Source organism: Eretmochelys imbricata, chromosome 13, assembly GCF_965152235.1.
Source record: "Eretmochelys imbricata isolate rEreImb1 chromosome 13, rEreImb1.hap1, whole genome shotgun sequence".
NCBI classification, from domain to species: Eukaryota; Metazoa; Chordata; order Testudines; family Cheloniidae; genus Eretmochelys; species Eretmochelys imbricata.
The window spans coordinates 28516009-28660187 of record NC_135584.1 but is presented as its reverse complement, the minus strand read 5'-3'; the positions used below and the strand labels follow the sequence as shown (position 1 = coordinate 28660187).

At 49.4% G+C, this 144179-nt stretch overlaps 1 protein-coding gene across 1 annotated transcript; it reads right to left on the bottom strand.

Moving 5' to 3' along the window:
• Positions 1-56329: 56329 nt before the first annotated feature.
• Positions 56330-127703, bottom strand: SNTA1 (syntrophin alpha 1). The gene is made up of 8 exons (XM_077832265.1): positions 127348-127703; positions 120732-120917; positions 71385-71586; positions 68484-68691; positions 64981-65111; positions 60021-60217; positions 58635-58822; positions 56330-57276 (listed from the first exon to the last, which is right to left on the bottom strand). Exons 1-8 carry the CDS (start codon positions 127613-127615, stop codon positions 57184-57186), a joined length of 1473 nt encoding a protein of 490 aa, XP_077688391.1. The 5' UTR covers positions 127616-127703; the 3' UTR covers positions 56330-57183.
• Between the last annotated feature and the right edge of the window lie 16476 nt (positions 127704-144179).

The window sequence follows — 144179 nt, the reverse complement described above, 5'->3', positions numbered from 1 at the left end:
GATCCCTCTAATTTCACCATATAACACCACAGGATTAAGCTTTGCATGCCAGGATTGTTGTAGGGCTCACAAAGGAGCCCGAGGCGCCCACATTCCAGTAAACTAGCTCCTGCCTTTCATGGGATGGGAGTGCTCATGGGGTTTCTGGATTGGCCTCAGCACATCTGAAGAACTCTGTGAACACAGTGTGCGAGGGGTCCGGTGCCATTTTTGGGAATGTTGAATTCTAGCTTTCAGAGTGTAATGGTTAAAAACTGCACATTCAAAAGAGAGATGGGGGGAACACAGGGAGGGAGAGCGAAGAGACCGTGTGGGAGACAGAGAGAGGGTGTCTCCTACTTTGGCCCAGATCCTCAAAGATATTTAGGTGCCTAACTTCTATTGAAATTAATGGGAATTAGGTGCTGTGATACAGGGCCAGAAAGGGTTACCCAACTAGCAGGCTAATTGACCCAGACTCAACCTTTAGAGACATATTAGTAGATAATGGTTGTGTATTTTGTGTGTTTACATATGTATTGTTAGAGGTTGGCAACATAACCAAACAGTACCCCTCTATCGCTGTATTTTGTTAATTCAGAGATCAAAAGAAGATGTTAACATTTAAATGAACTGTAAATGTAGTGATATCACAGTCTTACCTTCTCTTAGAAGTTTGTGGTACATCACCTGCAAATAGCAGGAGATAGGCAATTGCCTTATGTTAATAAATGTCGCTAATTACCCAATGATGCTTAGGAAATAGGTTTGCTTCAATGCTAGGATAATTGCCTATTGTTCACCCAAGGCCTGCATGCTGTCAAGAAGCCATCATATCCTGCCAGTAATCTCTATAAAAAACTCTTGGGACCTGATCCTTTCGTCTCAAATCTGCTTGTGCTTCATCGGGGGAAGCTTGAGCCACAAGACTGAGGTCTCCAGCTGCATTCTGGATCACCCTGATATTGGACATTGGACTGAACCGATGGACTAATTCTGAAAGGACTCCTTGCAACTCTAAAGCTCACTCTCTCTACAATGAAACTGACCTAAGAACTCTATTCATGTCTGTAGGTATAATGACCTTTTAACTAATACGCTGTCTCTCTTTTCTTTTTTTAATAAATTTTAGTTTAGTTAATAAGAATCGGCTGTAAGTGTGTATTTGGGTAAGATCTGAAATATTCATTGAATGGGGAGGTAATGTGTCCGATCCTTTGGGACTGGTAGAAATTTTTATATGATGAATAAGACTTTCAGTAATCCTCACCGTATTTGACTTGGCTGTCTGGGAGGAAGCCCAAGGCTGGGCTGCTTTAAGGGAACTGTGTTCTTGGCTTCTGGGTAACCAGTAAGGCATTGTGGAAGCTATTTTGTTGTTGGCTTGGTGAATGTAAGTATTAGAATATGCACCAGTTTTGGGGTTTGGCTGCCCCATTCTTTGCAGTTTGCCCTAGCTGAGCAATCTCAGCATGGCCCCCCTGGGATCCTGATCACAGTTGCCTAAATACTATGTGTTTATCCAGTGCCTAGCACAGTGATTGGAGGCTTAGAATCATAGAATCATAGAATATCAGGGTTGGAAGGGACCCCTGAAGGTCATCTAGTCCAACCCCCTGCTCGAAGCAGGACCAATTCCCAGTTAAATCATCCCAGCCAGGGCTTTGTCAAGCCTGACCTTAAAAACTTCCAAGGAAGGAGATTCCACCACCTCCCTAGGCAACGCATTCCAGTGTTTCACCACCCTCTTAGTGAAAAAGTTTTTCCTAATATCCAATCTAAACCTCCCCCACTGCAACTTGAGACCATTACTCCTCGTTCTGTCATCTGCTACCATTGAGAACAGTCTAGAGCCATCCTCTTTGGAACCCCCTTTCAGGTAGTTGAAAGCAGCTATCAAATCCCCCCTCATTCTTCTCTTCTGCAGGCTAAACAATCCCAGCTCCCTCAGCCTCTCCTCATAAGTCATGTGTTCTAGACCCCTAATCATTTTTGTTGCCCTTCGCTGGACTCTCTCCAATTTATCCACATCCTTCCTGCAGTGTGGGGCCCAAAACTGGACACAGTACTCCAGATGAGGCCTCACCAATGTCGAATAGAGGGGGACGATCACGTCCCTCGATCTGCTCGCTATGCCCCTACTTATACATCCCAAAATGCCATTGGCCTTCTTGGCAACAAGGGCACACTGCTGACTCATATCCAGCTTCTCGTCCACTGTCACCCCTAGGTCCTTTTCCGCAGAACTGCTGCCTAGCCATTCGGTCCCTAGTCTGTAGCGGTGCATTGGATTCTTCCGTCCTAAGTGCAGGACCCTGCACTTATCCTTATTGAACCTCATCAGATTTCTTTTGGCCCAATCCTCCAATTTGTCTAGGTCCTTCTGTATCCTATCCCTCCCCTCCAGCGTATCTACCACTCCTCCCAGTTTAGTATCGTCCGCAAATTTGCTGAGAGTGCAATCCACACCATCCTCCAGATCATTTATGAAGATATTGAACAAAACCGGCCCCAGGACTGACCCCTGGGGCACTCCACTTGACACCGGCTGCCAACTAGACATGGAGCCATTGATCACTACCCGTTGAGCCCGACAATCTAGCCAGCTTTCTACCCACCCTATAGTGCATTCATCCAGCCCATACTTCCTTAACTTGCTGACAAGAATACTGTGGGAGACCGTGTCAAAAGCTTTGCTAAAGTCAAGAAACAATACATCCACTGCTTTCCCTTCATCCACAGAACCAGTAATCTCATGATAAAAGGCGATTAGATTAGTCAGGCATGACCTTCCCTTGGTGAATCCATGCTGGCTGTTCCTGATCACTTTCCTCTCATGCAAGTACTTCAAGATTGATTCTTTGAGGACCTGCTCCATGATTTTTCCAGGGACTGAGGTGAGGCTGACTGGCCTGTAGTTCCCAGGATCCTCCTTCTTCCCTTTTTTAAAGATTGGCACTACATTAGCCTTTTTCCAGTCATCCGGGACTTCCCCGGTTCGCCACGAGTTTTCAAAGATAATGGCCAATGGCTCTGCAATCACAGCCGCCAATCACAGCCGCTTCTGGTCCTATTATAATACAAATATTCAATAATGAGAATGAGAGAGACAGAGACTGCAAACAGACGATGTATCTCTGAGGAAAATCTAAATTCCAGGGGCCCAGTTAGATATGATGGTTTCATAGTCAATCAGGGCTCAAGATTTCAGAAAAGTGTCCAAATCTCCTGCCTGAGCCTCACTGATTTTAATTTTGTATGTGTGAAGGCAGGATTCAGCCCAACATGCTTAAAATTTTGGGTAAATTGCAGTTTTCTTGCCAATCTGTTTTTTGCTAGAAGATCGGTTGTGCTAAAACAGGGGTTCTCAAACTGGGGGTTGGGACCCCTTAGGGGGCCATGAGGATCTTACATGGGGGGTCATGAGCTGTCAGCCTCCAGTCCAAATCATGCTTTGCTTCCAGCATTTATAATGGTGTTAAATATATAAAAAAGTGTTTTTAATTTATAAGGCGGGGGTTGCACTCTATGTGAAAGGAGTCACCAGTACAAAAGTTTAAGAACCACTGTGCTAAAAACAGTGAAGTGGAGAAAGAGAGAGAGAGAGAGAGAGAGAGAAAGATAGGGAGCGAGATGTGATGTGATGTGAAAAATAACTTCATTCACCATAAATTACATATAAAAAACACACCAACAAAGCATTGTCAACAAATATGAGATATTATTTCTTATAATGTTCCTACAGAAAGGAGTAAATAAAGAGAAACCCACCCCAAGCAAGCATTACATCTGGATCAGAAAGGCATCTCCATCACCAAGCTCACCCAGGAACTAAATACTGGCTCAATCCCCAAAAGTTTCTAACATTGTAAACAGATAGTCATAGTCACCCCTACCAAAGACTTTCTCCTGGTTCCCTTGAAATGAACCCCATACCCAGATTTAAAAGTTTGCTGGCTGTAAAACTAACACGAATTCAAAACCAGTTATCAAAAATAGACTGGCTAGCATGAGGAGGCCTCTGTAGCCTTGTGATCCAGGCATTCACCTGCAAAGAAGGAGAGATGGAGTCAAATTTTCTCTCTACCTGATTCCGACGAGGGATGTGACTTCATGTCTCCTACTTCCCTCTCTTTGACCCAATGACTAGTTAAATATTTACACAAAGTGGAACAGCTTCAAGAGGAGTGATTGAGAGCGTCCCCCTTGCCCACGAATGGCTGGGTGGTTAGGACACTCACCTGGGAAAGCGGAGGGGAATCTGAGCTCAAGTTCCTGCTCTAAAGCGTGATTTCAAATGTTGGTCTTCCCACCTCTCAGGCCATTGTCGTGACCAGTGAGCTAGGCCAGGCACACATGGTTTTCTGGAGCTGGCTGAAACTTATCAACTCAAATGCTGTGTGGCCGACTGAAGTGACACTTTTCAGCAAATAAACCATTCCCCTGAAATATGGTACCCGGCTCTCTCTCAGAGAGGTCATCGTCCTCCTCTACACGCCGCTCAGACTTCACCAGCTCAGCAGAATACCAGACTCCTGCTGCAGCATCCCTATTCCTCCTGAGGGCGACCGTCGGGCAAGCATCCAGCACATCGATCCCCCCATGCCTCTCAGGAGCCAGGGGCAGGGCAACCTTGGGCTGAGACTCGGTGTCACTACACCCAGGGGAAACGGGGCACCACTGGGCACCCCAGGCATGGAGCCACCGCCTAGCACGGCACAATCCTGTTCTCCAGAGCCCTGCATGTCTCCAGCCTCAGCCACAGCTGGCAGCTCAGGGGCCTCCAGTGTCTTGGACCTTTTAAGAACAGCCCCAGGTAGATCCAGCTCACCCCAACTCCAGCATCTGTCTCCACCTGCTCCACAAGGAGGACCAGGACTTGCTTATGTCCAAGCACAGGTCTCCCACAGTATTCCTGTCAGCAAGTTAAAGAAGTACGGGCTGGATGAATGCACTATAAGGTGGGTAGAAAGTTGGCTAGATTGTCGGGCTCAATGGGTAGTGATCAATGGCTCCATGTCTAGTTGGCAGCCGGTGTCAAGTGGAGTGCCCCAGGGGTCGGTCCTGGGGCCGGTTTTGTTCAATATCTTCATAAATGATCTGGAGGATGGTGTGGATTGCATTCTCAGCAAATTTGCAGATGATACTAAACTGGGAGGAGTGGTAGATACGCTGGAGGGCAGGGATAGGATACAGAGGGACCTAGACAAATTGGAGGATTGGGCCAAAAGAAATCTGATGAGGTTCAATAAGGATAAGTGCAGGGTCCTGCACTTAGGACGGAAGAACCCAATGCACAGCTACAGACTAGGGACCGAATGGCTAGGCAGCAGTTCTGCGGAAAAGGACCTGGGGGTGACAGTGGATGAGAAGCTGGATATGAGTCAGCAGTGTGCCCTTGTTGCCAAGAAGGCCAATGGCATTTTGGGATGTATAAGTAGGGGCATAGCGAGCAGATCGAGGGACGTGATCGTCCCCCTCTATTCGACATTGGTGAGGCCTCATCTGGAGTACTGTGTCCAGTTTTGGGCCCCACACTACAAGAAGGATGTGGATAAACTGGAAAGAGTCCAGTGAAGGGCAACAAAAATGATTAGGGGTCTGGAACACATGAGTTATGAGGAGAGGCTGAGGGAACTGGGATTGTTTAGTCTGCAGAAGAGAAGAATGAGGGGGGATTTGATAGCTGCTTTCAACTACCTGAGAGGTGGTTCCAGAGAGGATGGTTCTAGACTATTCTCAGTGGTAGAAGAGGACAGGACAAGGAGTAATGGTCTCAAGTTGCAGTGGGAGAGGTTTAGGTTGGATATTAGGAAAAACTTTTTCACTAGGAGGATGGTGAAACACTGGAATGCGTTGCCTAGGGAGGTGGTGGAATCTCCTTCCTTGGAAGTTTTTAAGGTCAGGCTTGACAAAGCCCTGGCTGGGATGATTTAATTGGGGATTGGTCCTGCTTTTGAGCAGGGGGCTGGACTAGATGACCTCCTGAGGTCCCTTCCAACCCTGATATTCTATGATTCTATGATTCTATGATGGGGTCACAACAGAGGGTTGCTCTGGGGGAGAAGGGGGGAAGGGGGACGAGGGTGGGGAGATGAAGATCCCAGCAGTGCAGACATGGATACTATCTGCTGCTGGCCCCATGATGTCCCAGCCCCCTTTCCTCTATATCCTCTGGCCCTGTATTCTTACCAGGGTCCTCTGAAGCAGCAGTGCATGGGCAAGATCCTTTAAGGTGACCCAGCTCACCTCACAAGAACCATTTCATACCCTCCATGGTGGCAAACACTGTATAATCCATCCCATCCATATGGTGCTTCAGAACCAGATTCAAGGGCTGCTCAGGGTGATTTAAAAACCACGTAAACCTGGCATCAGACCAGCAGGATGAGCCTCATGCTCGGGCTCTTATAGCCCAGGAGGGCCATCCTACTGGCAGAACCCACCTCCCCCCAGGGGGAGAGGCCAGAGTCCAGGGTCACACTGCAAATGAAGAGGGGGGGACTGGGAAAAACAACTTTAGGGGCAGGAGAAAACTGGAGCAAAATTTTGACCCAGAACCCTCCTGAACCAGTGAGTCACAAACTGCTTCTGGGACAGGAAAATCACTCGAGATTTTCTCCTGCAAGAGGCAGATTATATATTAACACAGCCAGTACCCTGACCTATACTCAGCTACATGTTCTCCACTGAGCAGGGGACAGCAGGCACACACTGACCCCCCAGTCTGAACCCTTTTGAATTGCACCCCATGGTGACCACCACTTCTTGCTGGAAAAAGGTGGAAAGGGGAAACACCACCACCCAGGACTAAGGACCGTCACAAACCTCACCTGCTTCCAAACCAAGTGCAAAGTACATTTTGTTGACCTACATTTTCTAATGCAAATATGTCCCAGCATGGATATATTTTTAAAAACCCACCAAAAGTAGACACTCCACTACACATGCTTCTCCCTGTGGGTAGAGGATGAGACAACAAACAACACGTGACAGATGTTAGTCACGTTGTTCAGTGCACGACTGGGAAGGGCTCAGATATGATGGTGATGAGTGTGGTATGAGAACCTACACAGAATAGAACAGTAACAAAGCAAACCAACCACAAGCTGAGGGTCAGCTACTGTACACACCAAACACAGCCTCACTCTCAGAAAGTCCCACAATCCCCAGAGAGAGAGAGAGACCTCCTGAAAATAACAGAGCCACAGAGTCAGCTGTACATTTACTTATAGGAAACTACTGCTAAACTTCTTAGATTATATGCTGCACTTATCACTCTCCAGCCAGCTCCTGGCTTTACTGGAGTTGAATGATTGGCCACAAGGAGGGCAGAGAGAGACACTGGCAATAAATGCACAGTGTACATTCTCTTTGTATTCACAGATTTCATAGAGCCATAGACTCCAAGCCCAGAAGGGACCATTGTGTTCATCTAGTCTGATCTTCTACCCAGGTCAGAGAACTGCCCCAAAATCATTCCCAGAGCAGAACTTTTAGAAGAACTATCGAATCTTGATTTAAAAATTGTCAGTGATGGAGAATCCACCACGACCCTTGGTACATAGCTCCAGTGGTTAATTACCCACACTATTAAAAATGTCTTGACTTATTTCCAGTCTGTATTTCCAGTCTAGCTTCAACTTCCAGCCAGTGGAGTGTTTTATACCTTTTTCTGCTAGACTTAAGAGCCCATTAATCAAATATTTGTTCCCCAAGTAGGTACTCACAGACTGTGATCAAGTCACCCCCCAAACCTTCTTTTGTTACGGTAAATAGATAGAGCATCTTGAGGCTATCACTATAAGGAATCTTTTCTAATCCTTTAATTGGTCTCATGGCTCGTCTCTGAACCCTTGCCAATTTATTAATATTCTTGAATTGCGGACACCAGAACCTGACACAGCTTTCAAGCAAGGGTTGCACCAGTGCTAAATATGGAGGTAAAATAATCTCGCCACTCCTACTCAAGATTCCCCTGTTTATGCATCCAAGGATCATATAAGCCCTGTAAGGATGAAAGGGGGTCACATCCCAGTTAGATTTTAAAACTGAAATATAACAAACTAGATTTGCCAATTGGATAAGTGTTAGCCGATATTAGAATGGAATCTAATAAAATAATCCCTTTTTATTGAATCCAGGGAGTGTTCGTTTACTAATTTTATTGCTAGATGCTTTTCAGGTCAACTTAACTTGAGCAGTATTTCTCACATCAGGACACTTGGTGAGCCTTACCTAATAAACAATGTATTGATTCACCAAAAAGCACATCAGTGTACAATCATCTGTTCTTTAATCTAGTGTAAGACACAACCACAGTTCTAAGCATGTACTGAACACACAATATAGACTTGCAAGCAGTTGTCACAGACTACGCCACGCTATACCAAGAACATTGCAAATCACCAAGATTATTTATTATAACATAGTTTAGCTAATTTTCAGTACCTAACACATTGATCATACTTCCAAGCATGCACTTGTCTTTAATGCACTTTTAAGAGGATGGTCCCTGCTATTGGAATGGATTAGTCCAAAAGGGACAAGTTTAGAATGTCAAAAGCAATTGCTTAAAATTATTATTTTAAATCTCTCTTAGGCCAGTTTGCTTGGATCTATACATTAATGTATGCATTTGGTTAAGATCTAAAATACGGTTACTTTCTGTCTAACTAGAGAGTGGAAACTTAACCAGTCTCTTATGTTGAAGAAAAGATGGGGAAATGCAACCTTTGTGATGAAATCTGTTGCTACGGTGTATAAAAATAATTTCAATCCTTTTCCTTTATCAGAGGCTTTTTATGTTTGATTCATTTCAAAGACTGAATTTCAATATTAGCCCACATTATTAACGGTAAGTTCCCCCTTTTAAGCAATTTATTTTTATAATCCAAAGTTACATCCTTGTTTATATCTTTCAAGATCCTTCTTCCATGTACCATACAGTCCTTAGTACTTTCAGAATGCCACAATTATTTACAACGAAAACCAACAAAATCTCTTATCATCTTCTAAATTTCACGGACAAACTTCAGACATTCTTTGATCGTACATAGGCATTTCATGTTATTTGGGGTTTGCAACAGAACAAGAGACACTATCCATATATAGAGAGATGTAGATTGGAATCACAAGGCAAACAACTGTGCAACTTCTAATTTTTGGTGGAAGACATATTGATGGGGCAAAACAGATTATCAATGATATATTTGATTTTTCAAGACAAGCTAATGTATAGTTTATAATTTGGGGTGAATACATGTGGTTTGGATTTCTTGGGGTAACAGGCAGTTCACGCTAATCGATTTTCAGTCTCACACCAAGTTATTTCTAGTTTGATAAACTTGCAGGTTCCCTACCCTGTCTCTTGATCCACTCACAATATGCAATGGGCCACTTTGCATAGGAAAGCAGAGCATTATCCTTACCTGGTAATTTTTTTGAGTTCTTTTTAGCTATGTTGGGATGGAGAAAGGGGATTTATGCATATGCAGCTTATAAGCGATTCTTGCCTAGGTGATTAACAATAATCTCATTTAGTCATTGTAATTTCTATTCTTGCGGAGGTGAACTCCCAACCTTGGCCGATCTGTTGGTCTTTAGACAATGTGTCTCGTGATCCGAACCCTTTTCTTATTGTTTTTACTTCCTAGGTGAATGCTGTTGTGGGATAAACAGAGGTGGAGCACTTTTCTAATTTTTTTGAGGGCCAGGAGAGATTAATAGTTATTAATCATGCAAGGCAGAGCTGTTCTCTATCCCCCTGACAGCCCTGTGACCTCAGCATCGCATGGGGATCCTTTGTTCCACCACAACCCCCAAACCTTTTTCAGAGTCACTGCTCCCAGGATTTTCCACTAAAAAATTCAGCTTGGTTGCAAGGACATTTTTCCTAAAGAAAAAGGCTTTTCTATCTCCTCGGCAGCCATGGCAATAAGTGCTTACATATCCCCATCATGGTCTGTTTCTACCTGGTATTAGTGGCAGGAGCTGCATAGGAACAGAGTCCGGCTTTACGCCAAGCCCTGTGATAAATTACATGGGACAGCAGGGGGCATATGCACCCATCAGAGCCCTAGGAGGACTCAGCATTAGCTGCTCTGCCCTCTTCTATAGCATGTGTTATCCCCCAAATCCAGCTCAGCTGCCTGGCGTGAGGTCAGGTCTCACCACCCCACCCATGCTGGGTGATTGTTGCTGCTGCCAGCAGTGCCTGCCTGGAGCAATCCTGGCAGCGATTTGCCCGGCTGCAAAAAGAAGACTCCTTTGGGCCCTCTCCCCATTTGTGCACACTTTTTGTGGGCCAAGCACAGTCTGGTCCAAGTACGGGATAACAAGGGGTTAAATGAGACTGGCCTCTGTGTTCCAGCCCAGCAGCCGCTGGCCCATACTCATCTCCACTGACATGGCCGTGCTTGATTCCATTTTAAACATCCCCTGCAGCCTCTGAAGCAACAAATCCCCCCCTGAAGGATGGCTGGGCTTGCTTTCCTGCCCCCTCCGTAGCATTCTCCAGCCCGCTGTGTATATTTCCTCACACACCTCGGCTAAATGTATATTTCCCTTTTAAGAGCTCCCCTCGAATAATATATTTTTTTATTATTGTGACAGTGAGGCCACCTGTCACCATGGTTACGTGCCCTTTGCTGGAGCGGGAGCTTTCTGGATGTTTTTAATTCTGCTATTTTTCGTGATCTGTGGGGTTGGTTTTCTTTTAAATTTGGTATTTATTCGTATTATCATCACTGGAAACGAGGCATTGATTATATTGTACATGGACACATCATCGCTACAGCAATATCCTGCTGCTTTTAGAAGGAGTTTTTAGAAGAAGTCAGCCGTGTAGCACTGGTAATATACAGCCTAACACAAACACAGAAACTGTGAAAGGTTCTCATCTGTAGCTCTCCATATTATACATCAAATTTCATCGCTGGGTTTCAGAACTTTTCAGTGAGTATTATAGAACAAAGCCCAATTGTATGTGGTTTGCATACTCTTGCTGTGGAGTGAACCACTCTCTTCCAGTTGTCAATTCAGCTGCCCTCCATTCCAGAGCCTCGTTAAACCAAATCTCTTTTAAACCACACAGAGAGAAATTAAATGGATATATTTATTTCATTTTATTTGTTTATGTTAGCATTTCTACAGAGCCTTCTTCTGTAGCAGCAAGGTGCTCATTTACATGTGAAACACACACACACATACATGATGCATTACAGAAAGCTAAACCAAAATAACAAATTAAAATAGCTATAATAATATTTTTCACTTATGCAGCACCAAAATTCATAGCTCAAAAGAACATTGCAAAGGAAGTACAGTCGCATTATCCCCATTTTATAGATGGGGGAACTGAGGCACAGAGCGAGGAAGGGACTTGCCCAAGGTCACCCAGTTAGTGAGTGGCAGAACTGGGCATAGAGGCCAGGTTTCTCAGCTCCCTCTCTAACATGTCATCCACTGCACAATGGATGGTTTTAACAAGAAAACACTACCCCACTGCCAGAAATAACAACAAACACATAATAAAAATCAGACAGAGCCTGAATCAAATGAAAACCACTTACATCGTGATAAGCAGCTTGCTTGACTTAGCATCTAGAGGATGCCTATGATGAGCGTACTCCTAATGTGGGCTTCAGACAACTGAGGCAGCCCATGCAGGCTGAGATTTTTCAAGCCAGCTAAGAGTTTTAGACACTCACTTCCCACTAAAATGAATGGGATCCGGACAGCCAAATCCCCTAGAAATCTCAGCCAGAGGGTTTAACCACAGCGACAGACATCCCAACTGTTTGTCATTGCCATGGCAGGTGTAGAGCGAGAGGTGTTTCTCTGGTTACAAATCATTTGGGGGCTTAAAGCTTCACACCAGCACCCAGAAACAAACTGCAGTACAGTGGCTTTGTGCTCACAACAACCTGCACAGTGCCCAGGATGGCCAGCTGTATTCTGTACCCACAGGAGACTTGGGTTAACATTAAGGAGAGCCCTGGGGAAAGAATGTATGTTCTGTTTGAACTGGCATGTGCCTGTTCTGTGGAGGAGCACTAATCCCGAGGGTGCCTCTAGGTGGCCTGGATCTCCGCCAAGGTGAGGGAGACAGTAAATAGGGCAGGAGGGGCATGGGGAATTAGCAGGGAGTTGGAGAACTATGCAATGCTGAACACTGGGTGGATTTTTGCCCCAGGAGTGTTGGTGAGGGAGACACCGCTGCTACATAGCTTCTCTCTGCAAATGATGGGGCCTGGCTGGATCTCTCAGCTGCTGGGTCCCCTTACTCCAAGCAGGAGCTGCAGAGAGTCAAGCAATGGATCGCCCTGTGCTCCTGGGCAAGGAGCTGGGGAGTCTGTGCATTGTGTCCCTCTGAGGGAACCTGGGAGCTGCCAATTCGGAACCAGAAACCCATGTGAGGATTTTCCGTGCAGGTCAAGAGGCATGATTGAGGCTCTTGTTGCCAGCCTGACACTTTATACACCAGAGATGCTGCTCCTGTCAGAGTCTGCAGGCTGGCTAGCTCAACATGGCAACTGATAAAGTGGCCTTGCATCTGTACATTGCTAGCATTTGAGGTTGTGAACGCACCTGAGATATGAATGGGCCTGTCAGTAAGTGAGGTTAATGACAGAGGCTGCAAGGGACACGTGCAGCCAGTCCTGTCTGGAAGGCTGCCTCCATGGGAAGAGTGTCCTCGGGCGCTTAGGAGGAAGGTGCATTACTACAGAGAAATTATAGCAGTCCATAGCCCCATTGAAGTGATGGCCAGTGGCCCAGGGTTTTATTTGGGCCACTGTGGCTTTTTTCCAAGCTTGCCCAGCACCTCCTTGGATCACATGAGTTCCCTGCAAAGAAAAGCACCCTGGGAACGGACATACCAAAAGCAAGGACATAGCTCTCTGGTTCATGGCAACATTATATCTGCAAAGGATTAGGTTTCCTTCCACTCACCTGGAGACCTCAGACTCTGATTTCTCCATTGGAAGCTGAATTCCTTTTCTTGTGACTTGAGCATATAACATTAAGTGTCATTCACCAGGACGTTGGTCTAGTCCACTGTCTCTTATTTGTGGGGTTAATTTTGTTAAGACGAACCTAGAGTCTGTTAGCCCACTGTCAATATCTTCCTTGTGCAGCGTGAGAAGAAATGTAATATGTCCTACCGGCAGTGAGTATGTCACTGTTATACCAGCAACTGCTGAGCAAAAGTTGATAAAAGTGCGCTGACTGTTCTGCTAGTGCCTAATCCAGTGGAATGACCCCGCCACCAGGCTGAAAGTAGCACAGTTGCAGGCCATTATTTCCACATCCCTCGATTGAGGAAAGGGGATACCCATGCACATGACATGCTTTGCACACTTTCACAATGCAGTTTTACTCCTATAGTGTCTTTAGACTTTCCAATATGTAAGATCTATGTTTCTGGAAGAGTGATACAGTTAAATTCAGGGCATACATGCCAAGAAGTTAGATAAAAATCTATAATACTCTGGCTGGAAGGTTGCAATGTAACACTACTTTATCTCTTAGAATTCAGAATGATAACACACTTGAAAACCCCAGAGCAGGTAGAAACAAAACAGGCTGCTCCCAAAGGCGACGAAGCACAACTCACCCCACCTCGTTCTAGGCTGGCTGTTTGCAGACTGATTGCCAGAGACCCAGATCGCATGCTTCCCTACAGAGCCCCCTAGTCTACAATGAGGAACAGCAAACCCCTTACAAGTTAAAGTGATAGCCTATAATTTTAAACACAATTCTCAATACACCACAGATACCACATCACCTAGCTTTTGTCTGAATGTATTGATTGCTGGGTTTTTAATGAACTGACTTTCTTAGAGCTATTTTTAATGATTATCCACATCAGTTGCTTCTTTATTTTCTGTCAAGTAAGATGGGATAGTCTTTATCCTCTGGTTCATTTCCATAGAGTCCAGTCTGGGTCAGACAGTCTGGCTTGTTACTTGCCATATTCTTTAGATAGGTATTTCTTCCATTGGTTTGCTTGCTTTCTAATTGGAAATAGGTGCAGGTATGAAATCAGTCAAAGTGGAATAATAGAGAAAGGTCCCAAAATATTCCAAAGAACGCCGAAGATACAAATATACAATACCCACATTAAAGAAAAAATTACTAACAGTGAAAAAAATGAAAAAAGAGAACTGTGTGCAATTATATTGGCGAGGTGCAAAATTGAGTGATTTAATGGCTTACATAAAAGCTGTGTATGTAATGAAAACTGGTATCCATTTAAGATAGTCAGTGGAGAGGAGATACAATGATTTATTAAACCATTTATTAATAGTGATGTTGTTGGAAGATTTCCACTCAGTATCCATAATCACTCTGGTATCAAATAATACATGTTGTAAAAGGTGGGAAAAGGAGTTTTCATTACTTCAGAAAACCCAATCCTGGTGTTAGATTGAATTGGAATTGTACCTTTTCACTGTGGAACAAAAGCAGAACATATGGTCAAAGGCCCAGATCCTCAAAGGTATTTAGACACCTAAATTTGAAATACCTCTAGGAGCTGGGCCAAAATCTCCAGTTCTACTGCATTCTCTCCAGCAGAAGTCCATGGTTGGGCAATTTAAACTTCTATTCAGTTTAACAAAGAGAAGGTTAATGGGTGACTTGATCACAGTCTGTAAGCACCTACATGGGGAACAAATATTTAATAATGGGCCCTTCAGTCTAGCAGAGAAAGGTCTAACGCAGTGAGTGGCTAGATGCTGAAGCTAGACAAATTCAGACCAGAAATAAGGTGTACACTTTTAACAGCGAGAGTCGTCAGCAATCCCTCAAGGTCGAGGATGATCTCTTTCACAGGTTTCATTTTGTATGGGTCCTTTGGTGACTGAGGAGTCCAATCCTTGAGCTACAGGCTCGTTGGCAGCCATTGGTGGTGGTGTTGGAAGTCAGGGCTGGGCCATGATTACTACATGACAGTCATCTGTCCTTTCTTTTCTGGCATTTTTCTGTGACCAGGGCAAGGCAATTTTCCTCAAAAGTGGACGCTCCTTCTCTGACAAATCTTCACCAGTTATCCCTGTTCTGGGCTGCTGTCTCCCAGCGTGTGGTGTCCATGCCCCATTTCTTGATATTTTTCTTGAGGTTGTCTTTAAAGTGTTTCTTTTTGCCTCCCCATTTCCTTTCTCCTGTGCAGAGTTGGACATACAGCAATTGTTTTGGTAAGCATACAACAGGCATGCACACACAGTGTCCGCTCCACCTCAGCTGGTGCTGGATAATCAGGGCCTCAGCACTGAAGATGTTGGCCTTTGTGAGGACACTGACATTAGTGTGGCAATTCTCCCACTTTATGTTGAGGATCTTCTGAAGAAAGTTCTGGTGCTAGCATTCCAGGTTTTTCAGATGTTTTCTATAGGACACCCAAGTCTTGCAGCCGTAGAGAAGAGTTGGGATTACCACCACTTTATAAATTAAAAGTCAAGTGTGTGTTCTGATGTCATGATTATTGAACACCCGGTGAGACAGTATGCAAGGCTGGCACACTGGATTCTGTGCTGAATCTCAAAGTCTTTGTCTGTCCTCTGTGAGGGATGGCTGCCAAGGTAGGCAAAGTATTCTACATTTTCCAGTTCTTCACTATCAATGTAGATCTTCTTTGCTGGGTCTGATGATTGACTGGGAGCTGGCTGGTGGAGAACTTTTGTTTTGCTGATGTTCAGAGTTAGGCGTAGGCTTTTGTACATTTCAGAGACGCAGTTAAGGGCTGTTTGTAGATCCTCCTTTGAGTGTGCAACTACAGCACAATCATCTACCTACTGGAGTTTGGCTATTGTTGCTGATATTACTTTAGCCCTGGCAGAGAGACAAGAAAGGTTGAAGATGTTGCCATCAGTCTGATATTGGATGCCAATGCCCTGTGGTAGAAGGTCTTGGGTTAACATTTTCATTTTAAGCATTAAGCTTTAGCATTCATTTCATGCTAAGAAAATGCAGAGAAGAGTGGGTACTGGTACACAACCTTGTTTTATGCCAGTTCAGATGACAGAGGGCTCAGAGACAGAGCCACTGCCCAGGATGGACACAGTCGTCTGGTCATGGAGGAGTCTTACATTGGTGATAAATTTGCTTGGGCAGCCAAACTTTGACATGATTTTCCACAGAGCCTCACGGTTGACAGAGTCAATGGCTTTGGTCAGATTGATAAAGGCCACATACAGGTCCTGGTGTTGTTCTTTACATTTTTCCTGGATCTGCCTGGCTGCAAAAATTGTGTTGGTGGTGTCGCATATGGTCTGAAGCCGCACTGGGACTCTGGGAGTACTTCCTCTGCAAGAAGGAGCAGGCAATTCAGTGAGATTCTAGCAAGAATCTTCCCAGCGATGGAGAGGAGGGTAATGCCTCGATAGTTGCCACAGTCAGCCCTGTCTCCCTTTTTGAAAATGGTGACGATGTTAGCATTATGTAAGTCAGCGGGGATTTCTTTGGTGTGCCAGATTTTGAGGAGCATCAAATGAAGCTTGTTAGTCAGTGTTTCTCCCTCCACTTTCTGTACTTCGGCTGGTATGCCATCGGGACCTGGTGCTTTATTGTTCTTCATTTGTGTAATTGCTTTGCGGACTTCCTCCGGTGTTGGTGGGTTGGCAAGAGTTTCCCAGATTGGGTGCTGAGGGATAGAGTCACTGGTGTCGTCAGTCACAGTCAACTCTCGATTTAGAAGATTTTGGTAGTGTTCCTTCCAGCACTCTTCGATAGATTCGTTATCTTAAAGAAGGGTACTACCATCTTCGGATCTCAGTGGAGTAAGGCCACATGAGCTTGGTCTGTACAGGGTCTTTGTCTCACAAAAAAAACCTCTGCATATCATGTCTGTCAGCGAATGCTTGGATTTCTTTTGCTTTGTCCTCCCACCATTTGTTTTTGATTTCTCGGATCCTCCTTTGAACCTCAGCTTTGAGCTGATGGAAAGAGCTCTGCATCTGACTGGATGATGGATGGTTTTGCCAGTCACAGAAAGATTTTCTCTTCTCGTCCAAAGGGGCTGTGATCTCAATGTTGTTGTTGTCAAACCAGTCCAGATGGCAGTGGGTAGCAAGGCCGATGATTTCCGAGGCCGATGATTTCCGCCTAAGCCTCATGGATGGTCTGTTTTAGGACTTCCCAGTCTTCTTCGACACTTGTATGGTCATTTCCAGGTATGCATATGGCCAATTTTTCACTGAGCAGTGCTTGGAAGTTCTCTTGGTGCACTGAGGATTGAAGTCTTTGGATGTTGTATTGCCATCTTTGTGATTTGGATTGCTTTCTATGTTTCGTTGCAATCCTGATGGACATGACTAACCTCTCCAGGTGAAAAGAAAAGGAGTACTTGTGGCACCTTAGAGACTAACCAATTTATTTGAGCATGAGCTTTTGAAGTGAGCTGTAGCTCACGAAAGCTCATGCTCAAATAAATTGGTTAGTCTCTAAGGTGCCACAAGTACTCCTTTTCTTTTTGCGAATACAGACTAACACGGCTGTTACTCTGAAACCTCTCCAGGTGGTGGTCAGTCTAGCAATCGTTGGCTCCTTTCATGACACAGGGGATTTGAACATCTCTTAGATCCTGCGTTCTTACAATGACACAGCCTAGGAGGTGCCTTTGTTTTGAACAGGGGTGTTGCCAAGTTGTTTTATACTTGTTTCTTTGTCTAAAGATTGTGTTTGTGATTACAAGGTCGTGCTCTGGCATTTGCTGAGTAGAAGGATGCCATTGGAATTGGTCTTGCCCACTCCTTCCTTTCCAATGGTGCTACTCTATACGTTAGAATCTCGATAATTAACCACTGGAACAATTTATCAAAGGTCGTGATGGGTTCTCCAGCACTGACAATTTTTAAATCAAGATTGGCTATTTTCCTAAAAGATCTAGGAATTATGTTGGGGAAGTTCTCTGGCCTGTGTTCTACAGGAGGTCAGACTAGATGATCACAGTGGTACTTTCTGGCCTTGGAATCTATGAATTTATGAAAACTTAACACCAAGTTTGCTTGCTACATGTGTAAAACTCATATTCCGTGTAAAAATCTGATATTTCATTATATGGCAGATGTAATTTACCAACGTGTTATAGGCTCTGATGAAGCAAGGCCACTTGAACACATGCATAAATCTAAGCATTTGAGTAGTCCCATTGATTTCAATGGGATTATTCACATCCTTACACAGAAGCATGTGTTTAAGAGCTTTGCTGCATCAGGGTCTTAATCTCTGTGGAACCCATATTTGATCACGTGAAGCTAAGGAACCTGAAAGACACAGAAAGGATGAATGTTTGTGCTATATTTTCAGAGACAGTATGCCAGACTCTAATGTCTCTCCCTTTAAGACTTTCAGCACTTTAAACCTCCCAGAGATTAGGACCACTTCCTTCTCAGAAAGGAGAGGAACAATGCAGGGTGGGAATGCGAAGGCGCTCTTGCTAGATTGGCCACGGGAGCAACTGAGGAAATTCCACATATTCATCATTGCATTCTCAGTGTCTTTCAATTGCCTCCCCACTGGTTTCCCGGGAAGATACTCTCCTGGATTTCACCACTGCTACTGCACTGAGTCTCCCGCAGGCTCCCACTGGCACCAGTCTGATACTCCTGTGTCCAGGGGTGGTGAGAAGAAGGTAAACAGTAAGTCCAGCGCTTGTATTTGTGATGGCCACCACCGTGGCCATTAAACCAGGGACCTGCAAGGGTAAAAGCATGAGCAGCTACTGCTGAGCTGAAAAGCTAAGGCTGCCTAGCTAACACTGCAACAGACTCATACCCACTGTGGATAGGGCCCTGAAAGGGACCGGCCCTGAAGGGGATGGGTGACACACACTCACCAGTGGGGTGCATATGCAGAAGAGATCTCTTCGTATTTCGGTGGCACTGTTGCCCTCCCAGGTTCTATAAATATGCTTCTGCGTTTCCAGGACATCCCAATTAGCACAGGATGGATGGTAAAAGCTATTTCTCAAGGTCTGTGCTCCATGGGGGGAAATAAAGGGTCAAGGAACCCACGGGGAACCTTTGGACAGTGTGAGGGCATCACCCATTCCTTGACTATAAATGGGAAATGGGTCACCCGAAGGAGCTGCCTCAAGCCCATAATAATAATACCTGCCTCTTCCATAGCACTTTTCAAACAGCAGATCTCAAACTGCTGCACAATCCTTAATGTGTTAGCCTCGCAATGCCCTCTGGAGTGCGGCGGCGGGGGGGTGGGGAGTGCTATTATTGCCATTTATGGATGGGAACTGAGGCCCCACGGTCACACAGGATGACTGCGGTACAGCAGGGAACCAAAGCTGGCACTCCTAAATCCTAGGCTCACGTCCTAACCACTGGAGCAGAGTCTCTCTCAATGAGGCTTTTGAGTAGCAGTGCGAACACTCAGACTACTCCAGATGACACCCATGTACAACAGGAGGTACTCTATTTTCCTAAAGACTGTGATTATATTGAGGAATCATAGAATCATAGAATGTCAGGGTTGGAAGGGACCTCAGGATGTCATCTAGTCCAACCCCCTGCTCAAAGCAGGACCAATCCCCAATTAAATCATCCCAGCCACGGCTTTGTCAAGCCTGACCTTAAAAACTTCCAAGGAAGGAGATTCCACCACCTCCCTAGGTAACGCATTCCAGTGTTTCATCACCCTCCTAGTGAAGAAGTTTTTCCTAATATCCAACCTAAGCCTCTCCCACTGCAACTTGAGACCATTACTCCTTGTCCTGTCCTCTTCTACCACTGAGAATAGTCTAGAACCATCCTCTCTGGAACCACCTCTCAGGTAGTTGAAAGCAGCTATCAAATCCCCTCTCATTCTTCTCTTCTGCAGACTAAAAAATCCCAGTTCCCTCAGCCTCTCCTCATAAGTCATGTGTTCCAGACCCCTTATCATTTTTGTTGCCCTTCGCTGGACTCTCTCCAATTTATCCACATCCTTCTTGTAGTGTGGGGCCCAAAACTGGACACAGTACTCCAGATGAGGCCTCACCAACGTCGAATAGAGGGGGACGATCACGTCCCTTGATCTGCTCGCTGTGCCCCTACTTATACATCCCAAAATTCCATTGGCCTTCTTGGCAACAAGGGCACACTGCTGACTCATATCCAGCTTCTCGTCCACTGTCACCCCCAGGTCCTTTTCCGCAGAACTGCTGCCTAGCCATTCGGTCCCTAGTCTGTAGCGGTGCATTGGCTTCTTCTGTCCTAAGTGCAGGACCCTGCACTTATCCTTATTGAACCTCATCAGATTTCTTTTGGCCCAATCCTCCAATTTGTCTAGGTCCCTCTATATCCTACCCCTGCCCTTCAGCGTATCTACCACTCCTCCCAGTTTAGTATCATCCGCAAAGGAAAGTTCAAGCTATTGATCCAAACCTTTTGGAACAAATGCCACATGATCCACACCTCACTAGGAAGGTTTGCTCTACTGGGAAAGGCTTCTGGAGGGATGGGGGTCGGGAGAAGGACCTGACTAGCTTGCTGGAATCTGCATAATTAGAAATGGGCCTGAACCATAAGAGTTAGCTACAGCTCTGCCATTCCCCCTAAAGTTCAGGGCTGCTCAGATCCAGGATTTAGGTTCAACTTGTTATAGAGAGAGGGATAACACACCAAAGTCTGGAGACGTTCTGTACTGACGATGGGAACAGAACTGTATGGTGCTTAACAAACAATTAATCTTTTCAGCCAGCAGTGCTGTGAGGCGTGCCAACACTATGTCTTCCACGGACAGAGGAGGAAACTGAGACACAGACAGTCAGTGAAAGAGCCAGGAGTAAAACCCAGAAATCCTGATTCCCAGTCCCCTACTCTGACCACTAGACCATACTCCCTCCGATATGAAGAATGTTTTAATTTCCATTCCCAGTAAAAGCTGCACTTTCACCATCTGATTTGCCAGAAAGTCGCTATATTATATGCATGGTGCTACACTGTCTCATCACAATCTCCTTGACAATGTCACACATTAAAACATATTTCACCAAAAATTTGATTTGCCTTTAATATAGAGGGGAGAAAAGGATTATTCATGACTCATTTCTTGTGTTACCCATGCAATTTCACATCACAATCTGTTGCCATGGAGATGTCACACACATGAGATGGAAGCTAGGACTCTTAATACCTCAGCAGACAGGCACAATAAAGGGAAGGCAAAAGAAAGGAAACAAATATTTGTCATAGACAGAGGAAGGAGGAGGAAAGTGACAGTCCAGTACTAATCAAAAAAATAATTAATTGGCTGTAGTAGCTAAATTCACTGTAATAACTGAGGCATTTTGTACTCTCAGTATTGGAAATACTCCAAACATTGCGCCGTGAGGATGTTTTTCAATGGTACCCAGTTTGTGTTGGATTTTGTTTATGAGACTTTCCTTTAGTGTTGCAAACAATTCCAGGGAGGGGTGGTCAATTCTAGAGTGAGCTTGGGTTTGCGGATGCTCCTATAATGATAAGTCTAGTTTCACTCGGGAGCTCTCCCTTTTTGGGGTGCAATTTATACGAGTAATTTGACTGTGAGTGCAAAATATGAAAACTTGCCCTTTTAACTACCTGTTTGCACCTAAAGACACTCAGCTGGGAGAGATGTACCCACATGTGTGGCCGTGGTCCCTTTTGTAGGTTCAAACTTTGTGGGCACGCTACTGCAAATGGTAAAGCCATGGCATAACCCTGTTTCATTGCTGTACATACACATTTTAATGTTTTAGTCTTCTTCATACTAGTATTTTATAAAGCCTGGCCTTTTGTGCCACCATAAACAATCCTAAAAAGCAATGCAACCATGCCAATTCAAGACTATAGGAATATTATATAGACAGCAATTTTATCCGTCTGAGCAAAATAATTCCATGTACCTCTACTTAGGAACATGCTGCTAGACACAAAACTGCTGCATGAACAAATGCTAATCCTAGCTCATACGCAAGATCGTAAAATTATGTCCCTTACATTAGAACAGCAATAGTTAGTGCTGTAACTAACCATCACACTTAGTAGTAAAACAGAGCAAATATGGATACAACAACTGCTGCCAGAAGTCACATTTTCTATTCCCCTGATTTTAGATATAGAAATGTACTCACTTATCCAAATTTAACATTAATAATAATAATGACAGAACTCCAGGGGCAGAGTAAAGATTACACAGAGGGTGGTCAGTGAGAATTTTGCTGTTAAAAGCTTATTTGTGTGAACTGGGTGTTACAGATGTTGTTAGAACTGAGTGTAATCTCAGCTTTCAATTGATTTTTTTCTTTATTTTAAACTTTATTGTGTGCAATGTGGTAATATGGTATGTGTAATGGCAAGGGGTAACTTGATTTGACTTGTTGTTTGCAGCTTTAAATTAACAAAGTTTGTGCGTGGGAATTTTAAGTTTAGCACACAGGAGCCTCTTTTTCTGCTACTGAAATGCGGCCACTTCTGGGGTGAGAGAGTTTGGCTGAAACTCAACAATGCACAGCAACACAATGCAACATTTTAGGACAGGAAGTGAAGCAGACTCCTGTATTCAACTGAAATGCTGAAGGAATCAGTAGAAAGCAGAATATGATTACTGACTTGGAATTTCTATGCAATATTTTATTCTGACTATGACCTTCTATTATGTCCATCACCATGCAACTGAGCGGCTCCCAAGAAACCAGCATTAACACACCTATTCCTTCCAAAACTGTGATGGTATCATTAGTGTCCATGAGCAGACAGGAGCAATTTTATGACGTGCTCTATGTAAAGGCTGACATTTCCAGTAGTCCTGTGCTCAACAACAGCCTAGTAGTTAGGGTTGGATACCTGGCGTCTGGAAACCAGGGTTCAAGTGCTTCTCTGCCATAGCCATCCTGTGTGACTTTGGACAAGTCACACAGGGCAGGCTTGTAAAACTATTTAGGTATCCAAAGATGCAGCTAGGCATCCAGTGGGATTTTCAAAAGCATCTAGGGGACTAACTTGCAGTGGGGGAGGTTTAGGTTGGATATTAGGAAAAACTTTTTCACTAGGAGGGTGGTGAAACACTGGAATGCGTTACCTAGGGAGGTGGTAGAATCTCCTTCCTTAGAAGTTTTTAAGGTCAGGCTTGACAAAGCCCTGGCTGGGATGATTTAATTGGAGATTGGTCCTGCTTTTGAGCAGGGGGTTGGACTAGATGACCTCCTGAGGTCCCTTCCAACCCTGATATTCTATGATTCTATGATTCTAACTCTCCTTGGAATCAATGGCAGTTGTTAGGTGCCTAAATGAAACCCCACTAGGCACCTACCTGCATCTTCAGGTACCAAAATACCTTTAAAATCTGGCCCTGGTCTCCCTGTGCCACAGTTTCTCAACTGTGAAATAGGGATAATAGCACCTCCCTACTTGCCAGGATGACTGCAAGTAATTTGCATAGGCTTGCAACTGAAACTGATACAGTGTGAGGATAAATGTGTTAATGATTACATATTAATAATATAGCTACCCAAGCTATCAATGTGTTGGGGTTCAAACTCACTCTATACTGAATCAGAAAGAACATCACTGCTGCTAAATCAAGCCTTTTGTGTTTAACAAAACTTTTTCTCTAGTCACTGGCACAATGCTATCTCCCCGATATCAGCTCTGCTTTACTTTAATCAAATGCCAAATACAGTTTCCCTGTACACAAAATAGGAAATGTCTCTGGGATCTCAGATACCTCTGTGCAGTAGTAACTCTAGATGAATATTGACTTTTTAATGACAACCACTGTAGTACAAATACCAGCTGATATTAGTCAGTCAGATCCAGACGGCTGAATAGGGCCGACATGCATGTTATTCAGCAAATGAATTATTTGATTCACCCTTCCCCATAGCATGCTGTCTGCTAGGAAATTTTCATTTGGTCTCTCTAACTTGAGAACCAATTGTAAATGTCAAACCTAAATGCTCAGATTTAAGTGTTAGGTTGTCTTGTTTGATTATGGAAGTAAAAGGTCACAAATGACTAATGAAAAGTACAAGTGATATTGCTAGGGAAATACCATTCTGCCAATGAGTAAGCAAACAGCTGGGGACAACATTATCAGTCTTTTCATTGTCTCTCTCTCTCTCTCTCTCTCTTCATTTCTGATCCTCTTTTATCCACTGGTTCGTTCATTTGGGGCTATATGCAGAGTCCCCATATTTTGAAGGGATGGCTGTTTTTATGCCCTGTCTGGTTACAACTTTGTGGGATGGTACACAGCAACCTTGCAACTGGAAACTGACACTTTATAGATCACTAAATAAACTACTAAATACCCAGAACTGGGGGCTGGTCCCTGAATCTTTGCAGCTGCACCTGAGATATCCACAGCCCAAACACTTTGTTTGGATTTAATACTGTACAACTATGTACAGTAAACCTCATCAAAGTCATTGCAAGAGGAGGTTCCCAGCACATGGCTTTGCCGCTGCAGCAACTTAGACTTTACCAGCTGCCAGAGCAGTGATAAGCCCTTGGGAGTGGTTAGCCCCTCTCCATCCCACTGCTGGCTCTGGGAACCACCTCTTCGTTTGCCACAGGTTGGCTTCTTTAGGGCCTGGCAGCCAGCTGCACAGATGCAGCTCTTCAGAGTAGATCAACAGATCAACTCACCTACCCAATCACAGAGGACAGGTTTCAGAGTAACAGCCGTGTTAGTCTGTATTAGCAAAAAGAAAAGGAGTACTTGTGGCACCTTAGAGACTAACCAATTTATTTGAGCATAAGCTTTCGTGAGCATCCGATGAAGTGAGCTGTAGCTCACGAAAGCTTATGCTCAAATAAATTGGTTAGTCTCTAAGGTGCCACAAGTACTCCTTTTCTTTTTGCGAATCACAGAGGAGTTTTCTATCCACATCCCAAACTGACTTCTGCTAGTTGGTGCACATTGTCTGTGCCCTTTCATCAGGACGTGATGATGATGAAGTAGTCCCTTATCCAGAACATGGGACCACGGCATGGTGTCATCATCCCCGCTCTATGGAAGAACACAGAACAATTCCTGTGGATCTCTTGGCACGGGCTCTCTCTGGCAGGAGGAGGTGACACACACTAGCTAAGTGTGTTGTCCCTAGCTAGTGTATACGCCACACAGAGGATAAGAGCCTGCTCTTGCCAGTGGCACTGTTTGTCCTGGGGGGGTCAGGGCCTGCAAAGCTCCGGTCCAGGGCCCCTATGTGTACTGCTTGAGTGGGTGGAGCTGGGACTGGGAGGAAGAGGGGTGCAGTGGGGGAGCTGGGAGAGGCCCAGGGAAGCAAGGAATGAATTCATCCAGAGTCCATCCTGTCCCTGCCTCCCCTTGCCCACGCCTGGCTCCTGCTCCCACGTAGGGGCTCCATTGTCCAGCCCCACTACTTGGCTCTGGCTTCGTCCCCACCTGGGTTCTCAGCAGCTGCGGCCCCTGAGCTCCCCTGCCCAGACCTGGACTGCAGCGTCCCTGCACTGACCCGCCTCTGAGCACCCCCGCCTGGGACCGGCTCCAGCACCTGCTGGCTCAGAGGGCAGATTATAGGGGAAGGAAAAGGGCCACCAGGCAGGTGAGCACAGGGGCCTGAGACTGCTGGTGAGATCCTGGTATAGCCGAGCACCAGCTGTTCCCTCCTGCTCCCAACTGGGGCCTCCCCTGTAAAGGTGGCCCCGCTACCCAGCTCCAGCTGGCCCCGGGCTCCTGGCACCTCTGGCCCTTGTGCTTTCTGACTGCCAGGCATGCCCCCTTTCCCTCATGGCTGCAGAGCATCCGCTGAGCGGGCGGGAGGACGCTACTCACGGGTCAGTGTGGGAATACTGCAGTCGTCACTGGGCAGGGGAGCACAGGTGCTGATGCCTCTGGGAGCCCAGGCTGAAGCTGGAGATGGGGAGTGGGGCAGTTCTTGCAGCAGAGCCCCCAGCAGGGAGCAGGACAGAGAAGCTGACACCCAGTGGGCTGAACGGAAGATCCTTCAGGCCAGATCTGGCTTTCAGGGGCCCCCTCAGTGCCTTGGGGCCCCCTGTGATTGCATGGGTTTCAGGTGCCTAACATCACCACTGGCTACTGCTGCCAGCTAACTGAGATGCTCCTTTAGCTCAAGAGATGGGGAGGGGCCTGTGCTTCTGGTGACGATGGGTCCCAGGTTCAACACGCACTGATAAGCCTTGGTGGCAGCAATTACAGCCATAAGGTAAGCTCTATGGGGCAGGAACCCCGTTTTGTTCAGTCTGGGCACAGTGCCTTGCATGATTAGGGCTCCTAGGTGCTGTGGTAATAATGATGATATTAACAATTAATAATAGAAAAATTGGGGCCAATCTGCTGCAATATAAATGTGAAACAAAGTTAGTAATACCTGTAGGGCCCAGTCCTGCCAGCGCTTGCTCACGTTCTGTACCAGCCGGCTTCCTGTTGGCATCAATAGGGTTACTCACGGGAGTAAACACAACAATGGCAGCAAGTATTTGGAGGCTCGGGCTCTTATTTTTCATGTCTGTCATGCAAAGCACACTCCTGTAATGATCTTGGGGTTCATTATATAAAGCAGGGAATGAGAAGGGAATAAAACTTGAATAAAACAAATAGGAGAGGTCTCTGGTGAACAGTTGCACACAGGCATGGAGTGTTCCCAAACCTCGCCTCCAGGGCACATCTCCAAATTCCCATACTCACAACGCAGTCCCTTATGAGGGAGCATCGCCAAATCATGTCTTTCATAAATGTCTCTCTATAACTCCAACACACAAACCAGTGACAGGACTCTGGTGAAATGGAGGAACGAAGCTGAGGAAGGAAGGGAGAGAGGGAGGGCAGCTTTTCACTCACCTGTAGCTGAGGAGTGAACAAGGCAGAGAGGCATAAGATGTTTCTCCTGTCTGGCAGGAGCCGCATGAATAAACACACTCTCAGCCACAGTGGCACAATTATAAGCAGGGTCAGTGAGTAGCCAGCACTGGAGGCTGAGCCAAAGCCCACGGCAACCAATAGGAAGCCTTCCAGGCCCTCTACAGGGTTAGGGCTCTAGGTAAGCTGAGGGAGTAGTCACCGGGTTACAAACATAATGAAAGATGCCCTAAGGTAAAATCTTCCTTTGATCTCCCCGTGCGTTTGGGGTGACATTCACCCTGTGCCAGACCCAGGAGAAGCCTACGGGCTTCATCAACACCTGGGCTTGTGCTGGCTCTCTACACAGGCGGGAACTGTGCCCTTTGGGTGTGTTTAGATTGGCAGCTCCTCGATGCAGGAACCATGTTTCCCTCTGTGTCACACCCAGCACCAAGCACACAACTAGCATTTAACAATCCTTAGCACCAAGTCAAGAGTGGCTGGATATAGTCCTTGGAGACTTTCACCATGAGGCAATTGGCTCAGTTGTGGTCACAGTCTGGATGCTAACTAAGCTATCTGTCCATCCCTCCACTCTGGATCTCAGCACCTCCAGGCTTTGGCAAAGCGTAGCCCCAGATCTGGGCTCTGCAGCCTGGGGCCCTCTCTAGTACCAGTTGGTTCCCTGCCTTGCTCTCATTCTTATCATGGTAGATAGCAATTAGCAGCCGCTCAGGGCCTAGCTCTCCTCACACTCCACCAATGCCGTGTGTCAGTTCCAATCACATATTTGAAGAGAAACAAAATTCAAGGGCAGAGCCCCGGGGTTTGAGTTTTGGTGCTGTCATAAATATAAAGGGAAGGGTAAACACCTTTAAAATTCCTCCTGCCCAGAGGAAAAACCCTTTCACCTGTAAAGGGTTAAGAAGCTAGGATAACCCCGCTGGCGCCTGACCAAAATGACCAATGAGGATACAAGAGACTTTCAAAGCTGGAGGGGGGGAGAAACAAAGGTTCTCTCTGTCTGTGTGATGCTTTTGCTGGGAACAGAAAAGGAATGGAGTCTTAGAACTTAGTAAGTAATCTAGCTAGATATGCGGTAGATTCTGTTTTGTTTAAATGGCTGAGAAAATAAGCTGTGCTGAATGGAATGTAGATTCCTGGTTTTGTGTCTTTTTGTAACTTAAGGTTTTGCCTAGAGGGATTCTCTATGTTTTGAATTTGATTACCCTGTAAGGTATTTACCATCCTGATTCTGCAGAGGTGGTTCTTTTTACTCTTTCTTCAATTAAAATTCTTTTAAGAACCTGATTGCTTCTTCATTGTTCTTAAGATCCAAAGGTTTGGGTCTGTGTTCACCTATGCAAATTGGTGAGGATTTTTAACAAGCCTTCCCCAGGAAAGGGGGTGTAGGATTTGGGGAGGATTTTGGGGGGAAAGACGTTTCCAAGCAAGCTCTTTCCCTGTTGTATATTTGTTAGACGCTTGGTGGTGGCAGCAATAAAGTCCAAGGGCAAAAGGTAAAATAGCTTGTACTGTGGGGAAGTTTTAACCTAAGTTGGTAAAAATAAGCTTAGGGAGTTTTCATGCAGGTCCCCACATCTGTAACCTAGAGTTCAGAGTGGGGAAGGAACCTTGACAGGTGCCTTTCCCTCAAGTCAGTTCTACCAGCGCAGGAGGGAGAGCACAGGTAGCTGGTACTGTGACTGGGCCATTTGCCATCCTGTACAGAAGTCTCTGCATACACACAGCTTGGGCCATTGTTAAGTATTTGGGCGGAAGTTTGGCAGCTCCTCCATTTAAGTCACCATTAGGACCCAATATTGCTGAGTTCCTGTGGGGATCCGCATGCATTGCGGGATCTGGTCCTTATTCTCTTTCCCTCCCACCTGCCAACATTCCTCCTCACACTCACACAGCCTGTAAAATCCATTTTACCTGAGCTTGCTATTCACTGTGGCCAAATAAAATTACAGTTGCACTGAATGGACTTGATTTAGGAAACCTGTTTTTTATTTGGAGCCCATTACCCCTACTGCAGTTATACAAGCCAAGTTTCTCCTATTTATTTTAAAGTTGCTTTAAAAAAAATTATACAAGCCCCAGTGAGCAAGTATTCCTACCTGCCTCCCAAACAGCTGCACTGTGAGGTCACTAAATGGGATTATAACGATTTCCAGAGGTTACTCTGTACTAGTGCCATCACACAGCTGTGGCCAATTCGTGCATCCAACTACGTGATGTCATTACAGGGCACCTGCAGGCTCTAAAAATGATCCATTCTTCAGAAAGGAGGAAATGGACTAAGCTGTCAAAACTGCCGCGTGTAGTTCTCTGGCAAGCCTGCCATGGATTGTGCTGGATGCACCGCCTGATTCCTGCCCATGTGAAGGGAGAATATTTGGGCCGTTGGAAACTGATGATATCTGCAGAAGAGGATACCTGTACCGGTAAGCTCAGAGCTGATTTCCAGCTGCAGGTAAAGATCAGAGCATTAGTGATAGAGAGATTTGGCCTAAGCTGTCCCAGAAACATTTCAAGACATTTGATGAAAATCCCACAGTACAGGAACAAAATCTGGAAGCTCTAAAGATTTTTGAATGATACATTAACAGGGTGTTGTTGAGATTATGATACTGTCCTGAAAGAGAAGTACTAGCCTGAAAAAGTCTTAACCTAACACCACCTTAAAATGGAAAGAATCACCATAAGCTCAGTTTACACCTGGGACCATATGTGATCTCCCCATAGGATAAGAAATAATTGAACAATTACCCCCTTTGAAGCGTATGAGGATATGTGCACTGTTTTTTTAAAACTGTAGCTGAAGTGGGCCAGGGAAGGTTTGAGGCAGAAGAAGCTCTGCTACGAAGCAGGGCAAGAGACAGAGCTGCTTTAGGAATAACAGTTTCCCTTGTTTCCACTGAAGTTCCTTGTTCAGTGTTAGAAGAAACAAACTCTGTGATATGTTCCCATTGTCACATGATTGGGATTTTTGTAATGGACATGGACAGCACGCAGAACTCATTGGGTTTTGTTACAACATGGAACTCAGGCTGGGGTCAAAAAACCAATTTTGGCGAGATTCTTGGAAATAAGAAAAGCTAAACTCTCAAATGTAGCTGCATTCTAAGGCCTTGTCTGCACAGGAAAGTATTTCCAGTATAAGCTAAGATGTGCGTTTAAACTGATATCATCGAACCAGTATAACCCCTGTATGGACACTCTTATTCCAGTAGAAAAGTGCATTTTTATGGCTTAACTGATCTCACTTAGGAAGGGGTTTAAGCTAATCTGAAAAAAGTCATTCTTACACTGGACTAAGAATGCTCACACTGGGGGCTACCCCTTAATAACTATACTGGTATAACTGATAAAACGTACCCATGCAGACAAGGCCTAACAGCCAAATCCAGGGACTGTATACAAAAGCCAGCACAGCACGGGATGGGGTGTGCACTCAGGGCTTGTTGACATGGCAAGTTACCACACAGCGAGCCAGAGCGTGCTGTAGATTCACACCCTGGCTGTCTGTGCGGTAACTTGCTGTATAGACAAGCCCTAAGCTTTTGACACGGTCTCCCACAGTATTCTTGCCAGCAAGTTAAAGAAGTATGGGCTGGATGAATGGACTATAAGGTGGATAGAAAGCTGGCGAGATTTTTGGGCTCAACGGGTAGTGATCAATGGCTCCATGTCTGGTTGGCAGCCAGTATCAAGTGGAGTGCCCCAAGGGTCGGTCCTCGGGCCGGTTTTGTTCAATATCTTCATTAATGATCGGGAGGATGGCATGGATTGCACCCTCAGCAAGTTTGCAGATGACATTAAACTGAGAGGAGAGGGTAGATACACTAGAGGGTAGGGATAGGATACAGAGGGACCTAGACAAAGTAGAGGATTGGGCCAAAAGAAATCTGATGAGGTTCAACAAGGACAAGTGAAGAGTCCTGCACTTAGGACAGAAGAATCCCAGGCACGCTACAGACTAGGGACCGAATGGCTCGGCAGCAGTTCTGCAGAAAAGGACCTAGGGGTTACAGTGGATGAGAAGCTGGATATGAGTCAACAGTGTGCCCTTGTTGCCAAGAAGGCCAATGGCATTTTGGGATGTATAAGTAGGACATTGCCAGCAGATCGAGGGATGTGATCCTTCCCCTCTATTCGACATTGAGGCCTCATCTGGAGTACTGTGTCCAGTTTTGGGCTCCACACCACAAAAAGGATGTGAAAAAATTGGAAAATGTCCAGCGGAGGGCAATAAAAATGATTAGGGGGCTGGGGTGCCTGACTTAGGAGGAGAGGCTGAGGGAACTGGGATTGTTTAGTCTGTGGAAGAGAAGAATGAGGGGGGATTTGTTAGCTGCTTTCAACTACCTGAAAGGGGGTTCCAAAGAGATCTTGACTGTTCTCAGTGGTAGCAGATGACAGAACAAGGAGTAATGGTCTCAAGTTGCAGTGGGGGAGGTGTAGGTTGGATATTAGGAAAAACTTTTTCACTAGGAGGGTGGTGAAGCACTGGAATGTGTTACCTAGGGAGGTGGTGGAATCTCCTTCCTTAGATATTTTTAAGGTCGGGCTTGACAAAGCCCTGGCTGGGATGATTTAGTTGGGGATTGGTCCTGCTTTGAGCAGGGCGTTGGACTAGATGACCTCCTGAGGTCCCTTCCAACCCTGATATTCTATGATTCTAAGACTCGCTTAGAGGCATAGCCACTGCATGAGGAAATCCCAGTGAACGGCAGCAATCCATGCAGTGTGGCCATTAGCTGTTGTTGAGGAACTAACATGGAAGAAAATCCCATGTAATCGGTTAAAAGAATAAATCAGGCTGCTTTTTAAAATTAGCATTATTTCAGGCTCTCCCTATATCACAGGCAAAGTGCCATATTTCCCAGGATAGTTGGAATTACCAACTAATGTTATCGTTTCTTTAAAGTACTTTTCATTCTTTTCCATTCATATTATTGCCCCAGTCTCAGAAAAGCCAGCCAGCTCAAGCCAAAGGGGCGGAGAAGGTCAAGCAGAGGCTGCACTTGCCGTCTTCCACGCTCTGTCATCCAGTCAATTTGCTACTGCTGCTTGTTTCTGTCAGAAACCTGCCAAATTCTCTGTGCAGCATCCCAGGGCTGGCCTGGGTGGTGTGTTATGCCACTATTTCTCCTGCAGTGATGACTGAGGGTCAGGCTATGGGGAGGGGAGTCGGAAATTAGCGGGTGGCACAGGTGCTGTCAGGGTCTGGCTGTGAGCCCTCTGCTGGCCGTGTCTCCACCAGGCAGTGCATTACAGGGAGCTGGGCGGTTATTTCATTTAGAAAGCAAATCCAGTGGGTTATTTCAGACAGTAAAGTGCGAGTGGTGCTCAAAGAGAACGGAGGGAACCTCGGGCAATGGAAACAGACCAGGGCATGTGTTCAGTCCCTGTGCTAAAGTCCTGCTCATTCTGAGCAGGTTGAGCAGGTGAGGAGAAAAAAAAAGGGTAAGGGCAGCCACAGATCTTTGCACACAAATAGGCCTCAGGAAACTATCCTGCTATGGCACACCCGAGAGTGCCAGCCTGGCTAACGTGAGGCAATACGCACTGTCCTCATGAGGTTTGTGCACAGTCCAGAAGCACATAGCCAAAGCAAGAGCTAGCTGACACGTTAACCGTGAGAACATTGCTCCAGCAGTGCCAAATAAAGCATCCGTGTATTGTCCGTCTGCTACAGAGAAATACCGGCATAGACTTAGCACAAGACGGACAGTCACCCTCAGATCACTGGCATTTCTAGTCACTTAAAGAGTTAATTCAACATGAAGTTTATGATTTAACCCCTTTTAAAATAATAGTTACGGTTCCTATTGCTTCCTCAGTGGAGTTCCTCACATGTACAAACACGTGGATAATGCTAATCAGAAGCACTTAGCTTGCCATCCATAGCTTTCCTAGCACTTTACACAGACGGGCAGTTAGCCAGCCCTAGGGGGCGGGGCCATTTGTGACAGTGGGGGGATGGATTGTTAAGGCACAGGACTGGGAGTTGGGAGATCTGAATTCTGTTGCTGCCCCTGCTAAAGAGTTACTGTCAGACCTTGGGCAATGCAAGTAGAGGCAAATGCAGAGATTGCTCCTGGTGGGGCAGAACTAGGGCCGTTCCCCTGTGCAAGGTTGGGGTTGGATGTGGGGAAGGGGCTGACGGCAGGGGGCAATCGCTGGTGGATGTCCGTCCTTTATAGCATCCGTTTCCATGCAAGTTAATTAACACAACGAAGGGCCTAGACACTCTCTGATGTTGTAAAGAAATAAGAAGAGGCCGATGTGACAGTCTAATTTACAGCGCCCTTTCAAGATGCGCTTGTGCACAAAGCACCCTATAAAACGCTGGATGTTAGAGCAAGGATGGAGGCTCTAAATCATATCCAAACAAAGTGTCAAAACCAACATTTTTTTTTAAAAAGCCTTAAAATAAAATGGGAAGATGCAAAGGGAAAAGAATTTAAAAAATCAAATCAAATCATCCTACGTGTGATACCAAAGAAGCAAATATCCGCTTTCCACAAAACTGACCTGTCTTTCCCATGGCCTGGAATCTCTGACGGAGCCTGCACTCACTTTCGTAGGCGCACATCAGGATGCCTTCACCACCTAGGATATGTCTACACAGCAGCTGGGACTTGTGATTCCCAGCTCGGATGGCAGTGCCCATGCCTGTCTCTGCTCAAGCTAAAACTAACAGCTTGGCCATGGCGACACAGGTGATAGTTTGGCCTAGCTGCCTGAGGGTCTCGGCCAGGATTGTGCTTGGTTGGCTCCCCCAAACTGCCACTCACACGGCCATGCCCACACTGCTATTTGTAGCATGGTAGCTCGAACACCGCTCATGCATGTACATCTACCATGTGCCTGTGAACGTGTGCAGCTCGTGGTCTCAAAGATGAATCGGAAATCTGCTCTGGGAGTGGTTCCATCTTTAATTGAAATAAAGCCTAAAGAGTAATGGCAGTAGGACTGTAATGGGAAGCCAAATTACAGTAATCATATTTTTCCTTTTGCAGACATCCTTCTGACCACAAAAAAATACACCATCTGTTTCTAAATTACTTCTTGTATTGACTCGACATTAACTTTTTTTTCTGCAAATCCATATTGCAGGACTTCCTGGAAATTTAAAAGACAAGATGGGTGAGGTAATATCATTTATTGGGCCAAACGTCTATTTGTGAGAGAGACAAGCTTTCGAGCCACTCAGAGCTCTTCTTCAGGTCTGGGAAGCATACGCAGAGTGTCACAACTAAATACAAGGTGGAACAGTTTGTTTAACATAAATAGTGAACAACGAGGAGTCCGGTGGCACCTTAAAGACTAAGATTTATTTGGGCATAAGCTTTTGTGGGTAAAAAAACCCACTTCTTCAGATGCATGGAGAGAAAATTATAGATGCAGGCACAAATATACTGACACATGAGGAGAAGGGAGTTACCTCACAAGTGGAGAACCAGTGTTGACAGGGCTAATTCAATCAGGGTGGACGTGGTCCACTCCCAATAATTGATGAGGAGGTGTCAATACCATGTGTCCGTATATTTATGCCTGCATCTGTAATTTTCACTCCATGCATCTGAAGAAGTGGGTTTTTTACCCACGAAAGCTTATGCCCAAATAAATCTGTTAGTCTTTAAGGTGCCACCGGACTCTGCATTGTTTTTGTGGATACAGACTAACACGGCTATCCCTCTGATAAATAGTTAACATATATATCAAGGGACCATTCAAGGTGAAGTGGCCCATTAACACCCCTCCAGTCATAGGGGAAAGGAAGGGAGGGGGGAAATTTGACATTTATTTGTAATAAAATGGAGGGTCCGATTCATCATGAAATAAGATTGCTGCTGCTGCCATCAGCCATGGAGGCTTGACCGGCTGGCAGGACTAACACCCTCTCAAGGGCCATGTCCAGTGTACTCACTTCTCAAGCACTGTCTTGTCTTCGGGTTTCTCTTTGTAGGCCTTAAAGCCTGACATGCAGAAGCATGAAAAACCAAATCACGCTGATGGCTGTAGGTAACATTTTACACAGAGCAATTTGGAGCCATTGGGCCAGATTTACCTTTGGGGTAACTTCACAGAATTTAATGTCATTACATCAGGAATTGGGCTGTTCACAGAGCTTCGTTGTCTCTGGTAATGGTACAAAGGGGTGCCACTCAGGGAAATGGGACTGTGCTGTATGTCGCTATGACACACCATGGTCTTTTGTTTTCTAAGAAACTTGTCCAAAGTTCAGCAGCCATCTTGCACTCAGAGTTGATGCAGACTGAAGGGAGATACCCACTATGCTCTTTCCTGGAGACCTTTACTTTTGTTCTGTTTTTCTTGTGGTAAAAAATAACGGTTGTTGGGACTGAAAATATGTTTGCATTTTGAGTATAGAGAAAATTACTTGCTGAAATGGAGTTAATGAACATTTAAGAGGAGTATTAAGGAAAAATCTTAACAATTAGATTTATTCCAGTGAAGAGTAATCTCCCAAGGAACATGGTAAAATCCTCCCAACCACTGCAGACACTTAAAACTTCACAGGACTGCTTTCATTATTTAATTATGTATGGCACACAGGGTGTTAGCTAGTGACTGTTATATCCAGGGGGGTTGCTAAGGGATCTGTCACAGTTACTGGTTACCTAGAAAGAGCTAGGATGGTCTTATGACTGAAGGACAGGCTCTGGGACCAGGAGAGCTGCATTCTATTCTCATTTCTTCTACCGATTTCCTGTGTGACTTTGAGGAATTCACAACCTTTCTGCTTAAGGTCCTTCATCTGTAAAATGGGCACAGTAACATTGACATGTGGATTTTAAGGGCTGGAGGTCTCTTGAAAAATCAAGCTAAACAAAGCCTTTGCTAACCTTTTGAAAAGTAGGATCCAGAGCAGCTTGTCCAGAGGAAAGCCCACACTGCTTAGAGTTCCTGCTACTAAGCCAAGGCAGAGGACTCTGGACTCCACCCACACCCCACATGAGACTGTATTTTTATTCCTGCCCACTGAACAGCAATAAATCTGAAGGTCAGATCACATCACACCACAATGCACAAAGGCGGCTCACGCTTCATACTGAAAACTCTACCGGGCTGCTGGCTATGGGTGACAGCACACATTCATTCAAACAGAGGCATTGTCAGCTAGAGGGTTAATAGACTGACTGTGCTAGTCAAAGGTTGTGCAGTGCCTTACTAACTTACTGGTCAGTTATTTCAGCAGTTGCCTCTTCCAGTAGAAGGGTTCAGGTTGGCGAATTAGCTTTTCTCTTGCAAACGGCTGGGATCTGAATTACAGCTTTGCAGGCTGCTCACCAAAGAATTCTTAGCTGGAAGTTCAAGGGAAACATTTAGATGTTTGCTCTATTTGGATTCTGTGCTTAATGAGGCGAGAGAGTGTGTTCTGTGCTGCTTGTATTTAGTGTTTCCAGGTGCTGGGCATTGGCAAGAGGTAAGTGGTAGCTGCCTGGAGAACCAGGGCTGTTTGCTTCTCTTCATCTGGTCTGGGGCTCAGGCCTTCCCCCACAATCTGGTCTGCATCTGAGTAGCTTCCCCTTTTGTAGGGATCCCCATATGTAGGGATGCTGGGTTGGGGTGGTTGATCCTGCCCCTTTTCTGAGACAGTATGTCCACGAACGGTTGTGGGTGAATGGATGGGATAGTGGTGAATCAAATTTGTTTGGGCCACTATGAAGCTATCAGGATCATTATGACCCTGTGCAGCTTGATTTTCCTGAGGATACGAGGTAGCAGAGGAATGGGAGGGAAGATGTATATTAGTGGGTCCGACCATTGCACTAGGAAGGTATACCTTGGAGTTGAGGCCCTGCGTGGCTCAAGAGCAATAGGTCACTTCTTTCAGAGTAGCAGCCGTGTTAGCCTGTATTCACAAAAAGAAAAGGAGTACTTGTGGCACCTTAGAGACTAACAAATTTATTTGAGCATAAGCTTTCGTGAGCTACAGCTCACTTCATTGGATGGATTCACTTCTTGTTTCCCAGGGTTGTGGAGAGGTCCCAGGATGGGAAGCCCCATTGATGAAAGATGTACTGCAGTACTGAAGAATGGAGCTCCCGCTCATGATCCCTGTGGAAATGTCTGCTGAGGCTGTCCACTCGGGAGTTCATTACTCCTGGAATATATACCGACAAGAGGGTAATCTGATGCTGGGTGCACTAGTTCCAGAGCTGGATTGCTTCATAGAATATCAGGGTTGGAAGGGACCTCAGGAGGTCATCTAGTCCAGCCCCCTGCTCAAAGCAGGACCAATCCCCAACTGAATCATCCCAGCCAGGGCTTTATCAAGCCCGACCTTAAAAACTTCAAAGGAAGGAGATTCCACCACCTCCCTAGGTAACACATTCCAGTGCTTCACCACCCTCCTAGTGAAAAAGTTTTTCCTAATATCCAACCTACACCTCCCCCACTGCAACTTGAGACCATTACTCCTTGTTCTGTCATCTGCTACCACTGAGAACTGTCTAGATTCATCCTCTTTGGAACCCCCTTTCAGGTAGTTGAAAGCAGCTATCAAATCCCCCTCATTCTTCTCTTCTGCAGACTAAATAATCCCAGTTCTCTCAGCCTCTCTTCATAAATCATGAAGAGTGGCATGGATCTTGCTCTCCCACTTGTTCATGTAATAGACAGTAATCATGGTCCGATCTGACCTGGACATACATGGACAAAATAAGGGGTAGGAACATCTTGCATGCTTCATGGACTGCCTGAAGCTCAAGAAGATTGTTATGCAGTTTGAACTTCTGCAGGGACCAGGAACCCTGAACTGTCTGGTCATCGTGGTGTGCTACCTGTCCCAGCAAGTAGATATCAGTAATGAGTGTCTTTGTAGGTAGGGTGGGAACAAAGGGGACCCACACACAAACCTTCTCTCTGGTCTCCCACCAGGTGAGCTATCTCAGGACATTCTGGGGAAGTGAGACTCATTTGTCCGGGGAGTCCCTGCGGGGGGCGCAGACTGTCCGCAACCAGGCTTGGAGGCACCAAAGATGAAGCATTGTGAAAGGGGTTACATAGGCCCTATAACCAAATAGGACCAAGCAGTACTGGACGGTCATCTGAGGGTTGAAGCTGCGTGACAAGATCCGTCATGGCAAGGAATCTATCCTGAGGTAAGTAGGCTCTTGCCTTGATCAAACTCAGATTCATGAAAATAAATTCTATAACTTCTGTGGAGATTAAAGTGGATTCTTCTGAATTTACCTAAGTTCCAAAGCATGAAAGAGGTCAAGTGAGGAGGTGACTGCTGCTTGGAGTTCCTGATACGACTGTCCTATAAGCAGCCAGATGTCTAGGCAGGGAACTATGGGGCTCCCCACTCTGTGGAGATACACTGCTACCACTGACAGTACCTTTGTGATAGGCAGTCGAAAGGCCAAAGGGGAGCACGCTCTATTGAAAGTGCTCTGGGCCCACCGTGAAGTACAGAAATCTCATGTGTGCTAGGTGAATGACTATATGGAAATAAACAGCCTTCAAATTGAGGGGTGCAAACCAGTCATCTTCATTCAGGGAGGGGATTACTGAGACCAGGGTAATCAACCTAAATCTTGAATGACGTATAAAGACATTTAGCTGTGTAAGGTCCAGGATAGCTCTCTAGCCCACCTTCTTCTTGGGGATGAGGAAATATTTGGAGTAAAAGCCCAATTACATAGGGGTTACAAGCTCTATTGACCCAAGCTGGAGAAGGGAGTCCAACCCTTTTATGAGAATCCTCTCATGAGAAGGTCCTGGAAGAGAGATGGGGAGAGTGGCCTGGGAGAGGGGGCTGAAGGGGCGCTACCTGGAGGCTCAGATTGAGTAGGGGGGAAGTGGGAGGGCTCAGGGCCCAAATGGGGCCTCTTGGAGAGCTCCATTAAGTGTCAGAGTCTGAACTCCTGAGATGGTCTGGTAAGCGGGGGAAAGGAGCAGCAGATGTCACACCACAAAAGGATGTGTGCTTCTCTGAGGGAGCAAAGGCAGCTCTTGTGAGGGTCAGTCACTGGGAAGACCCAGGGGTGGTCCAGGTACTGAAGCCTGGAACTTTGGGCACGCTAGGTGTCCTGAACAGTGGGAGGCCTGGGGAGACAACACCCCAAATCAGCTCTCTAAAAATAACTATTTACAAATTATTTACGGAGCTGAAGATTGAGCAGGAACCCTGGAAAGGCTACAGACACAGAAGGGTTCTGTCCCAGACTGTGAGCGGTAGAAAGGAACTGGAGAGATGGTTGGTTCGTGCCACCCCTTATCCCCTCGGTTCAGAACACGAGGAGGGGAAGAGCACTGGCACAGTGCTATTGAAAAATCTTCCCATTCCAAATGCATGGAGCACATGTGCACTCACCCACACGAGCCCAGCACTTGAAAAAGGACCAACAGGAATCGATGAACAACACTTGAATGTCCAAATTAGGCTCTTAAGGTGTCGAGGTGTCTTTGGGACTGATCACTGGTGCCCTGCAGCCACTCTGCACTGAAGAGGGAGAAGAGGGGCCTTTATGAGATTCTAGTAAATAACTCAGAAGTTTTGCTGCTCTAGGGCATTGTTTGTAACTATCGAAGGCATTAACGCAGCAATGGCTCTTGTATTGGGCCTCTGTTGGGTGTTTGCTGATCCACCGACATCTCCTCCCCCTTATATAAGCAAAGACTCCTTGCACTGACCCCTTTTCACATCTCAGCCTTATTTGCTGCCTGATTTATCTGGTGTGTACTGATGTATCTAAAACCCAACCCCTCCAGAACCTCACTAGATTCCAGATTCAACATCAATACTGTGAACAAATGGCCTTCCAGAATGACCAACACCTCTTCTTGTAGCATACTGAGCCTTCCTTAGGAGTCTTTCATTTACCAGGCCTGACCTTCGCTTAGCTTGGGAGATGAAATGCACCATGGGTGTTGGTCTACGATCTCCCAGCTGTGTATTTGTGGCTGGTTTTATTCCAGGCTGAATGACAGATTAATCTAATGATAGACATTAGGGTGAAACAGACACTCTTCCAGACCGATACTTACCTGAGTATAGTAATATCAGGCTACATGTCTGGAAAGAAAATGATTTTGTTGGTGAAAATGTCTTTCAGTGTATACATTAGTCAGTGCACAGCGCAGGCATTCTGAAAGTGCAGAGTGCCGATCATTTTTGGATACACTTTGTAAACAGAAAAAACAATACCATGGGTGGTTATTATTATTATTATTCTGTTCAGAGGGATGCTGCAAAATCAACATCATCTAATAGTTTTTCCGAGCACAGAAATAGTATTGCCATGACAACCACTAACCAAGGATTTGCGTCAGTCAAGGGGAAAGAGCATACATTGTTGAAGGAGCAGAATCAATTTCCTACCGCTCCTCAGGAGCGCTCTTCCTTATCTATTTAGGATACCTGGCACTTAGCAACAAAATAAAACCATCTCTGAATTACCCATTTGCACATGTGAGTTGGAACTCTCCTCCTCTCCCCCAGTAATGGAAATCTCCATCTTGGTATCCTGCCATCTGTCCCTTCATGGACATTGACTGGGAATGTGAGCAGGAGTCCAATGGAAATGCATACTGTGGCATTTTGCTCCATATTTTTCATAGTAATATTATTATGATATGAGTATGTCATAATTATGTATTTTGTGCAAGATAAGGCATGAGATATCATTGGAAAGGTTATGATTATGATTATCCTACTTGTATGCATGTATCATTTTAGTATCTGAAGTTAGGAATATTGTCTATGCATCTATTACAAATTTGTTTAAACCTGGGGAACGATCACTAGACAGAATGCAATCAGTCTAGATGGCTGGCTGGGAAGGGCCAATAGGGAGAACAGTTGGTCTTAGATGATGCTAATCTCCCACCTGGGAGCCTTCCTGGGGAAGCTGCAAACATGGAGTCATGGCTGTGGTGGTCCTACAGGGACATGTCACCAAGTCACCTCATACCAGACTCCATCATAATACTAGTGTTTTTCCACTGACCAGGTGTGGGCATCAAACTGCGAGACAAAGGGTTCCCACCATATGCTAAAGCTATATAAGGCAGGGGAGTGACATCAGCGTGGTTCATTCTTCACTGACTCCCTGCCCAAGAAGATGGCTGGAAAACACCTGAGAAACAAAAGACTGAACTAGGGGAGAAGGGCTGAACCTAGGCTAGAGGGTTTTCTAGCCTGTGAAAGGAATAACAGGAGTTTTAAGCTGCAAGCAAGTGTATCTTTCTCTCAAGAATCTCTGCAAACTGCCTAAAACAACATTTAGGGTGAGAATTTTCTACTTATAACCAATTTCTTTAGTATATTAAGATTAGATTGTGATTAGTTTTATTTGCTAGGTAATCTGCTTGGATCTGCTTGCTATCCCTTACAATCAATCTTTTGTAGTTAATAAACTTGTTTTGTTTTCTCTAAAACAGTGTGTGGAAATCATTACTTGAGGCAGAAAGCTGTGTATATTCCTCTCCACATTGAGAGAGGGAGTGAATTTAATGAGCTTACACTGTACAGTTCTCTTTGCAGCGCAAGATGGTATAATTTTGGGTTTACACTCCAGAGGGGGGCGTGCACTTGAGTAACTGGGCAGTTCCTTAGCTGAGCCTTCCCATGCAGAGCTGATCTCAGCATCTGTGTGTGTAGCTACAGCTGGGTGTACGTACGTATGTGTGCTGGTAACATGCAATCTGAAGCCTGGGAAAGGGCTTGGCAGGCTTACCTCAGCAATACAGTGTAAAGGGAGCCCAGGCTGGTGGGTCAGGTGGGCTGAATGCTACCCCAGTTCCAAATGGCACCCTGGGGATAACCCGTCACACACACTTCAAAATATCCACTTTTTTCTCCTCTAATTTACTGCTAGGCTGCTAGCTCAAAAATAACGAGGGCAGCACCTACACCACAATGCGAGAGGAACACAACGTAAGACAAGTGAGTGTTCCTTACATGCTAGCGATCCTAAAGCATTAGCAGGGTGCAGGTGCAGAAACATCCCAAACCCATTCCAAGCTTGGAACCAATTCTCTGAACACTGTTTTTTCCTTTAACTACGGGCCACATCAAAATCTGGAACTTACACACTGGTCAGACACATGGTCTATCTTATTCAGTATCTTAACAGTGACCAGGGCCCAAGAATCTCCCTGGTTACAAAGACACACACAAATCCTTTTTTAAAAACCCTTAAAGCCTTTGCCCCAGGAAACCTATGACCTTGACCTTAGGGGATAGAATTTATAATTCCTATATAGTTTGCATTTTTATTATTTTATTTCTGCAGCTTGTGCATCCCTCCTTCAGGTTTGTCTTCGTCACTCAAGGTCACTTTGCCTCTGGACAGTTCGTTCTTTGGGAAATGACAGTTCCAGTTTTCTTTCAAAGAAGAATGAATTATCTTTAGTTGCTTTATGCAGGTACCTCTTGAGTGTGCACATTTGTTGATTGTAACATGGTACCAGTGAGACATGGGCCTGAATCCATCTCGATCCAACTCCTTCTGCCCTCCCAGTGGTGATCGATTTCAGATTTAGATTCTGATCTGAATAAACTTTGTCTCTAAAACTAACATTGTAATGGCCCCAAAGCAGCTCCTCAAAGCTGAAATCACCCTGAACTTTAGGAAAGGTTGGGTTGAGGTCCTAGCTTCTGAACTCTGGACTTTTTCTGGTAACAAAACACATCATGGACTCCAAATTACAATTGCACAACCTATAAATATATGAGTTCCACCCAAGCTGGAAAAGCTACTGATGCACATAGTCATATTTTCACTCACAGCTCAACTCTGTTTTGGGATTTGATATAACTAGATTATCCCATAACAGCAGAAACCCCTGCATCTAACAGCTGTATTGTCCCATAATGTCACCTCAGGTTAAGGAGTCATAGAAATCATACAGATTAAGGCCAGAAAGGCCTACTAGAGCATAGTCTGACCTCTTGTATATCACAGGCCACCAACGTCACCAGCCAACGGCACACTAAACCTAACAACCAAAAATTAGACCAAAGGAGACTAGATTGTTCTGTGCCACAGGCAGAGACTAGGAGGGACCGAGGTGCACCAGTGTCTGAGGCCCCCACAATTGCAGGAAATTGATAAGTGAGATATGCCCAGATACTCCTGGCAAGCAACACATGCCCACACTACAGAGGAAGGCAAAAAACACCCAAGGCCACTGTCAATCTGACCTGGAGGAAAATTCCTTCCCAATCCCACATATGGCAATCAGATAGACCCTGGGTGTCTGAACAAGAACCACCCAGCCAAGCAGTTGAGAGTGAGAATGCTTGGTGACACCTCAGAGCCTGGCCTACCCCACCTAGTGCCCCAGCTCCAGCCGTGGCCATCCCTGATGCTTCAGAGGAAAGAGATTTAAAAACCCTCTTAGAATATGTTGGGGGAGAAAAATCCCTTCCTGACCACTGCTGGTGGCCAGCTGAAGCTCTGAAGCATGAGCTTTAGGAACATAAGATATAAACCAGAAGTGAATCCCAGGACTTTTGAGCCCTGGCCCCACCATCAACAAGCAACCCTGTTATACAATCACACTCAAATGTGTCCGGTTCTCTCTTAAGATTAAGTTGTTTTCCCCCAAAAACTCCTCCAGGGAGGCTGTTCTAGAGCCTCACCCCTGTGATGGTTAGAAAGCTTCTAATGAACACCCTGAATTTGTGCATGGACAGTTTATATATTATTTGTTCTGATGCCAACATTGTCCTTTACCTTAATTAGCTCTTCACCCTCTCTCATATTTACCCCTTTAATGTATCTAGAGAGAGCAATCAGATCCCCTCTCAGCCTTATTTTTGCAAGACTAAACAATCCAAGGTCTTCCAGTCTCCTCTCATAAGATAGGCCCTCTATTCCCCCGATCATCCAGGAGGCTTGTCGCTGCACCTGTTCCAGTTTAAATTCATCTTGGTTGAATACGCATGTCTAGAATTGTAGAGTATTTCAAACAAAGTCTTACCAGTGCCTTAGCCAATGGCATTAGTACTTCTCTAGCTCTACGTGAAATGCCTCGCCTACCACATCCTAGGATCACATTTGCCTTTTTCACAGCCACATCACACTAGTGGTTCATAATCATCCTATGATTGACCCACACACCCAGGTCTTGTTCCTCCTCTTTTGCTTCCAACTGATGAGTCTCCAGTTTGTAGCAGAAATTCTTGTTATTACCCTAAGTGCATGGCCTTGCACTTTGTACTAGTGAATTTCATCCCATTTCTATTACTTCTAGTCTTCAAGGTCATCCAGATCTTCCTGTATAATGTTCCACTCCTCCTCTCTGTTGATGATGGCTCACAGTTTTGTATCATCAGCAAATTTCATTAGCACACTCCTACTTTTTGTGCCAAAATCATTAATACAAATATTGAATAAGATTGGTCCCAAAAGTAATCCGTGAGGAACTCCACTAGTAACCTCCCTCCAGACCAATAATTCACCTTTCAGCACAACCTGTTACCTTCTTACCCAAACAGAAACAGCTCAATGGCCAGTAATACCACCACAGGTTGATAAGCATGTGTAACACTGACAAGAGCACAATCGTCAGCCGGCGGGATCGAACCTGAGCCCTCTGGAATTTAATGCATAAGCCTCAAGCCATATGGCTGGCGCTCTCTCTCTCTCGCCCCCTCCTCCTCTTGGTACCGCTAGATGGGACAGAACACCCCACCCAGGAGGTGTGTGGGTTACATATGAAAACAGAAACATTTTGCGTCTACAAATGATTTGGGGAAACAGGCATTTAAATTTAGAACTAAATTTTTAAACTATTTGAGCATATTGTGGGTTAGACAATGATCCTAACGATCCTGCTGCAATGTGTTAGTTCCACTGCATCCACTTGTATCACATTGTGGCAGGGTTAACACAACATAATGGGAAACGTGAGCCGTTACCATGGAAATTAAAAACAAACAAAAAAATTATGACTTTCTTCTTAATTAACTGCGATGCAACGGTTAGTCAGTCTGCAGCCAGAATATTTGTCTCCTAGACTTGACCATTTATGTTCTTCTAGAAGACTCAGTCCCTACACTCATGAGTAGGGCATTGACCTCATTTATATTGACGCTGGGGGAACGGGGCACGGACATGTCATTAAGTATCAATAAGACAATGGAGACTTTTACATTACCATGCCTTGCCCTTGTGTTTGCAGTTCGAGTGTTTGTGAAGCACTTTCAGATCCTTGAATGGACGGTGTCCCGCCCAAAGCATCGATAATGTTTCATATTAAGCAGCATTATCATTATTATTTAAAGCTATACTTTATATAAAGAATCAACTTGCTTCTGTCAGGGGCAACGGGGATGATAAAAAAGCTTCACTCCTCAGTCGGAGAAGTCAGTTCATAGTCTAGCTTTAGCAAATGCGAAGCAGACAACTTTTCTCCTCCATCATGCCACAATGGTCCAAGTCCTGATGGTCTAGGTACTTTAAAAGGCAAAAAGCCTAACCTTTCTTACATCCCAGAAATGGTGGGTGAGAAGGAAAGAACCCAGCTTGATTTTCAGATCCCAGGTTGAATTTGTAGGGTTGGCTCTTAAACTCCCCCCTCAGACATCTTCTGACGTGCCAACTGGTGACATCTGGTCAAGAAATTGAGATGCAGTAAAGAACCCAGGATGCCATTTGGACAGCATCACTTTCCAGAGAAGAATCACAATTTGGATGAACAATTAGTTGACGGAAAGCTGGGTTGTGAAATCTACCTCACGCTAGCATGCCATGCACTACTGTGTAATAAAAGTTCCTTAGTGCTCTTTTATCTACACCGGTGCCAAGGCCCACTGTGCAGTCCAGATTCCTTGGCATTTCTAAATTATCCAGTTTAACATCTTTGCATCTAGGAAAAGGTTTAGTTTAGAGCTGGTTGAAATTCTTCTGCTGAAATTTTATTTGGCTGAAAAGTGGCCTTTTTTAAAAAGAAATTTTGCTTTCTAAAGTTTGGGGGAATTGATGACAAATCAAAATTTAAAAAATCAGTTTTCAAAACCAAAAATTACCAAATCCTCCCTGCCACAAACATTTTTAAAATAAAAAAATAAACACCCTTCCCCTCTGATTTAAAAAAAAACAAACAAAAAAACCAAACAGAAGCAGAACTTTTCCTTCCTGTAATAACTTGCTTTTGTCCTTGCCTCCACCCCAGATAGGTCAGATTCCTGTCTTCCCTTCTCCTGAGCCAGTGCCATTCTAAGGGTTAAACAGCCTCTCTTCAATGCAGGTCAGCTACCTGTCAGCTACCAGTCTTTGACTCTGCCATGCTCACTAACATGCCCTGAGTACCCTGTGATGGAAAAGGGATTGGACAGGTGGTCCAATACCCTTGTATTTTATTAGGAGTTACAAGACATTCTAAGTGTAACCATAGAGAATATAATAGGCATTCCAGGAAACTGCGGAAATGTACAAATGTTTGTTTACTTTGTTTAATGTAACTACTACTGAGATCAGTGTGTCAGCATCTTGTCTTTGGAATTCCTGGGTCATTAACCTTTAGCTGCCTTCCCACACAAAGAGTGATTTCATAATTCAGCATTTGTGCCCCACGGCGTGCTTTTCATTCTTCATTAGATTCTTGCGAGAGAAGGAAAAAAATAGTTACAAGGACAAAGTACAGGCCCTAGGTTTCCATCCTGCCCTTCAGATGGAGTGTTCTGTATCTGGGAATAGAGGTAAGGGAATGGAACACAGGACTTGTGGCCTGAGCTGACCGTTTGACACTGGGAAAGTCGCTTCATCTCCTGGGGCCTCAGTCTGCAGCTATAAAATGGGTGTAATAATGTATCATAATTAGCCCATGGAACTCATTGCCACAGATCAGCTGCAGCACCAGAACAACATGGTCAGAAGCAATGCAAGCTTCTCCCACTCTTGGTGTCACCCAATAATAAATAATAATAATAATAATAATGCTTGTGGTGAGAGGGCAGTTCAGCCTCCTGGGCACATTCATTTGCTGGCTTCTCTGCTGCCATTGCCTACCAGGGAGCCAACTGTGGTGACTTGGTGACATGTCCCTGTAGGGCCACCACAGCCATGACTCAAAGGCTGTTTGCAGCATCCCCAGGAAGGCTCCCAGGTGGGAGATTAGCATCGTCTAAGACCTACTGTTCTCCCTAATGGCCCTTCCCAGCCAGCCATCTAGACTGATGGCAGTCTGTCCAGTGATCGTTCCCCAGGTTTAGACAAATTTGTAATAGATGCATAGACAATATTCCTAACTTCAGATACTAAAATGATACATGCATACAAGTAGGATAATGGTGTGAAGTGTCTGGTTACAGTTCAATGCTCTCAGGGGCAGGCAGCAGTTGTGAATTAGTCAACAACATGCACGCACTCACTTTGCACACTCGAGCACCTTTATGTTCTTTTAGATTTAATCATGCAAAGCACATCACACAAAACAAGAACCACTACAGGCAATGTCCTCACTAGTGCGCCCTTCCTCTGGCAGTCCTGGGGGACCAGTGGTGTTCAGGAAAGTAGGCAGCCAGGATGCCCCCTCCTCATGCAGGCTGGTACATGGTACAGTGGTCTCTCCATCATGGACTGGAGAAAATGCCCCCCCCCCCCAGTGTCAGGTGACACCCTTGCCAGCTTCCCCACATGAGCACAAACCCCTGCCAGGTGACTTGGTTGCCAAGGTAACTCCTGTCCCCCTCCAACACACCAGTTATTCTGGGCTGGGGCCAGTCCTTTGTCTAGAATGGCTAGATTTCCAAGGACTTGGTACTTAGTATCAACTACCCTCTATTGTTATACTTTGGCCACCAACCTCCTGGATGTCAGCCCCAACAGGAAGCCAACAGACCTCAAAGACCTGAAAGCAAAGTTGGCTGCACATTCAAAATGGAGTGTGCTGCCTGCCCCAGGCAGACAGGCTTCGTAATCTTCAGAAGTTGTACCAACATATGCCCAGTTCATCACAACTTGCCCACGCTCATCCAGGGAACCACTGGCCAAGCCCCTTTGTTCTGATTCCCAGCTGCCTTGCTCTGACCACTAGACAACACTTCCTCCAAACAGGTTGTTCACACCAACATTAAGGACATCCACAGGAGCGAAGCTCGGAGCACAAAAGCCCCTCTGTTGGAAATGGGCTGGGAAGAAACTCCCCTATCCTCGTCTTTAAGGGAGCCTCTCAGATCCTTCTTCTGCACAGCTGGAGGCAGGAAGAGGGCAACAACCCTTGCCAAACAACACCTGCCTCTCCAGTGTCCCTCCAAAGCAGGGCGAGAGACAGCATGATGGAGAGCCCTGAAGTGGCACTCACTGTTCAGACCCTGCCTGGCAGCCCTGTCTCTCCTTTGCGGCTGCATGTACTGAAACCCCCATCAGGGCTGGGGCACCTGGCTGTGAAAGGAATGCCCTGCTTTTGGCATTAGGGTGGTTTTGAGCCAAGCATAAAGCTGCTGGCTTCTAACAATCAAGGTGGGTGTTCTCTGAAGATAAAGCTCAGCATATGAGCCTCGCAGCATCTGATTGGGATTGTTCTCAATCCTTTCGCTGCAGACGGCCAGTCGGGATCCTGGAGCCCTTTCTCTGCACCGAGGACAGGAGCAAACCAACAACAGCCCCTTGAAAACCAAGGTTGAGTCAGGAGGGCTGATCATTCCCACATCTCCCCAGCTGCTGGAACGGTTAGAGAGAGACAACACGCCCAGGGGGCCTCATGCAGCCTTCAGCCAGCCCGGTTGCATGTCAAAACAGGACCAGATGCTGCTTCTGCTTTAGAGAGGCTGTGGCCCCCAGACTCAGCACAAAACTAAATGTTTAAGGCCCAGGTCTAAAGGCTTGAAATATAATCCTTCATGGCTACATTTTTAAAGCCAACCTCTGATTCTGTGTGTGCAAAGACTGGCACTGAGGTAGCTTGGTGCCTGATTGTGTCCATAGATCAGCCACTCAGTTATTTTAAATGACGCCAATATCTGCCCCACGTTGACAGTAAGGGCAAAATTACTGGCGCAGAACTGACTGAGGCCTCTTTTAAATACACGGCCCGTAAATTTGGAGCTCCCAGCTCAATGGCCTGGTTATGGGCCCATGAGCCATTGTAGAAGGTGGATGGCTTGATGGCAACAGATGCATGTTAGTAATAAAGTTCGGCCGCAGCATTGTAGTGATTAGATGGTGATCAAACACTCTATACACAGCACATCTGAACAAAAGAAGCAGCTGATAAGGCTTGTCACGGCAGCACAGCTGCAGAGCATTGGCTGCGAGAAGCTGGAAATCAAGTGCAACCCAGAATTGTGAGAGGGCAAAGTGGCCTGTCCTGAAGTGGGATGAAACGGCAAAATCTTTTCACGAGCAAGAAAACCCAATACAAATTCATCTTGGCTCAGTTTGAAACGTTTCATTTCGATTTCAACCTTTCACATTTTTCAGTACAAATTAAGTTGAATTTCAAAATGAAAAAAAGCCACTTTGAACCAAAACCCTGAAAATTTTCATTTTGACAATGTGAAACGGGACGCTGACCATTTTTAAACTTTTGAGTAGGGAAATTTGTTGACATCAAGCCCTTCCCACAGTTTTGGTTTTGACAAATTGGAATTTTTCAGTGGAAAAAAAATGTTCCATTGAAAAATCCTGATCAGCTACAATTCTGATATGGTGTCATTTGTTTTTTGCAGCGTGGACTTGATTTACCAAAAGTTCAGGTTAATGTTAGACTGAAAATTTTAGAGGCTTTTACCCTAAGAAGCAGCATGTCCAAGTGGCTACAGCATGGGCTGGGGACACAGAAAACCACAGCTCTATTCCTGACACTAACCTATGTGTAACTTTGGGTGAGTCACTTCCCCACTGTGTACCTCAGCCTCTGCAGCTGTGACATGGGAATTATAATGCTACTTACTTTCCTTTGCAAAACAAGGTGAGATCCAACACTGCCTTGTTTGACCTTTATAAACCAGAACTTGGAAAAACAGAGGGTCCTGAATTGCCAAGTGTAGGGGATAACGTTTACTGCACTTTTGAAGGCCATCTGCACATATGGACCAGACCTCCACAGCTCCTTCCTGATGCCTTTGCTCACGAAAGCATTAAAAACAACCAACCACCTGAGTGTTTGTTTCCTAGAAGGATTTCAAAGCACCTTATGAATCAAGGAAGCATCACAATTCTAATTCTCATTTTATAAATTGGGAAAGAAGAGCATGATGGGGGACACTCACCTTGAGTGCCTCCTAGTGGCTGGGTGCAGTACTGCAAGCTTTTTCCAACTCTTTGCACCCCCTGTAAGTTGCTGACCTCACTTGGCAGGTGTTCAATGACTCGGCCCTCCAGCCAAGTCACACAGTCAGAACAAACCTCTTCCGGGGTAGCAAAGAGTTCACCAAACTGCCTACCCTCCCCAGGGTCTTCAGCCCCATCTCTGGGCCCTTTAAATCCCACCATTTTCTTGGGCTTCTAAACATGCCTGGTTCCCTTCTCAGGGTTAGGCCACTTGGATAGTGAGGGATCCCAGCCTGCCAAAGCTCCGGGCTCCCTGTAATCCTCTGCTGCTACTTTTGGGGCCTCTGCCCACCTGGTCCCTTTATCTTCACCCCTTAGCCTTAAAGTTCTCAGGTCCCCATTCTCCCAGCATAAGTAAATGCAATGGAGTGGGTAGCGCAGGGTGGGGCAGGCCCCCATCCTCACCCCACTGGTCCCAGCCAGGAACTGACCTGCTCAGCCCCTGCAGCTCCTTTTATTTGAGCCTGCTGGGCTCTGATTGGCTGCTTCAGTGCAGCCTCTCTAGGCAGGCCTGGAGGACCCGCCTTCCCAGCTCCTTTCTTGGGGCAGGGTGTAGTAGAACCACAGGGCCTTGAGCGGGGGCCATTAAGGGTCTGGTGCACCCTGTCACACAGAGGTTGTGTGAACTGACCTGAGTCAAACAGCAAGTCAGAGGCAGGGCAGGAATGCCATCCAAGGACCCTGGCTCTCAATCCCTCTCCGCCACAAGAGGTGCTACCTCTCCCTCTGTGACATACCTGATGTCTGTAATTAACCGTAAAGCACAGGGACGGCTTTGAGGGTCAGTGCTACCATCAGCATTTGAACGACTGCGATGTCTAGATCTGCGCTGAGTAAGGTACACATAGTGGCAATACGGCCAATGCTGGCAGAGTGCCCTCTCTTTTCACACAAATAACGATCATCGTTGGCAATAAATAACGAAGGGAACAAAGGCAGGCACTAGCTGAGAAAGAAGCTGAATTAGTTCTAGACTCTAGAATTAATCACAACAACAAATGAATTCAACCCTTAAATGCAATGCCCTGATCTTGGATGGGCTGTTCGGTGGATCTAGTGCTGCACATGCGGTGTGGAGATAGTTTACATTTCAAAGCAGGTTTCAGCCTGAAGTGTACCAGAGTGCTATGCAAAATAGGGGTGTGTGTGTGTAACACAACCATCTTTGGAGCAAAACAGTGCTGTTTAACAGCACGTGGCGATACACAGCTTAAGGTAGGTTTCAGAGAAGCACAATAACTTAAGTTAAGGAGCGAAACTGTAGCCCAAAGGCTTCCCTGGCCTATTATACCCGCCGCCCATGGACCACGGCACAAGGAGAGATCGTCTGTTTGTAACGCTGATGGTTCTGAAGTGAAGTGGCACCCGTGAACGGATGTATTTTCAAAGCTTTGGTAAATGGCAGCTCCAGATTCTCGGTTCCTGTTAAGATGGGGGAAAAAAACCAGCAGAGGGCAGCATTTCTCATCGACACCACTCTCCCAGACTCGGTGCGCAGTGGGTTCAAGGGGCCAGTTGCCTGAAGGGCTTGTCAGCCTTCCACAGGCTGAGCCCTGCTCCACTTATTCATCTCACCTGAAAACCAGGCGGGGCACGGACACTGCTGCAGCCACTGTCCGCATTTGCCGTCTTGGACGAGGGACGCTTCCGGGCTGACGGCTGTAGCCCCTGCTCAGCAGGGCTCTGGAAAGCTGCGGTTGGATTTAATTGCCACAGCTGCTGCTGCTGCTTTTTTTTTTTTTTTGGACATTTCTAAACATTCCCTTCCCCCGCTACATTTGCCATGAAACTTTTCCAGTTTTTCATCAGAAAATCAAAAACCCCAAACCATTTCCTAGCGCCAAATAGCTTCCGAGGCCAGAAGGAACCACTGTGGTCTCTAGTCTGAGCTCCTGTATAACCCAGGCCAGAGACCTTCCCCCAAAGAATTCCCAGCTCAGATCTTTCAGAGAAACGGCCCATCTCGACTTTTACTGCAACCCCAAGTTTTTAACAAACATTTCATTTGTATATTTTTGTTTTTAAACCAGAACATTTTGAGCCAAATGAAAATTTTCCATGGCCATTTTTGTCTTGGTCAAGTTTCATCCCACAAATATTTCAACAGAAAAATTTCAAGCGGGTGCACTTGTCTCAGGAACCACCTTCCCCTGCCATCCCCTGGTCCTGTTCAGGGCTGACTTTGGCAGGTGCTTCACAGTAGGGCTGTCAATTAATCGCAGTTGGCTCACGCGATTAACTCAAAAAAATGAATCACTATTAAAAAAATTAATCGCATTTAATCGCAGTTAAACTGTTAAACAATAGAATACCAATTGAAATTTATTAAATATTTTGGATGTTCTTCTACATTTTCAAAGCTATTGATTTCAGTTACAATGCAGAATACAAAGTGTACAGTGCTCTCTTTATATCGTTATTTTTATTACAAATATTTGCACTGTAAAAATGATAAAAGAAATAATATTTTGCAATTCACCTCATACAAGTACCGTAGTGCAATCTCTTTATCATGAAAGTGCAGCTTATAAATGTAGATTTCTTTTTGTTTTACCCACATTCTGCCATATATTTAATGTTATAGCAGTCTCAGATGATGACCCAGCACTTTCACTGCAGATTTGACAAAATGCAAAGAAGGTACCAATGTGAGATTTCTGAAGATAGCTACAGCACTCGACCCAAGGTTTAAGAATCTGAAGTGCCTTCCAAAATCTGAGATGGACCAGGTGTGGAGCATGCTTTCAGAAGTCTTAAAAGAGCAACACTCTGATGTGGAAACTACAGAACCTGAACCACCAAAAAAGAAAATCAACCTTCTGCTGGTGGCATCTGATTCAGATAATGAAAATGAACATGCGTCAGTCCGCACTGCTTTGGATTGTTATCAAGCAGAACTTGTCATCAGCATGGACGCATGTGCCCTGGAATGGTGGTTGAAGCATGAAGGGATATACGAATCTTTAGTGCATCTGGCATGTAAATATCTTGCGATGCCGGCTACAATAGTGCCATGAGAACGCCTGTTCTCACTTTCTGGTGACAATGTAAACAAGAAGAGGGCAGCATTATCGCCTGCAAATATAAACAAACTCGTTTGTCTTAGCGATTGGCTGAACAAGAAGTAGGACTGAGTGGACTTGTAGGCTCTACAGTTTCACGTTGTTTTATTTTTGAATGCAGTTATTTTTTGTGCATAATTCTACATTTGTAAGTTCAACTTTCATGACAAAGAGATTGCACGACAGTACTTGTATTAGGTGAATTGAAAAATACTATTTCTTTTGTGCAAATATTTGTAATAAAAATAAATATAAAGTGAGCACGGTACCCTTTGTAACTGAAATCAGTATATTTGAAAATGTAGAAAACATCCAAAACTATTTAAATAAATGGTATTCTATTATTATTTAACAGTTTGATTAATTGCGATTAATTTTTTAAATCGCTTTACAGCCCTACTTCACAGGCAGCTGGCTGGAAAGCATCACTGCTGTACTTCAAACAGAAATCTTCCCCAGACCCGGCCTTTGCCTTTGCTAGACACCACCTGAGGGCTTAGGCATCTGATGAAGTGAGCTGTAGCTCACGAAAGCTTATGCTCAAATAAATTTGTTAGTCTCTAAGGTGCCACAAATACTCCTTTTCATTTTAAACTTGACTGTCAAAAGTGTACTGAGCGGGAGCTGTGGGTGCCGTTTATTCAGGCACCTCTGTATAGCTCTTGTTGCCTAACGTTAGACAACCACGTCTGAAAATGTTGGTGCTGGTGCCCCCTCCCCATACTGATTGCAATGTCCTACAGAACTTACTAGGGGTGAAGCCCAGAGATGTCTGTGGGAACTGCATAGGGTTCTGTAGAAATGACTCTATGCACCTAGCAAACGGAATGGAGAAAGATCCTTACTGAGGGGGTAGACGTAGGGTAAACTCATAGAATTCTACAGAGGGCCAGAAGTCTCTACTCAGTTGTCTAGGACAGTCTGCTGTGTGTAGGACTTTAACACTGATCATGAGAAAGGCAGTGAGCTGGGAGAATGCATCTCTCCTCCAGGCCAACTCCTAACCTAAATATCAGCTCCGAGCGTGCTCAGCTGAGTGTATCTGGCAGTGTCGTTGTGACTTCACAGCCAGAGATGGAGGCTGGGACTCAGGTGTCTTTGAAAGCCAAGGAAGTGTTCAGAAAACTCTTCTGGGGAGCTTGATGGTAGCAGGACTTGTGCAGGCTTTAACAATTATGATTCCTTACAGTTCATGTAAGGTGTTGTATCCCGCAGGATCCCAGAGAGCTTCCAGCCAACACATACAGCAATCGCTGAAATGCAGCCACTTCTGGAGTGAATTACTGCAACTGCTTCCCAGGGCTCAGTAACGCTGCACAGCTGTTTAGTCCAGGAAGAGAACAATACCTTTTCCAACTGAAACCAAAAGGATTAGCTAGAGGCAGAATATAATTCTTGGCACTGGACCTGTCTGAGATTACACCCCTATTCTTGGGGAAAGTGCTTTGGGCTTGGTGTAACTCGTTGTGTGCCTGAGCCTTTCTGATTTTGTCCTCATATGCTTGTGCTGTTCTTTTATACTCGTCCGTAGCAATTAGTCCACATTTCCACTGTTTGTAGGATTCCTTTTTGATTTTCAGGTCATTAAAAAACTCCTGATGGAGTCATATTGACCTCTTACTATTCTTCCTGTCTTTCCTTTGCATCGGGACAGTTTGCTGTTGTACCTTTAATATTGTCTTGAGAAACAACCAGCTCCCCTGAACTCCTTTTTCCCTTAGATTTTCTTCCCAGGGGACCTTACCTACCAGTTCTCTGGGTTTGTTAAAGTCTGCTTTTTTGAACTCCATTGTCCTTATTCTGCTGTCATGCCTTCCTTTCCTTAGAATTGTGCAAGCTATCATTTCATGATCACTTTCACCTAAATTGCCTTCCACCTTCAGATTTGCAACCAATTCCTCCCTGTTGGTCAGAATCAAGTCTAAAATGGCTGCCCCCCTGGTTACTTCCACTACTTTGTGAAACAAAAATTTGTCCCCAACACATTCCGAGAACTTACTGGAGATTTTGTGTTTTGCCGTATTATTTTCCCACCAGATGTCTGGGTAGTTAAAGTCCCCCATTGCTACCAGGTCTTGTGTTTTGGATATTTCTGTTATTTGTTCTAGAAATACCTCAAGTCACCTTCTCTTCCTCATGTGGTGGTCTGTAGTAGACCCCAGCCATGACCCTCTATACCAATATTCCAGTAATGAGACTTATCCCACCAAGTCTCACAGATGCCAATTAAGTCATCATTTAGTTTATGTACTAATATTTCCCGTTCTTCCTGTTTATTCCCTACATGCCTTGCATTTGTGAATAAACATTTAAGATGCTGAGCAGATTCCTCCATTGATTTCTCTCTTGCTGGTCCTGTTACCCTATCGTAATTTTCGATGCTCTAAACCCCCACCGCCCCCCGCCTGCCCTCCCAACATCTAGCCCTCTGTTAAGGTTGGATTTTTGGGGTTTACCGTCCCCTCTGAAGCTAGTTTAAAGCCCTCCTCACCAGGTTGGTGAGTTGGCTACAAAGACGCTCTTCCCCTTTTTGGTCAGGTGAACCACTTCTCTTGTCACGGACAACAGACAATGCCTCCAGCACACCCAAACACTATGATGAGCCACTGGTTCAGAGACAAGGACATCCCATAAGGAGCCACTAATACCACCTAGTGCTCTCCAAGGTTCTCCCATCCAAGAACGGCCATTTCTAACACCGCTTGGCTTGGCAGGCTGGACAGGAAGTCAGCCCAAGATAGTAGAGCTGCAACTGTTAATTACAAAACCCACATTTGACCATAAAGAAAAGGTCTGGGCAAGCTCCATGGGGCCAAAGCCTGAGACAAAGAAGATTAGCAGAGCTCAGCACTTACAATACAATCAGAGCAACTAATCCTTCTTCCCAAATCCTAAATAGCACCAGTAACGCTAAAACCAGAAATGTCCCCTCTGTTCAAATCTCTCTTCCTATCAGATCTAGAGCAAGCTGAAATGTTTTGAATTTTGATGAACGTTGCTAGAATTTCAAAGTCTGAACCCCCCCAATAGAAAAAAGTCAATGACATTATTGCAGAACTTTCTCCTGTTGTTTCGATCCTCTCCAGTCAGAACCTCACAGTCCTCTTTGCTCCCTTTCACGCCATACTTTGGCAAAATTAAATCAAAGCATCAGGCCATTTGTGACTTGAAATTGTCATAGAATTGCTACTACTCAGCATAAATCAGGAAACAAATATCGTCTGGTGTTGTCTGTGATGTTTATTTCACAAAAGAAAAAAAAGATTTTCATGCATGAACTTTTGGTTCATAAAACAAATTGTTTTCCTGCTCCCTACCTGACAGCCCCTGCGCCACAAAAAATTAAACCAAAAAATAAAATTATCAAGGGGCTGCGAGTTAGCAAAAGAAACAGAACCATCCAAATCTAATGAATAAAAAGGGTTTTAAATTATGGCTCTTCTAACTAGTTACAGAGTTGAATAAATCAGCAAATAGACTTCATACTCTCTAGTTCACATCGGCCAAAAGAATACAAAGTTGGATCAGGACTCCAGACCAATTGTTTCCAAAAAGGGCCTCGGGGGATCAGAGATGTTTGTTGAAGTATCTAATCTACAGCTTCTTTTTATGACAAAGGGGGTTTAAAATATGGGGAGCCTTTAGAACCGAGTTATATAAATATAAAACATTGATACAAACTGATTCTTTGTACAGAAAATATCATCTCACAAGGCACTAGCGTGACAGTGTATCTGGGGGGGTGTTTTGTCTTGCCTGGGTATTTTTCAAGCTTGTTTCGAGTGCTGTTGTCGAAGTGGGAATGTCGTTAGCTCTTGAGCGAGGCTGCAGAGAATGCCCACTACAAGCGGGCTGGGAGCAGTGCCTTCTGTCTCGTTGCTGGTGGGAGGCAGACCCGGCAGTGGCAGGGATTATGTCAGGTGTCCTGGACATTGAGTGGTTTTCCTTGGCTGTGGCTGTGTTACCCAGTCATTCGCATCTTGTCTGAATGGCTTTCGTTTGGCGTTGGCCAGGAGGAATCGCCATAGTGCATAGCTCTCGTGGGATTCGAATTCTCTCTCTGGATCCTTCCCAGGCCCCTATGCCAGCAGCCCGAGCCGGGTCACTTTGGCGGATAGGAATGAGTGGATAATGAAGACAATGGTTTTGGGGCAGGAGTGAAGGTCCAGTTGCTGTAATAAAGGGGAATATTTGCAATGGTCAGTGCTCTGCTCAGACCTCTCAGCCTCTGCTTTGCTACTGTAGGGCCACCCTGCAGGTAAGGGCTGGGGGTGAAATGTGCCGTGAAGTCACGTTGGCGGGGAGAGAGCCCAGGAGCGGGAATTCCTCTTTAGCTGCTTCACCATCCTCCCCAGACACTGTCTCCCAGGGGAGAGGGCAGTTCAGACTCACTGCAATTAAAAACCCATGGCCGGCCCATGCAAGCTGACTCGGGCTCGCAGGGCTTGGGCTGCAGGGCTGTTTAACCGTGGTGTTGATGTAGGCCGAGCCTGGGACCCTCCCATCTCACAGAGCCTGGCCTCCAGCCTGAGCCCGAACGTCTACACTGCAATGAGAGAGCCCCTTAGCCTGAGCCCCACGAGCAGGAGTCAGCTGGCACAGGCCGGCTGCAGGTTTTTAATTCCAGTGTAGACATACCCATTGAAGCATCTGGGTGAGACGGTGAACAGGGCTGGCTGGTGCCCCTTGCTATTGGCTATTAACGTGGGATGGGAGGAAAGGGTCTGAAACCACTGTGGGTACAGTGGAGCTGGAGGTGTGATTTCCAGCTGAGGCAGACACACCGGTGCGAGGTCTGAGCGAGCTGGAGTGCAGCCGCAGCAGCAGGGTGGGGACCCCCTGAGTGCGTGCATGGGCTCTCCCATGGGATGACTCTTGGGCTAGTGAACCTGGCCCACCATGGCTACATGACCATGGTTAGTGAGCCACCTCGCCTGGAGCGTGCATGTGTACACCCAGCTGGGCTGGAAATGACACCGCCTGCCTCGTTTCACAGCAACAAACCCAGGCATGGGGAGCTGAAGCCTGCGGGGGTACCTGGGAACAGGCTGCTTGCTGTCCCAGCACCACACTTCTAAGCCACATGCTGCCCTCACCTGCTGTCCTGCCCAACAGGACCCCGCCCCATCAGAACCCCCACAGACCAACGTTTTAAAGGAGCAAAACTCCAGCCCAGGATCTATTCCTCGTTCCTTTCATTTCTTTCTAGACATAATACGGGTCGGACCACCCATCCCTCTGTCCCCGAGCCCACCCAGTACCTACTCCCCACGCTGCACTCCGTGCCCAGGGGAGGCATTGACAGCCCTGAATGCTACCAGCCTGGTTTATCTTTTCTTCAAAGGGATGCAAGAATCCCGCATTGCCCATTGCCTGAGCAGCACCTGTCCTCTGAGATGGAGCCACATTCCCATGACCCCTTGTCAGAGGACCCACACTGCGCCCACCCCTCCCACCTCCCCCTGGGGGTCCCAGAGGGAGCATGCAGCAGGCGATCTCAGCAAGCGAGCAAAGCACCAAGCCAACGCACAATCTCTCCCTCTGCACTGCCGAAGTCCAGGTAGAGCATCTTCGCCCCATCATCAGAGGACATCTGCAGCTTCTCGAAGGGCTGCTGCAGCAGGATGGTCCTGCTGATGCCAGGCTCTGTGGTGAAGATGGTGAAGCCCTTGTCGATGTGGATGGACAAGGTGCATTCCCGCCCATTCCATGTGCAGGCTGAAAGAGACCAGGGTAGAATGGCATCACTCAGGCTCAGTGCTCCTTCCCCCCCCAAAGTCTCCCCTGCTCCCGCAGCCCCCTGGGTGCAGGGCCTGGAGCTGTACTCATTACAGGGCATCTTGGGGCAGCTGGGGTTGGAACCTCACTCAGCGGTGAGAGCCAGGTGAAACGTGGCCCTGCAGGGTACATGGGACATAGTCCCCCACTGCCTTCCCGATGGGCAAACTGCCCGCAGAGTTCAGAGCGAAGTGAAGCTGATATCACTGAAGATCCCCAGGTGTGGGGTGAAACTGAGATCCTCCACTGGTGGGGAGTGGCACAGTGCCATTGCCCTGCATGGAGCCAGGTGGCAGACATGGCCCACCATGTGTTGCAAAGTTACAGCTCCATCAGCTGTAGCCAACTCTGAAACGTGCCCATCCCAGCCAGCCTCCTCCCCAGGGCTCTCTCTTGCCTCTGTCCCGAGTGCTGCTTTGCCACCCTGTCAGCTGGACACTTTCACATCCCATCTTCTTCCCCCAGCAAATCCCAGCTGGGCTGGGCTGCGGCTGGATTCAGCCTGGGGCAGCCTTGCCTGCACTTGATTCTCTCAGAGATCAGGGGGCCTGGAGGAATTGTTTGCAAGTCTCTGATTAGACCTGGGCAGGGCAGGCAGCAAGCCATCCTATGGTTCGCCACGGATGCCCATGTAGGGCTGGGTGCTCACTGCACGGTGCCCAGCTCCTGAGCTGAAGCTGGCAGGCTCTTCCCCACCTGGCAGTCGAATATTCCCTGTATTATAGCACCAGCCCTCGGTATTCCCTGAGGAGTGTTATTCCCGCTCCTGTGTCCCTCCCTCCAGATCCCCCCACTCCCCCTCTGCCAGGTACCCACTGCCATGGATACCGCTGCCCGCTGCCCACTGGCCATGCCCCTTGTGCTATGGTAGTTGGCAACCCATTGACCCCACAGAATATCACTATTCATGACACCAGCAATTCCCAATGCGGGGAGGCCAGCGTCCCACACTACTCACTTGGGAGACTGACTCACTCTGAGCCCCAGCTGCTGGTGAGGAGAGGATCCCTGTGAGAACAGGCAGAGCACTGCCTTTGAGGGGTCTGGCCTCCCCCACACTGCCTGACCCTTGCAGGCAAGTCTCTGCTTCCCTCCCTCCTCCTGACACTCGCCTCCCATGGTCTCCCCAGTTCCTGACCTGCTGAGACTTCCTGCGTGAACTCGGCTGCGCTGTGACAGCCATCCACCAGCATCCGCGTCCACATCGCCAGGTCCCGGTGCGTCTCCACACTGAACAGGTGCGTCTCCACCCCCTTCTTGGTTCCCGTCCGCAAGGCAAAGGAGAGTTCCGAGTCATAGAGGAGGGAGCCCTTGGACGGACCGGAGTGCACAAGCCTGCATAGGGAGAGCAGGAGACTGGTCAGCATGAAATGGCAGTTGTACAAAGAACCCCCAACACCACTGTCCACTAGTGCAATGGAGAGAGCACCACCACCCTCCAGGAAGTGTGGCCTAGTGGTTAGGGCGCTAGCCTCAGATGCAGGAGATCTTCTCTGCCACCTGCTCCCTGGGCAAGTCACTTAATCCCTGTGGCCCAAATCCCCACAGGTGTTCAGGTGCCTAACTTCCACTGATTCCCAGGGGAGTTAGGATCTGGGCCGCTCTGCCTTGATTCCCCATTGGTAAATGTGAGGGGGGGGCATGTAACCGACTGGCAGGTGCTTGGACACTGCGCTCACGGGAGCCAGAGGTACAGACACTGTCTGTCAGGTGGCAGGGCTCTTTCACCCTTTACGGTGCTGGTTTCCTTGCTCTGCTTCGCACTGGGTGAAGTCTGAACTGTACCCCGGATTCGTTCATGACAGCTCGCGATGCCCTGTCCTTCTCTAGCCCCTTCCACCTAGGATCTCAAAGCACTTCACACATGGCAACGAACGCCACCTCCCATTAACCTCTGAGAAGGGACGGGACAGGGCATCTGGGGCGGAGCCTGGGAGGAAATGCAGGTGTCCTGACTGCCAGCCCAACAGCTGAGCTCCAGTCCCGCCGGCCCCTGCTGGAGCTGGTGTCAGGGTTTCCGTACCCTGGTTCCATCCAGCACCAACCTGGGCCGGCTGAGGTTTGTGCGGTGAAGGAATGAAATACGATTCACATGCCAGTGGGTTTGCAAATGGCGTGAGGCCTAAAGTGCCGGGGATGGGGGGGCCCTTCAGCCCCTTCTGTTCCACACTGCAAACTTGTCTGTAACAATACCCGGCTGCCCTCCGCTGGGAGAGAGCGCAGGGGGCGTACGATGTACACACAGGCGCTGTCTCCCCGGGACGCAGTGGGGCACTGGCACTGTAATTCTACTTCATCGGATGCATACTGAGGAAAGTACAGAAGATCCTTTATACACACAAAGCATGACAAAATGGGTGTTTACCACTACAAAAGGTTTTCTCTCCCCCAACCCCACTCTCCTGCTGGTAACAGCTTATCTAAAGTGATCACTCTCCTTGCAATGTGTATGATAATCAAGTTGGGCCATTTCCAGCACAAATCCAGGTTTTCTCTTCCCCCCCCACCCCACACACACACACACAAACCCACTCTCCAATCTCTCTGGTCACACGATTACAGACATGAAAGTTGCGATATTACAACAAAAAAACTTCAAAACCAGACTCCAGCGAGAGACTGTTGAATTGGAATTCATTTGCAAATTGAATACAATTAACTTAGGCTTGAATAGAGACTGGGAGTGGCTAAGTCATTTTGCAAGGTAACCTATTTCCCCTTGTTTTTTCCTACCCCCCCCCCCGATGTTCTTATTAAACCCTGGATTTGTGCTGGAAATGGCCCACCTTGATTATCATACACATTGTAAGGAGAGTGATCACTTTAGATAAGCTATTACCAACAGGAGAGTGGGTTTGTGGGGGGTGGGGGGGAGAAAACCTGGATTTGTGCTGGAAATGGCCCAACTTGATTATCATACACATTGTAAGGAGAGTGATCACTTTAGATAAGCTATTACCAGCGGGAGAGTGGGGTGGGGGGAAAGAAAACCTTTTGTAGTGGTAAACACCCATTTTTTCATGCTTTGTGTGTATAAGAGATCTTCTATACTTTCCACAGTATGCATCCGATGAAGTGAGCTGTAGCTCACGAAAGCTTATGCTCAAATAAATTGGTTAGTCTCTAAGGTGCCACAAGTACTCCTTTTCTTTTTGCGAATACAGACTAACACGGCTGCTACTCTGAAACCTGTAATTCTACAGGAGCAGAGCCCTTCAAGCACATGCTCCCCTCTTGAATGGCCTCAGATTCCACCTGTTTTCATTGTCCCTGCAGTATGAGACATTTGCCAGCAGAGACCACTGCAGCACCATGTACGTCTCTCTCTCCACCCCTGGCTAGAGTATTGCTGAGATACACAGGGGGATTTCTCTGGGCCCCTGGTTCCTCCCTGGGGGGCACTTGCCTCTGTCCCACCCAGACACCCTTGCAATCACTCCATCTGGCTGGATTTCAGAAATGTGGAATCATGAACTGAAATTCCAGGAACCTTTATGGCCAAGTGGCAACCCTCAGCAATGGTTTAGGCCCCAGATGCAGAATCCCTAATAAAGAGCAAGGGTTTGGCTAACCGTAAAATGAGCAGCACTTTTAACAAATGTCAGAGACGTGCTTTGATTTTTTTATATGTAAGAGGTCTGACTGGCAGATGGGGCATGTTCAGCAGTTTCTGGGAATCAGGCCTCTTTGACGTGGCAAAAGTTGGGCAGTTAAATCACTAGTCCCCTTTCAAAACCGTAACCCACCTTAATTCCCTGGCTGCGTTCCCAAACAGCAGCCGGGTGCGAACGCCTGAGAGCAACGCTGACTAGATACAGACGGGGACAGTGACAGGTCTAGTCTCACTGCAAAGCTTGCAAGCAACAGCATCAATGGTGGAAAATGAAAAGGGAAATAAGCTTGTTGGTCTATCAGGTTTCATAGTCTAAGGTGTCCTTAGTAACCAGGGGAAAGTTTTGCCTACACATGAGTGAGCCTGACCCACTGGTCTGAATTCCCCCGGCCCTTTGTAGTGGGGAATTCAGGATGGTTGCACCCCAAACAGCTCTGAACTCTGGAAGGTGATGGAAGCTTTAAGAGATAAATCTAACTCTGAATTTTTGGCTCTCAGGCTCATCTCCAGCATACAGACTATAAAGTACATGCGCCAGAGTCTAGGAAGGTTTACTGCTGTCAGCACCGCATTGGAATGGAGGCATTACGCAGTGAAACCGTGAGTGAGTTAGATGGGCTGTTCGGAAGGGCACACAGGAAACCCTGCTGGTGGGAGGAGGTGAAACAGCCACTTACTTTATAGAGAAGCCACCTGGGAACGTTTTACGGGGTGAGCGTACAAAACAGGTCACTGTCCCCGCTGGGTCTGGCACCTCTCTGCTTGTAAAAAGCCAGGTTACCCCCGTGGCCGCGGGTCCTACTGCACAATGCTCACGGGGAGAGGAACACGACTCCTCTTATATGTCACAAACCTCTCCAAACAAGCGGAATTAGCTTATCAAGAAGTCACGATACACATTTCACGCCTGACATCTCCTCATCTACTGAGCCCAGAACCAAGGCCTGAATCCTACTGCACGGGGGAATTCCTCTCTCTCCAGAGGGGGGGAAATCTCTGTTGCTCCCTCTCACTGGCCCACGAGGGAAGGTTGCCTGCTGAGCCTGGGGAGGAAATGCCATATTTGGGAGGAAATATTTTTGGTGGCAGGTGCAGCTGAGGTCAGAGTTACTGAGCGGAGATTTTGGAGTGCTGGCTGTAAGTCACATGGATCTTATTGCCCACTGGGTTCTGGAACCCTGTAGAGATGTTCCTGCAATGCCATGTGGGTGCTCCTTAGCAGGCACGCGGGCTCCTAGCCTGGCGAATGCCCCATGTGGCTGCACAGAGGAATGTGAAGCCAGCTGGTGGGCTGAAGGCTATGCAGAGATCTATCCCAGGGTCCAGCCGAGGCTTCCCGGCTGCAAGGGACTGGGAAGTGATGCCACCTGCAGAGGGGGCAGTGTCTCGAGTCATGCTCAAATGAGCCCCGCTAGCTGCTCCCAGCCCTCCTTCGTGGGAGGGAGAGAGGGGAAATCCCAGGGGGCCTGTGGTGGGGGGGGTGCAGGGATCCCAAAATGGGAGAGTGACTTTTGCTGCCTGGTCTCCCAGCTGCCTCAGCCCTGGTGCACTCTCTGGCGTAGGAGAAGGGATCAGCTGGCAATCCAGGCTGTCACACTGCTCCGTCCTGCTCTGAGCACCTCCTGAGGGACTGATCTGCCACCAGCAAAGTGTCAGATATTGACAGCTGCCAGAAACAGGAGCCCAATGCCAAACACAATGGGGAGCTGACTGACTACCCCCAGCACACACATCTGGGAGGGTCCCCCTAGATTCACAACAGCACTAGTTAACTCTGCTTCATTGGCACTAATCAGTTCTAGCATGGCCCACCACTGGCCACAGCCTGAGTCACCTCTTGCTGGTTTCACGCCAGACCCAAACTCAGGTCTCTGCTTCACTTTGCTTTGCTGTTCAGGGCTTGTCTGAATCTGGATCTTCAAGCAAGACCTGGCCAGTCCCACAGACTGTGGCTGTTCAGATTGATCTGTGACACAGCGCCCGAGGATCATGGTTCCCGGGCTCCATGGCCAGCCCCACTGGCCATGCCAGGGGCCTCGCTGAACACCCTCAGCCTGTTCCCAAACTCACCCCTCCCAGTGCTGAGCACTGCAAACCCCACTCTGGGCCTAACTGTCTGTGGTGCTGCCATGGGGACAACCAACCCTTTCGATGCTGACAAATCTGTCACCTGCGTGGGGCAAAATAGCTCCAGTGACGGACCAGGTGAGCAGCAGAGGCTGTGGTTCTGCCACTGGCCAGCTGCATGACCTGGGCAAGTCACTTCACCACGCGCTGCCTCAGTTTCCCCATCTGGAAAATGGGACTACTAGCACTGCCTGAGCTTACAGATCTAGTGATGAAAGGTGCTAGACGAGAACAAGGGCTTGCTGGGTGGGGGCTGCCTGGGGCTTTGTCCCAGCACACATTGCTCGGCTAAGGCTGGGTGGCTCCCTGCACCAATGCACTACAGTTCAAGGCAGTGCAGCCAGCTGGCTCACGGCACCTGGTGGCGATGAGAGGGTAGCTGTGGGCTGGCTTGTTCAGGGCATCCCTGGTCTGTGGGAGGCTGCTGTAGAACAGAAGATCCTTCTCTGTGAGGATGGTGAGGATGTTCTTCGTCCCATCACCGGGGAGCTGGAAAATAGAGAGCATGTGATTAAATGGGCCCCAGAGCAGAGGGTGTCTTCAGAGGACAGCTCCCTTCCCCCTGGGCAAAGGGACCTCCGTTGTGAGTGGGGCGAGACTGTACAGAGTGGGCACCTGGGAATGGAAGGGAGGGAGCCCACTGGTCAGGGAGTGCCAGAACGGGGGGGCAAGGATGAGGGGACCGGCTGTTTCCCACAATGCCTCACTGAAGGGGCAGTGCCCCAGGCCAGGGCTTGGTGGCTAGTGCTAAGTGGAAAGGGCATTTCTTGGAGCCAGGATGGGGGCAGGGAAGCTTCAGAGCCAGTGAAGAGAGAGCTCAGCAAATGCCTCCATCCCGCCATGCAGGATGAGCCAAGCAAGGAACATGAGACCAAACTGGAACCCAGCAAACCTCCCTCCAAGCAGGGAGCGCAGCCATGATGGTGGGCTCTGCCCGGCGTGCCAGGCTGGGGACTGGCAGCCCGAAGAAGCCAAACTCTCTCTGGACCCACAGGAGGCCTAGAGCGTGGGCTTTCCTGCCAAACTACCTCAGCGTCGGCCTGCTCCGGCTCCAGGGTCTGGCCATTGCTTGGCCTCTCTCTCTGAGATGCCTACTGGGAGCCCAGTTGGGCCCATGGCTGCAGTGGTCTTGATGACGTGAACTCGTCCGTCTGCCAGGGCACGGGCGGAGACGCACCAGCTCATGCGCCTTTCACTTACGCCACCGCACGATGTCTGCTGGTGCCACCCGCCACCGGCCCTGGAGCAGATGCGCACCCTGCACTGGGGCCTGGGCCTCGGAGTGGATCCAGCTGCAACAAGGCTCTCCGCGACCCCCTCCCCTGCGCTGAGCACCCAGCCGGCTCCTCTCTGCCTCACGCCCCGGAACGACTGGGCTCAGCAGCTGTTCAAATTAAACTCCTGGAGCAGCACGAGAACCACCTCCTCTCCCTCCCTCCCCGCGCTGGCCTGGGGCGAGCACCCGGCGGGGTGACGAGGCTCCGGCTCAGCAGCCTCCCTGCCCAGGTGTTCAAACAACAATGAACATTGTGTTAGAAAACGGGATTCTGTGTAAACTCGGCAAATCCTGGTCAGCACGAGGGCTACACAGCCCCTCCCCAATCGAAAGCAGCCAGAGGCGCAGCTCCCAGAGAGCAGTGAATAACAACCCCTTGCGCATGTAGAGCGCCACGTCACCGAGTGGCATGGGCCAGTCTAACCTTCTGGAGGGCAGCTTTCCAGGGCAAAATGTGGCCTCCAAGAGGCAGCGTAGCCTGGAGGACTGAGCCCTGGCGTGGGTGGTAGGACGCCTGTGACCTTGGACAAGGCATTTCATCTCAGCTTTCACTTCCCCCACCTGCCAAACAAGGCCAATTGCTTACCTGCTGCAAGGGGGAAGTGCTCTGTGGCTCACTCTGCAGAGCCTGGGATAGGTGCTGGATTCAGGAGCGACGCCTGCCTCCCCCCAGTGTAACTGAGATCAGAGTCAGGACCTCCACTCACCTTTCCAGTCTCAAAACTGAAGTGCAAAGACTTGCCCAGGATTACATGGTGACTCTGTGGCACAGCTAGAAAGAGAACCCAGGAGTTCTGGCTCCCAGCCCCATGCTAGGCAATGCTGTTCCCACCCTGGACTGCCCTGGAGAGAACCACAATCTGTATGCAGTGAACTGGGCCCCTCGGCATAGCATAGCATAGGAGATGCTGTTCCAGAATAGGCCATTAGTGCATCTACTCCGATACCCACCTCCTGCCAGACGCTCCTCCTGCCTGACCCACCTCCTGCCAGACCCCCTGGCATCACAAACCGGCCCCTCTGGCTTAGTGCCTTTGAGCACGTCCTGCTAGTCCAATATCCCGCAGACGGCCACCCCACATCACACCACTGATGCACGCAGCCTGCCACTGGGCATGAACCCTCCTGCCATCCAATACCACTGAACTCAGTGGCACTGGCTGGCACAAACCTTATCTCCTGCACTGACAAGATGCTTCTGAGGAAAACAGCCACAATCCCCCAGAGACACCTGACCACCTGTGCAGTGCCCTAGGAGTGGAATAACAGGGCAAGTGGCAAGCCAGAACTGGGTGCATCAGCAGAGCATTGTAGAGGACCCTGTACTGGAGTAACATGACAGTACTGCATTACCAGGATGGCAGGTCAGGAGTGAGGGGCATTGGCAGGGCTGTGAGGGCCCCGGGACTGGAATAGCAGGGGTCTGCGGGTCGGGAGTGAGGGGCATCGCCAGAGCTATGAGGGGCCTGGGGCTGGAATAGCAGGGGTCTGCGGGTTGGGAGTGAGGGGCATCGGCAGGGCTGTGAGAGGCCCGGGGCTGGAATAGCAGGGGGCTGCGGGTTGGGAGTGAGGGGCATTGGCAGGGCTGTGAGGGGCCCGAGGCTGGAATAGCAGGGGGCTGCGGGTTGGGAGTGAGGGGCATCGACAGGGCTGTGAAGGGCCTGGGGCTGGAATAGCAGGGGGCTGCGGGTTGGGAGTGAGGGGCATCGCCAGAGCTATGAGGGGCCTGGGGCTGGAATAGCAGGGGGCTGCGGGTTGGGAGTGAGGGGCATCGGCAGGGCTGTGAGGGGCCCGGGGCTGGAATAGCAGGGGGCTGCGGGTTGGGAGTGAGGGGCATTGGCAGGGCTGTGAGGGGCCCGGGGCTGGAATAGCAGGGGGCTGCGGGTTGGGAGTGAGGGGCATTGGCAGGGCTGTGAGGGGCCCGGGGCTGGAATAGCAGGGGGCTGCGGGTTGGGAGTGAGGGGCATCGGCAGGGCTGTGAGGGGCCCGGGGCTGGAATAGCAGGGGGCTGCGGGTTGGGAGTGAGGGGCATTGGCAGGGCTGTGAGGGGCCCGGGCCTGGAATAGCAGGGGGCTGCGGGTTGGGAGTGAGGGGCATCGGCAGGGCTGTGAGGGGGCCCAGGGCTGGAATAGCCGGGGGCTGCGGGTTGGGAGTGAGGGGCATCGGCAGGGCTATGAGGGGCCCGGGGCTGGAATAGCCGGGGGCTGCGGGTTGGGAGTGAGGGGCATCGGCAGGGCTATGAGGGGCCCGGGGCTGGAATAGCAGGGGGCTGCGGGTTGGGAGTGAGGGGCATCGGCAGGGCTGTGAGGGGGCCCGGGGCTGGAATAGCAGGGGGCTGCGGGTTGGGAGTGAGGGGCATTGGCAGGGCTGTGAGGGGGCCCGGGGCTGGAATAGCCGGGGAGGGGGCTGCAGGTCAGGACTGCGGTTCACTGGCAGAGCTGTGGGAGAACAGTGGGAAGCACAGAGGGTGCAAGTGACAAGCGCTGAGCTACCCGGCCAGAGCTGTGAGGTGAAGCGTGCGCAATCTCTTATCAGCTGTACAATTCGGCACCGAAGGACCGTACACACCCGAAAGGCTGGGCTACCTGCTCAGTGAGCCAGCCGACGTGCTTGATCTCTTTGCTCCCTGCAATGCCGGCTGCCGCCAGCAGGGCTCTCAGCTCCTCTTTGACTCTGGGCAGGAGGGCGTTGACGTTGGTGTGAATGGCGTTGAACCAGGACTGGGCAGTCACTTCGTCTTTTGCTCTCAGGAAGAGGGGAATCCGCCCATCTGCCGAACAGACTTCCAGGTACCTGTGAAGAAGGAGCCCCCGGCAGGGCTGGTTTGTGGCCAGGATCCGCGCAGCGGGATGGGGCACAGGTAGCTGGGGCAGCAGGAGGCAACTGGGCTTGCTCCAGTTCACGCTTTCCCAGTGGAGTCCAGGGCTTCAGCTTCTGTCTTGCAGTCACCTGAAGTGCTGGCGTCTCTAGCTGGGCTGCACCGACGGCAGGAATACATGCAAACTGCAGACCAGTCAGCCACCCCAGTCTACTGCTGCCCACGCGCCTTCAGCGTCTGGCAGCAGCGCAGCACAGGGGGTCCTGAGCAATCAGCCTAAACCTCTCCCAGACGCAGGCCTAGGGATCCCCCCAGGGCCACGTTCCCAGCCCTAGGAAAGGGACTGCCGTTAGCACGGACTGTATTCGCTCAGACGGCAAGTGAATTCAGAAGCCACTTGGAGCTGGCTCTGACTGGCGGGCTCAAGTTCTTTGCCACGCGCTGGGGACGATGCTGGGTGCTGGGACACCGCCCAGGAGCGTGAGCCCGAAGGGGCTCATTGCTCGGAGTTGTTTTTCTGCTCACTAAGCCAATCAGAGAGGAGACTTGACGTGCCATGGCTGATGTGAGCAATCACTCACCTGCGTAACACGGGGGAAGGACCCCGCTGGCAAACGGACCCAGCTCACAGGGCTGGGTCAGGCTGCTCAGCCAGGGTCGGGCAGGGAGACGATCGGGTCAGATTTCATGAAAATGTTGATCAATAAAAGGGCAAAAACACTGAATTTTCTCCTACATTCCCGCTGGAATAAACCCCGGGGAGGAGCCAGCCCCGCCTGGAGACTCAAGCCCTGCTCCTAGCGCTCGGCTGGGCCAGATGGGCTAACGTGAGCGCGACACTCCCGACAGGCAGCCCAGCTCCTCAGCGATCGGGAAGTGACGGCTCTGGCTGCTTCCTACCTGGCCCATCACTAACATCCAAGAACTCAACAGTGAGAGCAACAGCAGCCTTGTAGAGCTAAAGCCCAGTGTGAAAGGCCCCCGAGTCATAGACTGTCTGTCCCAGGTACCCGTGGAGCCTCTGTCACCGCAGCACCTCACAGTCAGGCAGGGTCTGAGGCCCGCGTGACTGGGATTTACCCAAGGAGTCTGTGGCAGAGGCTGGCATTGAACCTTGGTCTGCCAAGTGCCAGGCCACCAGCTCAATCACCGGGCCACCCACCCGCTCGCTTGGGAGAGCCCAGGGTTCCCGTGAGCCCGTGGCACTGGGCAGGTGGGGTGCTCCAAGGGGGGTTGGGAACGTTTAGTCGTTCTCTTTGACTTCTCTTTGCAGTCTGGAACAAGCCCAGCAGAGACAGGGCCGCAGTGCCCTTGGCTTGCCCATGCTAACGACATTCTCTCTGCTGTGCATTTGTGCAGCAGCACATTCATTCTCCTGGACTGTACCCTGTGTAAGGGCGTCCCCTCTCAGGCATTACCCAGAGAGACCCCAGACCTACACACGCCGGGCTCTGCCCATTAGCCGGGCGGACCGAAAAGCATCTGCTAGGGGTTCTCATAACAAATTGTTTGGTGGCCTCAGAGTATGGCTACCAACTCTTGCTGGAAGCCGCTCTGACCATTTATCCAAGCGGGAGCCCCACCGTCCCAGGCTGAGGCCCAGAGCCCGCCACTGGAGCCCCGTGGCTGGAGCCAGGTGGGGTGGGAGTGGGGAGGCTGAAACCCAGAGCCCCAAGGCTGAAACCAGGGAGGGAAGGGTGCTGAAGCCCAAAGCCCACTCCTGGAGCCACAGCACGCTGGAGCCTGAAGCCTACCCACAGAGCCTCTCAGCCCCTGGGACGGTGAGTTGAGAACTCCCCAGCTGCCTGCGGAGTTGAAGGTTCCTCTCCCAGCAAGCACACACACCGGTCCCACAAGTCTGCAGAGGCGCTGCCTGGAGCCTCCAGGAGGCTGCCTGGTACGTGGTGCTGATCCCCTGCTTATGGCACCAGCAGACACCAAGGCAGCGCATCCAGGAGCAACAGCTGGACTCTGCAGGGGAGAGTCTCTGCACCCCCCCAGCTCTGCCCGGGAGGCTGTCGTGGCCACAGAAAAATCCCCTAGCGGTCGCCTGCGGCCATGGTGGCTGCATTTTAGAAACAAAAAGATAGAGCCTAGAGAACAGCAGCACTTGGGTCTCTGTCCAACTCAAACCAAGGGCCAAGAGCACTGTCCCGCTCAAGTGCAATCCCTGGGATCTCCCTCAGATCGGATCTACCCCAGCCTGGCTCCACTGACTTCACAGGAGTGACTCTGGATTTACAGTGACTTCAATGGGATCCTCACCAGCTGCATGCCAGGGCGGCTGTCGAGCACAGCACATTGAAGTGCCGGGTGAGGCCAGAGGCCAGGAACACTGGCAGTATGGGCCCCGCATGGCAAGGGACAGTACTCATTGGGAACTGCACATGCAGCCTTGCCCCACTGGCCCATGTGGGACTGCCAGGAGAACAGCCGAAGATCTGCAGTAATCAAGTGTGTGTGTGTTGCGGGGGGTGATCCATCCACTCCCCCAGCTCCTCACTAGCTCTTCCTGAGAGACCATCTAAGTCTGCCAATCCCTACTCCGGCTATGGGTTCGAGTGGGACACAGTCTCCTGGGCGGAGCGCACCGGGGGGCCTGCGGGGTCATGCTGTGAATGGGGGCACGGATCCCCTCCTGGGCGAGTACCCCGGGGGCCTGGGTTACCTGTTCTCTGGGTCACTGGGGAGACATTTCCTTGACACATAGCACATTTTCAGAGGCATGTTCTTCCCTTCCTTGAGGTCACGCAGGGAGAGGATGGGCGAGGCTTGCTTCTGAAGGGAGACAGCCGGCGACGGGTCCCAGCTGACGGTCGCCCCGGACGAGGAGTTCTTGAAGTACGGCGAGATCTCCTTCATGTATTTCACTGGAACGCAGAGAGACACACAGGGGCCAATGGAACAAATCCCTCCCAATTCCAAGCACTTCCCTTCACTGCCCCCCTCCAGGGCTACCCCGGCACCTGCACTGCACAAAGCCAAGCCGCCTCGGAACCCCCCGCAGACGCGGGGCGGCAGGACACAATGTACCCAGGCGCTCAGAACACCCCGGGGCTGTTCTGCTGGATCTTGCAGTCCCATCAGCCACACCCCGCCCCACAACCACCCACTGACACAGGCCGCTTTGTAATGAAGGGGTTGGCCTCTGTGATCACACTCAGCCTCTGCTGTCCCAGCCGCTGGTTCAGCACCAAAGCAAACAGCATGCACACAGGGGCAGGTCTGCACATCCCCAGCACATTACCACAAACCATTCCAAGTGAAGTGGCCGATAAACACCTCTGCAGTCCCAGGATAAAGGAGAGTTAGCGGGTTACACGGGGTTGTACTGAGACATAAAACCAGCGTCTCTGCTGAGTCCGTGGGTTTGGGATCTAGCAGAATTATGAATTTAAACTCCCAGGCTCCTCTGTCAAAGGTGCTGGGCAGGTTTCCTTTGTGGATGAGGACTGAGAGGTCACATATAGAGTGACAGTCCCCCCCCTTCAATGAGGAGGCTGGCTGGCTGGTAGCAGGAGTCCAGCGGTGGGGCTGATCCCCAGCCAGCCCCAGTCTGCCCCCCAATCAGTCCGGGCTCCTGGGGACAGAGCCAACCCCTCCCGGCACTATGTGTGCTCCCCTTTGTCCATGTGGGGAGGAGGGAGGTGTCATTAGCTTCTGCCACCAGCAGGCTCTGGCTATTGATTGGACAGACAGACAGACACAGATAGCTAATGTGCTCCTTTATGTTAGAGGAATAGCACAAAGGGGCCCTGGCCTGTGACTAGGTCACCTAGGGGCTACTGTAATACCCATGGCTATCACAACACCGCTCACAATACTCGTGCAGTGAAACGTGCTGTGGGTGCTGGTGTGTTTCATTCTTTCCTTCCCCGACCTCCCTCCGCCCCCCGACCCCCCCAAGGAAACAAACTGTTTTCTTTGGCTTAGGGAAGAATCCCGAGCCCTGCGCTTGGCCCCATCTGACCATGAGAGCAGGACAGCATGTGGTTCACCTACCCAAGAAAGCCGCGAATGTCCTTTCAGAGGGATTACACGCGTCCAGGGACTAGCTCGTGAACCTGGAACTGCTTCGGAGCAGGCAGCCCTAGAGGCCCAGGATGGGTTTCACCGGGGAGGGAAAGTTATCATTCCTTTGAGGCTTTTTCAAATTGCCTTATGTCCTCCTTAAAGAACCAGCAGCATAGAATCATAGAAGATTAGGGCTGGAAGAGACCTCAGGAGGTCATCTAGTCCAACCCCCTACTCAAAACAGGACCAACCCCAACTAAATCATCCCAGCGAGGGCTTTGTCAAGCCAGGCCTTAAAAACCTCCAAGGATGGAGATTCCACCACCTCCCTAGGTAACCCATTCCAGTGCTTCACCACCCTTCTAGTGAAATAGTGTTTCCTAATATCCAACCTAGACCTCCCCCACTGCAACTTGAGACCATTGCTCCTTGTTCTGTCATCTGCCATAACTGAGAACAGCCTAGCTCCATCCTCTTTGGAACTCCCTTCAGGTAGTCGAAGGCTGCTATCAAATCCCCCCTCACTCTTCTCTTCTGCAAACTAAATAATCCCAGTTCCCTCAGCCTCTCCTCATAAGTCAGGCACCCCAGCCCCCTAATCATTTTTGTTGCCCTCCACTGGATTCTCTCCAATTTGTCCACATCCTTTCTGTAGTGGGGGGACCCAAAACTGGACTCAATACTCCATAGATGACCTCACCAGTGCCGAATAGAGGGGAATAATCACTTCTCTCGATCCGCTGGCAATGCTCCTACTAATGCAGCCCAATATGCCATTAGCCTTCTTGGCAACAAGGGTACACTGCTGACTCATATCCAGCTTCTCATCCATTGTAATTCCCAGGCCCTTTTCTGCAGAACTGCTGCTTAGCCAGTCAGTCCCCAGCCTGTAGTGGTGCATGGGATTCTTCCGTTCTAAGTGCAGGACTCTGCACTTGTCCTTGTTGAACCTCATCAGATTTCTTTTGGCCCAATCCTTCAATTTGTCTAGGTCTCTCTGGACCCTATCCCTACCCTCCAGTGTATCTACCTCTTCCCCCAGCTTAGTGTCATCCACGAATTTGCAGAGGGTGCAATCCATCCCATCATCCAGATCATTAATGAACATGTTGAACAAAACTAGCTCCAGGACAGACCCCTGGAGCACGCCGCTTGATACCGGCTGCCAAGTAGACATCAAGCCGTTGATCACTACCCATTGAGCCCGACGATCTAGCCAGCTTTCTATCCACCTTATAGTCCATTCATCCAATCTGTACTTCTTTAACATGCTGGCAAGAATACTGTGGGAGACCATGTCAGAAGATTGCTAAAGTCAAGATAAGTCAAGTATGAGCAACCACATCACAGACGGCAGGACAAACAAAGCCACGTGTGGCATGTAGGATACCTGGCATGTCCCCTGCTGTAATGTGTGTGCAATGGTCCATGTGTAAGGCTCTGGAGCTGCATATCCAAGGAAATCTGCCCATCCTTGTATCTCCAATGGGTAATGTTGGTGACTGGTTGTGGGATTGCCTAATGCTGCTCAGATCAGGTCGTGGTGTCCTGGGGCAGAAGACCCAGCAGCCAGTGCACACTAGTTCTCTCACTTCGGCCAGCATCAGTGTCACGGCCACCATGGGAGAAAATCACAAACCATTCAGCACAGGGGCATGTTTCTTTAGTGTCTCTTGCTACTCCAAAGCCCAGGGGAGTCAGCTCCCACCCTTGCTGCAGTGTGTTTCTCTGCACAGGTAGAGTATGCAGAGGAGGTGAGTTAGCTACTGAACTTGTTCACAAACTTTTCCCCGGTAGGATTCACTTTTTAAACAGCCCTAGGGCAGTCTGCTCCAGGAAGTTCAGCTGGCACAAGCAGGCGTCAGCTGGGTTTATTTTCCCCATTTGAATTCCTCTCCTTGCCCCAGTCTCCCAGTCTCTCCTAGGCCACCTGCTGCTCCCACACAAGAAGCATGTCAAAGCCGTGACAGTCGAGTGGCCAGACCTTAGCCAAAAGGGGCTCACCTGTCTCTCACCGGCAGCCCATGCAAGTAGCTGTCAACGGAGTCCCTGCGCGATGCTCTGGAACTGCTCCCCATGAAGCCAGTCAGGACTCTGGGGCAGTCTCCTTTCTGTGAGCAGCCTGTCTTCAGGACACAAAGCTCACACAGCTTCCACCTTCCTGGGCCTGACCTCAGAGCATTCAGCATCCTCTGCCCCTCCGTGCACTTCCCACAGCAAGTCCGCTCAGGCGGGGCTCCTGGGGAAGCCAGAGGGTCCTGCACCCCAACTTCGCAGTCAGACGTGACTCTCAGCCAGCCAGTAAAACAGAGGTTTATTAGACAACAGGAACATGGTCTAAAACAGAGCTTGTAGGTGCAGAGAACGGGACCCCTCAGCTGGGTCCATTTTGGGGGGCAGTGAGCCAGACAACCACGTCTGCCCTTCACTCCATGTCCCAGCCAGCCCCAAACTGAAACTCCCTCCAGCCCCTCCTCCTCTGGGCTTTGTTCCTTTCCCGGGCCAGGAGGTCACCTGATTCCTTTGTTCTCCAACCCTTTAGCTCTCACCTTGCAGGGGGGAAGGGCCCAGGCCATCAGTTGCCAGGAAACAGGGTGTCGGCCATCCTCTGTGTCCAGACTCCTGCACACACGTGCCCTCTAGGGCTCTGCAGTGATTATACACCCTTACCCCACCACCTAAGTACTTAAGAACTGCATAGGGGAAACTGAGGCACCCCCACACTATTCGGAGGAAACATTAATAACAGTCCCACTTCGTCACAGTAGCACCTTTGTGTGTTAGCCAGGGTGTACTTGAGTCTGGGTACGGTGTGCATGCAGCATGCCGGTTTGACACCCGTGTGCGCGTCTCAGCACTCTGTGTGTGCCATGTGCACGCGTTCCCAACTGCTGTCCGTGCGGCAGCATGCCGTGATGGGCTTCTGCAGCCTTGGGGGTGGGGGGAGAAACACGATGCAAACCAAGCGGAAACTATTTCAAACCAAGATGCAGCCCTGCTTTGCCAGGAGACTGGACTCGCAAACTTTCCCTCACTGCCTCTGTGATCCGAGGAGCCACTGAGCGGGTTCAAAGCTAGGCTGAGAAAGAGAACGCTGAGGAAGTGGGGCCAGCGACTGGCACGCCAGTAACTCAGTTATTGCTGACACTCATTCCCAATATGTCTTATTAATGTTCTCGCCTACGCAGGCTGTTCTCAGACCACCAGCCAACAGGCAGTTCAAAGGCACTGGGACGCCAGCCAGGATTGTTCCAAGTACGGCCTAGCAGAGCCTCTCAAACCCTCCGATTGACTGGCCTGGCTGAGACGCAGGAAGAAGAACGGCTTGTGGATGCAAAGCAGTACATCTGTATTCGCTTTCACTGGGAAAGGATGTTGAGCCGGGAGGGTAAGAAATTGGGCAGGGGGGTTGTACATTCAGCAATTGGAATAGATCAGCGAAACGCTGCCCTGTAAGGGGGGCTATTTCAAAAAGCTAAGGGATTTCCACAGGCTGGCACATTATAATCATGTCAAAAGAAGTCACTGTGGTTAATAGCGTCAAACACCTCTCTCCCCCCCGCCCCAAGCCAGGTGGAATGCTGAGCCGCTCATTGGGCATGTGTGGCAAGTGGTTACAGCGGTGAACTAGGACTCCGCATACTTGAGCTATGGTACCCTTCCTGCCACTGACTTGCTGCGTCACCTTGGACAAGTCACTTCACCTCTTGATGGCTCTGCTTCCTCATCCCCAAAACGGGGAGAATAATACTGTGAGACTTCATTCAGTCATGTTTGCAATGGGCTTGGAGAATCTAGACTGGAAGGCGCTACAGAAGTGCAAAGAATGACTTTTATGCAAACTCAAGGACAATAGCAGGATACTGGGCTAAATGGACCTTTGGTCTGACCCAGGATGGCTGTTCTTATGTTCTCACAACTCCCTTAACATCACTATCCCTGTCTGCTCCCTGCTTCATGTAAGGAACAAACACTACCCGCAAATTCTCGATGATCCCTCTGTGTCCTGAAGCTCCTGTACCCTTCACCCCCAGATATCAGCTCCTCCAGGCACTGCCTTCCTGCAGAGCTGAGACCAGACTCCTCCAAAGTCCTTCCTTGGTGCCTGAAACTCTGTCTTCAATCCCAGCAATAGAGATCTGAGGGCGAACACAGAGCTAACCATGAACTCTAGGGATTTATCTACTCTATGGAGCTAGTCCAGATATAAATACTATGCATGCCCCTGTCACACTTTCAGGGTAACTGCACCTGTATCCTCCCCCTCGCCCCAGGTGCCCACTCCAGGAGGGCCCAGTCAGGTCTCAGGTCTCCAGCCGTCACCTGTCTCTGGGCAGGGACCCTTGTCCAACTCCCTCTGACCAGGAGGTTTGAAGACTGCACAGAAGGCCTGTCTGTTTGCAGGCTGAGAAAGAAGGCTCTGAGTCTGTTTGAATCCAGCCTTTTTTCCAGTCCAGCAAATGGACAGGACCTTCTGTCCAAGCGGGTCCCCAACCTTGCAGAAGGGCTGGAAAGCCTTGGCCTAGGAGGGCTCCATTACACTGATGCATATGGGATCTTTTACTGCTCTGTATGTGTTTTCTCTGTGAGGCTTTTACCTTATGGATAAAGGTGCTTGCTCATAAAGAGCTGGGTGGTCCCTTGTAACTGCGAGCAATACACTCTGCCCGGAGAGAAAGCAAATGCAGGGGCTGGCCTCGAGGCAGACTGCCTTGCTGGGGATATCACAGTGTAAGGCAGGGAGCGGGGCAGCCTTAAATCCTTGGTCAGGAGTGCGGGAGGCAACTCTCCACCCAAGAGAGGTGACGGCTGGGAGCCAGAAACCTCAAGTGGGTGCACTCAAGGAATCACGGTGGGGAAATTCAGGTGCAGTTACCCTGAACTGGGACAGCCCCTGGTAGAGGAGCAGCAAGGGCACCCTGCCTATCCTGGCATAAGCTCCAGCATACTGCCAGTGTGGGCCAGTAAATCACTGCCTTCATGGGTCAGTTGTTGGCGGGGTTGGACGGGCCACTGAGAGGACGACCAGATGGCGAGAGCTCATTAATTAGCTGGGAACAATGGAGTTCTGAAAGAGCGATAGTCTAGGGGAGACACTCTGCTCTCACACCAGTTGGCGTGACTCCCCGGCCTCCTGTGGAGTTACTTCAGATTTGCTCCAGTCTGACGGAGAGAGGAATCAGACCCGTCGCCTGTCAGACTTTACACACTACACTGAGCTGCTTGCAGCACCTGCCTAGGATGGATCATTAACTAGACTATAACCAGCAGCCTGGGAAAGAGAGGGAGAAGAAACTCCCCAAGAATGACTAGCTGATAAGCAGAGATGTCATCGCTGAAAAAGGCTGCAGACGACACAAAAATTGGGGGAAAGGTAACTAGAGACGAGGGCAGGAGATCGCTTGGTAAACTGGGTGTGAGCAAAAACTGTGCATTTTAACAGGTTAAATGTAAGCTCAGCTCTAGATACAATTCAGCTGTGGCCTCACTGGAGGGCTTTCTTTGCTTGATAGGAAGCATGGCCCAGGAGAAGCACCAAAGCAGTGGGGCTCAGGAGACCTAGGTTCTTACTATTCAAGGATAAAAGAATCGAGTTGAGTCATGAATTTACAACCCAGAGGGTGGAGGTGGTTGTATTTTTTATTTATTTTTTGCTAGAGATATGGTTGGCCCGTGAATCTGGATGCTGGAGAGATTTCAATGGTAAACCACTGGAGCGCCATGTGTCACACCGGATCTGGGTTCATTCACCCAAATAATAATGGAGTGTTTGAAATGATGGGGATTAGGTGGCTGATTCAGGCTCTCCTGAGGTTCACCCAGACACGGCCTTTGGAGTTACATGGCTTCTCTAATTCCACCGGAAACTCCCCCTCCAATGTGTTTTCAATGGGGAGTAGCAGAGCTGCCATCTCGCTGATGGGAAGGAGAGGAATGGGCTGTAAACAGCTTAATTGCAAAGAGCTGCTGTTGGCACGTACTGCTGAGACATGCCCCCTGGAAGCCATGTTCCCAGCCTCTCTCCTCTCATGCTCACTGATCATTTGATTTAGTCCTTGTCTAAGGGCTTAGACAGCTGTAGCGCTTCGGTGTAGACACTACCTACGCTGAAAGGAGGGGTTCTTCTGTCCGCATAGCTAATCCGCCTCCCCAAGAATTCTTCGGTCGACCTAGCGCTGTCTACACAGGGGTTAGGTTGGCCCAACTACATCACTCAGAGGCGTGAATTTTTCACACCCCCGAGCAAGGTACCTGAGTCGACCTAACTTTTTACTCTAGACCAAGCCATACTCAGCTCTGGCGCAGTGAAGGTGGTACATACAGAGGAATGCTGAGACCTCAGCCCTCACTTCAGAGGACACCCCTTCTCCTCTTTATTTTCCAAATGAATTCAATGCTGGTCAAAGGTGCCAGCCTATTTAATTCCTTGGAGTGGTGGGTAGAGCCTGCTGAAGCGACGTAAGGCCCTGCTCCCTCGGACGAGGGAGGAGGCCCAGAGCTCAGGACCTAAATAAGCACAGGAGACAAAAAATGATCAAACAGGGATCAGAGTGCAGATAGGCACACTGTAACACCGACAGACTCCAGTTGTCAGTGGGCAGAATTGAACCTGGGACCTTTGGAGCTAAATGCATGAGCCTCTACTGCATGAGTTAAAAGCCACCTGGCCGTTAGCTCAGGCTGTAGAGCAGACTCATTAATCTCACTCTAACTGGTCTCGGTGCCAAAACACCACACCCAGAAGGTGTGGGACAAAACACCACACCCAGAAGTTGTGTGTGGGTTACAACAGCGCACCGAGAACGCAGTGATGTGGCTGCACCTGGCGTTTGAGCCATAAAGCTGGACCCGGAAGTGTTCTCCAGCAGTCCCGATGGGCTGAGCCAGTGGCATCGTACGCCAGTGACTCTCACCCTGCTGTGGTCCACGGGCCGCAAAATGGCAGAAAAATTCATCCTGTGCCCCACTATATCCCACAATCCTTGGGCCACCAAGACTGTGGGATTTGGGTCCTGGGAAGTTTCGGGGTGCTGCATGGGGATGCTGCTGCATCAGGGGATTCTGCTGGAGGCACGTCGCTACTTCCAGAGGCTCCAACGCTGGTTCCACAGCCCCCAGGAGGCTGTCTCCCCTGCCCCACAGCCAAGCATAGTTTGGACAGGGAGCTGAGAAGCTGCTCAGCGATGGGGTGGGAGGGAGCAGAGCGAGAGGGGCAGCCATGGCGGGAGCTGCTCCCACTGGGCCCAACACCCTCCAGGATTTTGCTGTTCTCAGTCAGTGGGCTGCCCCTTTGCAACCCCGACACCTGCGACTTTACACTGAAAATTGAAATGGACCCGGCCTCCCCTGGGAGGCCATTGGGTTTGGTTTTTAAGGAAATCCACAGGGAGGCTGTTGGTCTTTTTATGTTTTTCTTGGTTTTAAAAAAACAAGAGAAGCTGAAGCAAATCCTACCAATCAATTCACCCCTCCCCCAAAACGAAACCACTCCAAGACACACCCAGGCAGGCCCTACCCCCAGCACCGGCACAGGGCTTGGGCAGCCGGGTGGCTGTGGGGCAAACGTCTTTGGGGAGCTCAGCTCTGCACCCAAGGCTCACAGGAGTGGGAGGAATCCCAGGCTGGGGGCATTTTTCCTGCTCATTTTCCCTAATTTCCCCTGTCTTGATTTCTGGCCAGGCACCGCCCCCGAGCAGGGGCCTGTGAGGGCTCCCACCCAGCAGCTTACAGACCCCTTCAAATTGCCGCTGAAAATAAAACCCAAGTTCGCTTAAAAATTGTAAACCACAAGAAATAAAAAGTTTGCCCACACACCAGACAGCTCCTGCCAAAGCCTGGTGTCCTGGCATCAGCATCACCACGCTGGCATGAACTTGGCGCCTCCGGCATAGCTGATGGAGAGGGGCCAGAATTAGCTGCCCGGAAGCCGTGCTCAGCACTGGCGCTGGACAAAATTGTTCATCGGAAACATTTTTTCAACGAAAAATGCAGATTCGGGCTGGCCAGAACATTTTGTGATGAATTCATGTTGCTTGCAGCAAACTGATTTGGTCAAAACACAACAAAGAAAAAAAATTCAGAAATGTGGAAACCAATTGTTTGGTTTGTAGCCTTTTGACAAGATCGAAACCAACCACGCTGATTTTTCAGGCTAGAGTCACAAGGAGATTTAGACACCAGTCTCAAAACCATGGAGGAGAAGGCGAAGATGCCAATAGCCGTGTGGCTAGGCCACTCCCTGAAGATATGGGAGAGGCAGATTTGAATCCCTGCTCAGGATTTTTAAGGGTCTAACTCAAGATTTTTTAATTATTGGGGTCATCTCTATTGTGTCTTTGACTTGGCCTGTCCTCCAGCCCCCCCACCTCAAGGCTGTGCCTAAATCTCCCCTCACAACACCTTTAAGGCTTTGTCTACATGGGGAAATAGACTGGCACAAATATTCTGGAATAGCTCTCTGTGTGCACACTCCATTCTGGAATTAAAGTAACTTTATTCCAGAATAATTACTCCACTCACAAACTCACGTTTGTGCTGGACTCGAGCGTGCACATTCCGGAATAGCTAAATTACACCGGAATAGTTATTCCGGAAGAGCTATGCTGGTCAATTTCCCCTGTGTAGACATGCTCTAGGATCCAGCCCTTCTGCTCAGTCTCCACAGCTGAAACTCTCATCTGGGCACTTATCATCTTACCTCTTCACCAGCCATCCATCCAGGAACATGTACGGCCCTTTTCACCACACTAGTCCAGCTCTCCCAGACTACTGCAAGCTCTGCTCTGGTTTTATTACTATTCATTTATAGGGATCTCAGCTTAGATCAGAGCCACATTTTGCTGGGCACTGCACAGACACCTGGCCCTGGGGCTCATATACTGACTTTGCTCCCCTCAAACCCATTCAGAAAGCTGCTGCTCAGGAGCATTCTCTTCCTGTCCATCGCTATGACAACATTTCCTCTCTGCTCCCCTCCACTGGCTCCCCCCTTCCTCGACTGCACCATGCACAAACTATTAGTCATTGCCTTTCAGCACCCCCACGGCCTAGCCCAGCCACACTAATCCATGGTACCTACCGGCCCTGTCTCTGCTCTGCCGACGAGGCCAGCCATCCAGCACTGCGCTTCTGTCCCATTCCCCGCCTCACGCCCCTTTGCACTTCCGCCCATACTGCCCCCCATGCGCAGACAGGGCTGCCCATAACAACCCACTTGCGGGAGACATTGTCCTGAAAATCCCTCCCTACTGCTCACTTCCGCTCTGCTGCATACAACTCCTGGGCAGCTCTGGGCAGCGGGACGGGCCAGCACTGCCTGCACCAGGCTGCTCAGGATCGGTCACTGGTTACTTCATCCTCTTCCGCTCCCTATAAGTTTATTTCGTTTCCCTGTTGTCTCTCGTCACATGCATCGATTAGAAACTCTGTGGGGCAAGCGCTTTTAATTCTATCTGTGAGCACCGCGCCTAGCACAATGGGGCCTGGATCACCAATCCTAGTCGCTAGATCCCACTGTCACAGCAGCACAGCCAGCCCAGAAAAGTCCCAATGGGTCACCTTGGGTTACTGCTCTCTGGGAGAATCTCTGGCTTAAGAGCAAGAGAGGCCATGGAGGGCACGCTGCCCTTTTCTCATTTAAACCAGGGCAAGCTGCTCCCTGTGTGATGCTGACGTTCCCCGCGAGGCGTGCATGCCAGGCACGGCACCTTTGGGAACGACACGTCCAGCCGACTCCTCCCACACACAGCCAGAGACAGGGACAAGCTATAAATGGACAGGATCCCAACGAAGCTGGTGGATCAAGTTACACAAACCTAGCGTAAATCCCAGTGCCTCAGGGGGAGGAGGCGACCGGGATGGGATCCTCATGTTCCGTGTCTCCCACTATAAATAGTAGGCTCCCTTGCTCAGACATTTGAGCTGTTCTCCGATTTCTCCCTGAGTCATTAATCTCGGCAGAGAATACCTGCCAACAATTACAGTGCCTGGGAACTAATAGGGTTTCAAAAAGATAGTACAGATTCTGAAACGCAGGCTGGATTTCTGAGCCTGCTCCCAAGAACGGCTTGGCTTCGGAGGAGATCTAGGGCTTCATTCTGCCTTACGCTGCCGTAAATCAGGAGTTACTCCACTGAGGCCAACAGCGGCACTTTGGTGTGAGTCTAGAATCAGGCTCCCAGACAAGAAAACAAAGGGCAAGACGCAGTTACTGGGATATGATTTTCATAACTGTGAGCTGCCGTTTCATGGGCAAATATGCCAGCACCACTGTCTACATCCATTGGCACATGCAAATACTACCGCTGAATGTGCCAACAGCCATTTGTACAGCTATTTGAGCAGGCAGGTGTAGTAAGTACATGTGCAAATTAGGTGAACTATGAAGGGCACAGAGAGCAGCCCTGAGGGTGGCACGGACTGGACAGATGGTCACACAGACAAGAGAGTCATTTTGGAAATAGGCCCCTTCTGTGTTTCCCGTTTTAGCCCAAGATCGGGAAGCATCCTGTGAGTGGCTGAAGGATAGTTTTGAGGTTTACCATTAACCAGCTCATCATTGTCCTCTGCTTCATGGTATCCCTATCCTCAGGAGAACTGAGGACTCACTATTTTCAAGTTTCAGAGTAACAGCCGTGTTAGTCTGTATTCGCAAAAAGAAAAGGAGGACTTGTGGCACCTTAGAGACTAACCAATTTATTTGAGCATGAGCTTTCGTGAGCATCCGATGAAGTGAGCTGTAGCTCACGAAAGCTCATGCTCAAATAAATTGGTTAGTCTCTAAGGTGCCACAAGTCCTCCTTTTCTTTTTACTATTTTCAAGAGCTCTTTATGGTTTCCATTACTGGTACTTGCAAAAAGCGCTCTCTTAAATCCACAATAAAGTAGAGGGTGACAAACAGGACTGTAAAACTGGGACCCCACCGCCGCTGGCTCATGTGCGTTTTCATGTCCGATCTGCTGCGTCTGGCTTTATGGACACAAACATGTTAGCTCTGCAGAGCTAGAGGTGAGGGACCTGGCGTCTGTTCTGGGTCACAGAGGTCTGGCAGACTCTGTTGGGCCAAGGCGGGGGGTTCCAGCAGTGCTGGGCTAGGGAGCTGAGTTTAAAATATTAGCTGAACCTGTCAGAAGAAACGTCTGAGGAACATTCAAAGCCTCACTGCTACTGGCTGCTGCAGGACACCTGCTTACACACGAATTCCACCAAGGTGCTCCTTACTATCTAATCAGCATGTGCCAGCGTCTGCTGCACCTTTCAACAGCTCATTGTAAAGCAGGTTAGAAAACGCACGAGCAACGGATCTCTAATAAACGATTCCCTAACCAGCATATAGAGAGCGTCTCTTCAGCGGGAACGGCAACTGCTGATGTTGTTAGGTCAATGCATGGGCCTCTCGAATGCAAGCTGTTAATGACTGAAAGCATCTTATAAAGTGCCATGTAGTTTAATAAATAATAAACTATTTCTAAGTGGAAGCCTCATCGACGTTAGCCATCAACATCCAATAGTGAGGGATACGGACCAAGGGTCACAGTGAAAACTGCATTCCTTTCCCAGTGCAGAGACGCTGTAAGGAGACAGCGGGATGGCACCCCTAGAACACCGGGTACGTGTGCCAGACCCAATTCTGCAGTGCCCCCGCTCAGTCAGGCACAGCAAGGGATGCTGAGCAAACCAGGAGGAAGGGGAGAGACCCTCCCTGCTCCCAGTGAGAGAGTGAGAGCCAAGCTGCGGGAGGGGGAGGGGTTCAAGGACAAAGCGGAAGAATGGGTCTGTGCAGTGCGATTGCTTTCACTTTCCCCGCCTATTGTCTTGGGAACAGTCCCCCACCCCACCCCTGATATGCTGCCCGAGTTTGGCTGCATGCACACCCCTTGCTCAACCCCCATCCCTCCCCCAGAGTGCTCAGGAGAGCACTGAAAGCCAGGACATTGGACCCTAGGCCAGAGCAGGAGCGGACCCCAGATGAGGGCCCCTGGCAGCAGGATCTCAGCATGATGGGGCAGCACAAAGCACTCATGTCCTCCCCTCTGCCAGGGGGCTCCCAGCTACTGGGCCAATGGGCACGGGTGGCTGAGGAGGGGGCATGACCAGGTTACCACTGCAGCTTCCATTTACTGGGCTCCTAGAGAGCACCAGAGGATGTTCACACTGCTCCCTTCTCGGGGAAACCCCAGGAGGGGGTCGTGATGGACACATGACCTGCCCTGGTGGGGTGCATCACCCCTGGGTGCAATCACTGATCCCCTTGGCACCAATGTAGTCAGGGAAAAGCTGATTTCTTAAGCATTTCTTGGTAAGTTTTATCTGAGCTAGCACGCTGAGGGCTCCCAGCCCTAGCCTGGCTCCCGCGTCACCATGACCCCTCTGCAGAGACGTGTGTTACAGTGAAATCTGTCTGATGGTTTTGGGAGAGGCGGAATCACATGTGGCAGGGGCAGACCGAGTCACTTAGTGTCGCTTTCCCTTTGATATCCCAGTTTTCCCTCGGGCGGAGATTTCTGCTCTGGGGAACTGGCCTTCCTGTTTGCCCTGGACATGTGGCGGCCGAGCGAGATCTGCTGCTGGGAGTTTGTCGTTTACGCAGCCTAGTTCAAAGGAAACAACAGAAGACACGTGGTGTTGTCGTGAACTCACCCAGCAAAACTGGCCTCCTGCTCTAAAAACCCCCACACGTGGCTTGGGACTCTTTGTGGGGGGGGCTACGTATCTGCAAAACAATCCCCCCGAGAAACCGCCAGGAGCGTGTCCTGGGATGCTGCAGTTTGGACACGAAGCCGGGCACGCTGCGGCTGCTCTGGCGTGCGCTCCCGGGGGCATTTCTGGCTGCCTCGGTCCTGAGATCTCCGGAGCCGGCAGCTGCATCTCCTATCGTGCGTTATAGCCCTCACCGCAGCCTCAGCAACTTGCCCACGGGCATATAGTGGCAGCGAAGCAGTGCTGAAACCAGAACCAAGCTCTCCTGGCTCCTAGCCCTGTGCCTCCCTCACCGCCCTCCCTCCTGGGGGTACTGGGTACTGTATCAAAGCGACGCTCAGAGGGCAACCCCTAACCTCCATTCTGCTGGAGGCAGCTCGCCCCGTCCACGCAGCAGGGGGCTCTACGATTTGACGGAGAGCCTTCTGCAGGCACAATCCCGGCAGCAGGGACCCCTCAGATCGCGCAAGCACAGGGCTTCTCATGAACGCTCAGCAGCAGGCTGAGAACGCAGTGGCCCAAATGGGTTTCCCGGCCTTCGGCGTCTCCGTAGCAACGAGGGCTGCGTGGAAATCATTGCCCATTAGACTGTTATTTGTTAGCAAGCACCCCGGGTCGATGCGTCTCACTGGGACGCTAAGCTGAAGTGACGTGAAGAGCCTCTCTCCACACTGAATGGGTTTGCACAACATTGCGTGCTGCCAGAAATGCCACTCCTACACTGTGGGAATGTAGCCACTTGGCACGCTGCCACTCCTGGGAACCAGGGGCTGGGGCTGTCTCTCGCTTGCCCTCTCTGTTACAAGACAGCTTACCCCGACCTGATTCCTGCCCCACTTTCCCTTTGGCGGAAATACAAACTTCTGGAAGTGTGCTGCGTTCTAAAGAATCGGAATTAAGTCAATGACTGGGTCAGTTGTAGTCCTCTCTCATACAACACGCACCAAGCGCAAAGATTTGCTTCTCTCACCCCAAGCAAAGTCTGGTGCACAGTTCCCGGGCGCCGTTATAGAACAGGGTTGTCCCTTCCAAGCTACAAGCCAAAAGGGCCGTTAGAATACAGGTGCCTCTGATGCTGTTGGAACGTGCACTGGCCCCAGACTTATACTGCAGAGGGGCCCTAGCTCCCTGTCATGCCCCAGGCTGCCTTAAGTCTGAAAAGTGTTATGGAAAACCATAGCCTCCTCCGGCCAACAATCTCCCTCGTTCTCAGGCTCAGAGCTGGCCGATCTGTGTGGAGCGTGGGGACAGATGTGGTTGCACCTCTCCGCCCTCAGCTGTTTCTCTTCGCTAAATCTGTTCTGTCAGATCCCAGGCGGGCTTTGGGCTAAGGGCTAATCCGTCTCCCCAGAGCCTTTGCACACGTGGGCTCTGCGGTGGCTGGAGGGGGGGAGCCGAATACCCCTCCGCAGGCTGTGCAGCGCCAGCCAGACCACTCTGCAGTTGCTACTAACCAGATAAACTCAACTGTTTTTAAGTAGAATTAAAAAATGACTGGACTGGGGTTGGCCCAATATAACCGGATTTCAGTAAAGGGTTTGATACAGTGTCTCATGAAATGATCATTGAAAAACTGATACACACTGGCCTGCCTCAGGAACCTGACACATGGGCCACAGACAGTGCGCAGAACACCATCCCCAGGGGTTTAGTGGTGGGACCCAGGGACCAGCACTAGGTCTAGATTTATTTAGCGGCTTCATCAATGAGATGGTGTGAAATGAATGGCAGTGGCAGGGCAGCATGGGCAGCACAGTGGTGACGTGTACCGATGCTATGAAGCTGGGAGGAGTGGTGAACACCAGGGTGGACAGAGAGGCAATGCAGGGCATGTCTACACTGCACACGAAGCCCGGGGTCTGACTCAGGTTTGAGTCCGAGACCCCTTATACCCCCCACACAAATCAGACTGACTTGGAGCAGCAAGCACTCAGGGCCTGGGCAGCGGGCCGCTGGGCCTCGTGTCCAAGCCCTGTTGTTCCTCAGCGTGGACCCAGGTCGAGCTGCAGACCCACGTCAGAAGGTCTGCACAGTGCCGTATGGACAAGTGAGCATGGCTGAGAGACCTGGGGCCAGCAACTGTAAATCCAGGTGTGGATGCCCAAGCACGGGGTTGGAAAAGCTGTGTCCACATGCCCGGGTCCCATAGACCCGGTTTATAGGGCAGGGCAGCCACACACCCAGATTGGAAACCCGGGGCTCCATCCATTACTGACCTCTGTGAGAGTTTTTGCCATTATTTCAAATGGAAGCAGGAGCAGACACATGAGCTGTGAGCTTTAACCCACCGTGGAAGGGGAGGAATTATTTAATGTGGTCCAGCAGGTACAGCTAAGAGCCCTGGGATGAAATGGAGAAAGGAAAAATGACATGGGCTGACGAGCCGGAATACCTTCTGAGGTGTGAGATTAGGCTGTGGGACAGTCTCCCAGGGCAAGTGGTGGAGACCCTGTTGCTTGGGGCATTTCACACTAGAATGGACAAAGCCTTAGAAAACGTGCGGTAGGGAGCGACCCTGTGTGGGCAGAGAGGAGCTAATCCTTCCTCCCAGCTCTCACTTGCATGATTCTGCAGCAGCTAAAGCCCCTTCTACAAGAAGCTTTGGCAGAGGGATCTGTGTCACCATGGATCCATGGGGCACTGCTCTAGCCGACCCCTAGACTTCTCCGCGGGGATGTGGCTGGACCGCAAAGCCCCCCTCCCAGCATGGGGGCTGGAGGACCCGCTGTGTAGAAACTTACCCCATGCTGAGGGAACCCCAGCGGGTTGTGCGCACTTGCAATGGTGCAAGTGGAGTTGCAAGGGGAAATGCAAACCTGACCCGGGGCAGAGCCTGCCAGCTGGTGTTTGCCGACATAGGGAGGGAATATTTGGCATGTTTTCAGTGATAATCCTGCGCTTCTCCTGGGGATTTATTCACAGTGTATCATAATAGGGAATGAGAAGGATTTGCAGGTGTCTGAATTTAGGCCGAGGTTCCAGACACCACTACGGCGCAGCGCTCGCCCAAGATGATTCGGCGATAGGCCTACACAGCCCAGACCTGGTTCTCCAGTATGAAATACCAGAGAACGTCACACGCCATGTTTCTGTTTTGCAGCAGATTAATTTAAACCTCTTCCAGTCCTTTTCTCTCCAGTGAAATCGTCTGTTATTGAATGGATTAATTAATTAATTACGTACATCTCATTAAAACAAATGACTCCAACCACATTATGCAGCATCCTTGCTACCGGCAATTCTAATTCTTAAACTGGGGGGGTTTAATGACAGTTGTAGAACGCTCGGATTCTTCGGGGCAGGCCTGGGCTCCGGCTCGTCAGTAACACTCAGAGATCATGCAGCAGAAATAGTTTGGCAGAGCTCTTGACTGATGGTCTAACCAAGCAGAAAGCAGCCTTCTCTGTGGCTGCTGGCCCAAAGCTTGGCAATCGTCAGGAACCCTGGCACATGCCTCCTATTCCAAGGAAATACCTCCCTCATGGCAGCAGGGTTGGAAAACCAAATGCAATGCAGCCTTCCCTACCTGCCAGGGCTCATCCCCCACTCACGGGTGGAGCATGGTACTCCACCCCAGCCAGCCAGGTTCAGGGGAACGACTGGCCCCCAAACAAATGAAAGATTTGGGATGGGATGTTAATTTTAAAAGGATCCATCTGTCTCTGCTCTTGGGGTCATGGACAGGGGTTGGGCATTTGGGCCAGTCCAGGCTAACAGCATTTGCAGTGGGAGGATAAGGGAGGGAGGAGATGACAGAGCAAGCAGAGGGTTGTCATCTCCTTCCTATCCTCCTCGCTGCACAATGTCCTGAAAGTAGAGATGGGGGAGCTGTTCCCCCACTTCACCCCCTTTCTGGCCTTCTACAACACGGCAATCTGTCCCACAGGTAGGGCAGCCAGCCACAATGCCCATGGTACAGGCCGTCCAGGGCATGTGCAGCTCACAAAGCTGCAAACCTTTCCCACTGAACGTGGCCTGTTTGTAGTGACCCACTTTTCACCCTGACATCATGGTGAATTTAACACTTGTCTATGGTGCAGTGGGTCTTTTCCAGCCAGATACTTCCATAGCCTCCTGTGGCACAAATGCCCCTGCAGGCCAGGCACGAGTGCTGAGCACTGGGCTGAGATACTCCGGCTGGCTCGCTAAATACACATCCCCAGAGGCAGCTGTGAGCGGAAGAGACTAGCTCCTATCCAGTTTCCTCATTGTAATCAGCTCCCGTATCAGAGGGTTGGAGCATCACGCAGGAGACTCACTGTGCAATGCTGTGATCTGGCATTCTGAGTTACAGTATAATTAACGGTTACAGCTAGTAAGGCTAACCAACTTACAAATTATTCAGAGGAAATAAGATGGGTACATCTTTAATCCAATTAAAAGAGAATGCAGCTGATGCTTGGAAAGTGAAGAGCTTCCACTGAAACAAATGTCTCCTTTCCAACTGCGTTCTCCAGTCCCCCGGCCTCGGCTGCTGAGCAGCCCCAGATTCACAACCTGGTGTGACAAATGGGGGGCCGCTCTTTACCAGTGATCAGTAACGTGGTGTCACTAGTGTGGTGTTTCTGTACCACACTCAGGGATGGATATTTCACCTGACGAGTCTGAGTGACAGCAGAGACTCTCTGCCCACCTAGGGGAAAAGGGACGAGGCCCATGGGAAGAGTCGCCTAACGATTTACACGTCAGGGTCATTAGAGGACGATGCCGCAGTGTAGGCTCAGCGGCTCTACCCCAGTGGTGGGCAACTTGTGGCCTGGGAGCTGCGGGCGGCCATGACTGCGGACAGTCAGTGTAAACAAACCGTCTCACAGCCTGCCAGTGGATTGCCCTGATGGGCCGCGTGCGGCCCGCAGGCCTCAGGTTGCTCACCACTGCTCTACCCGTGCTCCCGGGCTAGAGCCCGAACCCTTTTGAACGGGGTGGATCAGACTGAGAGTTCCAGGGTATGTCTGCACTGTCCCCGGGACTGTGGCTGTGTCTACACATAAAATGCTACAGTGGCACAGTTGCGTTGCTGCAGCGGGTGTGCCGCTGTTGCACATGGGTTCAGACACTAGCTGCACTCATGGGGGAGTTCACCCATGGCTGCAGTTAAGCTGCCTCCCCAAGAGGCGGTAGCTATGGCGGACAGAATTCTTCCGTCACCTAGTGCTGTCTGCACCGGGGGGTTGGTTAACATAGCTGGCTCACTTAGGGGTCTGGGTTTTTCACACCTGGAGCAAGGTAGCTGGGTCAACCTAACTTTTTACTGTAGACCTGGCCTATAGCTGCACAGTTACATTGGCGTAGCTAAGCCAGCAGTGCAGACGCAGCCCACGCCAAGAGAAGGGCTTTTTCCACTGGTGCAGGAACACCACCTCTCTGAATGACGGTCGCTAGGTCGAAGGCAGCGTTCCTCTATCAACACAGCTGTGCGGGTGAGCCGCGGGTTAGGTCGGCAGAGCTGTCGGTCGGGGTGTGGGTTTTGCAGACCTCTGACCGATGCAGCTATGCTGATATCACTTTGGAGAGCAGACCAAGCCCCACAGACACACAGGTGCTGGGCTGGCTAGGAGAAAGTCAGCTAGTTCTGTTCCAGGCCTATAGATTAAGAAGAACCCTATCTAACTTAAGGCATGTCTACACTACAGCTGCATAGCTACAGCGCCTCACGGCACAGACACTTCCCACACTGACGGAAGGTGTTTTTCTGTCAGCGTCGTTAATCCGGCTCTCTGAGAGGGGGCAGTGAAGTCCTGTCGCAGCACTGGTTGCAGGCTCCCAGAGGTGGCTAAAACCCAGCAGACCTGCAGGGTGATAAGCAATGGCTATAGACAGAGCAGCGTACTTGGGTCCCAGTCTGAGAGTGGAATAATCGCAAGATTCCTTCCGGAGACAGACATGGGCAACAGGCCCAAGAGCGGAAAAGGGGACACTCGGGCAGCCAGAAAGAGGGCTGTGGAGTAGCTAGCCCCCGAACTGTGAGAGCAGCTCTTGCCATAACATTGGTTTGCTTCCCCAGAATTTGAAGATGTTCTGTATAAATCCCACCGCGACTTCTTTAGCTTGGACAAGAATCAACACAGGTGGAGCCTGCAACCCTATTTCCTACCCATGTGACCCATACAAGGGTTGTTTTCATTCTCATTTCCTCAGAGAAGATCTGAAAAGGGGTCCAAGATGGCCCTGCATATTGTACTTGAAACCAAATACTATAAAACTAGCACCAACCAAGGGCACAATGCCCTAGAAAATCCGGTGTCTGGCTAATTCTGCATCTGGTCACCAAAATAAATAAATGCTCATGGTTAATATGTTGGCATTGGCTTCGTGACAGAGTAATCTTTATCATCAAAAACAGCAGGCGTGTCACTGTCAGGAAGGGCAGTGGGACAACTTCAAGGACCGTCTCTTTGCCTGAGTTTCTAGCAGCAGTCCCATTTCCTGCTCTCCACCTCTTCCCCCATCCTCCCCACAGCCAGCACCCGCCTAGTCTCCCAGCCCATGGAAATCTGGGGCTGTTTGTCTGAGAGCCTCTGCCAATCTCGGCTTCTGCAGAATCAGGGAGAACAGAGCTAGCCTCAGAGGCAGCCAGGACCCCAGTCAGTCAGGGCTTGCTAGGTTCTGCTCCGGGCCATTTTATTTTAGATTATGGGAAAACAACGAAACAGGGAAGAACCTGGGGCATCTTTTGTGTCACTGGCTGTATGTGAACTGAACACGGCAGCTCCATCCAGCAGAAAGCCCACAACAAGGCATTTAAAGGTATGGCACACACACACAAATCAGACCTGTTGTATAGCTATGTATGCAGCCTTCTTGTAGCCGCGATGGTCCCAGGGTACTAGAGACACCAGGTGGATGAGGTAACAGCTTTTATTAGACCTTGTGAGCTACACAGCTCGTCTCTCTCACCAACAGAAGTTGGTCCAATAAAAGCTATTACCTCCCCTCGTTTCTCTAATATAGCGACATACACCACACAGTCCAACACTGAATTGCACCTGGAAATGAGCTGTGAGCCGGCACACACTGCCGACCGATCATTATAGTAAATCAAAGGGCTTAGATTTGTCTTGCCTATTGCACTGCAGGCCTCATTTTTTCCCTCGCTGTTCCAGAAAAAGGAGCCAAAGAGCCACTAAAATTCCGTTCGTGTTGCCAGTTAACATCTCTCTGCCAATCAACCCTTTGTAAGGATATAAACACAAAAGACTCTTCTCTTCTCCCCCCTCTCTGCGAGAGGTTAGCAGCTGGGATGGGCAAAGGGTGTCCCGTGGAACAGAACTGAGCATTTCCTGGTAGGAAAGAACCTGGATCAGCAATTCTGTGGGGCAGAGAGCTGTTTGGAGGCTTGGGTTTAACGGGGTCTGTTTCCAGGCCCCACGGCTGCACTTCCTGTTTCCAGCCAAATTCCCAGAGCCACAATTCTCTTTCAGCCCCCCCTTCCCCAGCTGCAGCAGGCCTGGGAGCTCCTGTCAGGGAACACCCATGATTATGCTCCCTTTCGGGATTCTTGGCTGCACGGGGAACCCTGATCCATTGTTGGGGGTCGGGGGAAGAGGGCCTCAGGAGGGAGGCACAGACGCTGCAGCAGTGCTGTATGTATAGACATGGGGTAAGTCTCTTAGGCACTTCTGAAAATGCCACCTCTCGACTACAGTAAAACCACTCATATCACAATGCTAGACGCTCCTGTCGCAGGCCGGCAGTGGATAAACAGATTTAGGGGTGAATGAAGTGCCCTAGACACTTTTTTTCATGAAAGAAAGAAGAACTTTGGCGCAGTTGGGGAGACTCAGCCCATGCCAGCTAGCAGGGCTGCGTGTTTTGGAGTTCCTGCTTTTCTCTCCCCTTGGCAGTAAAACCTATTAACAGGGCATCCTGCCTCTGTCACTAAAGCCCCAGAGGCCCCAAACGCCAGCACCGAGTGAAATAAAGTAACCACAGGACTCCCTTAAATCTTCTTGAATAGCTTACAAGTCTACAGAATAAACACTGCTAGGCTGCTAACAGGTGAATCTAGGAAGCCCTTTGGATGAATTGAGGTACCTTTCGGTAAAACTCGCCATGCAGGGAACACATCTAAACGCAATAATTAATCAATGATCAATGGAAAACAATCTTCTTAAATCAACAGATGAGAGCCGTTATGCCCCAGAACAGCGACACCTGTAAATCATTCGACAGGAGCCTGCACCTGTTACAGGGCACCACGCAGACACGCTCACCGTAATGCAGTTTGCCATTTCTGAGCCATAAAGAAAGCTCTGTTAATCTGGTTGATGAATTATTCATAATGTACACAGCAATATGGCCTACAGGGGTTTCCAAATAACTCACATGCTTGGTTAGGTGAGCAAGAATCCAGCTGTCAGATGAATAAAAAAAACCCCAAAGCTCTGGTGTTCAAAGCAGCGGGTGTTTCTCCTGGCCTGGACTGCTGCAGACAGATCCCAGACTCCTTTGGCCTAACACGTTGCTGACCACGTCCCCAGAAGGACGTGCTTCTCTCTACTAGAGCTAGAGGAAAAGAGCTGGGTGGCAATCACCCTCTCCTGCACCAGTACAAGAACCTGGGTTCAAATCCTGCCTTAGGCTGTCAGCGGAAGTGAGCTTGGCAGGTCTCATGCAGACCCACAAAAGCACCGCATGGCTGGCAGCATCTGCTGAGGGGAGACCCCGGGCTGGGTGAGCAGGGAGAGAGGCAGGACAGGGTGAAGTTAACCGTGGGGAAAGCACATAGCTGTTTCTCTGCCCCTGAATACAAACCAAGGCTCAGGGCTGCAGAGTGACTTTGTAAAGCACAGGCTGGGGGGTGCTGGGGCGGGGAGCACTGCCCACTAGGGTTGCCAACTTTATACTCATGCAAAACAGAACACCCTTGCTCTGCCCCCTGCCCTGTCCCCGCTCACTCCATCCCCCCTCCCTCTGTCACTTGCTCTCCACTCAGCCACTCATTTTCACCAGGCTGGCTCAGAGGGCTGGGGTGCAGGAGAGGGCTCCAGGCTGGGGCTGAGGGGTTGCTGTGGGGGGGCGCTGAGGGCTCCAGCTGGGGGTGCAGGCTCTGGGGTGGGGCTGAGGGTTTTGGGGTATAGGAGGGTGCTCCAGGCTGGGACCGAGGGGTTCAGAGGGCAGGAGGGGAATCAGGATTGGGGCAGGCTGTATGGGTACAGGGGGGTGAGAGCTTTGGCTGTGGGTATGGGCTCTGGGATGGGGTTTGGGATGAGGGGTTTGGGATGCAGGAGGGAGCTCCAGGCTGGAACTGAGAGGTTCAGGGGGTGGGACGGGGATCAGGGATGGGGCAGGGTGCTGGGGTGAGAGCTCTGGCTGGGGGTGCAGGCTCTAGGGTGGGGCTTGAGATGAGGAGTTTGGGGTGCAGGAGGGTGCTCTGGGCTGGGACTGAGGGTTTCAGAGGGAGGGAAGGAGATCAGGGCTGTGGCAGGGTGTTGGGGTGCAGGGGGGGTGAGAGCTCCAGCTGGGGGTGCAGGCTCTGGGGCGGAGTGGGGGATGAGGGGTTTGGGGCTGGGACCGAGGGGTTTAGAGGGCAGCAGGGGGATCAGGGCTGGGGCAGGGTGTTGGGGCATGGGAGGGGGGGAGAGGTCCTCTGGGCGGCACTTACTTCAGGCAGCTGCCGGAAGCAGTGGCATGTCCCTCCTTCGGCTCCTATGCAGAGGCTCAGCCAGGCGACTCCAAGCGCTGCCCCGTCTGCAGGCGCCACCCCCGCAGCTCCCATTGGCTGCGGTTCCCGGCCAATGGGAGCTGTGAAGCTGGCGCTTGGGGCGGGGGCAGCACACAGAGCCCCCTGGCTGCCCCTACACCTAGGAGCTGAAGTGGGGACATGCCGCTGCTTCCGGGAGCCGTGCAGAGCCACGGCAGACAGGAAGCCTCCCTCACCCTGCTGTGCAGCCAACTGGACTTTTAACAGCCCGGTCAGCAGTGCATTCCGGTTGAAAACTGGACACCTGGCAACCCTACTGCCCACACAGTCCCCACACGCACTCTGCACAGCCGTGTTGGAGATGCAGCATTTTCTCTCTCCAGCCCACCAGCTGGTGTGAAAGCCCCCGGCCGCGCCCCCACCCATGCTCTGGGAAGCAGTGCTCCTGTCCCTGCGCACGGGCCATTGTTAGGGCTTGTCTGCACCACAGACGTGACGGTGGCACACCGACGGCACTGCAGCTGGGTCACTCTAGCACCATAGCGTAGACATGTGCTACCACCATGGAAGGGGCCTTTCCAGTACTGTGATTAAGCCACCCCTCCAGAGGCAATAGCTAGGTCAAGGGAGGAATTCTTCTGTCACCCTCGTGGGTGACACCGGGGCTTAGGTCAGCTTACCCGCGTCTCTCAGGGGAGTAAATTTCTCACACCCCAAGCCAGGCAGCTGGGCTGACCAAAGTTTGCTGTGTCAACCAGGCCTCCTGCCCTGCAATCACTGGGCACAGCGAGAGGAGTGAAACATAAAGACTCAGTGCCATATTCACCTGCTGTGGGTGGGTCAGGCCTGGCAACTGAACTCTATTTCCTCTGTTTGCCTGTCAGGAGCTGCAGGATTTCACACATCTGAGTACACCTGAAAACCCTCTGCTGCTCCCCAGGGGCTGGGCTCTGCACTGAGAGGGACCCCACTGAGCTGCTTCCTATTTGGGGTTGCAGAGATTTGCGGTTTAAACCAGGCCAGGACCTAGTCTGAAGCACCCTAGTTTCAACCAAGTCACAGTTCACTCGGGGACTCAACCTTTGCGTGGATTTGGGGGATGCAGGGGACCGGATGGCAAAAGCTCACACATTCACCCAGGCTTGCAAAACTCGCAGACTGCTCCTTCCACCTTACAGGCCAGATTTTCAAAGGAATTTTGGCACCTCGAGGCATTTTCGAAAGCATCTAGACACTTAACGCCCATTGATTTCTGCCCCAGATCTTGGAAGCACCGAAGAGGAGACTGTGCCAAAACATCCACCCAAAAGGTTTTACGCTATGCCCAGTGCGTGCTGGGCCAGGACTTGGGGAGCTTAGGCATTGCTTGCCCAATACTCACACTGTCCCTGTTGAAAAGCTGGACTATGATTCAGAGGTGCCCCTGTTTTTGTCCCCCACCCTCGGACAAGCAGGTCCCTTTCAGGTGTCTGACATTGAGCACTTCAAATCACTTTCAAAATGTTGGCCTTGATCAACACAGCATGTGGAATAGGAACCCACTCTCCCATCTCGGTGTTTTAATGTAAAAGCCTCCAGCCACCTGGGATAGAAGATGCAGCAAAAAATGCCCTGGAAGTGTCCCTGGTTAACCTCTTCCTTCCAAGTAAACAAGCTCCCCTGTGCAGATGTAGGTAATGAAGTGCAGTGTTTGCAGCTGGCGCGAATGCTCACAGGCACATCAGCACAAACAGCCCTGGCTGCTCTGCCGGGGAAACGCAGTTCGGCTTCGACTCAAAACCAAACCGACTGAAGGGAGCGAGCCCTTCCCGGGATGAGGCTCGCGGGAACAGGAGCACGCTGCCGCGTGGAAAGGAGCACACAGGCTGTCTTGGGGGAGAGGATGGAGCCATGACTGTTGCAGCACTGGCAGCCCCTCCAGGGCTCAGCAGCTAGAATGAGGGGGTGCAGGCAGCCGGGAGCGCCAGCTTTCACCCATTCACGAGGCTGCTGCTCGCGCTCGCCGAGGCAGGGGCACACGCAGGCTAGAGGGGAAACGTATGTCACACTTGGGGAAGTGACGCTGGCAGAACGCTCCAGTCATTAACCCTTCCCATGCCGCACCTTGCCAGGCTGCCAGCCAGATGGGCACTGAGGAGACGGACAACGAAGCTGAGTCCCCAGCCAGGCAGCAGCCAGGGCCTGCCGCAGCACCATCAATGCCACACTGTGCACCAGCGACACGGCAGGGGAGGGACCAACTTGTGCTGGTGACAGAGAGAAGCTCTCGTGGCTCTGTGCAGCGTCTTCCACCAGCAGAACTTGATCCAGTCAACGCTCTTCCCTCACATGCCTTGCCTCGCAACTAGCCTGGGACCGACAGGGCTGTGACTACGCTGCAAACTGTGCAGCAGCGTCACTCACCCTGTGGTTCTCCTCACAGGCACCGCATGCAGCCGAGGGGTTTGAGAGTCTCTGGGGAGCTTCTTATTGCTCTGCATGGGGCACATCACTGACCGCAGGAAGAGAGCCAGTGTGCTGCTGCCCGATACACCTGCTGAGACATCAGGAACCTTCGCTGTTTCACCAAGCATCCAGGGAGGGAGGGAAGAGAGAAAGGAGAAACCTCCCTGCCCCTAGCAGCCGGGTAGGGGGAGAAAGAGAGAGTCACTTGCTCAGTGTTCGAAGAAAGCGACTCATTCCGTGATTCTTTGCCAGTTTCACACGACCCCTCTCCCACCCCTGCTGCCCAGCACAGATGCCAGGACCAGGCAGCCATCCAGGAGAGGAGGGAGAGATCCTGACATGGATCAGAGGGGAATAACCTTACCTTCAATGCTAGACTATATAAACCTAGGATAAAATATAAAAACTCAACAATCTGGGAAATCCCCACTCAACAACTTCATTACAAGTTGTCAGAGGCTGTAAGGTTAACACTTACAGCTAACGCTCAGCTGCATCTCACATACACAAGCCTGGAGGTGCTAAGTAAGGAACCCACCAGCCAATATCCCACTTTCAGTTACTGACTATTACCAACCTAATCCCAAAACCCCTTCAGCCTTAGCTCCATGCCTGGGTTTGGTAGTTTAACGGAGCAATGGTGTCGACGACACAGAAGTGAATACGTGTGCTGGCTGTAAAATGCATACCGTATGTTTTTAAAAATAGGGTCTCAGAACCCAACCTTTCTCCCAGTCACGTCAGTGGCAAAAATCTTAATGAGATCAGTAGGAGCAGGCCGTTGGCGTTCAATATTTACATGAGTTTCATTACCCAGTGATATGCCACTAGAGGGGAATGCAATTCCTGCAGGAGTGAAATTGGAGTATTTAATTTGCTCTTTACATTATTCCATCGGGATTGTATCATGTCCCAGGTGTGATAACGTAAGTACTGAGTCACAATGGATTGTGTCTCATCAACGTGTTACACTGACAATGTATTCATGGCAGTGTTAAGGTGCATCTGCAGTTTATCCTGTGGAAATTTCCATCACCAAAAACTTTGCTGGCTTAGAGCTAAGGTTGCTTAGGTAAATCCCTGAAAAACCAAGGACCTGTCCAGTTTTGGGATTCTTCCTTTTAACCACCACAGACTGCATTAGCTGCTCTCCTCAGGAAGATCCTTTGCAATTCCATTGGATACAAATACACAGTGCACATACCAAACTCCTGGAATGCCAGCACGAAGCCTGGCCTCCTAGCCCAGCAGATGGACCTGCACTGCTTAGGGATCTGAGGGGTCGCAAGCACACGGGGAAGGTTGGGGTCAGAGTTAGGGATCTGCACTAGAGCGTGACTGTGTTTGCTGGAGGAATAGTTAGCGCATCCCTTTCAACCTTAACCATCTTCTAAACAAGAATTAGGTGTGCGGATTTTAAGGACTCTCCTGTCTCCCGGCTTCGAAGGGGAGAAGGAAAGGGGCTCAATCTCTTCTCCAGCGACCTGGGGATTCTCAGAAGCCCTACGAGCAACCACAAAGGAACCAAACCCCAGGAAGAAGGCAGCACCACGAACGGGAACCCTGAAGCACACATGGAACATAAACCAAAGCTCTTTCTATAGCAGCCCAACAGTGTGCCTGGGGGGGCGGGGGGGTATTGGGTGAGTGGGCTGCACCAGGACAGCTCCACTTAGGAGCAGTGCAGAGGACTTCCCCTGGGTGAGCAAGATTTGCAACTTGGCACCTGACAGTAGCCCTCACTCAGAGGAGAGTGGGGAGAGCGGGTGCTTCAGGCCTCACCACAGACATTCTGCTCTATCTTAGGACATGCTCCTTTGCTGGAAGAGCTGGGACAAATGGAGTCCCATTTCCAAATGGCTACCCAGCTTGCCAGAGCAACAACAGGCATATAGGAGCTCTTCTCTGGATCACAGATCAATACTCCAGAGCTTCCCTACCCTCCCGACTCCCTGCCCTGGCCTCGTGGCCCCTCACACTCAAGTGACTCGGCAAAGAAAGGAACATGTGCTGGAATCTGTATAAACAGCACTCTTCGTTCAAAGGCCAGCGCCTCCCTTTCTCTCCGAGCCATGACGTCGACTCTTCCTTACAAGGAAAAATACCAGAAGAATGTAACATTTTCTTATTATTACATCAAATTACAAGGGAGAATAAATCACTGAGCAGAAATTATTGATAAACAGAAGAATTAACAATCACACAGGAAGCAGCTAACATCAGAGTCCGATGCTGGAGTTCAGGGCATAGCCTGGCACTTCAGCATTGGAATACGTGGGAGCGTAGCCCATAGAGCTCGCTTTAGCATTTATTTTACTTAGCAGTAACTCAAGGCACTTCCAGGCCTGACTCCTGTAAGAAACTGGCCGCAGCAGTTAACGTAAGGCTTGAGGCCTATGAACTTTGGCACAGATAAATGGACAAAGTTATCCCTGTGTTTTGGGGGCCTGGGAACAGACTGTTTTCGGGGGAAGTGTGTCCATAACAACATCAGCCAGCCACAGGAACATAAGCTAACACCAGCTTTTGGATATTTTAGGATAGGAACATCTGCAGATGTCTGACCACAAGAGTGCCATGGCAACAAATTGATGTATATGGTAATAAATTGAGATTATTAATATACCAGCCTATAGGAGAAGGGCTCCCCAACGTTAGTAGGGCGAGGAAATATAAATAAGGAAGAGGGGAGAACCACCTAGTGAATACACATTTGGCATAGTGGCGTCAGCATAACATATTATAAAAGTTGTATCCCAGCCGGTGTGTGGGAGGAGAGAGAGATGTAGCCTTTGGGAGGTGCCAGGGTGATGGCTACTGGTGATGACGAGGAAGGTGATGGTGATGAGGAAGGCAATGGGTAACACTCTGCAAGGGGTGGGGTGAGTACAGGGATGTTCAGATGTATGTTCTGTGTTATCTCTATCTACCTGGCTGGGTTACAGGGTTTGTAACTTTGCTAAATGTATTAACAAACTATTGTAAATACAGTAGGGTTCCTAGAGTGTGAGGGTTGCAACTGTGGACATTTAGTGTTCCCAACTGAAGAGTAATTTTAATCACACTGGGCCTGATCTTGGGACAAGAATCTGCCAACCCTCAGAGTGACAACTGGGAATTCTTAAGTATCAATATAATTAATACATAATCTATACATCAGGCTACAAGAGGTGGGAAGTTTCAGAGTGAAAGTAAGGCAAACGCCCTGTTTCATCTGGGTTTTTTTAAACACAGGGTTTACTTTCTTTACAGCCACTTTGAGGACCAAATTTTCCAAGCCAGAGGCCTGAGGTCCATACACAAACAACAAGCATACACAATGCACCTGCGATTGTGCAGACAGCTACTGCAGCCAGCAATCTAACTAGACACCTGCACTTACATTTGTAACTGTGCACTTGCCTTTACAGGTGTGTTATTCTGAGCCCATGTGTACGTGTTCAGAACCTGGACCTCTACCCCAGGACTCAAGGAACACGGTCTGAAAGACTCCTGCATTCTGTTGGCAAGTCACACGTTGAGAATGACTCCCCGCCGGGATCACTCAGCACAAAGGCAGCTCCCGCTGTTGGACCACTGGTTCATTCACCAGCTGCGTAGCCAGAGAGCCTTCTGCACTCTGGAAATGTCCTGCTTTTTGTTCGCTCTCAGCGGGTAGGGAGTTACCTGATTGCTGCACTCCCTTCCCTTCTATTACAATACATCTCCACGGCTCTCTGACTGTTCCCTGACATGAATACTGATCCCAGGAACGCGGAGCCAGAGCTCCCTCTCCCACGGAAACCCCCTTCTGCACTTAGGCTGCAACCGCTTCACCCGTCTGCCACCACACCTGCACAAGGCCAGCAGCAGGCTGAGCCTGCCTGATGCCCAGCGAGTGCAGCTGCAGGTAAATCAGTGAAAGCTGAGCTCCCGTGTCTTGGGCAGCAAGTCCTTCCAGGCCGGGCATGCCCCTTCCCCCACCAGTGCTTCTCCCAGTGCCCCCTTCACTTTCTGGCGGGCGCCCACGAGGAGGCCGCTGCCCCTGGCAGGCCCAGGAGGTGCAGAGACTCCCCACTGCGGGCAGCATGGAGAGAGGTGAGGTGTCAGGGACTGGGAAAGTGACCATGCAGCCAGGGCACAGTGTGGGGCAGGGGGAGCTGGACACCAGGGCAGGAGGGAAGCTCTGGGAAGTGGCCTTGGTGCCACTGGCAGGGCCCCACTGCGGGAGGCGGAGCGGGCACAAGGAACAGGGAGCACAAAATGCACCAGGCAGGGAGGTGGCTCTGTGCTTCGGCCAGGGGGTGCTGACCCCCATGGTGCCCACGATCCTGGCTGCTGCAGCCCCCAGCAGCAGACATGCTTGTTGGAGGGGAGGGGTGCTGCCCAGCTCGCCCCCTGCAGGGGAGCCGCACCGGGAGGAGGTGAGATCTGGACCCGATCCTGGACCCCCTTGCACAAAGAGTGGGATGTTCTTCACCTCCAGGGGATTCCAGCCCCAATCCAGGCCAAGAGCAGAGCGATCTGTGTTCAGGTGGCCCGCACCCCCTTTGTACAGAGTGATGGATTGAGTGGGGCAGAATTTTAACACACCCACTCCCCGCATTGAGAGAGCAATGGGAATGGGGTGGTTGGGGGGCAGCACCGCTCTCCTGTGTCCCCTGCCCCATTTGGAAACCAAAACAACAGCTCCCCACAAAGCAAATTACGTAGAGCATGGGGCTATGTTTGGGGTGGGTGTTTGTGTTGGAGCGTAGGTTGGGGGATGCATGGGGAGAGGCAGGGTTGGGTGTATGGGGGTGTGGGATAGGGGGCGCATTAGTGCTTAATTTGTGCCAGGGCTGAGCCCTGGCACCTCTTTCATTTCAAACTAAGACCCACTTCTGAACTTGATGTCTGGCGCATATAATGGGCTGATCAAACGGGATTCAACACTGGGGCAGTCCATTGATGAGAACCCCAAGTAAATCAATCAATCCTCATTCGAGCTGAGTGATGGATTTTTCAATTCAGAGCTCAAGCCAAAAAATCCAGGGGGAAAAATTGTTGTTTCAAACCAAAACTGTTTTTTATTTATTTTACTCACCAAAACAAGACCCAAACCATTGTTCAGCTTGATTTGATTGGACATTTCTGAAATGAAATGGTTCACTTTGAAAATGTCAAAACAAAACGTTTTGGGTTTTTCTACATTTTTTCCTCATTTTTTTACTTTGCTGAAACTATTCGCCAAATTCTACCCAAATGGCTCTGAAACGGCCATTTCGGTGGATTTACACTTTGCTGGGAACTATTCACTCCGCTCTAATCCTCCTCCTGAGTGGACCTTTGAGGCTATGACGAAGCATTTGTACATGGAACTCCGTACACTCCTCTGAAAGGTCTCAGTGCACCAGAAGGCAGGAAAGCAGGCGTAGCTGCTTCACCTTGAAACCTCCTGGCTCCTCTTGGTTTAAGTCACACCTTGTTGTCCTTTTCAATGAAAACTGTATTCAATGTGTATTTTAAATTTAAAGACATATGGTTCCCTCTTTTGTCCATGAAACCTGGGATCCCCAACCCCACTCCCGTCAGCCAGGCAGAGCCAAGTAACCGGAGAGATTTGCACTCTCACCCACGCTCCCAGCTTTTTCTGAACTTTTGACCATCTAGCACTTGGTGGAGACAGTCACCGAAAACTGGGAGCAATCACACGGAAGCCTGAGTACGGGAGAGCTGTGTTGCTGCAGCATATTTACAACAAACAGAGCCTGGGAGCGGGACATTGAGAGCCCCAGTTTCACAAATAGACACAGAAATTGGCAACGAAGAGCACGCACTTGCTATACGCCTCCAGAGATCTGTGCCTGCAAGCGGCTGATGGCACCCCAGCCCGCAAACACCCCTCCTGTGAGTAGTTACACAGTCTGCACGGATCTCATGAGCACAGCTGAAACACCCAGCTTCGAAAAATTGCTCCTTATATTTATTCCACGTTCAGTGCAGTTTGGAGGTGTGTTTCCAAACTCTTCCACTGCTGCTAAGGTTTTTCGGGCACAATGCAAGACACCAAAATCACAGCGAAAGATGAAGTAAAATGATGGAAAACCAAAAGTCAACAAACCTTTACAAACTCTCCTGAGAGCAGCAGGAAGGTCAATTTGCACCTCCAGGGAAGCTAGAGGCACAGTTTCCCTCTCAGACAGACACACTCACGCTAGCTCTCATCGAGCGGGCACACTAAAGTGTAGTCACGATGGCGGGAGCGGCAGGAGGGGCTAACCACCCAAGTATGTACCTAGGGTCTCAGATAGGAGCCTACTGGGATGACTGCCCCCCACCCCTGCACTTGTGCCACCGTGGCTACACTGCTGTCTTTAGCTCCTTAGCTTGATCACAGCTAGTGCAGGTGTGTCTGTCTGAGCTAGAAATTACACCTCCAGCTCCAGTGTAGACACACCCACAACATTCTTGGCAGGAGAGGGGGAGAGGTAATTTTTATACACACACACACACAGGCTCACATGTATCTCAAGAATGGTTTGGCCTAGAAGCTGAATTCGACAGTCTAGGATGAAGTCTAGTGCACAAGGATGTTGCTGGTAAGATTAGGTGTAAAATTTGGTATTTATTTTGAACCTTTAATTGACCCAACAGGTCTCAGTCTTACCCTAGGCCCAACTTAGAGCTTCACCGATTTATGGCTGTGCCAGGAGTTGCCAAACATGACAGGTATGTGGCTAAGGTTCACACAGATTGTGCACTCTGCTGAGTCACTCAGGGCCAAATTCCACGAGTGAAGCACCTGATTTGAATACTTTGTGGTCTTGTGTTTCATGGAAGGTAGGTTGTCTTTTGATAGACCTATATACATGATCTCCACATCAGAAGAGACAAACATCTGTTGTTACTCTTGAAAAGATATTCACACAAAAGCTAACAAAATTCTCCAAGAAACAACTTTGCTAAGACAGAATCAAGGCTGTAAATAGACATCACTTAAATGAAAACATTATTAGAATTTTGTAGTTATTAAAAAAAATGGAAAGCCCAGAAATTTATAGCTAAAGTTTCACAAATCACCTTAACTCTGACCCCATACCAATGCTCATCCTCTGCCTATCCGCTATTAACCCACTATACCCAATCACCATTCCTCGCCCATACATCTAGTATGGACTACTGCAAACCTTTAATTATCACACATACAGCAAAACCAGCAAGAACTAAGAGAGAGATTGCCACAATATGTGGATTATGGTTACACCTCAGGCTGGAAATACCATCAGCTATAGCACACTGTAAATACAAATCTACAAATCCACCCACTCCTAGACAGAGAAGCCACTGCCTTGGACACCCCTACTTCACCTCTGCCACCGTGGATAGCAAAGAGCACAAACACCTCACCTTTCACCCCTCCCCATGTCTAGACACAATGTTGTCTAATAGCCACTTTGTGTCTGAGCCTAATGTGCTTCATCCACGACCCAAAATATATACAGGCCAGAACTCTCCAAATTGCTGCACTCTCCAAATGCGATGCAAATAGAGAACACCAGTCAGGGAGGCAGTGGGCAGAAACATGGGGTCAGAATTAAGATTGTTTGTTAAAATATATCTGTGAATTTCCTACATTTCGAACACCCTTTTTAAAAATATGACGGCAGCGTTCTAAGAATGTTATATTTACCTACCACCTTAGCTTACTCAGAATAAAGTTTTCTACCTGGAAAAATCATGCCTTATTGAATGGCTGCACTCAGAGAGAGAAGGTCTATGCTGCAAGCACATGTACTCTCTGTCTCTTTAATGGCAGGGAGGCTGGTTCTGGGCACGGAGGCAGCTGCTGTTCCTTAGTGGTCAGGCTCCCTGGTGTGTGGGCTGACATGATTAGAAATCGCAGAGAGCTGATTCAGCCTTATTTTTGCCTTGGTACATATCATTATGGAGACGCTGTGGTCTTGGATGCCTATGGAAAATGTTCAAAGCTAACTGAAAAAACATGGGGCTGGCACAGGAGCAGCACAGTGTGCTGGAGAGGGGGTTCGGGAGCATCCTCCTGGAGCTAAAAAGGTGTGGAACCTGGAGGCACACAGCGGGAGAAATTACTCCGAGAGCAGCCACCTCTTAAAAAGAACAGAGCAGCCTCTTCAAAGCAGCTACCTGAAATTCTAACCCCTGGCTCAACTCCATGGCCACAGCAGGGAACTTAGAGTCCCTGACCCAGAGCCACAAGCCAAGGGGGCAGCCCAAGAGAATCCCGGCCCCACTTGAAAGGTACCAGAAGAGTCAGGTGTTTGGCCTTACTGTCTAGACAAGAGGCTGTACAAAGAGCCACTCCCAGAGGAGACAATCTCACTGTGGTTCCTGCTATCTCTGCCAGGCGAGGGTCCCCCCTACAGGCCCTGCTTTGTGTCTCAGCTGTGGTGACATGGAGGGTGCCCACACAGCAGATCTGCGTACAAAAAGAGGAATGCCATTGTCCTACTGGCTAAAATTCATGTCAGTGTCTGGCCCCCAGTGAGGAGCCGTAACTGAGAGCTCAGGATGTGATGAAACCCACGGCTGGCTGGTGCGTGGCACAGCTCTGCCGCTGTGCCCAATCCACAGAAGATGCGTGTCTGTCAGCCCCAGCTAGCGGGACCCAGCTCTTCGGCTCAACCTGTAGCAGCTCACACACTTAGCTCTGGAGTCCCTGAGGTCACCCCAGATGGTGGCGACACAATGACACAGGCAGTTTTTGTATCACTTGATAATCAAGGCTCACAGAAATCGCTCCGTGGGACATCTGCTGTATTTGTAAGGATGGAATAAGAGTGAAGCAGCCAGGTCCTAAGCAGTTCTACCAGGGCAGAGAGGACATCTGGCCCGCCAGTCCACTGGCTGATATAGGATATGCCCTGGTCCTGGAGGAAAATTAAAACTGCTGGCGCAAGGAATGAGGGGCCAAAGCGGTCGAGAATGACTAATGCAAACCTAACAGAGCCCCTGACCCAGGGCAGGGAAACAGCTCTGAGACAACAACTCTTCGCTCAGATCTCAAAAGGGAACATTTCAGAGGTTCCAAAGAGTCTGGTTAATTTTTATTTCTGCACAATCCTGACCTAGGGAGAAATGGCACTAGAATGGCTCTCCAAGCAGCACTGCCAGCCCAACCAGGAACAGGGAACCCCAGAAATCTCACGTGAGCCTCCTCTCCTGCAGCTTCCAGCCTGCAGATTTCACAGGCCAATTAGTCTGAATGAGGCATGGATTGGAGACGGACCTGAGCCAGGAAGCAGGCGCCCAGAGCCCACTTGCACCGGAGTTCAGAGACATGTTTGGATCTAGTGTGGAGAACGGGGGCACCCTGTGGCTCCCCTCAGCCATTCTCCTATTCCATCCCATGGACTTTTACAGCAGCCTGCTTCTGTTCACAGACCAGTAAGGGGGTGGGATTGGTCAGCTCACAGCAGCAGTTCTGCCCTAGGTGGGTTCATGATTTTGTTCTACCCTCAAGCACCCACTTGTTTCAGCAAGTTTGGCCCTGTGGTTAAACTGAACCCCAGCCTTCTCGCCTGTCCCCTTCTGCCCGCTGTCAGCACTCACAGTAATCTGAGAGTTCACGGCCATGGCCAGCCCCTCTGTGCTCCGTGAGTTAAGGCTGAGCAGGTTTCCTGGCAGAGCTGACTGATTCAGCAGCTTTCCCTCTACTCCCTCTTGAGAGCAGCAGACAGCACTCTGAACTCTGTCTCTGTCTCCGAGAAGGCTGCCAGCTCCCAGCTGCGAGGCTCTGGCCGAGGGTGGCTTCGAGGACCAAAAGCACTTACGTGTTATTAAACTCACTGTTGCTTTTCTTGAGGCCTTGGAATGAATACAGAGCACAGCTGTAAAACCAGGATCCTCCCGGCTTTAACCCTCGTCTGTTCACTGCTGCTCACCGGCCCTTGTGACAGCCATTTGAGCCAGTCTAGCTCACTGCCCCCGCTCTGGGTGTCCCTCCCCTGCACAGAGCCTGGCATGCTGCCGTTAGAAAAGGGGGCTACTTCATGGCACAGGCCTGAGCAGAGCTGCCCCAGTCGGTGCCGGCCCGGGCACACTGCTGGGGTGCTGCCAGTGACACCGTCAGAGGCAGAACTTCACCTTCAGCGGGTGGAGAGAAGCTGCGTGGCACAGCGCCAGGCTCTGCCTGCAAAGCACAGCCCAGGCTGCAGCCCGTGCGGCTGGGGCTCCCCTGCTCTGATACCCAAGCGAGCCGGACTGAAGCTAGCTGGGGTATGTCTGCTCACCCTGCAATCCCACCCCCCATCGCAGGGTAGCCAACCCCGCAGGCTCATCACCGCTGGTATATTCTGGCTGGGGACGGGCATAGCGTAGAACGAGCTGGCTGCCTCGCTTCTGTTTGTTGTGGGCAACAGAAAGTTCATGAAGTGCTTGAAGATCCTGGGGGTGGTGGGGGAGGGCAGAGTTACTGAAGTGCCAAGTGCTTTTCTTTGGGGTACTCTCGCTAGGGGTGCACGTGGGGCCAAGCTCTCGTCGGGACTCAGTGGAGTCACACCAGCAGAGCATCTGGCCCACTGTGCAGAAGCAAAGAATTGCTCCCTGACTAACCCTAACGTATCAGCCATATCAGCAGAAACTGTCTCTCAGATTGCCCAGAAAAATGTCCCTGGATGGACCGGGAAAATCCCAAGTTTCAAGCCACCTACTTTCAGGTATCCAGAGAGGAGACTGAATGGCAAAAGACTTCAGCTTTGTCTACAGTCTCGGCCCCTTTCCTCACTTCCCACCCACTGACCAGGGACTTAGTGCTCACCCACCTGCTTCCAGTTAACACTTTTGGAGGCATGCACAGGTCAGAGCCCCTGGAGAAGCTGTGCAGCTGGAATCAGTTGCGAAAGGAGGCAGGGCCAGGATATGTCTGAGGCAGAAGGATGCTGACCGGAGCGAACCAAGCCAGGCAATGGATTGGTATTTTTGTGAAATGCTCCAGATCGGGGTTCCAAGTGGCCTGCAAAACAAATCACGGCTGGAAAAGGAAACGGGAACGAAGCTGGAACCCAGGCTCCCAGGCTTGTCAGAGGAAAGAACCCCCAAAAGCTGAAGAATTGGAGAGATCCAAGCTGGGAAACCCACAGCTCACCCCACTGTCGATGCTGGATGGCTCCCAAGAGTGCTGTCAAGCACAGCTGGAGCACGCCAGCTACCCAGCTGCTCAGCCATATGACTCAGGCCCTTGCTCAGGGGACCTGCTCTTCAGCAAGAGCCAGAATGCCCCCACCTTTCCCACCTCCTCAGCCTTTAAGGGCTAGTGGAATGAAGATACAGAGAGGAGAGTTTAAATAACACTCCCACCTTCTTTGCTTAACAATGTTCTGTCTGCTGCCACATAAACTAGGTGTTGGTCTCCACTAGGAGTTGAGGTTGAATTTAGCAGCATTAAATCAATTTAACCCTGCACCCGTCCACACGACAAAGCCCTTTTTTCGACTTAAAGGGCTCTTTAAATCGATTTCCTTACTCCACCACCGACAAGGGGATTAGCGCTGAAATCGGCCTTGCTGGGTCGAATCTGGGGTACTGTGGACACAATTCGAAGGTATTGGCCTCCGGGAGCTTTCCCAGAGTGCTCCATTGTGACCGTTCTGGACAGCACTCTCAACTCAGATGCACTGGCCAGGTAGACAGGAAAAGGCCCATGAACTTTTGAATTTCAATTTCCTGTTTGGACAGCGTGGCAAGCTGCAGGTGACCATGCAGAGCTCATCAGCAGAGGTGACCATGATGGAGTCCCAGAATCGCAAAAGAGCTCCAGCATGGACCGAACAGGAGGTACGGGATCTGATCACTGTATGGGGAGAGGAATCCGTGCTATCAGAACTACGTTCCAGTTTTCGAAATCCAAAAACATTTGTCAAAATCTCCCAGGGCATGAAGGACAGAGGCCATAACAGGGACCCGAAGCAGTGCCGCGTGAAACTTAAGGAGCTGATGCAAGCCTACCATAAAAACAGAGAGGCAAACGGCCGCTCCAGGTCAGAGCCCCAAACATGCCGCTTCTTTGATGAGCTGCATGCCATTTCAGGGGTTCAGCCACCACTACCCCAGCCGTGTTGTTTGACTCCTTCAATGGAAATGGAGGCAACACGGAAGCAGGTTTTGGGGACGAGGAAGATGATGATGATGAGGTTGTAGATAGCTCACAGCAAGCAAGCGGAGAAACCGGTTTTCCCGACAGCCAGGAACTGTTTCTTACCCTGGACCTGGAGCCAGTACCCCCCCAAACCCACCCAAGGCTGCCTCCCAGACTGCCAGGCCGAGAAGGGACCTCCGGTGAGTGTACCTTTTAAAATACTATACATGGTTTAAAAGCAAGCATGTTTAATGATTAATTTGCCCTGCCTTTGTAAAAGGTTTCTGGGGAGGGCAGCCTTATTCCATCCACCATGGTAGGACACTTTACCACACCAGGCCAGTAGCATGTACTCAGGAATCACTGTAGAACAAAGCATTGCAGTGTATGTTTGCTGGTGTTCAAACAACATCTATTCTTTATCTCTCTGTGTTATCCTCAGGAGAGTGATATCATTTATAGTCACCTGGTTGAAATAGGGTGCTTTTCTTAAGGGGACATTCAGAGGTGCCCGTTCCTGCTGGGCTGTTTGCCTGTGGCTGAACAGAAATGTTCCCCGCTGTTAGCCACGGGGAGGGGGGAAGGGCTAGCCACGCGCTGGGGGGAGGCAAAATGCAACCTTGGAACGAAACCACATGTGCTATGTATGTAATGTTAACAGCAAGGTTTACCCGTGAAAGAGTGTACCCACTGTTCTGTACAATGTGTCTTTTTAAATATCACTGTCCTTTTTTTTTTCTCCACCAGCTGCATGTGTTTCAAGGATCACAGGATCTTCTCTTCTCAGAGGCTAGCGAAGATTAGAAGGCGAAAAAAACGCACTCGCGATGAAATGTTCTCTGAGCTCATGCTGTCCTCCCACACTGAGAGAGCACAGACGAATGCGTGGAAGCAGACAATGTCAGAGTGCAGGAAAGCACAAAATGACCGGGAGGATAGGTGGTGGGCTGAAGAGAGTAAGTGGAGAGCTGAAGAGAGGGCTGAAGCTGAAAGGTGTGAAAGCTGTGAAAGGCAGCGTGATGAGAGGAGGCAGGATTCAATGCTGAGGCTGCTGGAAGATCAAATTAATATGCTCCAGTGTATGGCTGAGCTGCAGGAAAGGCAGCAGGAGCACAGACCGCCACTACAGCCCCTGTGTAACCAACCGCCCTCCTCCCCAAGTTCCATAGCCTCCTCATCCAGACGCCCAAGAACGTGGTGGGGGGGCCTCCGGCCACCCAGCCACTCTGCCCCAGAGGATTGCCCAAGCAACAGAAAGCTGGCATTCAATAAGTTTTAAAGTTTTAAACTTTTAAAGTGCTGTGTGGCCTTGTCCTTCCCTCCTCCACCACCCCTCCTGGGCTACCTTGGTAGTTATCCCCCTATTTGTGTGATGAATTAATAAAGAATGCATGAATGTGAAGCAACAATGACTTTATTGCCTCTGCAAGCGGTGATATGAGGGAGGAGGGGAGGGTGGTTAGCTTACTGGGAAATAGAGTGAACCAAGGGGCGGGGGGTTTCATCAAGGAGAAACAAACAGAACTTTCACACCGTAGCCTGGCCAGTCATGAAACTGGTTTTCAAAGCTTCTCAGATGTGCACCGCGCCCTCCTGTGCTCTTCTAACCGCCCTGGTGTCTGGCTGTGCATAACCAGCAGCCAGACGATTTGCCTCAACCTCCCACCCTGCCATAAACATCTCCCCCTTACTCTCACAGATATTGTGGAGCGCACAGCAAGCAGTAATAACAGTGGGAATATTGGTTTCACTGAGGTCTAACTGAGTCAGTAAGCTGCGCCAGCGTGCTTTTAAACGTCCAAATGCACGTTCTATCACCATTATGCACTTGCTCAGCCTATAGTAGAACAGCTCCTGACTACTGTCTAACCTGCCTGTGTATGGCTTCATGAGCCATGGCATTAAGGGGTAGGCTGGGTCCCCAAGGATAACTATAGGCATTTCAACATCCCCAACGGTTATTTTCTGGTCTGGGAATAAAGTCCCTTCCTGCAGCTTTTGAAACAGACCAGAGTTCCTGAAGATGCGAGCGTCATGTACCTTTCCCGGCCATCCCACGCTGATATTGGTGAAACATCCCTTGTGATCCACCAGTGCTTGCAGCACTATTGAAAAGTACCCCTTGCAGTTTATGTATTTACCGGCTTGGTGCTCTGGTGCCAAGATAGGGAGATGGGTTCCATCTATGGCCCCACCACAGTTAGGGAATCCCATTGCAGCAAAGCCATCCACTATGACCTGCACATTTCCCAGAGTCACTGCTCTTGATATCAGCAGCTCAGTGACAGCGTTGGCTACTTGCATCACAGCAGCCCACACAGTAGATTTGCCCACTCCAAATTGATTCCCGACTGACCGGTAGCTGTCTGGCGTTGCAAGCTTCCACAGGGCTATTGCCACTCGCTTCTCAACTGTGAGGGCTGCTCTCATCTTGGTATTCTTGTGCCTCAGGGCAGGGGAAAGCAAGTCACAAAGTTCCATGAAAGTGCCCTTATACATGCAAGAGTTTTGCAGCCACTGGGAATCGTCCCAGACTTGCAACACTATGCGGTCCCACCTGGCTTGTTTACCGACCCCAGAATCGGCGTTCCACCGCATGAACCTGCCCCATTAGCACCATGATGCTCACATTGCCAGGGCCCATGCTTTGAGAGAAGTCTGTGTCCATGTCCTCATCACTCTCGTCACCGCGCTGATGTCGCCTACTTGCCCGGTTTCACTTTGCTAGGTTCTGGTGCTGCATATACTGCTGGATAATGCGTGTGGTGTTTAATGTGCTCCTAATTGCCAAAGGGATCTGAGAGGGCTCCATGCTTGCCGTGGTATGGCGTCTGCACAGAAAAAAGGTGCGGAACGATTGTCTGCCGTTGCTCTGACGGAGGGAGGGGTGACTGACGACATGGCTTACAGGGTTGGCTTACAGGGAATTAAAATCAACAAAGCTGGTGGCTTTGCGAGAAACAGAATGGCCCCCTCAAGGACAGAACTCAAAACTGGGTTTAGCAGGCCGTTGATTTCACGGAGGGAGGGAGGAGAAAATGAATACAAAACAAATCTGGTCTATTTCTTGTTTTGATCCACTTCATCTATCTTTATACATCTTGCTGGCAGCAGACTGTGCAGTACGACCGCTAGCCATCATCATCTCATGGGTGCTCAGCTGAAGATGGTGCAGTATGACTGCTGGCGATCGTCTTCTGTTGGCTGCAGATTAAAAGACAGTGCACTGCCGGTAGGACTCAATCGCCATGACACAAAACTTAAAAGGGAAATGACATGGTTGAATCACTCCCGTGTTTGCCCAGGCACCCCGACCTCATCAAGGTCAGTTAAAAGAGCACCCAGGACTACGTCGATGACGGCTACCAGTCATACTGCACTGTCTGCTGCCAAAAGGCAATAAACTGCTGCTGTGTAGCAATGCAGTACCACGTCTGCCAGCACCCAGGAGACATATGGTGACGGTTAGCTGAGCGGGCTCCATGCTTGCCGTGGTATGGCATCTGCACAGGTAACTCAAAAAAAAGTCGCAAAACGATTGTCTGCCCTTGCTTTCACAGAGGGAGGGAGGGAACGGGGGCCTGACGATATGTACCCGGAACCACCCGTGACAATGTTTTAACCCCATCAGGCACTGAGATTTCTACCCAGAATTCAAATGGGCGGCGGAGACTGCGGGAACTGTGGGATAGCTACCCATAGTGCAAAGCTCCGGAAGTCGATGGTTGCCTCGGTACTGTGGACACACTCTGCCGACTACATACACTTAGAGCATTTGTGTGGGGACGCACACAATTGACTGTATAAAAACGCTTTCTACAAAACCGACTTCTATAAATTCGACCTAATTTCCTAGTGTAGACATACCCTCAGGCTCCAATCAGCTAAGCAGGGATGTGCTTTGCCAGAGCGTGGGTAGGAGAACCTGTTGCACTGCAGGTGAGAAAAGGCATGTCACGCCATCATTCTTTTTTCCTGACCCTTGGCTCCCTGCCACCTCCCCACAAGCCATCATCACTGCTCAGAGGGGAGCAGTGCTGCACAAAGGCTAGGTAACGTCCCCACCCCAAAACCTGGGAGCAAGACACATTTATTTAGTGAACTCATTGTGCTGGAGCAGTCATTTCTTGCCTTGGTATCTCAGCAATGGCAACAGCGGAGGAAACGAGCATGCGCCGAGCTAGGACATCTGATTTCCTTTCAGTTTGATCCAGACACCTGAACTGGCTCTCCCGCAATGAAGCAAATAGGGCCCTGCCATGCTCGAGTGAGGTTACCTGCACTCAGCCCCACAGAGCGATGGGAAGCCAGTACCTTCCGCTGCTTAGCCCCTGCGAGGCTGCAAATGAATCAAACGAAGACGCCAAGTCCCCGAACACAGGAGCAAACCCTCGCCAGCTTCCCTTTGGAGTTTACCTGCTGGGATTTTTAATTTATTAAAGAAGCCTGCTGGGTCTCATCTGAGCCACAGCAAACTATAGTGAAGCCCTCTCTGCAGATCCATGTTCTCAGCACTGCCCTCTTAGCAGCAGGGCGAGTAAACAGTTCAGGTCTGGGAAGAGGGGCCTCCTGTGATCTCTCTCCCTAGACACAAGGCAACTCATCCCAACCCCATCCAGAATCTTTAGGAGAATAGGAAACAAACCCAGGCCAAAGGAAAGAGAGAAAAACAAGCAAGAGAGTGAGAGGTTTGAAGAAGGAATTTCACAGGCCTGGCGAGAAAGCAGTTCTCACATTTCTCTTTGGTTAAAAAGATCAACTTCCAGCAGCTGTGCAGAGGAGCACATTCCACAGGATGATGTGTGGTTCCGGAGGCTCCGGAGAGAGGAGGAATCAAGCCGCAGAAAGGGCTGAGCAAAGCTAAAAAGAGTTTAGAGACAATGCAGTTCGGGGCAGAGGGTGGGGGAGGGAAAACCCTCCAGATCCAAAGAAAAGGGCAAGGAAGCACTGGGAGCCAAAGAGAACAGCTCTCCTGTTCGCACAGGCCAAGTCTGGATGGCCAGAGTGCTCCACAGATCTGAGTCACCTTTGGGCTCGGTGTTTAGCAGAGCTGAATGGGAGGGTGAGTTTAGCTGTGCCTGGAAAAAGGACCCTCCCTCCCGGTGACAGCTGGGACAGTTGCTGCCCTGCACTAGTAGCCGTAGGGCTGATGGGACACAGCAATGGAAACAGTGGAGTTTAGTATATTGTTAGTGCATTGAGAATCTGCAAGAGAACGGCTCCTCCCTCCTACAGACCCCTTAGCAAAGACATTATAAAATCTCTCTCTACTCCCCCTCCACAAGGTCCTTCCCTAACTGCCGTGATGTTAGACGTACCAACTCCACTGCCCGTCTAGCCACTCGACAGAAAACAATTCTCAGTTACATCATTTGTGCGCTACGGTGAGAGCACGTGGCTGGGAGTTGGGACTCCTGGCCTCTATTTCCAGCCCTGCCACTGAGTCATTGCACGACGCTGGGCAAATCACCTCTGTGCCTCCAAAACGATACAGCAGAGATAGAAAAGGCACAAGGACATGTCAGAGAAGTAGTGGCAGGCCTGGCAAGACTCAATGCAAAGACGCATTTAAATGGTTAGGACCATTACTTAAGGGAGGAGAAAAATATGAGAAAGAGAGATAGTGCCCTGTATAGAGAATGTAAATCAGGGGTTCCTAGTAACCCTTTCTGAACATACAAGAACAAGGGCGACACAATAAAATCAAACAGGAATCGTTCTTTTACGCAACACAATTAGTCAGTGGAACTCTCAGCCACAAGCTATTGCTCAGGCAAAGAGTTTAGTAAGGAAGACTCAAAAAAGGACTGAACACACATATGAATAATAATAATACCCACAGTTCCACTAGCTAGGATTAAAAAGGTATCAGAGATATCAGCCTCCATGGTTCAGGATGGAAACCAAAGACTAGATACACAGGGTTAGGGAGAGATTTCTTTGAAGGCCAGTCATTGTCCGATTGTCCTTTATAGAGGCACAAAACGGAGGGGATGAGGTTACACCATCTGCTGAAGCAACTGGTACTGGCCCCTGCCAGAGTCAAGGTGCTGAGCTAGGTGGAAGTTAGAAGTTATTATTAAACAGCCTCATGCTGCCAGCTTGTCCCTGCTCCCGTGACACCTTGCAGGGTAGGGGCTTTGTGACCACATGACCACTTCTGCTGCCAGTTAAGGCACCCCGCTCAGGCCGATGGCAGGGAGGCCTATGTTCCTGCAGCCATGTCTGCAGCCCCAGGATTAATTATACCCAGACCTGGCCTTTCTCCCTGTCCCAATAGCCCCAGAGATGCTCTCCCCCTACCATGATCCCTGCAGGAGCCCAAAAGGGCAAAAGAAAAAGTCTGCAGGACAGTGGGGTGGGAGGAGGTATTGTTTCATATTCTCTGTGTATATATAAAGTCTGCTGCAGTTTCCACGGTATGCATCTGATGAAGTGAGCTGTAGCTCACGAAAGCTCATGCTCAAATAAATTGGTTAGTCTCTAAGGTGCCACAAGTACTCCTTTTCTTTTTGCGAATACAGACTAACACGGCTGTTACTCTGAAATCTGCTCCTAAGGGCATTTAACACTGACCTGGGCCAGAGTGCCCTGTCAGGATGCACACAGGGAGGGGCCGCTCCATGCCTAGATTCTCCCCTCCGCCTGCGTGGAAGTGGGGAGTGTCCCTGCTGCACGCCCTGGAGCGGTCTCCAGCGGGCGGGGCTCCATACACATGACAGCATGTGCACAATGCATTGTCTCCTCTGGACAGCAGAGGGGAATCCTGGCAGAAGGCTGCCCTGGCTCTGGCTCCAGGACCTTCTGTCTGTGCCGTGGAACCTGCCTCCAGGGAGAGACGCTTTTCCAGCAGGACGCCCCCGGCTCCGAAGGATCCCGGGGGACCCACCAGATCTTTGCTGTGACCCCTCTGCCTGACCCCCCACTTTGAAGGAATGATCTAGTAGGAAGCTCCACAAGGCTGCCCCCCGCGTGGGTCCTCCTAGCTGGGCGACAGCCTGGTCCCTCAGGACGAGCCATTGTTCTACAGGCTAAATGGAGAGTTGGTCTCAGGCCAGGGCCTAGCAGACTGGTGCGCAGGCCACGAAAACCTACACAAAACAACTTGTCCCCTTCCCTACAGGGCCCCCACAGAGAGGCCAAGGCCTGTACTTGTCCGTGGGGTTGCAGGGAGTGGGGTGGAGCGCTCTGCTGTCACCCTGGCAGAGGTCAGAAAAGAACAAGATAAGTCCATGAAGGACATCGCTAGCTATTAGCTAAAATGGCAGGGAGGCAACCTCATGCTCTGGGTGTCCCTAAACCTCCAACTGCCAGAAGTTGGGACTGGGAGGACAGAGGATGGATCACTTGATAACTGCCCTGGTCCGTTCATTCCCTCGGAAGCATCCAGCACTGGCCACGGTTGGAAGACATGGTTGGGCTAAGTGAACCATTGGTCTGACCCAGTTTGACCCCTCTTATGTTCTCTTGTCTCTGAAGCACACTGGTGGGAGGCAGCACGGGGGGAGCTGGTACTGCCCAGCTGTGCTTCCGTCTCATGGGATGTCAACCCAGGCCCTCTCACCAGCACTAAATTCAGCCCAAGGAATGCAGGATGTGGCCAGCTAAGGGACAGCGTTAGGATTTACACCCAGGGCCAGGCCTCAGCTCTGCTCAGCGACTCCGAAATCAATAGGGTGTGTGGCTATACACCAGCTGAGGCTCTGCCCTGGCTTTCAAACAAAACACTGGGAAGATGCTAAACAATTTGCCATTGACCGACTGACCGAGAGAGGCTTCTCTGGGGGTAGGGCCAGAACCCAGGGGGATCCCGGGCTGGCCCTTTCGTTCTTGTGGCTGTTCTGGCAGAAGAGGGAGGAGGAGACACATCACAACCAGGACATTTGCGCTCCCCACTAAAACTTTACGTTAGCTCTCTAGCAGTCCGCCCTTCTTGTGCCAGTCCACTTCCGCTCTGCCCAGGGTTGAGAGGCCAGCAGGGCCTGCTCAGGTGAAGCAGGGACTCGGGTAGCTGAGCGCAATGTCAGACTCTCCGGCTTGTCGGACAGGCAGGCCAGGCTAATTGATTCAGGGCAGAGACACCACTAATCTTCATTATTTCATCTCTCCCAGCCCAGTCACTGTGGCTCTCTCCTTCGGCCAGTTACGGGTTCTCCTTCAGTACAGCAGACTGGCCTCTCCACTTCGCAGAGGACGTAGGAGTTCTCTCACGACAGAGCCGTCTGGCCACATCTGACATGACTGTGACTGCAGGGTCAACCTTTCCCAGTGCCCAGCAGTTCAGTCTGCTGGCTCAGACGTGAGGCAGCGTGAGAGTCTCCTCCCAGGTGTCTGGATCGAGTGGGTCTCCTGAAACCTTCAGCCACCTGTGGCTCTTCACTGCCAGCTCACCTGGCCATAACACTTCATCACTCCTATAGCTCTGAGATGTGCCAGGCAGTCACAACTGCAATCAGTGAAGACTGGGAGAGTCCCCAGAGCTTTAATGGTTCTCACAACGTCTCCGCCGTTATTCAAGTCAGTCTAGTTTTACAGGTCACTGACATTTGTGATCCTGAGAAACAGCTTGGTTTAAAACTAACATCCTCCAAAAACACCAGATCAGCATTCCCAGATCTCCCCTCTCACTGGGACCTGGGTGATGGGATTTTTTTAATGGTCATTATTTTTTTCAGGCACCAAATCTAGTCTGTTCATGCTGCTGTAGGTGAGGATGAGTCCAGGAGGAAAGTTGCTGCATAAGTACGAGGCTATTCTGACTTCCATTATTAAACTTTGGCTTTCAAGTGTTTAGAACTTGGCATATTTACACCCTATGCCCCAGAGGCTCAGGGTTACATAGAACAAATTGTCCATGCTGTCTAACTGCAGGCCAGATTCCAGCCCCTGCTATGGCCCCTTTATGCTGCGTTGGTAGTTTTCAGGGGGGCAAATCATCCCATAGGGGAACTGCCCCTCCTGTGTGTGGGGAGTGGGGGGAGAGGTTCTCAGCAAAGCAGCATGCCAGGGGTGGGACGGGTGGAAAGAGATGTGACCGGAACACACTGTGCTCTGGCTAGCCTGAGCTTTCACTGGAATTTCAAACACAAAACAAACAACATTACAGCTTAAAATCTCTCTTTTAGTGCTTGGAACAGGGAGCTGAATGGATTTCCCAGCTCACTGGATTTTCATCTTTGAATACCTGGGTTCAAATCTCAGCAAGACACACATGAAGATTAACATGATGGCCTCAGCCACGTCCTGAGTTTAACCCCTACTCTGTGTTGGAAATTATTTTCCTAATGCATTTATTAAGGTTTCCCAGCACTCAGTTTTCTTTATTTGTCCCAAAGGGCCACTTGGTGCTGGCTGCATCCCAAACACCAATATAATCATATACACTCTTGTACTTTATACACTAACAGCAATACTGTTATAAGCATTGGCCAAAAAATTTGCAACAAGTTCAGGCCCAGGAGACACCTTCCCACCATGGCATGGCTCCTGAGGGATAAGGAAAAGCTCTGCCCAAGAGCCCTAGAAACCCTTGCTCTTCACACTCAATAGCAAACAAGGGATGTCCTTGCTGGTTAATGGACTTCAGCCAAAGACAAAAAAGGGAGTTTTAGGGCTAAACCCTGAACCTGGTGCCCAATTAACCCTGTTTTCTATATTTCTATTACTTCAGCCCAGACAGTCAATCAGGTAACACTGATATTTCCAGGATCACTACAAATACAACACAAACAACTCTTCTCTCTCATGATCTTATTGGTTTGGTCCCATGCTTTGAGCACACGGCTCATGCTAAGGTCCAAACTCAATCTAAAACCAGCAGTCACCCAGGTCTAACATGGGCCTAGGTTCCTTCACTCTGGCACTGACTCCCATTGAGACCTTGGGCTAGTCATCCCCGCTCTGCCTCAGTGCATCTGGGGGTGAAATGGAGAGCACAGTCGGAGCCTAGCTCCCAGGACCCTCCGGCGGAGGTCTCAGTGCATACCCATAAAGCATTTGAAGCTGAAATGCGATATCATCACTCCCCACATTTATCTATGAGAAAGCACCAGTCACACCCAGTTAACAGAGTCTGCTCAGACCAGGCCCTTCACTGTAATACCGGGGGTGCTGCAGGCCAGGACTGAGCCATGGGGGAGACCCAAGCGCGGAGCTGAAGGGGAAACACAAGTGAGGATTGTGGTGAAGACGGCAGGAGAGCCCATGGGGAAGCAAGCCTGCACTGCCCCTACGCCAGATCTAGCCAGTAGCACCAGAATGAGAAGATCTGGGGTGAGCCGGGCAATGCAGAATTGAACTGAAATGCCCTATTTAACCCAGAGTGCAGCCCCAAGGCGGCCCAGAGTCCTGCCCCACAGTCACCCGCCCCGTGCGAGCCCCTGAAGGGGGAGGGTAAAGCTAGTGAGCTCCAGGCCTTTGTTGCCGGAGACTGAGCAGAACAAGCAGATTCTGTCCATCTATTCAGGGAGATCCCAGCAGCTATTTCCCACTCTCAGGATGAGCAGATAGAATGGTTTGTGCATATTTTGTTTTTAATTAAAAACGGTATGTAAATGTATATGCAGATTGGGATCTCAGGCTCCTGGCGAACTGCCAGTGCAGCCCTCGCTGTTGCACAGAGCAGGCACCGCAGATGCCTCCATATTGCAGCCCATCTGGCATGTAAAATCCCTTGCTGGTCAGACTGGCTCCCGTGGGCATCCCCCAGCAGGGAGCCTCACCCCAGGCCCTCGTGGCTTTGGCGAGGCTAAGCAGAACCCCCGACAGGTTCGGGATGGCAAAGGGGGCGTGTGAACTTTCCTCAGCATTAAGAGTTTCCGAGTGGAAACTTCCTTCGCCATAGTCCATCATTTAGTCACCCTGCCTTTGTTACCTGATTCAGGCATGGCCCAGCTGAGCCCCACGTGCCCTGCATTTTGGACAATTCTGGCCCTTTCCAGGGCATCCTGGGGGGAGCCCCCAGAGAATGCTCCATGGCACCTCCCAGCACTGAACCTAGATGCATTGTGCAGAAATAAAAACGAACAGCAGCACCTCTGGGATGGGGGAATGGGGTCTGTATCTCAGCCATGGGGAAAGTACACGCAGTCTCATTGGCAACATTCGCCACATTCATACCCAGGTCTGCTCTGGTACTTACCCTCCAAGACCACCTCCTTGCCAGTCTTCTTCAGTGCCTGCACTGCCTCATCGTGCGTCGCCTCTGAAAGGTCGGCCCCATTGACGGAGAGGATAGCGTCTCCTACGAACAGCGCCTCTGTCTGATCTGCAGCCAGCCCCTTAAAGATCTTGGAAATCAAGATCGGCATTTTATTCTCTCGGCCACCTGAGAAGAAAAGGAAAAAAGGAAGTGGTTAGATACTATTTATATACAGAAGGAGAAGGTACTACTTAGATAGCATCCTGCTTAAGACAAATCTGAGTGCCGATATATCAAGATTTAGCTCATTTTCCCCAGTAATGCATCAGATTCGCAACCGCTGGTGTCATTTTTGGGTAGAAAATCATTTTCATTACTTTTATCATCATGCAGAGGAGCATGAATCAGAGGAGGTAGGCATCGGACCTCGCTTCCACCCAGAGATCCTAGGAACTGTCCTTTTCTTCCTTGAATCTCAGAATATACATTCTGCCACATCGCTCATGGAGGAGAGACGTCCAGATTCTGGCCCCCTTCTTGGAAATACGAGATTCCTCAATTTTGGTTTCAGCCAGTTGCTACATGTCTGATTGATAGGGATGGTTCTTAGTGTTAGCTCTGTGCTAAGCTCCTGCCACATGGAGGAAGCATCTGTTCGTCTCACAGCAGTGATACTGGCTGCTTATTCCACCCCAGTGCAGGCCTGTCTGCAAGTTTCTAGAGGCTCTTCTGACTAGACATCAATAAAGTGAAATGCAAAAGAAAGGAAGCACAGATCTGCTCCCTACACGGCTGTCTCACGTCCGGCTCTCATCAGAGTCTCTTTAGTGGAAATTCCACTGCTACCATGTCTGTGGATGACACCGAAATAAGAGGTTTAACAACTACACAGGTGGCCGGGGTCTAACTGGGAAATGACCAAGAAAGTTTAGAGTACAGATGGCTGCAGGCATCAAAGAGCGACCTGGCTGGAGTGCAAGATACCGCGCCTTGGACGTAGCTCTCCATCCCCAAGAACCATGGGCCCGATCCTGACTGGGTTCTACTGCAATGTAAGCATTACCTGTAACAACAAACAAACGGATGATAGCACCTCCAGGAGCAGGGAATAACAGACGCACATCATGGCAGGGGGACAGGCCACATGGATGCACCCATTGCATTAAAGAACCTTTGTTTTTGGCTTGATCAAGTCCTGACATTATAAAATGCATTGCCTGAGCTGAGCTCATCCACTGTGAACAACAGCCCGGTAGGAGCCAGAGGGGAAGGGAGGTTAAGGCATTAGCCTGATACTTGGGACCCTGGATTCAATTCCTGACTCTGCAACAGGCTGTGTGACCTTGGTCAAGTCACCTAGTTTCTCTCTGAGCCTCAGCTTCTGTCAAGGCTGATTCCCCACTCTGGGACTCTGAGTGCAGGAGGTGGGGGCCTGCAAGGATTCTAAAAATTAACACTGGCCACTCCAGGCTTCTGTTAAACTCCCAAGGTTACAGCTTCTCTCTGACCTTGGATGGGTAGATGTTGCCACCACCCAAGGGCAAAACCCCTTGAGGACCCAGGAAGGTGCACTTGGGAATTCCTTCCTGTGGGGTACCCTCAAGCCCTTTCACACACACACACCCTGCCCCTGGGAAGAGCTGAGAAAGAAAAACAAAGGAAATCAGCTGTTGCCACCAGCTAATTAAACAACATGTGCACAAACCTATTAGGACACAAAAACCCAATACTCCTCTTAAAAAAGGTAAATTTTGTTTAAAACAAAAAGAAAGAAAATACACCTGGAAAGTCAGGCTATTGCTAGATTTAAAAAAAAAAAAAAAACACTTACAAGGATTAATCATCAAGAATAACTTTCTTGAGGTCCAGCTTAAAGGTTACAAGCAAAACAAAAGCATTTGGAGTTAGCACAGAGGAGTCCACAAGCCATAAAGAAATAAAAGGAGATAAACCTAATCACATCTTCCTAGACATTTCCTGATCTACTTACATATCTGGGATTTCCAATGAGTAGTTTCTAGGTATGATACCGATGATTTTTCATACCTGGCCCAAAGCTTCTTACAGCATAACTGCAGCCCTGTCTGTCTCTCCCCGAGAACAACAACAGACAGACAAAAGGGGAGTCTTGTTTCAATTTCAAAAAGTTCTAGCCTTCCCATCGGCTCTTTTGGCCAGGTGCCCACTCCCTTCCTTTTACCTATGCGTAGCAGTGACTTTTAACCCTTTACAGGTAAAACAAGTAGAGAACAGCTACTAAGAGGGATTTTATAGCTAACTGGCTGGCTGGGTCCATAAAAGGGAGCTACCCCCCTTCATTTATCACAGCTCCCCTCCTGTACAATGGGGCTAACAGTATCTCACAATGAGGTTGGGAGGAGAAATACATTTCAGTTTGTGAGGCACTCTGGAACTGCAATAAGGGAGGCTAATACAGGGTGAGGAGGAAATTGGAAAGGGGTATTTCTGTGTTTGTTTGGTAAAACTTTTAATGCACTCAAATCAACAGGATTAACTCAAAGTCAATGGGAGTTAGGTACCTATCTAACTTTGAGAATGTGGGCCTCAGCTCCTCTGGTGAGAAGTCTGGCAACAGTACCTAGCCAGATGGAGTAATAGTCTCCAGCTCTCCACTCGCTCCGAGCTGGGAGAAGAGGGGCTCAGGAAGAGTCACTGTCTTAGGAAGTAGTCTACAGCATGAAAAAGTGTGAGAACCACTGGGATAAACCTAGGTGTGCGCTTCCGGGGAGGCTGCGGAGTTCTACTTGTTTCCTCAGCCACCTAGAGATTCCTGTCAGTGTTCATTTTTTTGGTGGGAAAATGTGACGTTCAGCTATGATATTTATTGCATTTGAATGGAAAAGTGTCACTTTGTAGTGCCTTCCCGCCATGCCCTCTCCACCCTCCCAGGCCCTGATGGTCACCTTCACATCTGCATGACCAGCTGCACCGATTTATGGCTCCCAGTTTGAATTGTTATTACTTTGCTTTTGCACGTGTCATTGCAAAAATGAAGCGTTACCTGAATGGAGTAACGTTTCTCCTAGGAAGGAGATGGATGGGAATTTTTAGACAGAACTTTTTTTTGCTCTAAAATGCCTATTCATCAACACCAAATTGTTTTGCGGACACCATCGGTTTCAACAAAAAGGTTTCTCAGGTCCGGGATGGAAGAGAGCCAGTGAAACCTACCCCAGAATAGCCAAAGAGCTTACACTCTAAAATTCAGACAAGACACAGAAAAGGGAGCAGAGAAATGGTGGGACTGGAATAGAGGAAGGGAGAACAAAGGTTATAAAAACAAGGCCATGTTGATGCTCAGGATTTACAAAAATGCAGATCTTGAAGGTTTTAGTGGCTTTTTTATTACGATTATTAACTATCCCTAGCTCTTAAATAGCACTTATATATTTCATCAGTAGATTGAAGGTAAACGGGGAGTCCCGTATCTGGGCAGCGTAAAGGAATCAAAGCACGTTTCTGTGTAACACATGGACTTTGCACGGTATGCCTCCATAAAGAAGCCCCTCCAGCAGCGGGGAAAGCATGAAGAAGGCACAGAAGAATCAATTATATCAGCTAGTTGCTCTAAACAGATGCTGGTTATGCTACCACTCCAACAGCCATATTTTCCAAAGAGCTCATCTCCCATCTGGCAGCCAAATGAACTCTTGAGTATCTGGATCTAGAAGTCCACATTTTTTGCCACTGGTAGCATGGATAGGAACATTCTGGCAAGGACTCAGCCGAGACAGAACAGGGACAGAGCTCTAGATTTCACTGAACCAGACTGAGCTCTGTTAGTTTTGTGACTATATCGAAATAAGTTATGTTTTTGCTTTGCTGTACAGACTTTATAAAACAAGGCCTTGTGGGATGCATGGATAAGAGTCCTCCCTCAAGAGACTGAACTCACAATGTGGGCCCAGTTCCATATTTCTGTAATGAGGAATCTCCTCCTTAGCATCCCCCCACACCACCAACATTAAAGATCTGTAATCGGAAAAGATCAATATACGGTAACAGCTCTCTAAGGCTGGACTCATCTCAACTGCAAAACAGAGAGAGGGATGTGAATTAAGGGCAAAACAGACACAAAAGAATCAAAGTATTATTAGATGTACAGGCCACTTAAATTAAAAAGGTCTCTAAAGAAGGAAATAGGGGAATGGTGCATTTGGGCCAGTTGCTGGCTTTTTTCTGCTTTATTCAGCTCCCAGATGTGCCCGGTCCTTTCCTCTTCCCCATCCCACGTAAGTTCTAGAGGCAAGAACACCAACTCTTTAACATTTGAAAGAGACCGACCTGGCTCCTGCATTGGCTTCAATTCTGTGGAAATGTGACCCCCACCCACCATGTATTAATGGGCCGAAGCCAGCCTGGCAACAGATCCATTTTCCAACATCTCCTCCTGTCAACCCTCTTTGAGTTCACTCAGATTCCCCACAAGGCACATTGTCTCTGTCTTGGATTTTGAAGGTCAAAACTGCCTGTCTACCAGGTGTGGCTTGTGGTGCATCAACTGTTAAAATAAACAACTGCACCCTACAGCTTAAAGAAAATTATACCTCCACAGCCCCATTCATTTTGTGCTCAACCTGTATATTTCTCAGAGCTTCTTCCAGCCACTGTGCTGACTTCCCCTGAGCAGTAAAGTTGCACAAATGAGGTCGTTGGAACTGTGCTGATCATGAGGATAGCAGGGCTTTTACAGTGCAGCCTTCACTGAGATCAATTCAGTAAGTGTGGTGGACTGCGGATTTTTATTCAGATATATTTTGATAGGGGTGATGGTATTTTGGAACAGAACTCTGTTGCGGGCTGCAGGTTAATGTGCAGGAATGCCAATAAAAGAACAGGAAAACATCCTTTCACATCAGTGACAGGACAATACAAATGCAATGCCAGTGCCTAGCCAGTGGGCAAATGCAAACAACCACCAGAATTCACAATTAAAAGACACCAAAAGTGACATGAACTGAATTATGTGGGATGTAAGGGGAGAACAATTCGCAGCTTTTTTTACACTTTCATGGAATAATTTATGAAAGGATAACTCCCCCCTCCCCCCTCCAGTTTAACCTTTCTGTTCAATACCACCCAACCCAGCTTAGATGCATTAGACCAGGGGTCAAATGACCCCTCAATGACAACTCAAATGACAACGAGAGCCACATGAAGACTAGTACATTGGCCTGAGGGCTGCAACACTGACCCCCCACTCCGCTGCCCAGTCCCGCCCCCACTCCACCCCTTCCATGAGGCCCTACCTCTGCCCCACCTCTTCCCACCCCTTCCTGCCCCCATTCCAACCCCTTCCCTGAAATCTCCACCTCAACTCATCCCCCTCCCTGCCCCCAGGGGGTGCAGGAGGGGTGCAGGGTGCGACAGGGGGCTCAGGGCAGGGGGTCCGGGTGCAGGAGGGGTATGGGGTGCAGCAGGGGGCTCAGGGCAGGGGGTTGGGGTGCAGGAGGGGTGCAGCAGGGGGCTCTGGGCAGGGGGTCGGGGTGCAGGAAGGGTGTGGGGTATGGCAGGGGGCTCAGTGCAGGGGATTGGGGTGCAGGAGGGGTGCGGGGTGTGGTGGGGGGGGGGGATGGCTCAGGCCCGGCACACACTGGGGGCAATAGAGGCCAAGGAAGATGTTTGATTATACATGTGAGATCTGTCTAGCCTAAGGTTAAGTAGACACAGTGCAAGTGATGGGCAATTTCAGGTACACAAGCTGATCTCACATGTATAATCAAACATCTTCCTTGGCCTCTATTGCATTCTAGATTTACAGCATGCACATGTAAACCTGCCAGCATACAACTCACATAAAAAAGCACTTTAAAGAAACCAGGACTCCAATCCTGCACTTGCTTAAGTTTATGCACTGTGAGTAGCCCACTTGGCTTCCATGGTATGGCTCACCACAGGGCTACTGAGTATGTATGTAAGTCTTTGCAGGAGCAGTGCCAAGTTATATTTGTACGTAAAGATAACACTTTAACGGGGAGCTGATTCAGCCTGTGTAACTGATATAACAGACCTAAAAATACACTGCAACTTTCAACCAGTGCATATGACAGGGCTCGGCAACATCATGCCATTTCCAGTTTAGAAATTAAGGAGCAGAACCTGCCAAGGTGTCACTCTTGCCACTCCTCATGCTAAGGCCTGACCCTGAAAACAGACACGTGAGCGACTTCGCTCCGCTCCTCCGGGCAAGTGCAGCACTGGGGCCTCCGATGGATCCGCTTGTCCATTTCCAACTTCCCCAGCAGCCGCAAGCGGCCGTGACAGGTTCCTTCCCCGCAGCCCAGCCGGAGCCGTGCTTCGGGGGAGCAGGAGATGGGGGGCTGGGACGGTGACCACCCCCAGGGCACCCTCCCCAGCCGCTTTAGCAGACACGGAGTGGGCACCCGGCCGCGCACAGAAGTTGGTCAGGCACCAGCCAACTCCCCGAGGCGCCGCAGGGCACGGGCCGCCTCCAGCTGCGCCTCGGCGCTACAAGGTGCCCACCGGGGAGAGCCCGGCAGTGCCGGCGCTGGGCGGTGGCGGGGCAGGACCCTCGAGCCCAGCGGCAGGTTCAGCCCACGGGGAACGGACCCTCGCCCTCTGCCGCGCCCCTCACCTTTGATGCTGATCCCGAGCCCCCCCACGTCCTGCTTCACGATCCGCACCGTGCGCTTCACGTTGGTGAGCGACTCGGGCACCTGGGCGCACGGCTCCCCGCCGTTCAGCTGCGCCGGGGCGGGCGGCGGCTCCTCGGCCCCCGCGCCCTTGCCGGGGCTCACGGTCAGGAAGTCCTCGGCCAGCGTGACCAGGACCCGCAGCCACTGCTCGCCCGGGGCTCGCAGCTCCAGCAGCCCGCTCTTCGGGGCTCTCCTGCCGGCCGCCATCTTCAGCGCATTCCTGGGATAGCTGCTGCTGCGCCGCCTCCCGCCTGCCAGGGGCCGGGGCGCACGGCGCGGAGCGGGGGCACCGGGCACCGAGCCACCCCTAGGGCGCCGCCCCCGGGAGGCAGGGCGGGCTGCCGGGCACAGGGGCAGCGAGCCGCCGCCCCGCCCAGGGAGCCGCCTCCCGACACGCCTCTCCTCTCCCTGGGGCGCACGGGGCTGCGGCGGACACATGGGCACCGCCCAGACCGTCCCCTCGGAGCCGCGTCTCAGCGCTCGCGGCCATCGGGGCAGGGCCCTGCCCAGGAGCCGGGCGCAGGGATGGGGTGGGGGCCCCTGCGGAGCCGGGCCGGGACCTCGGCTGCGGGCCAGGAGCTGCCCGCGGTTCGTGGCAGAAGGGGCAGAGCTCCTCGCCGGGCCAGCGCCTGCCGGTCCCCAGGCTGGGGCGTCCTGCAGACTTTGGGGATCGCTTCCCTGGCTAGGAACAGCGGGGTTCATGCCTGACCCAAGGCAAGAGGCCCAGCTATTTCCCTTTCCCCAGCACAGCAGATACACTCTTCCCCCTCCCCATGTTCCCGTCCCATCGGCATGTGTTCACTAGGGCTAGATGAAGAAATACCCAGCCCAGCTTGTCCAAATGATGCAAATCAGTTAAGCAGACAAAGGGTTGCCAGCTCTTCAGGGAGACGGGTGGTCAGAGTAGGGGACTGGGAATTAGACCTCATGCCTTATGCCAGGTCTGCGTCTAACTCCCAGTCCAACCTTCGGCCAGTCATTTCAACACAGATTCTTAAAAGTATGTAGGAAACACTATCCGCTTCCACTGATTTCAGTGGACCTGAGGTGCTGTTGTCATAACTGGGCCAGCAAATTTACCTTAATTGTAAACTCAAATGTCAAAAGGAAGTGAAAGTAGATGGCAAGTATCAGAGGGGTAGCCCTGTTAGTCTGAATCCACAAAAACAATGAGGAGTCCAGTGGCACCTTAAAGACTAACAGATTTATTTGTGCATAAGCTTTCGTGGGTAAAAAACCCACTTCTTCAGATGCATCGAAGAATTGGGGATTTTACCCACAAAATCTTATGTCCAAATAAATCTGTTAGTCTTTAAGGTGCCACTGGACTCCTTGTTGTTTTTGTGAAGTGGATGGAGTGTCACAGTAACCTACTGCAATAAATGTTAATGGGAAAAGTTGCAAAAGGAAGACAAAAAAACTCACCCAAAGACCATCTAATATAGCTCAAGGACTATGTTAAACTCATGCCTAGTAAATAAGTCAGTGTAAGACCAAAATTGGTGTGTCAGAAGTTAGGCCTGTTGGAGAACAAAATAATAAAAGAATGGCCTATCCACCCAGCGCTCCCTTGGGGGGCTTTTAAAAATGGAGACTTTGGGAAAACAATACAAACAGATGGAGGCTGCCGCAACGCTTGCAGATTGAGAGATGAGAGAAAGGCAAAAAGTGAGCTTCTCCACCGTGGCTGCCACCCCCCACGGTCATCTGGGACCTGGAACTTTTTCGTCCTAATCCTGAAGGATGTCCTGACCAGACCAGGCCATGGAGAGGAACCCAGTTCCAGATGACACCACCACCTCCAGCAGAATCCCAGCTAACACCTGAAATGGGAGACTTTGTCTCTCTTCCCCTCCCCCCCCATTTGTCCTTTTCCTTTCCCACCTTATTTCTTCTCTTTCCTGTCCCTGTCCTTTTTCCTTCTGTCTAATAAGTGTCTGGCTTCGTAAGCCGAGACTGCAATATTCCTGTAAGCCTGTGACGAAAAAAAGGCAGCTAAAAGCAATGATCTAAACAGCCCGATGCTGGTGCAAGTTTGCCAGGCCTCGGAGTAGCTATAAGATTGTGTGCTGGGCCTCTGTTTCTCCAGCAGCAAGGTTGCAAGTGAAAGTCAACACCAGAGACAGGAAGCTGTATTTTCTATCTTGTCTGTTCTTTTCTCATCCCTTTTGTCCCTTGTCTGTTATGAAACGGGATCGGACTTTAACAACAGCTGCAACCCATCTTAACTAAGTTCTTCTCTGTTCCCCCAAAAGGACATTTATTGCCATCTTTAAAACCATCTAAAAAACTCTTGACACAAGGAGGATTTCCCTTCTAAAAATTCTCCCCAGCTAAAAAAGCAAAAACAAACAAAAAAAATGGTTAAAATAAAAGCCTTACTTTATATTTCAAATACTTTACCTGGCTTTCTTTTTTCTGTATCTTTAATAAAAGATTTAAAAAGTGTTTACTGGCGTGTCTGCCAGGGTAGGAAGCGGTCTAAGGTCTGTGAAAATCAAACCCCAAACCTTGTCTGAAACTGTTCAATGTTGGACAGTAACTGGGTATATTAACACCTTTGGCCCATATATTCCATCTAAATTAATACAACATTGCCTAAATACCTTTGAGGACCTGGGCCTTCCCCTCTTTGTGCAGTAGTTTCTACATCTGTAAAATTAGGTTGATAATCACCCTACCTCACTGGGATGTTAAGGTTAATTCATTCAAGTGCGTTCAGTGCTTTGAGATCCTTGGACAGGAAACCCTAGAGACCAACCTTGTATTTAGAAAAATGTCATGTCCAGGTGTTGGTCTGGCCACTTCCCCATGCCTGTCCCCAAGGAGTCTGTGCATGCGGGGCTGCTCCAAAGCATGGAGAGAGGAGAGAACCAGATGTGGAGAAGCAAAGCTTTTCCTCTTCTTTGGATGCAAATAATCCTTGGCTCCACAGGAGAATCTGCAGGAATCATGAGCCATGCCTGAACACAAACAGGAATATCTGTAGGATCCTACTGCTGCAAACTATCCTCTCTGCCTCCTCAGCAGATCCATTTAACTGGAAAGCAAAGCAGAATAAACCTGGGAAGAAGGGAGCCCAGGGTTTGACTGTATTTGGCTTTTGTGTCTTCCATAAAACTGTGCGAGAACTGGAGAAATCTCTGGACAAGAATCCCACAAAGACTGTATAAACCCATTTAAAGCCAACCACCTTTGCAAAAGGTGCAGTGAACGTGTAGGGGGGAAATGATTCTGAGAGAGCCAAAGCGATAGCCTCAAGTGGTCCTGCCAAACAGCCATAGTTCCCTGTCATAGTGCTGCTCACCAGGCGTTCTCTGAACCAGGCCAGGATCCACTTGCCGCAGTGAGCAATGGTGGTGCAAGTGTACTTTTAACAAAGAGCAGTAGCAGGTGTGACTTCTGGATGGGACAGACAGTAACTGATTTCCCTTCCTGTGCCGCCAGGTATAAAACCACTCCCAGTCAGGGCTCGGGGTGTATGGATGAATAAAATACCAGAAGGGAGAGGGATCACCTGGTAAGACAGAATTCTATACCATGGGCCATATTTTCAAACAGTTCAGCTCTCGTTTAGGCACCAAAGTGACCAGATTTTTATTTTAAAGGGTGCAGTTTGGGTGCTGAGCTCTTTTGAAAATCTGGCTGTTATGTAGGTGCCCAAATAGGAATACCCCCCTCACCCCACCCAGTAAGGCAGGGATGCCCCCCTATAGGACTTTTCCCAAGTGCATTGTTGCATGTAGTCTCTAGATCAGCCATTCTCAAACTGTGGGTCAGGACCCCAAAGTGGGTCGGGACCCTGTTTTAATGGCATCACCAGGGCTGGCATTAGACTTGCTGGGGCCTGGGGCCAAAGCCCAAGCCCTGGGTGGTGGGGCTCAGGCTACAGCTTCAGCCTTGGGCAGCAGGGCTTAGGTTACAGGCCCCCTGCCCGGGCCTGAAGCCCTTGAGCTCCAGCTTTGGTCCCCCTGACAGTGGCGGGGCTCGGGCAGGCTCAGGCTTCAGACTCCGATCCTGCGGTCATGTAGTAATTTTTGTTGTCGGAAGGGGGTTGTACTGCAATGAAGTTTGAGAACCCCTGCTCTAGATTTACTGTATTTCAATCACAAGTTATGGGATCAGTGCAGGAATGACTGGGTGAAATTCATTGGCCACTGTTCTGCAGGGCGTAGCCTAGATAATCACAGTGGTCCCTTCCAGGCTTAAAATTGATGACTTTATAAATGAGGTTGTATGAGAACAAAAGACAAGTTTAGAAATGTGAGTATAAATTCATGAAGTCCCGTTAGTCTGTTATCATTTGTCATTAAAAAAAAAAAAAAAAGCTGTGAAGTGTGCCAGCACGGAATGACCACTTTGCTTCACCCTAGAGGTGGCTGCATTTCAGTGACCAGTTTTAAATCTGAACATTAAAATGTAAGCAAAGAAGCCCATCTTTAATTAAATGTTATAGGCCCTGATCCTGCAATGGGAGTCCCTGGTGAATTGAAATCCGTGAGTAGGTTTACTCTGCATTGTAAACCCAGGTCCGTGGGACCCACCCATGTGAATGTAGTGGTCCCTCACTCTCAAGCGGGGAGAGAGGCCACTCTGTCTCACTGTGTCAGACAGCAGCACTCGGGCTCGGGTCTTTCCGGCTAAGGCAGCCAGCAAACAGAGCTCCAGCCAACTGGGCAGGGCAGAGCAGGGAGCAGTTTAGGGAGCTCAGGCACTCAGGCAGGGTGGAGCACCAAACAGTCTGTCGTTCTTGCTCTGGCAGGTGACAGACAAACACAGGCCTCTTGGCCTAAGGTGGGGAGGCTGCCACCCCTAGGTTAGATTGGCAGCAGCGGGTAGGGGGACCCGGGCCCACCTTACTCCACTGAGTCCCAGCCCAACATCCTAACAGTGGTGGGGGGTGGAGGGATCAGCGGGGATCCAGCTGCAACACACTGACTTGGGTTCTGATAGCAAAACTGAACCAAAGTCTGGTTTCCCTGGGCTACTTTCTACCAGTGTCCCAGCAAGGAGTTCTGTAATCCATGGGTCCTCTGTCTCCTCAGGATACATGGTGGACGGCAGTCCTGGCAACTCCTCTCCAGGGTCAGTCTCCTTTGGGGGCAGGGCATTGCATGGTGCAGGTTCAGCTCCAGAGTTTTGCAGCGGGCTGGAGACATCCATCTCCTTCCCTGGCTCCCTCTCAACTGAGCTGCAGGGTCCTTCCTTTCTACTTCCTGTCCCACCCCGGTACCTCTGGCGAGGGGGGACGGTGTGGGTTTGGCTCCACCCACCAGGGGTAGCGTAGTCATTCCTCACTCTCAAGTCCGGAGGGAGGCCACCCCATCTCACTACAGTGGACATGGTGTTTCCAAGCCGCGCTTGAGCATCCATACTGCATTGTCAACCTGAGTCTACGGTTGTTGGACCCGGGTCTCACAACCTGTGTTAACATGTTCATACTGCACTATGCAGGTCTCCTGACTCGGGTCTGTGGCTTGAGCTGTGTCAACACTGCAAAGTAACAGAGCTTGGAACTAAGTCACAGGGACACAGGCACAGACCTCTTTCACTTCTGGGTGAGTCCTAGTATCTGGGTCCTGTTGCTTACTCGAGTCAGATAGATTTGTGTTAGGGTTGCCAATTTCGGTTGGATGTATTTCTGGAGAACATAAGAATGGCCATATTGGGTCAGATCAAAGGTCCATCTAGCCCAGTATCCTGTCTCCTGACAGCGGCCAATTCCAGGTGTTTCAGAGGGAATGAACAGAACAGGTAATCATCAAGTGATCCATCCCCTGTGGCCCATTCCCAGCTTCTGGCAAATAGAGGCTTGGGACACCATCCCTGCCATGTGGAGGTTTCATCACATGACATAATCTTTAATTTAAGATTAATCTTTAATTCCTGGAGACTCTGGGACAATGCTGGGGAGTTGGCAACCCTAATTTGTGTGTGGATAGTAGGGAGTTTGGGCTCAAACCTGAGTCTGAGCCCAGGTTTACAATGCATTGTAGACATACCCAGTGTGACTGTGTCTGTTTACATAGGGGCTGAATTTGGCCTTTTTGTCCAAAAGCTCAGGCAGGGATTTTTCCCCCTTTAATTTATGTCCCAGTTGTGCTGTTAGCATTCAAAATATTCACTCTTTTAGCCAGCTGGCTAGGATCGGTGGCTTGAATTAATTATTTCATTCCTTCCCATAGCTGTTCTCATTATTTTCAAGAGCAGGGAATCTTTAAGGCCACATCCAAGCAGCTGTTTCACTCTTTTGGGGACTGTGCCATTGCTTCAGACAGGAGGAGTCATAAGCACCTCTTTACTGTTGCACAATGTCATGAGGAGTTCTTTCCCCTGCTTTCTTGGCCTTCCCTTGGCCTGGCAGCAGAGTTGCCAGTATTAAAGGACTAATATGCCTGTTGTGCAAGGAAATATTCAGACTCTTGCAGCACCACAAGGGCAAAGATGTGGCTTTCTTTCCCCTCTCTCTAACACTCAGGTGGATAAGGCAGCCGTTGCTATCAGAGCTAGCGTCAGGGCGTATCCCAGGTTTGTCTGGGAGTTTCCACCCCATGGAATAACGGCCACTGCTGTCTCCCCCACAAACACACAGAGTGTTGACAGGCTCACATGCACCTATGCACCATGCTGCCACCCCTCCCCCAGCTGCTGGCAGCTTGCTTCTAATCAAAAGAAGGGTTTATTCCCCCTTCAGGACTGACGTTTTCATAAACTCCACCGAGACAAACAGGGAGTTGTTCTGCCCTCAGAAGAGACTGCTCCATGTCTGCAGACATTAGAATCACAGAATCATAGAATATCAGGGTTGGAAGGGACCTCAGGAGGTTATCTAATCCAACCCCCTGCTCAAAGCAGGACCAATCCCCAACTAAATCATCCCAGCCAGGGCTTTGTCAAGCCTGACCTTAAAACTTCTAAGGAAGGAGATTCCACCACCTCCCTAGGTAACGCATTCCAGTGCTTCACCACCCTCCTAGTGAAAAAGTTTTTCCTAATATCCAACCTACACCTCCCCCACTGCAACTTGAGACCATTACTCCTTGTTCTGTCATCTGCTACCACTGAGAACAGCCTAGCTCCATCCTCTTTGGAACCCCCTTTCAGGTAGTTGAAAGCAGCTATCAAATCCCCCCTCATTCTTCTCTTCCACAGACTAAACAATCCCAGTTCCCTCAGCCTCTCCTCATAAATCATGTATTCCAGTCCCCTAATCATTTTTGTTGCCCTCCACTGGACGTTTTCCAATTTTTCCACATCCTTCTTGTAGTGTGGGGCCCAAAACTGGACACAGTACTCCAGATGAGGCCTTACCAATGTTGAATAGAGGGGAACGATCACGTCCCTCGATCTGCTGGCAATGCCCCTACTTATACATCCCAAATTGCCATTGGCCTTCTTGGCAACAAGGGCACACTGTTGACTCATATCCAGCTTCTTGTCCACTGTAACCCCGAGGTCCTTTTCTGCAGAACTGCTGCCGAGCCATTCGCTCCCTAGTCTGTAGCGGTGCATGGGACTCTTCCGTCCTAAGTGCAGGACTCTGCACTTGTCCTTGTTGAACCTCATCAGATTTCTTTCGGCCCAATCCTCTAATTTGTCTAGACCCCTCTGTATCCTATCCCTACCCTCCAGCGTATCTGCCTCTCCTCCCAGTTTAATGTCATCTGCAAACTTGCTGAGGGTGCAATCCACACCATCCTCCAGATCATTAATGAAGATATTGAACAAAACTGGCCTGAGGACCGACCCTTGAGGCACTCCACTTGATACCGGCTGCCAACTAGACATGGAGCCATTGATCACTACCCGTTGAGCCCAAAAATCTCGCCAGCTTTCTATCCACCTTATAGTCTATTCATCTAGCCCATAATTCTTTAACTTGCTGACAAGAATACTGTGGGAGACTGTGTCAAAAGCTTTGCTAAAGTCAAGGAACAACACGTCCACTGCTTCCCCTCATCCATAGAGCCAGTTATCTCATCATAGAAGGCAATTAGATTAGTCAGGCATGACTTGCCCTTGGTGAATCCATGCTGACTGTTCCTGATCACTTTCCTCTCCTCTAAGTGCTTCAGAATTGATTCCTTGAGGACCTGCTCCATGATTTTTCCAGGGACTGAGGTGAGGCTGACTGGCCTGTAGTTCCCAGGATCCTCCTCCTTCCCTTTTTTAAAGATGGGCACTACATTAGCCTTTTTCCAGTCGTCCGGGACCTCCCCCGATCGCCAGGAGTTTTCAAAGATAATGGCCAATGGCTCTGCAATCACATCCGCCAACTCCTTTAGCACTCTCGGATGCAGTGCATCCGGCCCCATGGACTTGTGCTCGTCCAGTTTTTCTAAATAGTCCCGAACCACTTCTTAGGTGGTTCCGGACTATTTAGAAAAAGGCCTATGTGCAAAAAGCTCCTCCTAGCGGCAGCCATGCCAGTGCTCTGGGTAAGCACAACCGTGCCAGACTCCCAGAGACTCCTTTCAAGGCTTATTTTCCTCCCTTGGGCTGACATTTCCTCTCCCTGTCACTACTAGATAGTGTCACTGTAAACTAGTCCTTATCACCCACCCCCCCAACTTCGCCTCCTAGCAGATATTATTAGACTCAGCTCATTGCGGGGCTGTTGTCGTGGAGTGGAAGTATAGCAAAGCCCGGGGTCTATTTATAAAGGTGTGATTAGACCTTTTGTTCGAGTCGCATTAATTAAATTAATCACCACCGAAGCAAAATAAAAGCCCAACAAAGCTCGTGCTCAGAGAGTGGAATAACATTCCCTACCTGCGGGGATTCAGATAACAATATACGGGGCTTTGTGCCTGCAAAGAGTAATTCATCCTCAGCTCACAGCTGAGCGTTCCTGGGCCCTCCTGTCTGTCCCAAGCAAATGCACTGGAATCCGAGAGGCCCAGATAAGCACAAGAGAATGGGGTCTGTTACTGGAAGCACAGGATGGGGGTGATTAGTATGAGGAGGGTGCAGAGACAGATTCACGTCTGCAGGTCTGTGGGTTTGGCTCCAGGGTTCAGCCCCAGTACCGCCTGGGTGTAGCAAACCACAGGATCTACCACTAAGCACACTGGACAGCGTGCGTCTTGGCTTGGCCTTAAACAGGAAGCAGGCAGCTCCTGGCTATCAGGTGATGGGTGAGATGTTGACACCTTCTCTCTCATCATGACCCCAGCTTGACCTTGACTCCACTTTATGGTCCACAGTGCGACCAATGCGATTGCTGAGCCAGGGCTATTCCTGAGCACAGGCAGACCTGCGGGCTGATTGTGAGATGTGCTTAGCTTTTCCAGCAAAGGGGACTATGGCTCTGATCCTGCTGACACTAAAGCCAGTGACAATATTCCCACTAACACCAATCGTGCAGTATCAAGCCGTGTAAAAATGCTGAACTGGATGGCTAGGAAAACAGACAAAGTGATTTAGAACTGCAATAAACATTCAACTGACTTAGAGTTACCAATTTCATGTTCCCAAATAGAGGACACTGCTGGGGGTAGGGGGAGTGGAAGAGGAGGGATATAGTTTCTACTGTACAGTTTCTTTCTACTTTGAATAGCTAACATTTATAAATAACAAGTGTAATGGCCTCAAAAATAAATATAAATCAAATTTAAATGTACCTTCTTACATGCCGTGAGTCCTTTCCTACTGTGCTTCTTCCTGTTCTTTGTGCCCATGCATATTTCTCTGTAGAGCATATCTTTCTCAGCGGTGGTTGATTGCTCATCAAAAAGCCATGAAAGTCTTTGCAAGATGTGTGCCTGAAGTTGTACTGTACAAGCAGGATCAGCGACTCATCCGTCAATACTAGGCCGCCCTTACTTCTGCTCTGCTGCTGATGGCGGTGCTGCCTTCAGAGCTGGGCACCTGGCCAGCAGCTGCCGCTCTCTGGCTGCCCAGCTCTGAAGGCAGCACTGCTGCCAGCAGCAGAGAAGAAGTAATTGTGGCAAACCAGTAAATACACACACTGCTATTAGGCCACACCGGGAATTGCAGTTGTACCAAAATCAATGTTGGGAAAAGGACAAGCAAGGAAAAATCATAGACATTTGTTCATATTTCAAAGATCCGCCCGGACGGAGATTGGAGGACCAAAAGAGAGGTCGTGTTTGGGAAAACCCAGACGTATGGTAACCCTAAACTGATTGCTTGGCTCATCCTGTGTTATACAGGAAGTCAGACTACATGGCCCCTTCGGGCTTTAAATTTGATTACATCTATGAATCTATTAATTTGGACAGAACTTGGTTTCCTTTTGGGGATAATTTGTGCTTGTAAAGAGTTTCCTCCCTCGTGAACTAGTTTCTCCTTGTACTGCATGCTGCAGTGAAGTCACTGATGTCACAGAAACAGCGTTATGGCAGGGTGACATTTGTCAAAGACGAGGAGATAGGATAGTGAGCAGATAACCCTGTGAGTGCAACTAGCCTTTCTAATGGCAAGAGCTGAGTGATGCAACATTTGATTGTTTATTTTCTGTTTGTGAATTATCCATTACAGATCATGACATTGTGAGATTCATTTGCTATTCAAATGTAGCTGTTAATTTCATCAGTGAATAATTTTTGGCCTGAATGTCATTCAAACGTCACATATTAAAATCAAATATGCAATTTGGACTGTAATTAGGACATGATCCAAAACCCATTGATATCAGTGGAAAGATTCCCATTGACTTAAATCAAGTCCTTATGTAATTTAGGTGACCTCAATTACATGAGTTAGTTACAAGAGTTAGTTCCAAAAAGTTAGTGTATGAACTACAAATTGTAAAATCCACTGTCTTGTTTGCTGTGTGTGCTGTGCTGATTGGATGGAGCATGTGACTCCAGCAGGGAGAAGAAACAGTATTAGATGACATGCAACTAGCAAACTGCAAATTTTACAATCGATTATACAATTCTGAATGAAATTCACTTCTTGCAGGTATTTGAGCAGTCAAGCTTAAAATGGGTGAGTATTTGCTCTCGTGAAGTACAAGCCTACCAGTGCACCTGGAAAGTGAGCACAAAAGTGTCACAAAGACAGATGAATCAAAATCTGCTTTCGAATTTGCATGTATGTGGGGGGGCAGGTTCTTAGTGCTAGTAATTAAACATGGAAAGAAGAATGCTGAAATTGTTTACTTTTAAGCTTCATTTATGTGTTTTAGTCAGAGATATTTGTAATGATCAGTGCAGAGAGCACCTCCATCAGTGGGTGGGGCATATCCTTTTCTTAGGGCTCAGTTGTTGTCTTGTATGTTGTTAAGTTGTTGATCTGACCTGGGGGATCAGCAGCAAGGTTAGTCCTGCCTGTGTGTCTAGGAGTTGGATACTTGCAATGGCTCAATAAATCTTCGTGTGATTCTATAAGCAAGTATTACATCTGGTGGCAGAGGTTTTAAGATGGCAAAAGCAAAGCACTTTTGCCTGAGAAGAAATTTCCTGGCCACGCAGCAAAGACTGGAATCTGTGAGCACTTGCTAGGCCGAGAGCAGCAGCTCAAGGTCTAGCGAGTGGTCTGATGAGAAAGCAGCCCAATGTGTACCTGTGTTTCTGCTTAGTGATACCAGAGCATTTTATCAGCAGCTTCCCAGTGTGGATCGTGTGTCTTATAGACAGTGAGACAAACACTTACACGATTGCTCAGACGGGGGATGGGCCCTTTTGAACTACTGGAAGGAATAATAAGCCAGGAGGGAGCAGAAAGAGAAATCCCTGCACAGTTATTTGTCTGCATTAAAGAAACTTTGCTTGAAACTAATATAGTTCGTTAAATTAGGCACCAGTAACATTTTAACATTAATTGTTTGTTAGGGCTTTCCCTGGACCACCCTGTCCTGGAGATGGCTCGAGTGGAGCAGAACTTGCTGTGTTAACTCTGGAACTGGCAATGCAGAGAGGGCATATGCCCAGTGGCAAGCCATGAGAGGATGCTATGTGAAAAGTAAGGTTATAAATGGTTTAGCAGGGGAACCTGCTGGTGATGGAGGACAACATACAGGACAAACCTGTAGGCCAGATTATATGCAGAGTTCAAAATGCGGAAGCAGAACCTAGGGTTTCCTGAAAGGTATCAGTTGCTAGTTCCCAGCCTCCTTTATACCAGATGCAGCACTTCAGAAAATGATTGCTAGGGAAGTGGCTAAAAAAAACTGGAGGAGGCCCAAGTGCAAGGTGCTCACAGATGCCCCATTGGTCAGAAGAGAAAGAGACTGTCTCCCAAGTGAGTCTCAGGCCAGACACCCTTTTCAGGTGATGCAGAGGCAAATGCCATTGGAGGTGGAATGGCCCAAGCAGAGAGAAGGCACACCAGGGAAACTAGAAGTCATTGATGCAGTAGGGCTGTCCCCAGCAGCTATTAGAATGGCCCCTGTGAAGAGCTGCCCAGATATCTATTATCATGTGTCAGGAGGCAATGACAGCTGGAAAACCACTGTGCTGTTGGAGTCAGGAGCTGAAATAAGTCTGATCCCCCGTGAACACCCAGGGCTGAAAGGGAAGAAAATGTATACTCCAGAAGTTAGATCAGTGGCTATTAATCATCAGTCTCTGCAAGCAACAGAAGAAATCCAGCGCCCACTGAACTTGGGATCTCTGCATACTAAATGCACTTTTGTCGTGGTGACTAGTATTTCTACTGCCATTGTACTGGAAGTGGATTGGATCTGAAGGCATCACGAGAACTCCTGGGATGTTAATAGAAGACACTTGTCCATGGACAGCATTTAGGTCCCCCTGCTGGATGTGGATAGGAGGAAGTGTGGACCCTGAGGTGCAACTCCTGGTGCCTTAGAGGAGTTTCTATCATGACTACAGGGGATGGAGATGAACTGTTCCCTCGGGTGGCTCTGAATAAAGTGGTGGTGAAGCCAGGTCATGGTGTAATAATACCCCTAGGATAAAGGGCAGCTGCAGCGAGACTGTGGGAATGTTTGATGCTACCAAGATCCAGTCAGGATTGCTGGGTAGCAGAACTCTGTGCAGAGCTGGACCAAAGGGGGAATTCTGGGTAAGAGCCATTCATGTGACTGGGAAGCCAGTGCAGCTAGTGAGACATCAGACCCTGGGGACAGTGTCCCGCGTAGCCAGTATCTCAAAGCCTCTCACCGGGGCAGAGATCAAGAGCTGTGAAGCAGCCCAGTCAATGAAAGTGCTAGGGGTTGATTTGATGGAAGATGGAGGAACAGATGAGGCAGAAGCGATCATGCCAGGCACAAGATGCCAGAAAAAAGAAGAATGACATGCCCATCCAGGAAGGAAAGAAGCTGTGGCTATAAAATTGGAAAAAGCAGCCTGGTAAAAATCCCCAATGTACTCCTTTTTGGAGGAGACCTCACACAGTGATTAATAAACTAAACAACTTACCCTTGCTGAAGCAAGAGCTCGCTATGACATACGCGGGCATAATCCAGACTAACAAGCAGCTGTGTCACCCCTGCCCAGCCACCTTGGATGATCTACAATTCTTTGGTAGAAGTAGCTCCCACCTGGGCTGCTCACAAACAGCCTTCCAGCATGCAAACCGTACTGGAGTGTCTGTGTGTAACTGCACCCTGACATCTACACCTGGGTTAACTCTGGCTTCACCAGCCTCAGTTATACTGCACGGTGACCCCAACACACCCCAGTCTTAGATTTTCTCCAGAAATGTATGTACTGTCCAGCCATCTCCATTATTTCTTTAATAGAAATAATATGTACACAGCCACCCCCCAATGGAGTTTCCCAAACACTTCAGTTTAAACACACTGGATTAGATAAAACGATAAAATAGTTTCTTAACTATAAGGAGAGAGATTTTAAGTGAGTACAAGTAATGAGGCATAAAAGTCAGAAATAATTACAAGAAAATAATGTTGAAATGTTACTGGTGCCTAATTTAACGAACTATATTAGTTTCAAGCAAAATTTCTCACCATTTGCTTTCAGCAGTCTTACTGATCAAAGTCTGTAGGTCAGGATCCCTTCTCCCAGAATCTAATGCTTCCTTTGTGCCTTCAGGTGCCATGAATTGATAGGAAGAGAGAGAGAGAGAGAAAGAGATGGGGTGTCTTGCGGTGTTTGCCCCTCCTTTTTATAGTTTCAATCCCCCTCTTGAAAAACATTTCCAGCTGGGAACCAGGAGACAAAGTTTGTGGGGAAGGATGTTCCCTGTTGCTTTTTTCTCACCTTTTTGAGCTTCCTCTGTTTCCCTCCCTGCTTGATGACTCTGTATACTGCTCAAATGCAATTCAAGCAGAACACAGGTTGCTTTGTTTAGGACAGACCTGTCTGCCAACCTCAGTTTGGAACGTGTGTTAATAACACCATACAGTGGAATCTTATAACATCACTTACAGTATTTCCACATATATTTTACCAAGACAATAATGACCAGCAAATTATGAGTTTTCAAATGATACCTCACAAGGCATATGTTGTACAAAGAGTATTACACTAGTGTGTAGGGTGTAAACACAGGGGTACATTTTGTCACACTTGCCCTGTGCAGTGCATGGAGAACTGGTGCACAGATTCATTAAAAGAAAGGGGAGGGAAAACACTGAGGATGCTCTACCACCATCCCAAAGGTATACAGAAGAGGAATGGGAGGTATCCCAGCAGGTTCCTCTGGCTCGTAATGAGGGACTGACTGTGGAGGAAGAATTGCTGGGGTGTTCTCGGGACCTCCACACACCACAGTCTTCAACAGACAGGTTGTCCACAGTGGATAGGCCTGACCTAGAGGACATGAACTTTGCATGCTGATAATCTAGATCCAGCTACAAGTGAGGTATCCATGACTGAATATAGGCCTCGAGTGGGCAGACAAACATGGAAACCTGAGTGGAGGGCAGATGTCATGGATTCCTAGGCATTACTGTTTAAATTCTTATTTAGGGGAAGCGGAGGAAGAAGTTGTCATGTTTAGTTTAGGCAGCATCTTAGCATAAAGTCTTGTGATGGTTCTCGGGGTACCCAGGACTGTGATTCACCTTGTTACTCCTTGCCTGCAGCATGAGGGAGTCTTGCCAGTGACTGGCTGGGTGTCATAACCCAAACACCATCAGCCTGTCAGCCACATAAGCACTTGCCCGTGGGCTACACTAGGCCAGGTTAAGAGTAGTGGCACTCCGGTCCCCGAGTCCCTTTGAGTCGTTCCTCTGTGATATCCAGCTCCTGACATGAGCTGCTCACAGAAATCCCAGAGCCTCACAGGTGCAGTGTACCCCAGTTTACCAGTTTTACTTTAAGCCACAGTTCCTGGTTAAACATAGCACTTGTGAGCTCTTATAATAAAACAAAAGTAGGTTTATTTAAGAAAGAATAAAGATTTAACTAGAAACAAGAGAGTGGTGGTCACAAGTGGTTACAATACAAAACAAAATCATAAAACATAACCCACTAAGGAACAATACGACTCAGTGATGGCCTATTCAGCAAGAGGGAGTTGTCACCCTGCTCTGTTTAGCAGGTGATGCAATGCAAGGCTCAGTTGTTTAGCCTTGCTCAATCCCAAAACTTTCCACGGAAAACCATCGGAGACAGCCGCAAACAATCAAAATCTCTTGAATGCAAGAAAACCAACCTTTATAACAAGACAGGATTTCACCTGGTCTATGAATAAAAACAAAAGACTGTTTCCAAATACCACAGAAGAGGGTAAGGTACTCTGTATTCTTTCACTGAGGAGATAGCTGGGAGGAGGGAGGTGTTCTCATGAAAACTTGGATCCTGGTTCCTGTGAAGCCAGCCAGCTCTGCAACAGACTTTTTTTTTCTTTGGTGGGAGGAGGGTGGGTTGCAAACCTACCTATTGATAGGGTTAGACAAACACCTGTCAGGGATGGTCTAGATAATACTTAGTCCTGCCATGAGTGCAGCGGACTGGACTATATGACCTCTCCAGGTCCCTTCCAGTCCTATGATTCTATGATAGTGTAGGTTTCAGAGTAACAGCCGTGTTAGTCTGTATTCGCAAAAAGAAAAGGAGTACTTGTGGCACCTTAGAGACTAACCAATTTATTTGAGCATAAGCTTTCGTGAGCTACAGCTCACTTCATCGGATGCATACTGTGGAAACTGCAGAAGACATTATATTATATTATATTATATTATATAATGTAGTGTAGTGGTTCATGCGTGTTCTGGAGGATTGGGTCTTCTGTCCCTTGGAAGTTCTGGGACAGTACAGCCCCCAAGCCTACAGTGGACGCATCTGTGTGCAGGATAAATGGTCAGGAAAAGTCGGGGCATCGGAGCACTAGCTGCTGCCCCAAAATGTCTTTTATGCTTTGAAATGCCACCTGACATTCCTGTGTCCATAGTACCATATTTGGTGCCGACGTCTTGGTCAGGTCTGTCAATGGCGCCTCTAGTATTGCAAAATGGGGGATAAACCAACGGTAATAACTGGCCACGCCTAAAAAGCCAAAACCTGTTTTCTTGTTTCTGGAACTGGAGTTTTTTCCTAGAGCTTCGGTTTTATCTTATAGGGGCTGTATCTTCCCATTCCCTACCAGATACCCAAGGTATTTGGTCTCTTGCATACCAAACTTACATTTCTTTGAGTTCGCTGTGAGCCCAGCCTCTCTCAGTGACTGCAGAAGGGATGCTACACGTGTTATGTGTGACCACAATCTTCCCTGAAGATCACTACATTGTCTAAATAGGCAGCTGCAAATTGCCATGGTGATGCACTACCTGATCCACCAGGTGTTGGAAAGTAGCTGGCACCCCATGTAATCCGAAGGGCATAGTTATAAAATGGAACAGCCCTAAGGGGGTGGCAAATGCAGTTTTTTC

Bases quoted from the DNA above. Each gene is read 5' to 3' on its own strand.
- SNTA1 (XM_077832265.1), bottom strand. From the start codon at position 127,615: ATGGCGGCCGGCAGGAGAGCCCCGAAGAGCGGGCTGCTGGAGCTGCGA. The intron at 120,918-127,347 runs GTGAGGGGCGCG...TTTTCTTCTCAG, and splicing joins GCTCGGGATCAGCATCAAAG to GTGGCCGAGAGAATAAAATG. The intron at 71,587-120,731 runs GTAAGTACCAGA...TCTGCGTTCCAG, and splicing joins CAAGGAGGTGGTCTTGGAGG to TGAAATACATGAAGGAGATC.